At 44.4% G+C, this 144179-nt stretch overlaps 1 protein-coding gene across 1 annotated transcript; it reads right to left on the reverse strand.

Moving 5' to 3' along the window:
• Nucleotides 1-25675: 25675 nt before the first annotated feature.
• HECA (hdc homolog, cell cycle regulator) lies at nt 25676-109682 on the reverse strand. Its single transcript, XM_077289240.1, has 4 exons — nt 109126-109682; nt 49304-50341; nt 31113-31267; nt 25676-30110 (listed from the first exon to the last, which is right to left on the reverse strand). Exons 1-4 carry the CDS (start codon nt 109385-109387, stop codon nt 29946-29948), a joined length of 1620 nt encoding a protein of 539 aa, XP_077145355.1. The 5' UTR covers nt 109388-109682; the 3' UTR covers nt 25676-29945.
• Between the last annotated feature and the right edge of the window lie 34497 nt (nt 109683-144179).

The raw sequence follows: 144179 nt of genomic DNA on the forward strand, positions 1-144179 counted from the left end.
AAATTGTGCTGATGTAAAGTAGACATGTGAGAAATGTTATTTATTAACTATTTTTTGTGACATATCTCTCTGATTTAAGGGCATAAAAATACAAAGTTTGAAAATTGCAAAATTTTAAAAATTTTCGCCATATTTCCATTTTTTTCATAAATAATCGCAAGTAATATCGAAGAAATGTTACCACTAACTTGAAGTACAACATGTCACGAAAAAACAATCTCAGAATCAGCGGGATCCGATAAAGCGTTCCAGAGTTATAACCTCATAAAGTGACACTGGTCAGAATTGTAAAAATTGGCTCGGTCATTAAGTACCAAATTGGCTCTGTCACTAAGGGGTTAAGCAAAGCATAATAAATAAATAATAGACTATTTGCTATTTATCTAGAGATCCAGTGAATTTGAAACTTCTAAATGTTTTCAATATTTGAATAATAATAGTAATTGGGGGATTATTTTCACTGCCAATATGAACCCTCAATCTATCATGTGTTTTTTTTTTGTTTTTTTATCCCCTTCAAACCCAAGCCTGTTTTCACCTTCCTGACCAGGCCAAATTTTACAATTCTGACCAGTGTCACTTTATGTGGCAATAACTCTGGAACGCTTCAACATACTCCAGCGACTCTGTATTTTCGTGACACATAATGCTTCATGTTAATGGTAAATTTTGGTCAATATGGTTTGCTTTTATTTATGAAAATATCAAAAATTTGACCCCCAAGAATTTTAAAATTTGCATTTTTATGCTCACCGCACTCGGCCAAAAGTTTTCATTTTCATAACGGTAACAGGAGGAAATGGACCACATAGCGTGTTGTGCAATTTCTCCTGAGTACACCAATATCCCATTTTTGGTGGAAAACTACTGTTTGGGCACATGTCAACGCTCGGAAGGGAAGGAGCAACATTTGTATTTTGGAATGCAAAAATAGCTGAAATAGAAAGAGGATGCCATGTCACGTTTGCAGAGTCTCTGATGTGCCTGAACAGTGGAAACCCCGACAAGGGACTATACCACTCAAGGAACTTATCTAGAAGTGTGGTGAGCACCTTGAACCCACAGATCGTCACAGAATTTTATAACGTTGAGCCGTGAAAATGAAAAAATAAATTTTTCATACAAAAATGTTGTTTTAGCCTCAATTTTTTCATTTTCAAGGGGTAACAGAAGAAATTGTACAACAAATTGTATGGTTCATCTTCTCTTGAGTACACCGATACCCCACATGTGTTTGAAAACTACTGTTTGGGCACACAGTAAGTCTTGGAAGGGAAAGAGCGCCAATTAAATTCTGTAGTGTTATTTTGGCTAAAATAGATTGTGGATGCCATGTCACATTTGAAGAGTCTCGACATGCCAAAATAGCAGAAACCCTCACAAGTGATGCAATTTTGGAAGTTGGAAGCTACACCTCTCAGAGGAATTCATCTAGGGGTGTACTGGGCTATATTTACATCAAAATGTTGCTTTGGCTCTGGTTTTTAATTTTCAATTTGTATAATAGGAAAAAATAAATGGTGCAATGTGTTACACAATTTCTCCTGAGTACGCCAATCTGCCATATGTGGTCAAAAACTAATTTGATCCACCACCTTACAAAGCCACAGTCACATTGGCAGAACCCCTGTGGTATCAGAACACTGGAACCCCACCAAATTGCCCCCATTTTACAAACTAGACCTAATAGTGAATTAATCCAAGGGTGCAGTGATCATATTGACACCACGGGTGTGTCACAAAGTTTTACATCATTGGGCAGTGAACAAAAAATAATTAAATTTTATAAAAGTTTTCTTAGCCCCAGATTTTACATTTTCACAAGAGTAAATGGGTAATAATGACACCAAATTGGTTACACAATTTCTGATGATCGTGGCAATACCCCATATGTGCTTGTATAGTACTGCTTAGCCACACGGCGAGACTCGGTAGGGAAGGAGCTCTATTTGACTCTTATTGAACAAATTATAGTAGAAGCTTGTTAACTCCATATACAGAGCCCTTAAGTGCCATAAGAGAAGAATCCCCCTCAAGTGACCATATTTTGAATATTACAGCCCTCTGGGAATTTATCTACAGGCGTACTGATGATTTTGACTCCTCAGGTGTTTTCAAAAAACAAGCAGCATTGTATGTTGCTGATTGTAAATTGCAAGCTTGCAGTTGTAGTGCCCAGTACATTGTAGTGCACATACATTGTAATGCCCGTACAGCATGCCTAGCTCATAGTTCCGGTGACATGCACCGATAATCTAAACGGGCTATCATCACAACAGAAATGCCAAGCATGTGGACACTAAATATGGTTCAGGCACACTGGGGTTCAGAAGTGAGGTCGGCATTTTGATTTGGGAGGGCAAAATTTGCTGGATTTCTTTTGGGGATGAGGAGCCATTTTGCTTTCCCATAGCTTTTGTATAATCAGTAATGAGAATGCCCCCTATATTTCCATTGACAGATAATGGACCTGAGTGGGGACTTGCTTTTTTTCAGGATTGAAGGTTTTACTTGGATCATTTTACCTAACATTTTGGATCAGATTTATCCTTTGCTCTACACTGAGCACTTACGTCTGTGTTTTTACCTAAATCTCTGAATAAAGTGATTCAGATTAATCACCTTTTCTGCACACTTAAAAAGACAGACACTGCCAGCTTATAGGCTTGACAGCGTCCACTGTTTCTTCATCTGCCTTACTGTAGGGAATCTTCTGTTGGGGGTTCCGTGTGAACCATGTATTTCAAAGATTTAGACAGAAACCCTGATGCAAGCACTCAGTGTACAGCACATGGATAAATGTGAGAAGAACCTTACTGCGATTTTTGGGAGGCAGAATGAACAAATCCACAGCAGGTCGAAAATTGGTTTTTATTTTTACATTGTTCTTCATGCAAGAAAAGTGATTAGCTGACTTTATTCTTCAGGTCGGTGTAATTACAGTTTCTATGTTTGGCTACTATCACACACTAAAAAATGTTTTTTTTTAACAACAAAACGTTTTTGCATCACCAAATGATAGGGGGATAATGGGAGGAGCGCAGCTCTTTCTCCCATCAATGCGATCAGCTGTATCGCCTAAATGCCGGTACAGCTGATCTTCCGATGACGGTGGGGGGCCCACTACTGGCACCAGACCCCCAGCCTGCTCAGGGGCCCCATAGCTGCAGAGCAGGGAGATTGATTCTCCCTGCTCTGCCGCAGAAAGTAACTGTATCAGAGCGCGCAGCCGGGGGTGCCCGCACCCTCTTCCCCCCCCCCCCCCGGTAGCTGTGCTACTGTTCCAATTACCTCCCTGTTTAAGCTTATTAACTTTTGAAAAAAATGTATATTGAATATTTATTGGTACATAACACAGGTCTACAAAAAAATATTTTTTGTAATCATCGCAGGTGACTTTGTACTTTTCTGAATCATCTTTTTGTCCTGATTTCAAAAATGCATATAGTTTTTCTGTACCACATATAGTTTCCATAGAGCAGCATCACTGTTATAAGGTATAGGAAATATACTGGCGAAATTAAGAAAACCGAAATCTACATATTAGAAAAAAATGCTTCACCTTACAAAACAGTTTTTATTGAACCAAAATAATTTCACATGCAAAATAGAAACCAAAATATGAGCAGAAATTAAAAGTGCTTGACATTAGACTGTCGTTGATACGATTTTTCAGGGTTGTCCCTATATAACATCCAACAGTAATCTGCCATCATTGAGTCATTCTAAAAACCCTGGTAGCGGTGTTCCATTACTTTACTGTCTGGTGAAACCGCTCACATTGTTCATTGCTTACATCTCTAAGATTTTGAGGGAAGAAATCTAAATGTGATAGCAAAAAGTGCATTTTCAGAGACATGAGACATCCAAGACACTGGTATGCATTCAGCAGTTCCTCAACACCTTCAACATATTCTGGAGATTTTTTTTCCTAAGAAGTTTTCACAGATCCACTTGAAGTTTTTCCAAGATCTCAATTCCTTATCATTTAGAGTTCCATCAAACACATCATCTCTCATAAGATCTCTGATCTGAGGACCAAGAAATACCCCTTCCTTCAGTTTTGCTGGTGAAATGCTGGAGAATTTCTGTGGAGTGTACTGGAACCCTTGTGAATTTGTCTTTGCAATGGCTTTCACAAAGTGTTTAATCAATCCCAACAATATATTTAGTGGAGGAGAAAGATTTTTGTTGAAGCAACTAAAGGATTATGCTGAACATTGTCTAACAGGAGCATAGATGTTTCTCTGTCCCCAATCATGACATACATAATGCAACAATATTTTGTGAAATCTCCTTGCATTCCCATTAGCAGACCAATCACTTTCAAATCTCCACAGATATTCCATTGATGATGATTATATTGTATAGCACCTAAAACAACTGACATATTTTCATAACTTTCCTTTAGATGACATAAGTGAGCAATAGGGATTGATAGTTTCATATTTCCATTGTGAAGCAACACTGCTTTCAAACTTCTCTGGGATGAGTCAATAGCAATCGCCAATCTGCAACAAAATGCTCTTGATTCAGTTCTTCAAAGAGGCCATTCACATTGTTACAGTACACCATTGGTCCATCAACTGTGAAAAATTGTGTTAAAGTGTTACTTCTGTTTCAGTAATAACACACATTGAGGTCATCATGAAGATTCTTCTGTTTCAACCTAGATGCAAGAAGTTCAGCTTTATCTTTTGATAATGAAAGGTCTCTGATGAGATCATTTAATTCATGTTGAGTAAAGCGTTCTGGCTGCTCAGCTCCTTCATCAGGTACATACTCATCTTGACTTGAGGTCTCTATGTCTTCGTCAGTAGCTTCAGCTCCACAGTCTTAATATTCTACTTCATTTTCATCCAATTCAGACAATGGTAGTACAGGAATTGGCAAAGTATCATCATGTAGAACTGGCCTAATCATGTAGAACTGGGTAATTAATCTTATGTTTGTTCTTTGTAGAAAAGCCCTTCAGTTTGACAAAACAAAAGTAGCAGTCTTCACTGTGATTTTTGAGTTCTCTCCAAATCATGGGAACAGCAAATGGCATAGCCACTTTCCTCACATTCAACCAGTCACAAAGACCATTTGAACAACTTGAGCATATCACATGAGGGGCCCAGCTTTTGTCTTGATCACCAAGTAAACACTTAAAGTACATCTGGTGCATCTTTTTAATATCATGAGTGATTGAACGTACTTGGCCTTTTGGTGTAAAAGAACCACACACATAGCAGAATCTGTTTGGATGATTGATACATTGTCGATGCATTTTTCCCCTTTAAATCAGATCAAAGAGTAAAGTAAGTTCAGTTCAATAGTGGTGACAAACTCAAAAAAATTTGATGAGCCGACCGACTATATGTAGATGTTTCCCCAGAGATGACAGAGGCTGCACTCACAGTGGGCATTTTCACCTTTCAGCAATCTGGTAAGCTTGACAGCATTACTTTTCTATATACACTTGGCTCCTCTTATGGACTTTGTGTTTTCTCTATAAGAGCTAATTTTGTGAAGAAACAGCTGAAGGAACTTTTTTCTCTTTTCTTTTTGCCTACTTTTTCCTTTTTTATACCTTTTTTTACATTTTTTATTTTTTACCTCCATAAACCTATATGGTATATAGTAAATATTATTATGATCTGCAGTGACATTGTCCTCATTGCCTTGATATTAATTCTTTTGTTAAATAAATGTAAGCTTTCGTGATGGCTATTTCTGTTACAATGTACCTATGTATGTACCTGGAAATTTTTTAGCTTTTTCTCCTTTACATGCACCCGTATATGACCTTAATCTAATAAGTGATGCTACATTTCATGCAATATATTGTCATTTCATGGTACCAGTTTTTTGATATGTATTCTATATAACATCTAGGATTTTTTGCTGATGTATATACAGCCTCTTAAGGTGACGTTTTGTGAAAAACCAGTGCATTACGTTTTCGCCTAAATTTAAGGCATTTGTGTATTTACTGTTGAATTTGATTGTTTGTGTTAGGGCTAGCGGAACGCACCTAGTGACTATATAGATTTTATTATGACAGATGCGTTCGCAGCCCGGGGTCCACCGTGCCGGAGAACCTGCTGCTAGCAAATAGCGGAACTAAATGGCGGTGTTAGCTAACTCTTACTTCACAGAGCAGCCGTGAACTCAAAGCACTGCGCCCTGTTAGACTCCACAGAGGCACAGGCTAACTGCCTAAACAAGAGCAGTCAGTGGTCATGCATGCACACAAAACTCCTCGCCGGAGGTGCCAGCACCGTTACACTAAAAGACTTACCAACAATCATGACCAGCGATACGACCTGGCCGTGACCGTTGGTAAGTCGTTGTGTGGTCGCTGGGGAGCTGTCACACAGACAGCTCTCTCCAGTGACCAACGATCAGGGGAACGACTTCGGCATCGTTGAAACTGTCTTCAACGATGCCGAAGTCCCCCTGCAGCACCCGGGTAACCAGGGTAAACATTGGGTTACTAAGTGCAGGGCCGCACTTAGTAACCCGATATTTACCCTGGTTACCATTGTAAAAGTTAAAAAAAAAAAAAACACTACACACTCACCTTCTGATGTCTGTCACGTCCCCCGGCGTCCACAGGGTTACGCGCTGCTGCTCAGAGCTTCCTGCACTCACTGAATGTGTCAGCACGGCCGGAAAGCAGAGCACAGCGGTGACGTCACCGCTGTGCTCTGCTTTATGGCCGGCGCTGACACAGTCAGTGCAGGAAGTTCTCGGCAGCAGCGCGTAACCCTGTGGATGCCGGGGGACATGACAGACATCAGAAGGTGAGTATGTAGTGTTTTTTTTAAACTTTTACAATGGTAACCAGGGTAAATATCGGGTTACTAAGCGCGGCCCTGCGCTTAGTAACCCGATATTTACCCTGGTTACAAGTGAACACATCGCTGGATCGACGTCACACACGACGATCCAGCGATGACAGAGGGTGATCTGACGACGAAAGAAAGTTTCAAACGATCTGCTACGACGTACGATTCTCAACGGGGTCCCTGATCGCAGTAGCGTGTCAGACACAGCGAGATCGTAAGTATATCGCTGGAACATCACGGATCGTGCCGTCATAGCGACCAAAGTGCCACTGTGAGACGGTACCCTAAGGGCTTATTTCGGCCAGATCCCTGAATACCCAAGCACACAAACTCCTCGCCGGAGGTGCCAGCATTCTAGGGGCTTATTTCAGCCGGGTCCCTGAACACACTCATACAAGACCACACTGGCGCAAAGTACATAAATAAAGAGCAATACTAGCGCATGGCCGTGGGGCCATGAGAGCCTTAAATAGTTGCAGCACATACAGGACCTTCCTGGAAGGACCAATGAGAGGCTGCCACAGAGTGTGAGCACCTACAGGACCTTAGCTGCAGTGTCTGATCATGTGACCCTTGATCTCCACTGAGAGATCTTACTCTGGGCATGCTCAGAACGAGAAAAGCAGGACTTAGTCCCGGAAGTGTCTGCTCGCCACTGCCCAGCACTTCAATGGCAGAAGCAGGAAAAGCGGCAGCAACTCTCTGTACAGAGTCAGACTGAGCGAGACGCTGGGACCGAAGTCTCCGCTGAGCAGACTCCACTGTGGCAGGAGAATGGGAGACCGCAGCGGAGATGGCCAGAGATCCCCCCTGTGCAGAGATGGGAACTCGAACCCTAACAGTTTGTTTTGTTTTTCATTATGAATTTGGGATTGCATCTAAATAAATCCAAATTGTAGACATTTTGAGTGCTGGATTTTTTTGATTTGTGCATAATAAGGGAGTGATATCCCTCTCTGAGCACCCCCTTTTTTACAGAGTGACGTGTACCATATTCTTATATCCTTAATGCAGCAGCCAGGGTTGTCCATCTAGCTATTCGGTATTCAGACGCGTCCGCTCTTCGCCAGTCGTTACACTGGCTGCTCATTCATTATAGAATCCAATTCAAAGTATCTGTTCTCACTAACAAATCTCTCCACAGTGCAGCACCCCCATACATCTCCTCCCTCATTTCTGTCTATTGGCCTAACCGACCACTGCGCTCTGCAAATGACTTCCGACTAACCTCTGCACTAATCCGTACCTCCCACTCCCGACTCCAAGACTTCTCCCGTGCTGCTCCAATCCTCTGGAATGCTCTACCCCAAGATATTAGGACCAGCCACAATTTGCATAGTTTTAGGCGCTCCCTCAAAACACATTTGTTCAGAGCGGCCTATCATGTTCCCTAATCAAAGTCATGTGCGTGTGTAGCCCATTCACTACTTCCATCTATCCCCCACTCCCTCAAGATGGCTGGACCATCATTGTAAATACACACCTGTACCTTTTATCTCCACCACCTCATTGTAGATAGTAAGCGCTCACGAGCAGGGTCATCTTATTTGATTTAATTATTGTATTGTTAACATTGTTACTTATGACTGTTGTGTTTGAAACTGTTAAACTGTAAAGCACTGCGGAATATGTTGGCGCTATATAAATAAAGATTATTATTATTACGCAAGTACCATTTTTTGCGTATGTGAGAAACACAGAAGTCTGATTGTGGCCTTTTTAAAACTCTGCTATAATACCAGGCCCAGTCACCAAGATATATATTGAGCTGCATCTTGAAAACAATGAATATTCAATGAGCTGTTCAGCAGAGGTAGCAGGATTTGAACCAGCGATATAGAATCGGAATGTTAATGTTAATCTATAGGCTTGTACACCACTGATGTACATTTATATTTCAGTATTTTTGTACACCATCCTTTAAGAAAAAAATGGAGACCACAAAATGTAACTTGTGTGGGAGAGCAGTATTATTTTTGTTTTTATTCAAAGTGCAATGTACTGCTATATGCAAAATAACTCGTTTTTTCTGTAAGAAGAAAGCATAATACAAAGCAAAATAAACTCATGTGGAACCAACATGGCAAGCATTTTACACATCCATATAGAACCCTGTATTCAGAGATTTATCACTGTAAACAGAGACTGCTAAATTCAAACCCAATACATATATTATCCCATAAAACAGGAGATTTAACTATTACAGAAACATTCTGACACTGTCCTGTCTTGCAACTACTAAAACCTTTGAAAATCCAATTTCCATTTGAGATAAAGGGTGGCTGTCATTTTGCAAATCATTGTTTTTACTAGGTATAATATTTGTTATTATGCTCATGAATTCTCACAAACTGCCCAACTAGGGCTCAAATATTTCCCTGACTTTACAGCAGGAGGCAGTGAAGTCGGGGAGGTTGCATTAAAAAAAGCAGCCTCAAGGATGGTAGTGAATGTCCAAGGACCATTCGGCATGTGGCGTGGCTAAAAGTTAGCCAAGTTCTTTACAAAATGTTTTTTGCCATTTGGGAGGCCAGAGTATTTTCATTTATTAACACTGAAAGGCAATATGATTTGGGGAAAAAGTGCTCTACTGTGCTGGATGTTGTTAAATAGAAATCGTTCAAAAATTCTTGGGCTCAGTTCACGTTTGTGTGCCGTCTACATTTAGAAATTAGCATGTGCTGCTATTCTTCTTGCCAAAACAACAATGTATATTCTATTGCACGTCACTAGGGGTCCGTTGTATTAGTAGTGAAAACGTTTCAGCAAAATGTGGTGTAAACTATTACCCAAGTGTGAATGGAGCCTTAAGAAGAGTGCCCACGAGCCAGAACTAGCAGCGCTTTGGATGCAGCGCATGTTTGCTGCATCCAAAGCGCTGGCGTCTATTGAACGCATTTAAATCCACATGTGTTCACTGAACCGTGCGAATTCGCAGCTTTCAATACATTCTATTGGCAACATTTATCTTGCGGAGACTAGTGAGAAATTGACATGCTGCAGTCTGGAAAGACATGCCACATGTCCGTCTCCACGGGCGACTGTGGACGCATAGTGGGCATGGGATTTCTTGAAATTCCATCCACTATGCTGTAACAGATGGACGCTGTGGGTTTGACGCTGCATAAGTACACAGCGTCAAACTTGCAGCAACTCTGGATCGTGGGCACATACCCTTACAGTACTTTGTCTCACGGTCCTTCAGGTAATGACAGCATAGAATCATTGCCTTTTTACATCCCTCTAAAACAAGGACAGGCTGCTTTCCTCCTGATGAAAGCCTTGCTAAATTAAGGAAATTTACCATAATCAGTGCTTTCCCTTAAATATAGTGCTTGAGTGACCAGTTTCATATACTACTAATAATAAAGCATTACTAGATATTGCCAGGTTAAGACTGACACATTTTGTGCATGATATCAATGTTATCGCTGTTCATGCAGCCCATCGATATAGACAGACCCTTGTAGCAGTATGTATAGCAATCTAAGATAGCCCAAAACCTTTTAGACATGCAATAGGGGCAGGTCTATCATTAAATACAGTATAAACTGATGGACGATTTCCTAAAGTTTAATTTACAGCTCAGCCTCATGATAAGAATCACCGTAGAGTATGTAACGTTTAATGGCAAGAAATCAATTTAACTACATTTTTTTTTTATAGGCAGCTCTTGAAAGTTAATCACTTGCCATAAATGCAAGCATGTTACTTAGTAATTTAAATCCCTCACTTACAGAACAGAACAGAGTAAAGGCCCATATACAATAGGCCAAAATTATCTGAGCCTGCCAATATTGGAAAGAACATATATCTAATATGTACATTACTTTCCACCAACAGATGATAAAGGGGAAGAGACATATCCGGCCTCTTGAATTCTTTCGGACAATCTTTTTGTTCTACTTGGAGAAAAGCTTCAGCTAGAGGAGTTTGGCAGCAGCTCTCTCATAGACAACACGGGAGAGCTCAGCTGGCCTGTGCAATTTTGTGTATGGGGGATATTTGAAAGATGACGGTCGGCCAAGAGCTATTGTTTATGAAGGCCTTAAAGGGGATATCCGGGACTTAGTGCTTAGGCACACTTTTTGTTTTTCACTAACAGGCAGGTGGTTGCTACCTACCTGCGTGGTGTTCCCGGCGCAGTTCATTGCCGGCACAGGGCGGTAACAGACTGCTCCTGCTGGCAATTCAGCTGCCTCTGCTTACTTCAAGTCGACAGCGTGGCATCTTCTCCGCTCTGTTGATTTCTACGTCATTCTGATTGACAGCCTTATTCCCGCTGCCTAACTGTGGGAGCCAACTGTCAAGCAGAATGATGTCCAAGCCACACCCCATCAACAGAGAAAGGCGGAAAAGAAGTCGTCGCTCTGTGACGTCAGCTGAATCAAAGGCAGGAGCAGTCTGTGACCGCTTTGTGCAGGCGATGAACAGCACTGGGCACAACAGGCACGTAGGTAGCAACTACCTGCCAGTTAGTGTTAAGGTACATTTTTTGTTTTTCACAAAGTCCCAGATATCTCCTCTAAGGAAACCTGAGCTTGCCCAATTAGGGTGCCGGTATTATAAAACTTTTAGGACCTGTGGTAAATATTTGACACTCAAAAGTTCCACTCACTGCCTTATAAAGTGGCAGACAGCTCCCTTTGCATGCAGCTTTTAATTATGAGAACAAGCAAAAAACTAAAAACATTATATTGGAAGTGAATTTCTACTGTTAGCAAAGTCTAATTAGATGTCTGTTAGGGCCAAGTGCACAATGTTTTCACACCTACTGTCCAGCATATATGTCCATGAGGTATAGGTCTGACAGCGGTTACAGTCTTGCTAGATGCTCTGGAATCAGTCAATTGTAGGGCTCCATTGTAAAAAGAAACAGGCAAACAAGAAAAAACTTTTTGTGGTGACCCTCTGTATAGTAAACTACAATTTGCTGCACTTACCTATAAGTTGAATAAACAGTATGCAGACACATATCGGATAGACTTAGGCTAACATAACGCTTTCACCCGCTATCTGGTAAAAATGATAATGTGTAGACTGGGAACATTTACCTGATGTACATGTTGAAAATTGTGTACAAACACTATTGGGAGAAGTTAATAGGAGAGAACACTTTAAAAGTCTCTTCTCCTTGTGGCTGTGTTGTCTTTATTTGTGCCAAAATTATCATAGTGTTGCATGTTTGATAAATTTGGAGCATGTTAGAAGATTGGTCCAAACCACACCAAATTTGAATTCAACCTAAATATATATCTAATGCAATAATCTAATAAGTTCTCTAATGTACTTTAATTAAACATTCCCTCTGTTTTTTTTGTAACTTCTGTTCAGATGAATGATTAGTTTTAGAATCCCCAATGCATGCACGGCTACATAAAAGGGATGTCATCAGGGGCTGGGGTCCCCACAGTGAACAAAGATTCATCAGTGACATCCGTTTCAGTGGTTGGGTTAGTCCCTGTTCTGCTAAGCAGGTGTTGTTTGTCAATTCCAAAGCATGCTCAATATGATCACAGTGCTATATTTCCTTTGAATGTGCACTGACAGTGCTCTCCCTTGCCAGCTCTAATGAGAAGTGATGAGCAGGCAAGAGAGCGCACTGTCAGTGTACACTGAAAAGGAGATAACTCAACAAGCAGGGAGAGCAGAGACCACTCCCTAAAACAGACATCACCACAATATCATCAGTAACTGTTTCGGGGGTTGTCTTTGCTCTCCCTTCATGCTGCATTTTCTCATTCTTTAAATTTTAATGTGCATTCATAGTGCACTCCTGTCACTTCTCATTAGAGTCAATGAGGTAGCGCACTATCAATGTGCTCCCTTTGAGTTATTACACATCTACCTAAAAATGTAGTCTGCTTTTTAAGGCACCACTTTACTTGAGCAAGTTTCATTGAGTTTTTTTTTTTTTTTTTTTTTGCAACTTTTTAAAATAGTCACAATTTATTAATCTGATCTGGCTAAAATCTCATTTGCTTGGCTAACTATGTTCACTTTTGAAACGTGACAAAACTGGCATAAAACTGTAAAAATGTGAACTGTGTTCTGATACTGCACGTAGAGGCAGTATTGCTTCTGCAGCATTAAATGAGCGCATGGAAATTGAAGCTCGTCGGATCCACGAATTCAGCCAGCTTCAGAGCATCTCTTACAAGCTTTACAGCATGTAGCTTGGGAGCATACGTTCCTTGCCTAGGAGAATGGCCATAACTAATAGACTGAAGCGGTGGCTGGTAACTTAGACAACGAGTGGTAAACAAAATAAAAAATCCCTCCTTAAGAGTTGAGAGGTTCGTATTAATAAGATGTAAATTGTATAGTAGCTAGATTTTATAATCACTTTGTAATTTTTCACATTAAAGATTATGAGACAACTCCTTTAAAGACCATGAACAATCAGTATAGTCACTGACATCAAATGCTGGGCTATGTCCACGAAGGATGGACTCTTAGACCATTGAGTCATTTAGCCTCCTGAGTTCATGATCATGCAAATGCTTTCAGGAAAATAAGGCTGTATTTGAAGCAATGACAGAAAAATCCATATAGTAGTATTCTGATATTCATGAAATATACTGTGCATACGCCATAAAAAAGTTGAAAATAAGAAAACCACTACGGTGGGCTTGTAATCACGGAAACCTATGAGCGGATCACATTGGCTGACAAAGGGATTCTAGACAGCACACGTTCGCTCATCACCAATTTCTAGTTTTAGCTAAAAAATAAGATGTTCGGCCCTGAGAGAGTGGCATCAAGACAAGACTGAAACAAAGTGTGAACAGGGCGGTGTAAAGAAGCTGCTTGCAGGGGATGAGGTAGGAGGAGGCACTAACGACTGCTGAGGAGGCACTGCGCTCTACAGCATGTGCGCTAGCAGTACGCGGTGCATCACAAGAAAAATAGAATGGATGAAAGGATATCATTATTTTACATGGTTCACAGATGTACCAGTAATTTTCTTTCCGATTACGGTTTTGGAGCTTCCCTTTAATTTGGATTTTTATAATAGAGGACAGGTCATTTCTGAGAAAAACACAAGTGACAGGGGAATTATAATTTTTTTCCTTACACATGTCATTAGCAAATCAAATTATTTTTCTCAGCTATAGGGTTTATTCAGAAGAACAGATTTTATGGACATATGCTGTCCAAAGCTATTCTATAGGGCTGTTCAAATGACAATTTATTCTACAAAAAAATTGCAGCATGCACAATTCTCTTCCGTATTTTGGATGAGACTCGCCTATAAGTCTATGGATGCGCAAAAAAAAAATCCTGTACGGATCATAGATATTGTATCCAATATTTACAGATACAGTGACATTATTAACCTAGAAACTGTATTTGATCATGGACATTTTAAACTGTTAATGTACAAATACAGATGACGATATAAATCGGCTGAGCTTTCAGGATGAAAAATCGGACCCGGACTTAAAGAAGCATTTTTTATAAATGTGAATATAAGTGCACCTACTGCAGTAAGTGTAGTAATATACTCACCTACCGCTGCTCTCTCCGGGATCCAGCGCAATTGCGACTAGACGGCTCCCTCCATGCATGAGCCAGAAGACTCTTTAACAATGAATGCCTATGGAGCTTTGTTCTAAGCCTTCATAGAAAAGTTGTAAAAGCAGTGACATCACTCAGAAGAGAAGAACAGCACTGGACACGGCGGTAGGTGAGTATATTAATACTCACAATACATTACAAGTATATATACACACACTTCATTAAAAAAATACATGGGAGTGCTTCTTTAAGCAACATTCACACATCCATTTTTGCTTTCCTCCCATATATCATCTATTTTGCATCTGCTTTTTTTCTCATCCATTTTTTTTTTTTACTAAAGCAAGCTTTTTTTTTTTACTTTTTTCTCCATTCACTCTTAACAACGGCTCAGTTAAAAATGGATGGAACATTAAATTCTGTTTTCCGCTTTTTAAAAATTACAATGTATAAGTCTCATAGATTTGACACAGACTAGTTTTAGAAACGGATGTGTATATGGATAAGTGAAATCCTATGGTCCGTGTGCTGCATGTTTAAAAAAACGTATAGAATGAATGTGTGAATGTAGACGTGGGCTACATTCTCACATCAGTTTCCATCTTTACATCCATCAAAAACAGTAAATTTTTCTCTCCTGGGTCATCCATTTTGCTATGGTTTTAAATCTGTTTTTCTCATGAAAAATAGATAGAAAACTGATGTTTCCATCTTTTCATGGATTCCCACTTGAATAGGCAAGTTTGCTCACCAGAGAAGTGAAGAGTCTAAGGCCACGTTCACACGTTCAGTATTTTACATCAGTAGTTGTAAGCCAAAACTAGGAGCAAGTGAAATGTCAGTTTGTATATAGCACTGGGATGAGAAAAACAGATATGTGAATGCGTCTTATGGCGATGTAGACTTTATTTTCATTCTATTAGAGTAGAAAATTTGGTGAGATTCTGGAATAAATCAACTGGGGGGAACGGTGCTGATTCTATGCAAAATGTCAACGGATAATGGATCCAAGTACTCAGTTCTGCTAGGGAATCAGGATGAACAAATCAATCAACCTGTCTCGCTATTTTGTCAAATTGCGGTTTTACAGAATATAATTGGAGAATCAATTCACCTATTTTAGTCATATAACAAAAGCAAAACACAAATGTAAATTATTTCACCAATTTGCTTCAGATCAATTAGATTTTCATCACCTCCAACCTGCATATTAGTACTTATTAGCCATGTAATATGATGGCTGATAAGTCCTAGTATGTAATACGCAGACCTGCAAAAGAAGGACATAGCAACTTCTAAAGGGTTGATCTTCAAAAGGAGGACATAGCTGAATCTAAAGGGTTAATATACTAGTGGGAGGGGGACAGCTGCTTTAAAGGGTTGATCAGGGTCTCTCAATGGATACACAAAGATCCCACAACAGACACACTGGGGAGAAGATGTTATGGGTTTTACTTCCATTGCCATTTGTTTTAGTCTCCTACACATTCAGTTCCATCATACACAGGAGTCAATTTGACATTACTTCATATATCACTACTAGTGATGAGTGTTATCTGAGTATCTTGGGTGTGCTCGGATAACAAACAGGCAATCCCTGCATGTGTTGCAGCTGTCTACCGCCGCAAAACACGCAGCCGCAGGTACAGCCAAGATACTCGGGAAACACGTTGTCTGAGCACATTCGCTCATCACTAATCACAACATCCAGAATGACTAACAGAATAAATCTCCCAAGTGTACCTGTTGTATACAGTCTTCCCCCAGAGAGTGGTATCTCCCAGCTCAGAGGCAAGAAATCTCACACTTCGGTCAAGATAGTGAAAGTGGAGAGCCCCCCAACTCTCTTAAAGGGCCAGAGCTTTTATTATTAAATCAGTGAGACGTTTACTTAATTTTCCTAATTATATATATTTGGTCTCCTTGTACCGCAGGTGATAAGTCCTCTTTCAACTTAAAGCTACAGAAGATGTCAGAAATGTATCATTAACTACAGTAATTTGAGTGGTCATATCAATAAAACGTAATTAAATGGGATATAAAAAGTTAACAATTATCCTGCACACTGCTGCAGTTCCACATTTGCTAAAACGTGCTTGCCTATTCATTCTTGAAGTGTTAAACCTCACAAATCATTGTCACTTCAGACTCATATAATCATTGTTATTTCATAATTTCGCTTCAATGCAGAGATCCTGAGTCTCAACCAAGTAAGCACAATTATTTCAGCCGCGTTTTGTTCTTTTTTACAGTGCATATTATAACATGTTTTCCACAAAACTGAAGCCATCTACATAAGAAAAGAAATACATTTCTAAAAATAAAGAACAAAGTTACATTTGGACGGATATAAAATATTTTTTCCCCAAATTCATTTTTGCTGCATTTTGTAAGTATGCATGAAACCATTCTACGGTTTATATATGGATTATTCCTACACAGAAAAGTGAAAAAATATAAGAATGTTTAAATTACAAGTGTTCTTCCGATCCCAAGTCATAGCCAGCACTGCATTCACAATTCTGCAGGCTTCAGAGCTGAAATCTCAGCGTACAAAATGGCACATTTACTTACTACAGCGCTACTTAAAATGCACCAAATTTATCAATATGTACTACTATTAATACATTTGCTGCATCTTAGGTGGTTTGTACACCACAAATACAAATTGTAGCTGATGTAGAGTTCTTCAAAAAAATTATCCTAGTTTTAGCCAAAATTTTAGCCAATTTGTTGGCTTCTTTTTGGTCCCACCCTTCCAACTAAGCTTTCCTACTTTTAAGAAAAGCGGCAAAGGGGTGAGAAGCATGACAAAAAGTTACACAATAGTAAGTACATTTTTGACACCACAAATGTCCTCCAACGACAACACACAGCTTGATTTCTGTTCTTAGAACTGACCATTCCTACTAGATGCTATAGTGTAGGAAGAAGAAAAAAAAATCACTTTCCCACTACATTGTGAGGGCTACACTGTTGAGTCAAGAAGTCTGATTGTTAAGAAGAGAAGACTTGGCAAAGACAACCAAAAAAAATTATAAATGCAGATTCTAAAATAGGCTGTAACCCAGGATCAGGACAAGGGAACTAATGTAACCAAGGTGATGTTCATATTTTGTCTTATTTTAACTTTTACACTTCCTATGTGTATGGTAATGAAGGCTGTAACAGATGCCTAACAGACTATAATAGCAACCATTTAAAAGAGGGGAACCCGTCACTCGACTCATGCTGCCAAAATTACGGCCAGCATGAATCAGAGCCTGGGTGCACGATTGTAGCCAGATATAGCTTTATCCAAAATCCTTGGGAGTTTGAGAGAACATTTTGAAAAGTTGGCCGTGGACTATAGGGAGCGATCTGACAAGTCCAAAGCTGCCCCCAGCCGGCTTCTCCCATCTCCACTCCAGGTGATTGACCAGTCAATCAACTAGGGTGGTGCGGGGAGAAGTCTTCTTGGGGTGGCACTGGACTAGTCTCTTGGGGTGGCCGTGGACTATCGGGAGCGATCTGACAAGTGCAAAGCTGCTCCCAGCCAGCTTCTCCCATCTCCACTCCAGGTGATTGACCAGTCAATCAACTAGGGTGGTGCGGGGAGAAGTCTTCTTGGGGTGGCACTGGACTAGTCTCTTGGGGTGGCCGTGGACTATCGGGAGCAATCTGACAAGTGCAAAGCTGCTCCCAGCCAGATTCTCCCATCTCCGCTCCAGGTGATTGACCAGTCAATCAACTAGGGCGGTGGGGGGAGAAGTCTTCTTCGGGTTGCACTGGACTAGTCTCTTGAGGTGGCCGTGGACTATAGAGAGTGATCTGACAAGTTCAGAGCTGCTCCCAGCCAACTTCTCCCATCATCTGAAGTGGAGATTGACCAGTCAATCAACTAGGCGGTGCAGGGAGAAGTCTTCTTGGGGTGGCACTAGTCTCTCGCCACAGTCCCTGGCTGGAACATCAAACTATGTTTCCTCTGAAATACAAGATAATTTTAGAAAAATAAATATCTGGCTGCATTTGTGCAGAAAAAGCTCTGATTCATGCTGCCCGTGGTTTTGGCAGCATGAATCGAGTGACATGTTCCCTTTAAAAAAAAATACACGTCGTGAAAAGCTATTGAAAATGATCATGACATACTAGTTAAATGGACGCCTGTGATAAATGCCATGCAGGAACCTCCACTGTACAATTCACATACACAATTAGGATTTCATTCCGCAGGACATAATATGGTCTATAAATAATTGCTTGGCTATGTCTAATTTTGCTAATGGCTAACTATGCAGAAATTATGTATACATGATAACATCACAGTTTTCTACAAATGGTTACAGCATACATGTACAAGATTATCATACAGCTTTTATTGTATTGAGATTGTCATGGCTTCTTCTGTGCAATCTATTCAATCCACATTTTAATTACTATTTCTTTCAAACTCGAGAATTGTGTCGAAATACTGTTACATCAAACATTTTTTTAGATTTTTGTGGCACTAAACAAGCAGAGCACCTGATTGGAAAAAAACAGTGCTTTTCAGAATTAAAATAGAAAAGTCTGGTCAAAATCGTTTTTTTAATGAAGAAATGTTAAATATCCAAGTCTACCCACTGATAAGTCATTCCTCATGCGCTTGAAAATGCGGTGGGTTCTGAAGCATTTACATGGTGTAAAGAGGTGACGCGCACACTTTCTAAAGAAACTGTCACACCGTAGGACCGCTATTAGAAAGGAAAGGTGGGCTGCAATGCATCAGTGTAGCGCAGATTAACAGTGTATTAATGCTCTCCACTATGTGCGCCAGCTACTTCTCTGCTTTAAATGCATCTACAATTAAAAAAAAGTTTAAGGGTATGTGCACACGTTGCATTTTTTCCACATTTTTTGATGCAAAAAATACATTATTTTACTGTCTAGGAAAGTGAATGAGATTTTGGAAATGTCATGTACATGTTGCTTATTTTTTTCTTGCAGATTTAAAGCAGTTTCAAACTGCGGCATGTCAATTCTTTCAGCATTTTTGCATTTTTTTCCACCTATTCTAATTACTGGGAAAAGAATGGATGAAAAAAGCGTGTTTTTTTATGCAGCGCTTTTCCTGCCTAGAGACACCTTTATGATGCAGAAATGTCTGCAACAAATAATTAATGTGTGCACGTACCCTTAGGAAAATCCTATTGTGTTGCTCCTATGCATACCTATTTGTTCTGTCTCATTCACCTTCCTTTGGTTCTTCTCATAATGTCAGTATGTTAGAAAAAATAAAGGATCAGACGGAAGAGTAAAACATGACCTCAGAAATGGACCACAGAGAATTTGTCTGCAGTCTGTAACCATGAATACACATAGGATTGCATAGAAGCGGAATACACAAAACCATCGACCACGTTAAATAAAATCGATAAGCAAAATTGCTTTTTTTTAATTGTAGATTCATTAGGGCAAAAAAACAAAAAGGAGTTGTAAAATTGTAATTTTTAGAAGACTTTTGACATGTCATAGATTTGATTGGCGAGAGTTGAAGTGCTGAGACCCCATTGATTGCTTGGGGAAGAACTTTGCACTACTTCTGGGTTTTCAGCACCTACACTTCCACTATGCAACAGTACGAATATCTTTCTTTAAAAAGTTTAAAAAAAAATAAAAAGGCCATCAGTAGCGCTGCCGACTTAAGAAGAATAATAGTAATATCAGGTATATTCAGGACAGAAGAGATTTGATTGAGATCTCTATTTTGTTCATTCATTCTGCATATTGATAAAAATAAACTGATAACACTTCTATCAGTTGTGGAAAAAATGCTGCACAAGTAGGAATGCTTCCAAAAATGGAAGTGTTATCAGTTTATATTTCTTTAATTAAGAATGCTTTAAGAAAATGAAATTAACTATGAAAATTTCTAAAAATGTAAAATGAGTGAAGAAAAGAGAAATCTAAGGCTCCGAGCGTTGAGGCGACTGATGCCTGTGAATAGTGGTAACTTTACGGCTATTCACAGACGTCACAGCAAGATTTGAGGAACATGGACTACATCGGAGTGTCATGAGAACATTTTGGATAACTGAAGAACTTTCCACTGTTTATTTTTTTTGTCTTTTTATGTTTTTCAGGTATCCATTTCTGGACTACTTTGGAATCGCTGGATTTCTTCAAACCTGTATTCTTATCCTGGGAAGGGCCCAATATCCATGTACCTTCCCAGCCTGATAAGATATGCCCACAACTGTCCACTTTACCTTGACTGGTTATCAAAACTAGGGGGGGATCTCACAACATTTTTTTTTTCATTATGTTAATTCATGTACTGTAAGCTACACACACAAGGCACCAATTCTATATCTCACGGATATATTTGTATCTGCCCAATATCAATCTATCTGTCCCATAATTTGCACATCTACTCAATATACCAAAGAGACAAAAATGCATACAAAAACGCAAGTGAGCTGAGGTGCGGGAGTTAATGTGGAAATTCAGCTGACACTGATAGTGGGAACGTACCCTAAATCTCGTCAATAATTGTTGTTACCACCCTCTACCTTCAAAGGAGCATCAATTCCTCTAGGTACGCAAGCACATAGTTTCTGACAGAACTCAGAACGGAGCTTGTTTCAAACATCTTGTAGATCTTCCGTGGATGTAGGCTCGCACAAATCCTTCTCTATTTTCATGTAATACCACACAATGATGTTGAGATTAGTGCTCTGTGTGGGCCATATAATCATTTCCAGGACTCCTTGTTCTTCTTTAGGGCCCCTTTCCACTTGCGAGAAACACGTCCGTGTCTCGCATGTGGAAACCAAGCTGTGGCGCGCTGGCACTTTGGAGCGGAGCTGTGCAGCTCCATGTGTTCCTATGCGGCCGCATGCTCCGCTCTGGAGTGCCGGCGCCACAGCTTGGTTTCCACATGCGAGACACGGACGTGTTTCTCGCAAGTGGAAAGGGGCGCTTATACTGAACATAGTACTTTAATTATATTAATTTTATGTTTAGGGTTGTTGTCCAGATGCATTGAGGACATAGAGTCTTGACCGAAAGTGTTGGCACCCTTGAAATTGTTCCAGAAAATGAAGTATTTCTCCCAGAAAGTTATTGCAATTACACATGTTTTATTATACAAATTTTTATTTCTTTTTTTGTATATTGGAACAATGCAAAAACAGATCGAATATATTTACAAAAACTCCCATGGCCCTTCGAACTGTGTACGTATTCAGGAAAACTTATTCAAAACTATTACCAGATGGTATATCACGCCTAAACGGATTCACAGATGGCACCAAGCTACAGCCACTAACTGTTGGAGATGTGGAGCGAACGATGGTAGCTATATACACATCTGGTGGTCCTGTCCGATGCTTTGTCCTTTTTGGAATGAGGTGTCCTTAGTCATGCATAAGTTACTGGGCAAGTGTGTCACCTTGAAACCGGAAAATATCTTTCTAAACCTCCCAATTTGCCGAATTAATAGATGTGAATGATAGATATGCTACTAAACTAGCTCAATTCATTATGGCGGCTGGGAAAATCATTGATCCCGACAAATTGGAACTCAACTACCATACCCACCACACAACAACTTTACTCCAAAATTGAACAAATATACCATATAGAGGAGTTAGCAGCTAGAGTCAATGTACTCTGCAGTATTGCCATAATTATTTAATCATCCCAAGGTGCTACTACAACTCCCCCGTCTACCTCTTCCCTTCACCCCTTTCCCGTGCACTCTTTCCCCCTCCCAATCTTACTTCCATCCTTCTCAACCTCTCTCTATCTACTCTGATGTTTACTATATTTTTTCAACAAAATGTAAAGTTTCGGTAAATCCTTTGTTTACGGTAATTAAGTTTCTACATGCTAGGTATTGGCCTTTCATTTTACCTATAATGCAATTGAGTTTCTGCAGTCGATTACGGTTACTTTTTCTGAAGATGTTTGTTATACGTATTCTCTCAATAAAAAGAACATTGAAAGGAACAATACAAAAAAACTGAGGGAAAAAAAGGCAAATGGGACATAATTTCACACAAACCCCAAAAATGGGCCGGACAAATTGTTGGCACCCTCAACTTAATATTTGGTTGCACACGCTTTGGAATAAATAACTGCAATCAATCGCTTCCTATAACCATCAAAAGCTTCATACAACTCTCAACTAGAATTTTGGATCACTCTTCCTTTGCAAACTGCTCCAAGTCATATTTGAAGCGTGCCTTCTCCCAACAGCAATTTTAACATGTCTCCACAGGTGTTCAATGGGATTTAGATCCGGACCCATTACTGGCAACTTCAGAACTATCCAGCACTTTATTTCCATCCACTTCTGTGAGCTTTTTGAAGTATTTTTGGGGGTCATTGTCCTGCTGAAAGACCCATGACCTAGGGTGAAAACCCAGCTTTCTGACACTGGGCACTGCATTACGACCAAAAATCCTTTGATAATCTTCAGATTTCATCATGCCTTGCACATAGTCAAGGCACACAGTGCCCAATGCAGCGAAAAAAAAACCTAAACATCTTAGTATCGACAGTCAAATATGGTGGAAGTTCAGTGTTCTTTTCTCTGTAGGCCTCATTCCGTTTTCAGTAAACAGTAGAATGATTTCCTTTACCAAAAAGCTTTCTTAATCTTATCTGTCCATAAGACACTTTCCCAGAAGGATATTGGCTTAGGCTGGTTTCACATTTGCGTTTTTTGCCACTGCGTTTTAGCGCAAAAAAACGCATGCGTTTTTTTTCCTATATTTAACATTAAAAACGCATGCGTTTTTTTTGTATGCGTTTTGCCGCGTTTGACAACGCATGTGTCGTTTCTATGCTTGCGTTTGGTTGCAGAAATGCAACATGTAGTAATTTCTAGAGGCATTTTTTTGCCGCAAAAAAACGCATTCATTTTTTTGAGGCAAAAAAACGTATTGCTGTCTATGTAAACGCATGCGTTTTTAAGCACATGCGTTTGGTTGCGTTTTAAACGCATGCGTTTCAATAGAAAAAAAACAAGAATACACACTGATAAGCCACCCCCCACCATCAAGGTGATAAAGGGATCCAAACCCTAACCCTAACCCTACCCCTAACCCTAGGGATCCTAACCCTAACCCTAACCCTAGGGATCCTAACCCTAACCCTAACCCTAGGGATCCTAACTAGAGTTGAGCGACTTTCCCTTTTTTGAGGTCGAGTCGGGTTTCGCGAAACCCGACTTTCTCAAAAGTCGAGTCGAGTGAAATCGGCCGATCTTCTTGAAAAGTCGGGGTCGGGGGATTGGCCGAAACACGAAACCCAATGCAAGTCATTGGGAAATCTATATATTTTTATATTTACTTCAGCGCGATATAGCAGAAAAGCCGGTAATTCAATTGCCGGCTTTTCATTTCTCCTGCCTAAACCCGACATGATATGAGACATGGTTTACATACAGTAAACCATGTCATATCCCCCTTTTTCTTTGCATATTCCACACTACTAATGTTAGTAGTGTGTATGTGCAAAATTTCAGCGCTGTAGCTATTAAATTTAAGGGTTAAATCGCGGAAAAAATTGGCGTGGGCTCCCGCGCAATTTTCTCCGCCAGAGTGGTAAAGCCAGTGACTGAGGGCAGATATTAATAGCCTGGAGAGGGTCCACGGTTATTGCCCCCCCCCCCTGGCTAAAAACATCTGCCCCCAGCCACCCCAGAAAAGGCACATCTGGAAGATGCGCCTATTCTGGCACTTGGCCACTCTCTTCCCACTCCCGTGTAGCGGTGGGATATGGGGTAATGAAGGGTTAATGTCACCTTGCTATTGTAAGGTGACATTAAGCCAGATTAATAATGGAGAGGCGTCAATTATGACACCTATCCATTATTAATCCAATTGTATGAAATGGTTAAAAAAAACACACACACAATATTGCAAAGTATTTTAATGAAATAAACACACAGGTTGTTGTAATATTTTATTGCTCTCTCAATCCACCTGAAGACCCTCGTTCTGTAACAAATTAAAAATAATAAACCAACAATATACATACCTTCCGTAGATCTGTAACATCCCACGATGTAAATCCATCTGAAGGGGTTAAAATATTTTACAGGCAGGAGCTCTGCTATAATGCAGCTGTGCTCGTGCCTGTAAAACCCCGGGGAATGAAGGTAATGTAGGTCAATGACCTGTAGTTACCTTCATTCGCAGTGATGCGCCCTCTGCTGGATGTCCTCATGAACTGGAGCCTGGTAAAAGTTCCCAGGCTCGAGGTCATATGAGGACATCCAGCAGAGGGCGCATCACCGCGACTCAAGGTAACTACAGATCAAAACTGCTTTCCATTCAGTACCCGGGGTTTTACAGGCAGGAGCGAGTGCATTAGCACAGCTCCTGGCTGTAAAATGATTTAACCCCTTCAGATAGATTTACATCGTGGGACGTTACAGATCTACGGAAGGTATGTATATTGTTGGTTTATTATTTTTAATTTGTTACAGAACGAGGGTCTTCAGCTGGATTAAGAGAATAATAAAATATTACAACAACCTGTGTGTTTATTTCATTAAAATACTTTGCAATATTGTGTGTGTGTTTTTTTTAACCATTTCATACAATTGGATTAATAATGGATAGGTGTGATAATTGACGCCTCTCCATTATTAATCTGGCTTAATGTCACCTTACAATAGCAAGGTGACATTAACCCTTCATTACCCCATATCCCACCGCTACACGGGAGTGGGAAGAGAGTGGCCAAGTGCCAGAATAGGCGCATCTTCCAGATGTGCCTTTTCTGGGGTGGCTGGGGGCAGATGTTTTTAGCCAGGGGGGGGCCAATAACCGTGGACCCTCTCCAGGCTATTAATATCTGCCCTCAGTCACTGGCTTTACCACTCTGGAGGAGAAAATTGCGCGGGAGCCCACGCCAAATTTTTCCGCGATTTAACCCTTAAATTTAATAGCTACAGCGCCGAAATTTTGCACATACACACTACGAACATTAGTAGTGTGGCATATGCAAAGAAAAAGGGGGATATGACATGGTTTACTGTATGTAAACCATGTCTCATATCATGTCGGGTTTAGGCAGGAGAAATGAAAAGCCGGCAATTGAATTACCGGCTTTTCTGCTATATCGCGCTGAAGTAAATATAAATATATAAATATATATATATATATATGTGTGTCTCAATGAGATATATATATATATATATATATATATAAATAAAAAAAAATGAAACCCGACTTTGGAGCGAAGATCGCCGACCGCCGACCCGATCCGATCCCACAGTGAGATCGGGTCGGGTTTCACGAAACCCGACTTTGCCAAAAGTCGGCGACTTTTGAAATTGGCTGATCTGTTTCGCTCAACCCTAATCCTAACCCTAACCCTAACCCTAGGGATCCTAACCCTAACCCTACCCCTAACCCCAACCCTAGCTATTTCTATTTATAGTGGGTTTTCTAGATGATTTTGATGATTGGCAGCTGTCACACACTTCTCAGCATGCGTTTCAAAAACGCAAATGCAGGAAAAAATGCATGTAAACGCGTCAAAATGCCACGTTTTTTTACCGCATGAGAAAACGCATGCGTCTAAAAAATGCAGCGTTTGTACGCGTTTACATGCGGTTTTTTCACCACCTGCGTTTGCGTTTTAAACGCTGCGTTTTTAAATGCAAATGTGAAACTAGCCTAACTCATGCACATTTTGGCAAACTGCAGTTAAGCTTTTAATGTCTCTGTGTCAGCAATGGGGTCCTATTGGGTCTCCTGCCATTGCGTTCCAGTTGATTCACGTATCGGATAGTTTGCACTGACACTGATCCACCGTGAGCCTGCAGGACAGCTTACATTTTTGAGGAAATTCATTGAGGCTGCTTATCCACACTCAGGACTATACCGCATAGCAACCTTTCACCAATTTTTCTCTGCCATCCACGTCCAGGTAGATTAGCTCCAGTGCCATGGGTTGTAAGCTTATTGATTATGTTGCGCACCGTGTTTAAAGGAACATCAAGATCTCTGGAGATGGACTTGTAACCTTGAGATTGTTGATATTGTTCAATGTTTTTGGCTCTCAAGTTCTCAGACTATTCTCCTCTTTCTGTTCTCCATGCTTAGTGTGGCACAGAGACACAAAATGCAAAGATTGCATCAACTTCTCCCCTTTTTATCTGGTTTCAGGTGTGAGTTTCAAATTGCCCTCACCTGTTGCTTGCCAAAGGTGAGTATGAATAAGCATCACATGCTTGAAACAAAGTTGTTGAGCCACAATTTTGGAAAGGTGGCAAACATTTTGTCCAGACCATTTTTGAGGTTTTGTGTGAAATTATGTCCAATTTGCCTTTTTTTCCTCAGTTTTTTTGTGTTCTTCCGGTAAATAAAAAGGAAATTCAACATGTGTATAACAAAACGTATGTAATCGAAATAAGTTTCTGGGAGAAATACTTCATTTTCTGGGTGGCAACTCTTTTGGTCATGACTATTTAATCAAGACCAAATCTTCAACTCTATTTGCTGAAATGCAGCCCGTACCTGCAAAGAACCTCCATCATCTTTGCCTGTTGCCTACAGACACTAATTATATCACTCTCCAGCCCTTTGATAAACTTCGTTCTATTACACACAAATATTTAAACTTGTGACTCAATTGTTCGATGAAGACCACTTTTGGGCAGACTTCTCACAGTAGATAGGTGTAACTGGGTCCCACTGGTTGCTGCCAGTTCTGAAATTATGGCAATGTTCGACATCTTTTGTTTGGAAAGGAAACAAGCATGAGGTGTCTTGGAACTATTGCAGTATGTTTTCTTGTCCCACCTTTGCATCTACAGTCCTCCTCAATGATGTTCATTTTTTGGCATTTCTTCAAAAGAGATTGCACATCACATCTTCAAACCCCAGACTGCTTTGAAATCTTTGCCTGCAAGAAAACTTGCGGACACAGTATAAACTACCTTGTGTCTTGTTGCTGTGCTCAGTCTTTACATAGTGTACCACCTGTGATTTGGAACGGTCTTCCACAACCTCACCTTTGTAGCAGAGTTTAGCCGTTCGTCACCCAGTATAAACCTCCACTCTAATCCTCCTACATAACCATTTCTGTTTGAATGTGATTCAACCTACATGTGAAAATAATGATAATCATCACCTATTTGGTATAATTGGTAACTCCTACACCTGACTATAATTCTTCAGAATCCCTGACTTTTTGCAAGTGCACCTAGAAGAACGGTTAATATTTTGAAGGCAAAATAGGTGGTCACACCAAATATTGACTGGATATAACTTACTCTTTTGTGTGTTCACTTTGAATTTCGTTAACTGATAAAAAATAAACTAATAACACTTAACTCTGAAAGCATTAGTACTTTGCACCATTTTTCTCCACCTGCCTTAAACTTTTGCACAGTACAGTATATACACGTACACACACACGGACAACATAGACATACACGTGTACACATATATATGCATTTGTAGAGAAAATTACTTCAATAAATAGCCCTAAAAGGAATAAAGCAATCAAAGCAATCAATCTAAAAAAGCTGTTTCGAGAACTTTATTAAATCCATTCAGATACAAAGGTGAGAGTTTATAAATAATGCCTTACGCTGCTTGAGTTTTTAAAGGCTGTTTGGCGTCTCCACTAGAATTGGTTCTGTAGGATGGATCGTAATTCTGTTGACCTCTGATACATGTTCAAGGGTAAAATGTCTAGACATACTGTGCTGTAAAAACTCAATTTGCTCATCTTTTGTTGCATCTGTTGGATTGTGCGACTTTTACCACTACTACTACACCTGTAAGAACTTTTTAATGTAGGGAAGAGTTCAACAGACTTTTTTTTTCTTTCATCTCTTTCTTAGTCGACTGGGGACCAAAGAGTTTTTACAGCACTATGGTCCCGATTCAGCAAGACCAGCAATAATGAGGGGGATTGCTGGAGTTAGATGCTCCTAATTCATTAAAAGGCGCCTTGCCACTAATCTTACTCTAGTCAGGGACTGGAGGAAGATTTCTGGAGTAATGCATGCCACAACTCGGCCATTACTTAGACAAAGGGTCATGTCACGACCCAGCTCGGCCCATTTTGGAGGACCTAAGCCAAATGGACATGAAAATGACAAACGTTGTAACATTTTTGCCTCAGTGTCTCGCAAAAATGTTGAGACTTTTCAAAGCAATTTGGTGAGTTCCGGCATAAGTACTTTGGTGAATCGGGGTCAGTGCGTCTAGACCTTTTACTCTCAAACATGGATCAAATTCCACTGGAGGCGCAAAGCAGACTGCAAAAACTCAAGCAGCGTCAGGCGTTTTGGATTTATATCCAATGGACTCATTAAAGTTGTTGTTGAAACAGCTTTTTAGGGTATGGTTTTTACACAATTTTCTTTTTTTCTCACTAATATAGCATCATTAAAAAACAAACAAGCCCTCAAACTAATCATGATGAGGGAAAAATAAAACAAAATTATGACTCTTGGAAGAAGAGGAAGAAAAAACAAAAGTGCAAAAAATGGAAATCGCCCAGTTCCGGATGGAGTTAATTTTCTATGCTCGTATCCTGGATTAAAATTTTATAAATACTTATTTATTTTTCTTCCGTCACACCAGGACCTTTGACCCAACCAAGCCCATGATTTTATTTCCTTTACCTCTCTGATGTATATAAATCACTGCTGTTTGTTACTGTAATAGGGCCTGAGGAAGGCACTGGTCCAGTGGCGAAACGTACATGCTATTTTATCTTGGAAAAAAAAATGACATTAATGACATTACTATTCTATCTTCTAAGTTAGCAGCGTCATTGGTTATAATTTTTTTCTTTAACCATTCATTGTCCAACTGACAATATGACATACAGGGATTTGGGGTTGAAGTGCAGCGGATTTATCATACTTTGGTCTTTGTGCCTGACCCTAGCATATTCTCATAAGGTGAGCACACAACCTCATGTAATGGAAGCAAGGTAACATCTCTCTATGACATGTCAAACTTTTTCTAAAATTACAGGTACTCTTTAAGGTCAAGGGATAATGTAAAGCCTGCCGTACAGAAGGGATAATTAACATCATTTCTGACTTTGATTCCATCTGACCAAAGGGATTAATTCTAATACCTCGAGTTTTATGCATACCAGTTTAAAATATATTAAAAAAACAATTTCAAGAATTATACCATTTATCCAACTAGAAAAAATCCTCTACCAAAAAAAGCAAATGGCTTCAAATATCAAATTCATTTTAAAAAATAGCTAAATTTCCTTTGGTGGAAAGGGAGATTTTTTTTTTCACTTAAGTGCTAAATCAGTGGGGCGTAATTTAAATAGAAATTACAGTACTAACCCCAAATACTTAAACAAGACAGAAAAAAAAAATACACATTTGCTGGCGTAGACTTACATTCACCCGTCACATTTTCATGTTACTCATCCCACTTAAAAAAAGGGGAAATTGCAATTTCTATGTACAAGATTTAGTAACATAGTTCAAAGGAAAAATGCTGCAATAGTTTGAGAATTAGAAAACAAAAGTTATTTTCTTACACAATATTTCCTATAAAAGATATGTAACAAAGTAGTAATACCTAGAAAATGGCTATTACTAAAACAAAGCTTTCGTCAATAGGCCTCTAGTACTTTGAATGAGGAAAATGGCTTCACAAAGTGGTAGTCTAGATTCCCACAGTGAGGGCACTGTTGAACGTTGCTGTATTCGGAAAAATACTGCATTCCAATGCGTACATCGATGACTGGCTTCCCACAATGCTTGCAGTTCAGCCGGGCCTAAGATAACCAAGAGAAGACGATTAACTGGCAGACAAAGTCAGAACATATAGGGATCAGAGCAATTCAGCCTGTAATAACGGTGTCACCAATACTGTGGCTTCCATTCATAGCCGATGCCCAACGCTGCGCCAGATCCAAATGGTGCCCAATAGACCCCTAGTGCACATTTAGGATATACACCTGGAAAGGTCCTCAGCACGTACGCCAAATGTTCCATACATTTCTATAGACAAGGTGTACACCAAAATGTACCATAAAGTGCAATACACTTTTTTTTTTACTACTGAGATCAATGGCATTCAGTTGCGTATGTCCAGAATGAGCATTAGCCATATATTTTGGGACACTTGTGAAGAGGACATAAGACATATTTATAGGCACCACCTCCTCCTTCTTGACCCACAGGCTCTATGCTGGGAGATTTCAGTCAGTCAAACAGGAGGCGGTGGCTCTCGACAAGCAATAGAGCTGGAGTGACAGAGGCTTCAGATCTGCCACATCCATTTACATATCAATTTGAGCATGTTTCTCATCCTCAACATGTCATGGAGGGGTACACGGAGTTTTCTAAACTGATTTTAATCATAGATTTCCATAAGATAATGTTTTGTCAAAGCCAAATGCCAGTATTAAAAAGAAAGCACTTTATGGTAATAGGAATATTCATGGATGTCAAAGCATCATGTTCTGAATCCTCAAAACTAATCACCATGGATATTAAAAATGCTGAGCAATCAGAAACACATTAAAGCACGGCCATTCCCAGGTGGACAGGGTAACAAGTCAGAGCTTTTTTTAACATTTTATTTTTGCACACCTTTGTGTTAAAACCTAGCATTATCTCAATAGCAACTATTTGAGAATCTTGCATCCCATATATAGGGGCAAGTCTGCAGAGTATGGGTTCTACTGCTGTGTATACACTTATCTTTACATTTATTTTCACTTTACAAAGTGTATATATAAAAAAAAAAAGAATCAAATTAGTGTTTTACGAACCTGACAACATGGAGATGCAGCCAATATATCATAAGTATACATTGTTCCCAGCTGATGCCAGCTCCCATCCCATCGAGACTTGCATTTAATGCAGATGATTTTATGAACGCCTTCTAAGCAGTCCACACAGACAGCATACAAGTGCATAAGTCTTCCTGTGATGGAAAACACAGCAATGATCAGTACAAGAGACAGAACAAAATCACATCACATAATAAGGAAAAGAGTAAGGCGCGCGTTAAAAATAGGATGTATGGCTCCACCTTGTGGACACCCACCATATACACAGGTGTAAATTCTGACCACTTTGTAGCCTGTTTTTCATGTAAGTGTTATACCCCCTTTTTCTGTGGATAGAACACATACCCATTAAATTGCTATTCACATGTTCAGGTTTTTTTGCGGACCGTCGTAGCGGTCACTCGCGCATATGAGTCTTAAGATTCTTGTTGGCATTGAATATACATCATGTCATTGCTGCCATGTGTATTAAATTCTTTACAAAAAAATAACATATATATATATTTATATATACACTAGCTGTACTACCCGGCTTCGCCCGGATTAATAACTGCTGTTAGCAAAATAGAATGTGTTAACAAAAAGTTATTCTGCACACAAAAACCACAAAACAGATAGAAATGTAATTATTAAAAGGCAAAAACTAAGCTAATAGAAGCATTTCACAACATATATTAGCTTGGTTATACTGAGAATGTCTTTCTTGCCTATATTAACCAATCAGAGCTCAGATTAATTAACTGTAGCAAAATAGAAGCTGAGCTGTGATTGGTTGCTATTGGCAGCCTGATAAATCCCCAGCCAACAGGAAGCCCTCCCCCCTGGCAGTATATATTAGCTCACACATACACATAATAGACAGGTCATGTGACTGACAGCTGCCGTATTTCCTATATGGTACATTTGTTGCTCTTGTAGTTTGTCAGCTTATTAATCAGATTTTTATTTTTGAAGGATAATACCAGACTTGTGTGTGTTTTAGGGCGAGTTTCATGTGTCAAGTTGTGTGTGTTGAGTTGCGTGTAGCGACATGCATGTAGCGACTTTTGTGAGATGAGTTTTGTGTGGCGACATGCGTGTAGCAACTTTTTGTGTGTCGAGTTGCATGTGACAGGTTAGTGTAGCAAGTTGTGTGCAGCAAGTTTTGCGCATGGCGAGTTTTGCGCGTGGCGAGTTTTATGTGTGGTGCCTTTTGAGTATGTGCAAGTTTTGTGTGAGGCAACTTTTGCATGTGTTGCAACTTTTGTGCATGTGGCAATTTTTCCGCATGTGCAAGTTTTGCGTGTGGCGAGTTTTGCGCGTGTGTCGAGTTTTGGGTGTGCCTAGTTTTGGGTGTGCCTAGTTTTGCATGTGGCGAGTTTTGCGCGTGGCGAGATTTGAGTGGCGACTTTTGTGTTTCGACTTTTATGTGGCGAGGTTGGTGTATGTGTGGTGAAATGTGTGCTGAGGGTGGTATATGTGTTCAAGCACGTGGTAGTGTGTGGCGGATTTTGTGTGTGTGTTCATATCCCCGTGTGTGGTGAGTATCCCATGTCGGGGCCCCACCTTAGCAACTGTGTGGTATATACTCTTTGGCGCCATCGCTCTCATGGCCACACAAGGCCCATTCATACAATAAAAACACCTGAGACAATTAGTGGAAATAATGGCCGTGTCATTTATTTTGAGTTACCATGAAATTCATAAAACACATCTTCTCTTTCTTTTTTTTAAATTAACTCTTGAATAACCGGAATTTTAAAACCAAGCTAAAGACCAATCCACCCAAAGGGCGATTTTCCAACAGCCAGGGATCAGAGAGACCTGGCCCCCCCACAACAGAACAGCCATTTTTCCACCATTGTCTGCAAGTCCAAATTAAAAATATCTAAACCTATATCAGAAAGGTGAATTAAATCGTTCCTGTATAAGTCCTCATGTCTGAAAGAAAATCCATTAATCATCGGGAGAAATTTAAACATCCCTCTGTTGACCCTTTTCCGTATTTTCTCCAAAAAGGAAAATTCTGTCTTAGCCCAAAGTAGCCTAGGGATGATCTCCGAAAATACAAAACAAGTAAAAGGGGAAGATTGTCTAAAATAAACAAAATCCGATCTCAAAACGGATAGTAACTCTAAAGTTTTGGTTTTCCCGAGATCATTCCCACCCACGTGAACCACTACTAAATCTGGGGAGGGAAATTTAACAAAACATTTCTTAAGTTCAGAGGCTAAATTAAACCAAGACATGCCTCTGACGCTATGCCATAAGACTTGAACCGAATCGGGGCTGAAACAAAGATTTTCAGAATAACAACGTTGGTTGGCTCGCTTCTGAGCCCAAAAAACATATGAATGTCCCACGATCCATACAACTTTGGCACCTGAAATGAAATTAAAGTTAGTTATCATAAAGATCATGCCTAACGTATAGCTTGAATCTCCCCGATTCCCATCTGCCTAGTTGCATAATCTGAGAATCGTGTAGACCTGCTCTTGCTGCTTCCGTTGCCGCTCCTATACGAAATGAATGCGACGTAAATTTTAAATGATCTTTTTTCAAAAATCGTAAGCACTTTTTTAAAACTGAATTGAATTGAAAAATCGTCGCTGGACAGCCATCCGAATGAACAAATAAAGGACCAGGAATAGGCGGCCTAAAGTGAAGCCAATTTCTGGTATTGGCCACCGGGCAGAAGTTTGTATCATGCTTTGCCTCAATTTTTAATCTAACACCTCTGCCCAACTGATCAGTCTTAGATCTCCTGACAAATAAAATTAAATGAGATTCAAAAAGGGAAACATCTGAAAACATAATACCCGATGGAGTAGATTTCTTTCCAGAAACATTCTCCAACCCGTAAAGCCCAAAAAAACGCTAACGAAAAGGCTGAAGAGAACAAAGCGGACTCAAAAGAATTAGTACAAACTGAATAGAGGGATAAACAAAGATGATTCAAAAAGGAAAGGGAAATCGGGCGTCTGGAATCCAGTTTGAAACTGGTTCTTTTAAATCCTTTCAAAAATTGTTTGATGGGAAATGAACCTGTCAATGGAGTTTTGCCGAGTAACTTCAGAAAAAACGAAACCCCCGCCAGAGATTTGGCAACAGCAGAATAAGAAAGTCCTTTGCTACAAAGAAACTCTAAAAATCTCAAACCAGAAATAGGGCTAGAAATACTGAAATTAAAGTTATTTAAATTGCAGAAGTTAATCCATTGTTGCCATGCGGCCGAGTAATCGGCCAATGATCGAGCAGACAATGAGTTTTCTATAAAATGTGGAATCAAATCAGAATTGCTTCCCAAATCTCTTGAGGGCAAGTTGTTGGATCCAGGTCTGCAGAAGGAACCTGTTGGCAAAAAAATTGCCATTGTTCATCGCACAGGGAATCTGTGATTACAGCTAGGCTACTTGTTCCAGTTTTGGCCTTCAACCAAATATTCGACTTCAAACAGAGCAGAACTAATTGCCTTAAAATTTTTGCGGCCCACAAATTTTTGGAAGTCAATGTGTTAATACCAAGAATAACACCCTTATTGTTTGACAAAATTAAAATCCTATTGTCCCTCATAAGGTGTCCCCACAAAAAAATGCCAAGAAAAATAGAAAAAAGCTCCCAAACCATAGAATTATTCACTAACTTGTTCTGGAACCAAGAATCAGGCCATTTGTGAGAACCAATGAGGAGAAAATAGGATGCCACAACCCGAATTCGGATTGCAAGAAAAGGCAAAATTCAAAGTGTCAGCAAGAACAAAGGCCGATTGCCAACACGATTTACCATTGTAGCCTGATAAAAAAGCTCGCCATATCTTCGCATCTTCCTTCAGATCTGAAGACACTCTGATATGCGACTCAGGGGAAGAAACACCTATGGTAGAGTTATAAAGCCGTCTGGAAAAAATCCTACCCATAGGAATTACACGTAAGGCGAAGTTCAACGAGCCCAGTAGAGATTGCATTTCTTTTAATGTGACCTTTTTACTGGACAAGAGTTTGTCTAAAGCATTGGACAACTTAACAATTTTTTCTTCTGGAAGTCTGCATTCCATTTTAACCGAATCCAGGGTAATACCCAAAAATTCGATTACATTTGTAGGACGGCAGGTTTTGTCATGAGCCAACGGAACCCCGAATCGCTCACACATTGAAATGAAGCTGTTCAAAGTCACTAGGCAAGAGTTAGAAAAGGGAGGACCAACAAAGAGGAAGTCGTCCAGATAGTGTAGAAGTCCGGCGTCTTGAGAACTAGTCTCCAAAACCCAGTGCAAGAAACACGAAAAACTCTCAAAATAAAAACATGATAACGCAAAACCCATGGGCAAACATTTGTCAATAAAAAATTGATTTTCGAAATGAAAACCCAGAGAATTAAAGCCAGTTGGGTTAACGGGGAGCAGCCTAAAAGCAGACTTGATGTCAGATTTTGCCATTAGGCAAAACCTACCAAATTTTTTAAGCAAATCAATGGCAGAATCAAACGATGAATAAGACACAGAACATGCGGCTTTGTCCACTTCATCGTTTAGAGAGGAACCTAAAGAATAAGATAAATGGTGTATCATGCGAAAACTACCAACTTCTTTTTTGGGCACAATCCCGAGGGGGGAGACCCAAAAATTCGCAAAGGGGGGGCTAAAAAAGGGGCCCGTAACCCTGCCTAAACACAATTCCTCAAGTATCTTCTTCCTCGCCACCTCGTGATGATGATTGAGAGATGACAGGTTTTTAACTAACGTACACCCTGGGCCTGCAAATTGAGGGACATCAAAACCAAAACAAAAGCCCTTAAACAAGAGATTACTGATCTCCTGCTTTGGGTACTTGCTTAGCCACCAAAGCATTTCTAGTACTTTCACTGGTGTCTGGGCCCTTAAAAATGGGTCCTTTTGAGGATGGGTAAGCTGCTTGCTTGCGAAAGCACTTGAATAATGGGTGTGAATTACCGCAATAGGAGCACTCATGTCGAAACCTGCATGAGTTGCCCCATTTGCATGTGGATTCATTAAATGCGAAGCATAAACCCTGTTTCGAAAGCCCAGACATTGGTTGTTTATTAGTATAATGCCTTTGTGGAAGCATCAAATTAATCCACAAACCTACATCTTTGACACCCCATTTAACGTCCGGGTGGACTGCTAATTTCTGCCTAAAAGCCTCATCATAGTGGAGCCACGCTAACCCTCCAAAATTACGGTAGGCTTCCAAAATGATATCTATGTGTTGGAATAATTTCGCACATAGATTGGGGAATTTCTCCCCAAGGACCGCTGAATAAATACAAAAAGCCTGAACCCAATTGTTAAAGGTCTTCAATGAGCCACGTTTAGACCCATCATTCTCAGGCTTAAGGTCCTTATCTAATCTGTTTGAGTGGTCTTTACGAGGGAGTAAGGGTACTGTCACACAGTGCAAGTTTGATCGCTACGACGGCACGATCCGTGACGTCGCAGCATCGTATGATTATCGCTCCAGCGTCTTAGACTGCGGTCACACTGTGCAATCACGGCGCTGGAGCGATGCCGAAGTCCCCGGGTAACCAGGGTAAACATCGGGTTACTAAGCGCAGGGCCGCGCTTAGTAACCCGATGTTTACCCTGGTTACCAGCGTAAACGTAAAAAAAACAAACAGTACATACTTACATTCCGGTGTCTGTCCCCCGGCGTTCTGCTTCTCTCCACTGTGTAAGCGCCATAGCCGGAAAGCACAGCGGTGACGTCACCGCTGTGCTCGCTTTCCGGCTGGCAGGCGCTCACAGTGCAGAGAAGCTGAGACGCCGGAGGACAGACACCGGAATGTGAGTATGTACTGTTTTTTTTTTTTACGTTTACGCTGGTAACCAGGGTAAACATCGGGTTACTAAGCGCGGCCCTGCGCTTAGTTACCCGATGTTTACCCTGGTTACAAGCGAACACATCGCTGGATCGCTGTCACACACAACGATCCAGCGATGTCAGCGGGTGATCAAGCGACCAAAGAAAGTTCCATACGATCTGCTACGACGTACGATTCTCAGCAGGGTCCCTGATCGCTGCTGCGTGTCAGACACTGCGATATCGTATGGATATCGCTAGAACGTCACGAATCGTACCGTCGTAGCGATTAAAATGGCACTGTGTGACAGTACCCTAAGGAAAATAAATCAACATAGGACTTATTCCAGATGAGCTCTTTCACTGATGAGCTCAAATGAAAACCAAGAGGTGACAGATCACAAGTCAGTGCCTCTTTAAAAGTGTTTTGAGGTGTTAGGCTACACTCAGTAGTAGGGGATGTTAAAGAAATAACAGGCGTACTAATAACATCCCCTAAGGATTCTGCTAGAACACTCTTTATAATGTCCCTAAGCTGATTAGGATGGACAGACAGGGGTACATTAATTATCTCACCCCTTCTGGAAGTGCTGCCTCCGGGTACTTGTGCTGTAGGGCAGCCAGCGCTCAAGCCCTGCGAGGAAGGCGAGCACAGCTGGAGATGTCCTGGAGTTGAAGAATCTTGGTCGCTGTCTAAGTCCTCCGCTTGAATCCTGCTGGTCGACGCTGTGGGTTGCAGGCTGAGGTCCCGGGACGACACCGCTGGTTCAACCTGACCGACAGATGCCGCTGCAGCGCTTTTACGGCTGCGAGCGGAATTCAATATGGCGGTGACCTGTGATGACGTCGCCTGTGCCCCTTCATGCCTGGCCTGAGATTCTCGCGTTGGGCTGCGGGAGTTGCCGGAAGATGGACGGCGTCTCTTCTTACCCACATCCGGTGTTCGGCTGGTGGGACTTGGCAGTGGAAGTGACGGTGAGAACGACCTCCGGGGCGTCCTCTTCCTCGCACGGCTCGGAGTAAACGCCGCAGCAGCTACTTCTTCCTCCGGCGGCTGCATCTGAGGGCTCGGCTCCAAAGAAGAGGGAACGGCAATGGTAACTATAGGTAAAGATTCAGAAGCTAAACAGCTTCTAAGCCAGTTCTCCCCATCTTCTTTGCCGGCTCTTAACAAGAGCTGTTGAAGCAGGTTTTCCATCTCTGTATCTTCGGTTTCTTCAGACCAACCGTCGACTGAGGAGAAATTCAAACTGTGGGGCTTTTTATAACCCCATAAAAAGCCCGCCAAACTCTGCCATAACCAATGAAAAGCCGTTATTTCGGCCGCCAAAAAACTTGATAAAACCGGTTCAAACCTGCTCCTGGCCAAACGGCCAGAGCTTACCTCAGAAACTCAATTAACCATATAAATACCAATAAAATAAACATAGCTTTATTTTCAGGACCTGTGAGGCCATGAGACCCCCCCTATAATTTCAATATTATGGACGGGGGAGGGCTGACATTCTTTAAGTCCCCCTTGTTCACATCTGGCAGCTGTCAATTTGCCTCCAACACTTTTCCTTTCACTTTTTCCCCATTATGTAGATAGGGGCAAAATTGTTTGGTGAATTGGAACGTGCGGGGTTAAAATTTTGCCTCACAACATAGCCTATGACGCTCTCGGGGTCCAGGCGTGTGACTGTGCAAAATTTGTGGCTGTAGCTGCGACGGTGCAGATGCCAATCCCGGACATACACACACGCACACACATACACACACACATTCAGCCTTATATATTAGATTTATTTTATTTTTTTATTTATTTTTTACACACACACAAACACGCGTGCTTTTCACAAAATTAGAATATCATCAAAAAGTTACGTTGTCTGTGAATTATTCTAATTTACAGAGATAATGACTTTTGGATTTTCATTGGCTGTAAGCCATAAACATCAACATTAACAGAAATAAACACGTAAAATAGATCACTCTGTTTGTAATGACTCTATATAATATATCAGTTTCACTTTTTGTATTGAAGAACTGAAATAAAATTAGAATATCATCACAAAGTTAATTTATGAGATGCGTGTCCGTGCAGGGACCTGGAGGAAGACACATGTGGTGTCGAAACATGTCGTCCATAAGGGATAGAATGTATGCAATATTGTAACTGAAGAAATCTGGAACTTTTTAATGGATAAATAAAAGGTATATTTTACTCTAACATTGGACTGATCGCTGGAGAAACAAAAAGTTTTTTCTTTACATGTGTGGATTTGTCCTAATCCGTTTTCCATGCGAACTGTAACCACAGGTTGGATGTATACCCGTTTCTTCAAAGCGGTAATCTGGCTTTGCCAAAACCTCTTATATATATATATATATATATATATATATATATATATATATCAGCACACAGCCATTAATGTCTAAACCGCTGGCAACAAACGTGAGTACACACCTAAGTGAAAAGGGCCAAACTGTTAATATTTTGTGTGGCCACCATTATTCTCACGTACTGCCTTAACTCTCTTGAGCAGGGAGTTCACTAGAGCTTCACAAGTTGCCTCTGGAATCCTCCTCCATGACGACATCACGGAGCTGGTGGATGTTGGAGACCTTTTGCTCCTCCACCTTCCATTTGAGGATGAACCACAGATGCTCAATAGGATTAGGTGTGAAGACATTCTCGGCCAGTCCAGGACCTTTACCCTCAGTGTCTTTTGCAAGGCAGTGGTCATCTTGGAGGTGTGTTTGGGATCGTTAGGTTGGAATACTGCCCTGCAGCCCAGTTTCCTAAGGTAAGGGATCTTGCTCTGCTTCAGTATGTCACAGTACATGTTGGCATTTATCCCTTCCCTTAATGAACTGTAGCTCCTTACAGCCGGCAGCACTCATACAGTCCCAAACCATGACATTCCCACCAACATGCTTGACTGTAGGCAAGATACACTTGTCTTTGTAATCTTCACCTTGTTGCTGTCACACACACTTGACACCATCCGAACCAAATAAATTTTTCTTGGTCTCATCAGACCATAGGACATGGTTCCAGTAACCCATGTCCTTAGTCTGCCTGTCTTCAGCAAAGTATTTGCGTGCTTTCTTGTGCATCATCTTTAGAAGAGGCTTCCTTCTGGGATGACAGCCATGTAGATTAATTTGATGCAGTGAGCGGTGTATGGTCTGAGCATACACACGCTTACCCCCCACCATCTAACCTCTGCAGCAAAGCTGGCAGCACTCATGCATCTATTTTGAAAATACAACCTGTGGATATGATGCTGACCACGTGCACTCCACTTCTTTGGTCGACCATGACGAGGCTAGTTCTGTGTGGAACTTGTCTTGTTAAACTGCTGTATGGTGTTGCCTACGGTGCCACAGCTCAGTGTCAGCGTGCTGGCAATCTTCTTATAGCCTAGGCCATCTTTATGTAGAACAACAATTATTTTTTTCAGATTCTCAGAGAGTTCTTTGCCATGAGGTGCCATGCTGAACTTCCAGTGACCATTATTAAAGTGTGAGAGTGCTAACCCCAAATTTACACCCCTGCTCCCCATTCACACCTGAGACCTTGTAACACTAATGCTTCACATGACACAGTGGAGGAAAAATTGACAATTTGGCACAATTTGGCTATTTTCATCTAAAGGTGTACTCACTTTTGGTGCAAGCGGTTTAGATATTAATGGCTATTTATATGTTGGTTCTCTCTTTTTATGACATATTTTGTTTTTTATGTGACGATCAAGGTGTTATTGCACCTAGTTTTATTTTTATCCCCTTTCTGACCTCGGACGGGATAGTACGTCCGAGCTCAGAACCCCCGCTTTGATGCGGGCTCCGGCGGTGAGCCCGCATCAAAGCCGGGACATGTCAGCTGTTTTGAACAGCGATCGCCCGCTGTTCAAAACGCGATTCACCCGCCGCTATTAACTAGTTAAATGCCGCTGTCAAACGCAGACAGCGGCATTTAACCGGCGCTTCTGGCCGGGCGGCCGGAAATGAGCGCATCGCCGACCCCCGTCACATGATCGGGGGTCAGCGATGCTTCTGAATAGTAACCATAGAGGTCCTTGAGACCTCTATGGTTACTGATCGCCGGTAGCTGTGAGCGCCAACCTGTGGTCGGCACTCATAGCACACCTGCATTTCTGCTGCATAGCAGCGATCTTATGATCGCTGCTATGTAGCAGAGCCGATCACGTTGTGCCAGCTTCTAGCCTCCCATGGAGGCTATTGAAGCATGGCAAAAGTAAAAAAAAAAAAAAAAGTAAAAAAAAAATGTGAAAAAAATAAAAAAAAATATAAAAGTTTAAATCACCCCCCTTTCGCCCCAATCAAAATAAATCAATTAAAAAAGAATCAAACCTACAGATATTTGGTATCGCTGCATTCAGAATCGCCCGATCTATCAACTAAAAAAAAGCATTAACCTGATCGCTAAACGGTGTAGCGAGAAAAAAATTCGACATGCCAGAATTACGTTTTTTTTGGTCGCCGCGACATTGCATTAAAATGCAATAACGGGCGATCAAAAGAACGTATCTGCACCAATATGGTATAATTAAAAACGCTAGCTCGGCACGCAAAAAATAAGCCCTCAACCGACCCCAGATCATGAAAAATGGAGATGCTACGAGTATCGGAAAATGGTGCAATTTTTATTTTATTTTTTTTTATTTTTTTTTAGCAAAGTTTGTAATTTTTTTTCACCACTTAGATAAAAAAAAACCTAGTCATGTTAGGTGTCTATGAACTCGTAATAACCTAGAGAATCATAATGGCAGGTCAGTTCTAGCATTTAGTGAACCTAGCAAAAAAGCCAAACAAAAAACAAGTGTGGGACTGCACTTTTTTTTGCAATTTCACCGCACTTGGAATTTTTTTCCTGTTATCTAGTACATGACATGGTAAAACCAATGATGTCGTTCAAAAGTACAACTCGTCTCGCAAAAAATAAGCGCTCACATGGCCAAATTGATGGAAAAATAAAAAAAGTTATGGCTCTGGGAAGGAGGGGAGCGAAAAACGAACACGGAAAAATGGAAAATCCCAAGGTCATGAAGGGGTTAATCTATGGTGTTCATTATGGATGGTCAATGAAGTTGTTATACTTTTGTTTTTCAAGAAAAATTCACATGACCACTGTAGCCAACAAGTGACCTCAGAGGTGACACTAGCATTTACGACACTTGATCGATGAGGTCAGTGATTAGCTGCAGCGGTCATGTGGATGTACGACACATCACTGGTTTGGAAAACTAAACAAAGACCGGCAGGGGATACAGGAGCATCTGATCTAGAGCAGTGGCCAATGTTCATTCTTATGGCACTTATATTGTATTTTTTGTGTAAATTATTTGAATTTTATAGATCTTATTAAAAATTTGTTATTAATATTTTCAGCTGATTCGCACATTTTCAATCTCGCGTCGGTCTCTTTAACCATTCCATTTTCACCTGAGATTCTGTGGCTTAGTGATTTAGGTCTACAAAAGGCCTAAGAAGATTTAGGAGCTTTAGCCTGATTCACTTGCTCTGTAATCAGCCGTACAGTAATTTCATGGTTACTTACCACTGAAACTGGGTAACCGCTGCCCCTTACAAAAACCATTTGCTCTTTATGCAGCCATGTGACAGATACCATTAAACTATCTTACGTTTTGCTCAGAGATTAAATTGTCCAATCTACACCATGGCAAATCAACTTTGCAAACCATCCAGCCTAAAATCTTCACCTATAAATGTCTGAAGCCAGTAATAAGCATATGAAATATCCAGCATCATGGCTTCAAGAGTGGCATGTTAATCCCTTGTAATACGGAGCTAATCTGGAGGATCAAAATCAGTTTCTTGTTGTCCCTTCTCGCAATTTTTTTTTTCTAGGTCAAGTTAAATTGTTTTAGACATCATTATGGGGTATAATTACATTTAATTCACATGATACTTTATGTTTCTTAAATTCCATTAAGGTTGTTTTAATCACATGCATTTTAGTTTACTAGTTTGACCATAGTCAGTGTTAGGCCGGCGTCACACTCAGCGTATGTAAATACGGTCCGTTTTTTACGGCCGTAATACGCAGAAAAGTCCCCAAAATAGTGGTCCGTATGTCATCCGTAGGCAGGGTGTGTCAGCGTATTTTGCGCATGGCATCCTCCGTATGTAATCCGTATGGCATCCGTACTGCGATATTTTCTCGCAGGCTTGCAAAACCGACATCTAATGGATTTATGTGCTCAAATGTTCGTTAAAACATATATACAGTATATATATATATATATATATATATATATGTCATTGAGACACATATATACAGTGCCTACAAGTAGTATTCAACCCCCTGCAGATTTAGCAGGTTTACACATTTGGAATTAACTTGGCATTGTGACATTTGGACTGTAGATCAGCCTGGAAGTGTGAAATGCACTGCAGCAAAAAAGAATGTTATTTCTTTGTTTATTTTTTTTTTAAATTGTGAAAAGTCTTTTCAGAGGGTCATTTATTATTCAACCCCTCAACCCACCAGAATTCTGTTTGGTTCCCCTAAAGTATTAAGAAGTAGTTCAGGCACAAAGAACAATGAGCTTCACATGTTTGGATTAATTATCTCTTTTTCCAGCCTTTTCTGACTATTTAAGACCCTCCCCAAACTTGTGAACAGCACTCAAACATGGTCAACATGGGAAAGACAAAGGAGCATTCCAAGGCCATCAGAGACAAGATCGTGGAGGGTCACAAGGCTGGCAAGGGGTACAAAACCCTTTCCAAGGAGTTGGGCCTACCTGTCTCCACTGTTGGGAGCATCATCCGGAAGTGGAAGGCTTATGAAACTACTGTTAGCCTTCCACGGCCTGGACAGCCTTTGAAAGTTTCCTCCCGTGCCGAGGCCAGGCTTGTCCGAAGAGTCAAGGCTAACCCAAGGACAACAAGGAAGGAAATCCGGGAAGATCTCATGGCAGTGGGGACATTGGTTTCAGTCAATACCATAAGTAACGTACTCCACCGCAATGGTCTCCGTTCCAGATGAGCCCGTAAGGTACCTTTACTTTCAAAGCGTCATGTCAAGGCTCGTCTACAGTTTGCTCATGATCACTTGGAGGACTCTGAGACTGACTGTTTCAAGGTTCTCTGGTCTGATGAGACCAAGATCGAGATCTTTGGTGCCAACCACACACGTGACGTTTGGAGACTGGATGGCACTGCATACGACCCCAAGAATACCATCCCTACAGTCAAGCATGGTGGTGGCAGCATCATGCTGTGGGGCTGTTTCTCAGCCAAGGGGCCTGGCCATCTGGTCCGCATCCATGGGAAGATGGATAGCACGGCCTACCTGGAGATTTTGGCCAAGAACCTCCGCTCCTCCATCAAGGATCTTAAGATGGGTCGTCATTTCATCTTCCAACAAGACAATGACCCAAAGCACACAGCCAAGAAAACCAAGGCCTGGTTCAAGAGGCAAAAAATCAAGGTGTTGCAGTGGCCTAGTCAGTCTCCTGACCTTAACCCAATTGAAAACTTGTGGAAGGAGCTCAAGATTAAAGTCCACATGAGACACCCAAAGAACCTAGATAACTTGGAGAAGATCTGCATGGAGGAGTGGGCCAAGATAACTCCAGAGACCTGTGCCGGCCTGATCAGGTCTTATAAAAGATGATTATTAGCTGTAATTGCAAACAAAGGTTATTCCACAAAATATTAAACCTAGGGGTTGAATAATAATTGACCCACACTTTTATGTTTCAAATTTATAAAAATTTAACTGAGCAACAAAACTTTTTGGTTTGTAAGATTTATGCATCTGTTAATAAATCTTGCTCTTGTTTGAAGTTTGAAGGCTCTAACTTATTTGCATTTTATTAAACCTGCTAAATCTGCAGGGGGTTGAATACTACTTGTAGGCACTGTATATATATATATATATATATATATATATATATATATATATATATATATATATATATATATATATATATATTCTGTATTTATATTTAATTCAGCGCGATATATGTGAAAAGCCGGTAATTCAATTGCCGGCTTTTCATTTCTCCTTCCCAAACCCGACAGGATATGAGACATGGTTTACATACAGTAAACCATCTCATATCCCTTTTTTTTGGCTACAAACATCTGCCCCCAGCCACCCCAGAAAAGGCACATCTGGAAGATGCGCCTATTCTGGCACTTGGCCACTCTCTTCCCACTCCCGTGTAGCGGTGGGATATGGGATAATGAAGGGTTAATGTCACCTTGCTATTAAATCATTTTACAGCCAGGAGCTGTGCTAAAGCACTCGCTCCTGCCTGTAAAACCCCGGGTACTGAATGGAAAGCAGTTTGATCTGTAGTTACTTTGAGTCGCGGTGATGCGCCCTCTGCTGAATGTCCTCATATGAACTCGAGCGTGGGAACTTTTCCAAGGCTCCAGTTCATGAGGACATCCAGCAGAGGGCGCATCACCGCAACTCAAGGAAACTACAGATCACCCTGCTTTCCATTCAGTACCCGGGGTTTTACAGGCAGGAGCGAGTGCTTTAGCACAGCTCCTGGCTGTAAAGTGATTTAACCCCTTAAGATGGATTTACTTCGTGGGACTTGACTGATCATCGGAAGGTATGAGATATTGTTGATTTGTTATTTTTACTTTTTCACAGAACGAGGGTCTTCAGCTGGATTAAGAATAATAAAATATTACAACAACCTGTGTCTTTATTTCATTAAAGGACTTTGTAATAATGTGTGTGTGTTTTATTAACCATTTCGTACTATTGGATTAATAATGGATAGGTGTCATAATTGACGCCTCTCCATTATTAATCTGGCTTAATGTCACCTTCCAATAGCAAGGTGGCATTAACCCTTCATTACCCCATATCCCACCGCTACACGGGGGGTGGGAAGAGAGAGGCCAAGTGCCAGAATAGGCGCATCTTCCAGATGTGCCTTTTCTGGGGTGGCTGGGGGCAGATGTTTGTAGCCGGGTGGGCCAATAACCATGGACCCTATCTAGGCTATTAATATCTGCCCTCAGTCACTGGCTTTACCACTCTGGCGGAGAAAATTGCGCGGGAGCCCACGCCAATTTTTTCTGCAATTTAACCCTTTATTTTACATGCTACAGTGCCCAAATTTTGCACATACACACTACTAACGTTAGTAGTGTAGAATATGCAAAAAAAAAGGGATATGAGATGGTTTACTGTATGTAAACCATGTCTCATATCCTGTCGGGTTTGGGAAGGAGAAATGAAAAGCCGGCAATTGAATTACCGGCTTTTCTCTCTAACACCGGTGCGTATTTCTCGCAAGTCACACTGCTGGTCCGTGTGTAATCCGTATTTTTCTCGCCCCCATAGACTTTCATTGGCGATTTTTTTGCGCATTACGGTGACGAACGCAGCATGCTGTGATTTTGTACGGCCGTACAAGACCGTATAATACGGATCAGTAAAATACGGCTGATAGGAGCTGGGACATAGAGAATCATTGGGCCGTGTGTTATGCGTATTTTACGGGTGTATTTTCTGCGCTCATACGTCCGTAAAACTCGCCAGTGTGAGGCCGGCCTAAGGCTACGTTCACATATTCAGTATTTGGTCAGCTTTTTACCTCAGTATTTGTAAGCCAAAACCAGGAGTGGGTAATAAATACAGAAGTGGTGACGTGCTCCTGTTATACTTTTCCTCTGATTGTTCCACTCCTGGTTTTGGCTTACAAATACTGAGGCAAAAAACTGACCAAATACTGAAGTTTTTTAATGAGTTTTTGGACCGTTTTTGATACTGCGCATTTTTGCTGCATCAGGAACGCAGAGTCTTACAGTTCCAGCAAAGTGGATGGGATTTATAGAAATCTCCTGCCCAATGTGCTTCTTATTTACACCGCATAATCTGACCTGCGGTCCGAGTTACAAATCCGCAACATGTCAATTTCTCTTGTGGGTACACTGAGATTTATGTGCAGATTTTCCCCATAGACTTACATTAGAAGTGGGAAATCCACAGGAAAATAACGCACATGCATTTTCAGTCTGTTTCCACTGCTGAAACGCAACAAAAAGGCATGTAACCCACACATGACTATATCAATAAAGTTTTTTTTTTTTACAGCCAAATACCATGAAGTACAAAAAACAAAGCAGCTTTATTTAAAACACAACACACCAACAGGAGATAAAAACCGCAGCATCCAAAACGCGATAAAAAACACATGCAACTAATTAGCATAATAGATGCAGAATATCTTCAACATCAAAAACTCACCCGTGGGAACACGGCCTAAGGCTACATTCACACGATGAGCTCTTGATAAGTTTTGATGTTGCAGATTTTCAGCACCATTTCTGCACCTGTTAAACCAATTAGGCTATTTGCAGGGGGGGGGGTAGCATTTTTACCATTTGGGGTAGATATGGAGTTTTGATTGCTCGTTATTGTAATTTACTGCAATGTTGCGGTAGCCAAAAAAAGGTAACTGAAGTTTCACATTTTTTTCTAGTTACGTCACTTATTGATCAGATTAATTTACTTTCTGAACGCAGTGATACCAAATATGTGTTTTTATTTTTTTTTAATGGGGCAAAAGGGGGGTGATTTGAACTTTTGTGTTTTTGTTTTGTTTGTTTTTTTTGTTTTTACTTGCTTCAATAGTCTCCTTAGAAGACTTGAAGCTGTGATCATCCGATCACCTGTGCTACACATAGCAGGGCTTCAGCACGGGGGGACCCATTTCTGTCTTCTGTAGACCCCAAGCTGTCATGACAACCCATCGGCGGGACTTGTGACACGGTTCCGGCCTGCACGTGTTGAATGTTGCTGTCAAAGATTGATAGCAGCGTTTAACATTTGACAGTAACAGCCGCTGATGGATCACAGATCCATCCACGGCTGTTGGGGTAACATGACAGTTGATCAGATCATATGTCATGTGCAGGGAAAGATGTGAGCTCAGCGCCCAAGCCTGCATCAAAGGCAGGGACACAACTGATGTAGGGTTATTCTACAAGTATGATGGGCTGAGTTTCACTATGACCATGTGAACTTTCTGCAACAAAAATTTGGTTCTGGCTCCCCAGAGCAGCATGCACTCTTCAATGCACTCTTCAATGAGTTGATGAGTTGGATTGTCAAGTCATTAAAAACAGTAATGTGTAAATTTGGCAGTCACACTTTGGCTGCTGTCACACTAGCAGTATTTGGTCAGTATTTTACATCAGTATTTGGAAGCCAAAACCAGGAGTGGAACAATCAGAGGAAAAGTATAATAGAAACACGTCACCACTTCTGGATTTATCACCCACTCCTGGTTTTGGCTTACAAATACTGATGGAAAATACTGACCAAATACTGATAGTGTGACGGCAGCCTTTAACTGATGAGTGATATAAATTGAATAAACATCTTAGGGTATGTGCACACATTGCGGATTTGGCTGCGGATACGTAGCGGATTTGGCCCTGCGGATTTGTAAACCTATGGAAAACCAAATCTGCAGTGCACATGCTGTGCAAATTCCCGCGCGGAAACGCAACGGTTTATTTTCAGCAGAATGTCAATTCTTTGTGCAGATTCCGCAGCATTTTACACCTGTTCCATAATTGGAATCCGTTGGTGTAAAAAGCAGGCAAATCCACAGATAATCCGAGGTGAATCCGCTGGTAAAACGCCAGGGTGTTTTACCTGCGGATTCTGCAGAATCCGAGCGGAAAAATCCGCAATGGAATCCGCAACGTGTGCACATACCCTAAATGAGCGCAGTCCTGCTTGAACTTACATGTACTGTACATCATGCCGTTGAAAAGGGGTTAAGTACAAGTGCATATCATAGTACAGACATGGTGTAAAGCTTAAAAGACGTGTCATTTTTAAGTCAGAGAATTTCACACGGAAATCCACTCCTTTAGAACCTCTGCTAACAAGCGTGTAAAATCAACCCATCTTCAACCAGAAAACTCAGAAGATATTTTTTTTTATATAACTTCCATCCAATTTTCATCCATGCGCTATCTGTGTGTCCGTTTTCATACATTTATACTAAAAAATGTACATCAAATCCAGTTTCCCAGCCACTTAGATGTTCCGTGTGTGATCCCATTTTTTTATGCCCCTTGTAGCCTTGAGTGTGAAAATCGGGCAGAATGAAAAATCATTCATCTGCACAGCCCTATTGATCAACACGGGTGAGTGTGCTGACCGATTTCTACGATCGTCTGCATGAGCCCTAACATTTTAGGCAGAATTGTATAACTGGGCATGTGAGAACACAGTCACCTTTTACTATGATAGCACACTGTATGCTATAGCACATGTAAAGCATATGTCGCCTGCAATTATAAAATAGTCATTCGCTATAAAACATCTTAGAACATTGCATATTTTACCTTGAAGATGGCAAGGAACGTCGTAGTCAATCTCATCATGCCTTGAGGGGCTGAGAAATAATGTTCCATCCACCAATGGGAACTGCTCAAATACAGGGAGCACCCGATGGCATAATGCACAGTTGACTACGTTTCGGTGACTAGCACTGAGGGCTGATAGGATAAATTTCCGTAGATCCTCCCCCTGTCCAACCTGCGCGTCATCTTCCATACGTACATGAAACGTATTCAGTTTATGCCGTGGTATATGAGCTAATAATTCGGAAAGGTCAAGTCTCCGGAGGAATTGTACTGGTGCATCTAATCGCCCAGATCTGTGAGCCTGTAACCCAGAAATACTGTAATCAAAGTGAGTACTCCTGAGCATGCCACCGGTGGCCATATTTTTCTTGTGAGGCTCCAAATGAATAGCGTTCTTTAAAAATTCACCTAAGTATCTAGAACTGCGGGGGACGTTAAAGTGAGAAGGGGAAAGTATAGGATAGCCAGCAGGCGGAGACTGACCCGGAGAAATACATGGAGACCGTAACCCATGTGAACCGCCACTGCATTTTTCTTGGGAGTTCTGTCTGTCCACAGAATGTCTACGTGGAAGTTCAAAGTTCATGCCTTTTTGAGGTTTTGATGACCCCCGACATTTCTTTACATCATCGGAGGACTCAGACATAGATCTACCAGTGGTCTTTTCTGGGAGAGATTTCTTCTTTTTTTCATCATGCATTCGCTTTACTTGATACCAGTCCGTATCTTTCTTCAGGTGGCCCTGACCACAGCGACAAGAGCAGAACCGAAAAGCCAGATCATATCCCTTTTTTGTCCACATGTTCTGGCGACACTGTTTCTCATTCCAGCTTCGTGCTCTGCCAATGCAATTGAACTGGACAAGAATACTACTTTCCCATTCATAAAAGCACTGTAGATGCATCCACGTACTAAAAGGGCAGTGCTCATTATTACAAATGACTTTCTGGTAGTCGTCTTTTTCCAAGTCAACAGATCTACCTAGACTACAAATGAGTGGAGTGGCACAAACCGTTTCTGTTAAAAAAAGAAAACAAAAAAAAGATTAAAAACATCAAAAAGTTATCAAGAAAATGCATCATTATATTTTATGCTATTGGTCTATAGTATCTGTACAGAAAAAAAAAAGAACTATGATCTTTGCAGCTAAGTAATCGCCACCATATGATTTAGCAGAAATGGAATTTCCAAAAAGCAAGTTTCCTTTAACAAGACATTTTTGGTATTTTTTTAAATCATATTACAATTGTTCTGTTCTAGCAGTGAATTCAGCTATCCAGAGAGTTTAGTCACTTTGCATCTATCACTGCTATGACATTGTACTTTCTATATTTTAATCCTATTTCTTATTATTTGGTATTTTGGCGATTTAATGTACTCACTCTAGTGTCAGTTTGCTATGTATTACAGGAAAGGTCTTAGATCATTGTGATATAGCTCCTGTTGCATTCTGGCATTGTTCTTGTCACAATAAAGACAGTAGCCATCTTTTCCTCTTCACTCCCGATGGAGAAATCACCTTACCACTCGTTTTTCTACCCTGGTGCTCCTTGCAAACTGTCTGTTCCAAGCATAGTTGGTAAGCCACTATCTGTGTGTTACAATGATGTGTTTCATAAGTATGCTTGATTCATTAGATAATCGTCAACTTGCATTATTACCTCATGTTACACTGTGTATTGCAGTCAGACTATCTGTACAGTTATATATTCTGAAATACTCCTGTTTTTACATCTTATCATTTCACCTTTCTTCAATAAAAAGGTTACATCTTCATAACCTCTGTCTTAAAGGGAACCTGTCACCCCCAAAATCGATGGGGAGGTAAGCTCACCGTCATCAGGGGCTTATCTACAGCATTCTGGAATGCTGTAGATAAGCCCCGATGTTACCTGAAAGAGGAGAAAAAGACGTTAGATTATACTCACCCAGGAGCGGTCCCGCTGAGGTCCGGTCTGATGGGCGTCTCATGTCCGGTCCGAAGCCTCCCATCTTCATTCCATGACGTCCTCTTCTGGTCTTCACGCCGAAGCTGCGGCGCAGGCGTACTTTGTCTGCCCTGTTGAGGGTAAAGCAAAGTACTGCAGTGCGCAGGCGCCGGGCCTCTCTGACCTGTCCCGGCACCTGCGCACTGCAGTACTTTGCTCTGCCCTCAACAGGGCAAATCAGTACGCCTACGCCGCAGCATTGAGACCAGAAGAGGACGTCATGGAATGAAGATGGGAGGCTCCGGACCGGACCTGAGACGCCCATCGGACCCGGACCACAGCGGGACCGCCCCTGGGTGAGTATAATCTAACTTGTTTTTCCTCCTCTTTCAGGTAACATCGGGGGCTTATCTACAGCATTACAGAATGCTGTAGATAAGCCCCTGATGACGGTGAGCTTACCTCACCATCGATTTTGGGGGTGACTGGTTCCCTTTACGAAGACAGGGGTCTAGTTACATGTCTCACTACACACATTGCTAACCTGTATGAAGACAGTATAACAATCTTTATTAAAGAAAAAAAATTGTAATATTGCAATTTTCACACTGGGAATTATTATTTTTTTTTAGATTCATACTTCCTGCCCTTTCAAGAAAGGTTTACAACAAGCTTCATATTATTACAGGTACCATCACAATGACAGACATTTCTGGTAGTTTATGGGCATGAACCTGGGAGCATTGACTCCTCTGAAGTTAACTGGAGATTACCTGTACTACGTGTTGTCATACAGAATGACAGGGTGGACAGCAGTATGAGTAGTCTCTTAGCTCAACTATTCTGTTACCTCCAGTATTAGATCAGAATGACAGGGTGGACAGCAGTATGACTAGTCTGTTAGCTCAACCACCCTGGTACCTCCAGTATTAGATCAGAATGACAGGGTTGACAGCTGTGTGACTAGTCTGTTAGCTCAACTACCCTGGTACTTCCAATATTAGATCAGAATGACAGGGTGGACACCAGTATGACTAGTCTGTTAGCTCAACTACCCTGGTACTTCCAATATTAGATCAGAATGACAGGGTTGACAGCTGTGTGACTAGTCTGTTAGCTCAACTACCCTGGTACTTCCAATATTAGATCAGAATGACAGGGTGGACACCAGTATGACTAGTCTGTTAGCTCAACTACCCTGGTACTTCCAATATTAGATCAGAATGACAGGGTTGACAGCTGTGTGACTAGTCTGTTAGCTCAACTACCCTGGTACTTCCAATATTAGATCAGAATGACAGGGTGGACACCAGTATGACTAGTCTGTTAGCTCAACTACCCTGGTACCTCCAGTATTAGATCAGAATGACAGGGTTGACAGCTGTGTGACTAGTCTCTTAGCTCAACTACCCTGGTACTTCCAGTATTAGATCAGAATAAAAGGATGGACATTAGTATGACTAGCCTCTTAGCTCAACTACTCTGGTACCTCCACTATTAGATCAGAATGACAGGGTGGACAGCAGTATGACTAGCCTCTTAGCTCAACTACTCTGGTACCTCCAGTATTAGATCAGAAGGACAGGGTGGACAGCAGTATGACTAGCCTCTTAGCTCAACTACCCTGGTACCTCCAGTATTAGATCAGAATGACAGGGTGGACAGCAGTATGACTAGCCTCTTAGCTCAACTACCCTGGTACCTCCAGTATTAGATCAGAATGACAGGGTGGACATTAGTATGACTAGTCTCTTAGCTGAACTACCCTGGTACTTCCAGTATTAGATCAGAATGACAGGGTGGACAGCAGTATGACTAGCCTCTTAGCTCAATTACTCTGGTACCTCCAGTATTAGATCAGAATGACACGGTGGACATTAGTATGACTAGTCTCTTAGCTCAACTACTCTGGTACCTCCAGTATTAGATCAGAAAGACATTAGTGTGAGCAGCCTCTTTCCTCAGCATCCCTGGTGGGTCCAGTATTAGAACAGATAGACTTCTCCCCACCTGCTGACAGTGACTGGCAAGCTCTGTGTATATGCGCACATAGGCAGAGGCCGACGGGGACCCTCCTGTACAGCTAGTCAATAGTGGCTTGGTCCCTGGTGGCTATTAAAACAAAAACATATATGGCTGTGATCACAAAGCTAGAGGCTGATACATGCTGTCCATGGGATGGGCAGAATGTATCACTTGACAGGTTCCCTTAAATTTACTTTCTGTATTTTTATAAATACAGAGCATTTACTGAGAAAATACAGATAATAGAAAATCCATATTAGGTGTCCATATTTGTGTACACACTAACAATATTGAATACAATTCTGGAGGAGGCCTAACCTTCACAAAGGTAGTAGATTCATGGCTGCACGTAGCGGATCTGAAAAGCTTCAGTGTATTCTTATGCTCATTACGTACATTCTATTATTGGTTTTTCTATTAGACAAGTCTCAGTATATGCAACAAAACATACACTATATCCAATAAAAGCTGCGTTTACTGACAAAGCGCGGAGGAGAATGTGGCCCATATTCATCCTATCGTTTCCATGGTAATTAATCATCGAGGATACAGTCTCAAACAACAAAAAAATAGCCCCCCATCTTTTGTAACATGAGGTTGTTGAATATAGACTAGATGACAGATTTATTTGAGAAGTGTTGTGATTTCTATGCAGTAGTGGCTATAAACTGGTAGTTCTGCATGCGCTCACATAAAAAAAAAAAAAGATCATTACTTTATTTCTCCCAGCAGCATTAGTGCTAAAGTCAGGGAGACAGCACCGGCGTGAGTTCATTCACCACATTGAGTATAGAGTACGTCTGTAACCACCCCCCGGCCGTGTCAGACACTGGCTCTGCATTGAGGCCGGCTGTCAATCAGGGCCGGTGGAGCGGTTACAGCAGCCTCGCTCTACACTCAGAGCAGTGACTGAACCTGCACCGGCGCTGCCCCCATGACTGAAGTAAAAACACTGACAGGGGGAAAATAAAGTTCATTTTCTCCCCGCAGCATACGACTAACTGCGGGTGTAGGGCGGATTAGTAATGCTATTAACATGCAGATTAACCCCATATCTGCAGGTTAATACCATTTTTTCTGTCACGGGTTTCCTTTAAGTGCCTCTTTTACAGCAGTCCAGCAAGCTGTATATAAGTCCGACACATCCTCTGCATAGTCCCCAAAAATACCTTTTATTTTCCCCCATACAGTGCGGTCTGGTCCGGAGCCTCCTCTCGATTCACAATTGCCAGCCTCCCGCTTGCTTCATCTGGCTGACGCATCCTACACCATCCAGTGTCCTCCATCGTGCTCCTGTAAAGGCGTAATACGCTCTTCCCTGCTGAGGGAAGAGCAAAGTACTGTAATGCGCATGAGCCGGCGTTACTTCCGGGTCATCGGCGCTCTGAGGCCTCTCCTGGCGCATGCCCATTACAGTACTTTGATCTGCCCTCAGTGGTGCAGAGCGGCGTATGCCTACGGAGGAGCACAATTGGGGACACGATGTGGATGAAGTAGGACACCTCATCCACGTAAATCCAGCAGGAGGACAGCAATTGCGGAGAGAGAGGAGGCTCTGACTCAAGACCAGGAACGTTCATGGGACAGGACAGAGCCTTTACTGGGGATAATAAATGGTATTTTTTGCCTACGCTGTGGGGGTGTGGGAATTATATACTGCCTTCTAAACTGCTGTAAAAGAGGCATTAAGGGTGGTGGACATAGTTTATATTGGGAAAACCTGGTGACAGGTTCCCTTTAAATGGTGCAATGCTTGGGCTACAGTAGTCTGGCCCTCAGTGATCACACATGTATGACCTACCCTGTGGGTAGACATTGATGTGACATCCATTTAGTTGGACTCTTCAGATCAATTATCATTTTTATTATTCAAAGTATAGAAGTAAAAATCACAGCTTAAAAATGTATCATAAATGACAAGAAAATTATAGCAGTGGCTAACATATTTCACCAGACATAAGGCTTTATTATTTCATTGTAAGAATAATTGTTACAGGGTTTATATTAAAAAAAAACAAAAAAAAAAAAAAACAGCAACTTGAAATGCCGGCATATTGTGTACTTTTAACAATGCAGAAAGAGGTCAGCTTGGCACAACTGGTAATCCCAGCTAAGCCTCCTCAAACATTGTCGTCATGCAGGCAAAACCATAAATGCGATGCTCCCGTTTCCAATACTACATCACAGTGCACAGGGAAATGTGCAGATAGAAATAATACATATAAAGCAGCGCCCTAAAACACGCCTTTTATTACAAATGCTACATTCGGGAAGGCTAAAGTGATGATCAGGCTTGGGTAAGATTCTAGTTTCCGGGCCTTTATACTGCTACTTCATTGATGGCAGCCTATATTCTGCCATCAATGGGCATGGGCACGAGCCTTTGTGCCAACGATCTAGCAGGCGAATCTGCTGGGTATTGCTATTATATTTTGTAATAACCCGCTGCATTTTATAAAGGAAGGAATTCTAAACATGTTAGGGCATGTTAGGTTAGGCTATGGGTTGAACTAGATGGACTTAAAGTCTTCCTTCAACCTTAATAACTATATGTCAACTATATGTCAATATACACATATATACTGTATGTATATATATATATATATATATATATATATATGGGTGTAGAGTATAATATATGTTCCATTCTATAATATGAGATAAGAAATATTTTGTTCTGTTACAGCCTTGATGTTTCCTATTTTGACTTCATAAATATTCCATAAGTATGACAGCCGATGCTGTGCCAAATGGTTGAATGTCTTACTTTACAAATGTTCTTTAAGAAGCAGACTGGAGGACTGATCAGAGCAAACCAATTATGCTTAGCTGTGTGGGTCTTCTGGCTTGATGTTGGGATTTCTAAGACCACTGGCGGATCTAATTTGTATAAATTATATTGCAGCAACTAATAATGTCATTAATTGATATAGACTAGTAATGAGTAGAGATGGGCGGACCCCTGGATGTTCGGGCCCGGCCGAACAGTTAAAAAAGTTTGGGTTCGGGTACCAGAACAGTACCTGAACCCTGACCCCATTGACTTGACTGGGGGGCCCCAACATTCAGTGTTTGCCATGCTGTCATTTGCATGACAGTGTGGCAAACACTACCTCTGATTGGCAGTAAAATCATTACCGCCAGTCAGAGAGCCGCGGTTCCCACGCTGTCAAATGACAGCGTGAGCCCGTAGCTGTGATCGGAGATAAAGTTGCCTCCGGTCACTTGTGTTGGCTGCTGGCACTACTACTTCCATAAGCCTACTGCCGTTAATTACAGCGAAAGCAGGTGGAGGCTGATGGGAGCATTCATTGTCCGGCACACAAAATAAAGAATTTTAAAAAACTGTGTGGGTTCCCCTGTATTTTTAGTAACCAGTCAGTCAAAACTGACAGCTGCTGGCTGCAACCCTCAGCTGTCAGCATTAGCAAGGCTGGTTATCAAGAACAGAGGGGCCCCCTAACCGTTTTTTTAAATTATTTAAATATTAAAAAAAAAACGTTATGAGGGTCCCCCCCCATCTTTGAAAACCAGGCAAACTAAAGAACACAGCTGGGGGCTGGTGTTCTCAGGCTGGTAAGGGGCCATGGATATTGTCCCCCCCCCCCGGGCTGGGAATCGTAGTCCCATTATCCGACGCCAGTGACCGGAGGCAAACTTTATCTTCGGTCACAGCTGCGTGCTCACTCTGTCATTTGACAGCATGGAACTGCGGCTCACTGACCAGCGGTAACGTTTTTACCGCAGATCAGAGCCACCAGTGTTTCTGCATGACAGCACGAGAAACACAAGGTGTTCAGGGTGCCAAACACAAACAGTAAAACTGACTTCCTGGTGAGCAAGGGCTCCGTGTTTGAACAGTGTTCAGTACAGACCTCGACATTTGCTGTTCGGGTTCGCCCATTTCTAGTGATGAGCGAACGTGCTCAGATAACGTCTTATCCGAGCATGCTCGGGTGTTCTCCGAGTATCTTGGGCATGCTCGTATATTATGTTCGACTCCCAGCAGCTGCATGATTTGCGGCTCTTAGACAGCCTCAACATATGTGGGGATTGTTAATGAATCCCCACGTGTTGCAGGCGGCACAATGCTCACCACTCATCTCCAGACTTTCAGGTTTGCCAACATGCCAAATGTTAACTTGCTCTCATCTGTGAAGTGAATGAGGCACTAATGGGGAATTGCAAATTCTGGTGTTCTCTGGCAAATGCCAATCGAGCTGCATATTGCTGAGCTGTGAGAACAGGTCCCACTAGAGTTCTCATATCTCCCTCATGGAGTCTGTTTCTAATATTTTGGTCAGAACATTCATACCACTTGCCCACTGGAGGTTATTTTGATGGGCTCTGGCAGTGCTCCTACTCTTCATCCTCACAAATCGGAGAAAGAATAAACAGAGAAAAAAGCAAAAATATAGGTTTGTTGTAAATGGGCACACTCACACTGGCGTATAACATGGCCGAGTCTTACAGTGACTTGCAAAAATATTTCAGCAGTGCCAGGAACAAGGACCAAAAGAGCCACCTTGTCAGAATGCAGCATTAGTGCTGCACAAGATGGGTCTTTCAGTTACAAACGCCTGGAGGGGGGGGTGACAGGTTCCCTTTAAATCTTTTGTGATTGTATGTATTGTATGTATGTGAGTCCAGTGAGTGGTCTTACTCAGTGGTTGACAGCTATCTGCACACACAGAAGCAATTGTCCATCACTGAGTAGGACTGCCCACTGGACTCCTATGAATACAAACACCAGGGATTTCAATAAAAAAAATGCAAGATTTACTGAAATCTCACAGAGAAATATATTAATCTGATCAGCTCCTTCCGCTGTATAGCATCCTGCCTGCAGTTCAGATACTATTTTCAACATGACAGATTCCCTTTAACCCCTTCATGACCCAGCCTATTTTGGCCTTAATGACCTTGCCGTTTTTTGCAATTCTGACCAGTGTCCCTTTATGAGGTAATAACTCAGGAACGCTTCAACGGATCCTAGCGATTCTGAGATTGTTTTTTCGTGACATATTGGGCTTCATGTTAGTGGTAAATTTAGGTCGATAATTTCTGAGTTTATTTGTGAAAAAAACGGAAATTTGGCGAAAATTTTGAAAATTTCGCAATTTTCACATTTTGAATTTTTATTCTGTTAAACCAGAGAGTTATGTGACACAAAATAGTTAATAAATAACATTTCCCACATGTCTACTTTACATCAGCACAATTTTGGAAACAAATTTTTTTTTTGCTAGGAAGTTATAAGGGTTAAAATTTGACCAGTGATTTCTCATTTTTACAACAAAATTTACAAAACCATTTTTTTTAGGGACCACCTCACATTTGAAGTCAGTTTGAGGGTTCTATATGGCTGAAAATACCCAAAAGTGACACCATTCTAAAAACTGCACCCCTCAAGGTGCTCAAAACCACATTCAAGAAGTTTATTAACCCTTCAGGTGTTTCACAGCAGCAGAAGCAACATGGAAGTAAAAAATGAACATTTAACTTTTTAGTCACAAAAATGATCTTTTAGCAACAATTTTTTTATTTTCCCAAGGGTAAAAGGAGAAACTGGACCATGGACGTTGTTGTACAATTTGTCCTGAGTACGCTGATACCTCATATGTGGGGGTAAACCACTGTTTGGGCGCACGGCAGGGCTCGGAAGGGAAGGAGCGCCATTTGACTTTTTGAATGAAAAATTATCTCCATCGTTAGCGGACACCATGTCGCGTTTGGAAAGCCCCCGTGTGCCTAAACATTGGAGCTCCTCCACAAGTGACCCCATTTTGGAAACTAGACCCCCCAAGGAACTTATCTAGAGGCATAGTGAGCACTTTAAACCCCCAGGTACTTCACAAATTGATCCGCAAAAATGAAAAAGTACTTTTTTTTCACACAAAATTTCTTTTAGCCTCAATTCTTTCATTTTCACATGGGCAACAGGATAAAATGGATCCTAAAATTTGTTGGGCAATTTCTCCTGAGTACGCCGATACCTCATATGTGGGTGTAAACCACTGTTTGGGTGCACGGCGAGGCTCGGAAGGGGAGGCGTGCCATTTGACTTTTTGAATGGAAAATTAGCTCCAATCGTTAGCGGACACCATGTCGCGTTTGGAGAGCCCCTGTGTGCCTAAACATTGGAGCTCCCCTACAAGTGACCCAATTTTGGAAACTAGACCCCCCAAGGAACTTATCTAGATGCATAGTGAGCACTTATAACCCCCAGGTGCTTCACAGAAGTTTATAACGCAGAGCCGTGAAAATAAAAAATAATTTTTCTTTCCTCAAAAATGATTTTTAGCCCAGAATTTTTTATTTTCCCAAGGGTAATAGGAGAAATTGGACCCCAAATGTTGTTGTCCAGTTTGTCCTGAGTACGATGATACCCAATATGTGGGGGTAAACCACTGTTTGGGCGCACGGCAGGGCTCGGAAGGGAAGGCACGCCATTTGGCTTTTTGAATGGAAAATTAGCTCCAATCATTAGCGGACACCATGTCGCGTTTGGAGAGCCCCTGTGTGCCTAAACATTGGAGCTCCCGCACAAGTGACCCCATTTTGGAAACTAGACCTCCCAAGGAACTAATCTAGATGTGTGGTGAGCACTTTGAACCCCCAAGTGCTTCACAGAAGTTTATAACGCAGAGCCATGAAAATAAAAAATAATTTTTCTTTTCTCAAAAATGATTTTTTAGCCCACAATTTTTTATTTTCCCAAGGGTAACAGGAGAAATTGGACCCCAAAAGTTGTTGTCCAGTTTCTCCTGAGTATGCTGATACCCCATATGTGGGGGTAAACCACTGTTTTGGCACACGTCGGGGTTCGGAAGGGAAGTAGTGACGTTTTGAAATGCAGACTTTGATGGAATGCTCTGCAGGCGTCAGGTTGCGTTTGCAGAGCCCCTGATGTGCCTAAACAGTAGGAACTCCCCACAAGTGACTCCACTTTGGAAACTAGACCCCCAAGGGAACTTATCTAGATGTGTGGTGAGCACTTTGAACCCCCAAGTGCTTCACAGAAGTTTATAACGCAGAGCCGTGAAAATAATAAAATGTGTTTCCTTTCCTCAAAAATATTTTTTAGCCCAGAATTTTTTATTTTTGCAAGAGTAACAGGAGAAATTGGACCCCAAAAGTTGTTGTCCAGTTTCTCCTGAGTACGCTGATACCCCATATGTGGGGGTAAACCACTGTTTGGGCATATGCCGGGGCTCAGAATGGAAGTAGTGACGTTTTGGAATGCAGACTTTGATGGAATGGTCTGCGGGCATCATGTTACGTGTGCAGAGCCCCTGATATGCCTAAACAGTAGAAACCCCCCACAATTGACCCCATTTTGGAAACTAGACCCCCCAAGGAACTTATCTAGATGTGTGGTGAGCACGTTCAACCCCCAAGTGCTTCACAGAAGTTTACAACGCAGAGCCGTGAAAATAAAAAATCATTTTTCTTTCCTCAAAAAAGATGTTTTAGCAAGCAATTTTTTATTTTCACAAGGGTAACAGGAGAAATTGGACCCCAATATTTGTTGCCCAGTTTGTTGTGAGTACGCTGATACCCCATATGTGGGGGTAGACCACTGTTTGGGCATATGCCGGGGCTCGGAAGGGAAGTAGTGGCATTTGAAATGCAGACTTTGATGGAATGGTCTGCGGGCGTCACATTGCATTTGCAGAGCCCCTGATGTGCCTAAACAGTAGAAACACCCCACAAGTGACCCCATTTTGGAAACTAGACCCCCCAAGGAACTTATCTAGATGTGTGGTGAGCACGTTCAACCCCCAAGTGCTTCACAGAAGTTTACAACGCAGAGCCGTGAAAATAAAAAATCATTTTTCTTTCCTCAAAAATTGTTTTAGCAAGCAATTTTTTATTTTCACAAGGGTAACAGGAGAAATTGGACCCCAATATTTGTTGCCCAGTTTGTTGTGAGTACGCTGATACCCCATATGTGGGGGTAAACCACTGTTTGGGCGCACGTTGGGGCTTGGAAGGGAGGGAGCACCATTTGACTTTTTGAACGCAAGATTGGCTGGAATCAATGGTGGCGCCATGTTGCGTTTGGAGACCCCTGATGTGCCTAAACAGTGGAAACCCCTCAATTCTAACTTCAACACTAACCCCAACACACCCCTAATCCTAATCCCAACTGTAGCCATAACCCTAATCACAACCCTATCCCCAACACACCCCTAACCACAACCCTAACCGCAACACACCCGTAACCCTAATTCCAACCCTAACCCTAATCCCAACCCTAACCCTAATCCCAACCCTAACCACAACTATAACCCCAACACACCCCTAACCCTATCCGTAACCCTAACCACAAGCCTAATCTTAACCCTATTTCCAACCCTAGCCCTATTTCCAACCCTAACTCTAATTCCAACCCTAACCCTAAGGCTATGTGCCCACGTTGCGGATTCGTGTGAGATTTTTCCGCACGATTTTTGAAAAATCTGCAGGTAAAAGGCACTGCGTTTTACCTGCAGATTTACAGCAGATTTCCAGTGTGCGGATTTCACCTGCGGATTCCTATTGAGGAACAGGTGTAAAACGCTGCGGAATCCGCACAAAGAATTGACATGCTGCGGAAAATACAACGCAGCGTTTCTGCACGGAATTTTCCGCACCATGGGCACAGCGGATTTGGTTTTCCATAGGTGTACATGGTACTGTAAACCTGATGGAAAACTGCTACGAATTCGCAGCGGCCAATCCGCTGCGGATCCGCGGCCAATCCGCTGCGGATCCACGGCCAATCCGCTGCGGATCCGCGGCCAATCCGCTGCGGATTCGCAGCCAAATCCGCACTGTGTGCACATGCCATAACCCTAACCCTACCCCTAACCCTACCCGTAACCCTAACCCTACCCCTAACCCTAACCCTACCCCTAGTTCTAACCCTAACCCTAGTGGAAAACGAAAAAAAAAAAATAATAATTTTCTTTATTTTATTATTGTCCCTACCTATGGGGGTGATAAAGGGGGGGGTTTATTTATTATTTTTTTTATTTTGATCGCTGTGATAGAACCTACCACAGCGATCAAAATGTACTTGTAAGGAATCTGCCGGCTGGCAGATTCGGCGGGCGCACTGAGCATGCGCCCGCCATTTTGGAAGATGGCGGCGCCCAGCGAGGAGACGTACGGACACCGGGAGGATCGGTAAGTATGAAGGGGTAGTGGGGGGGTGGATCGGAGCACAGGGGGGGTAATCGGAGCACAGGGGGGGTGAATCCAAACAAGGAGGGAGCGAACAGGAGGACGGGGGAGCCGGCAGGCGGACGGAGGGGACCGGACCCCATAACGGAGGACTGGAGGGGCGATCGGTGGGTGTGGGGGGGGTCACTTCAGTATTTCCAGCCATGGACGATGATATTGCAGCATCGGCCATGGCTGGATTGTAATATTTCACCAGTTTTTTAGGTGAAATATTACAAATCGCTCTGATTGGCAGTTTCACTTTTAACAGCCAATCAGAGCGATCGTAGCCACGGGGGGGTGAAGCCACCCCCCCTGGGCTGAAGCACCACTCCCCCTGTCTCTGCAGATCGGGTGAGATTGGAGTTAACCCTTTCACCCGATCTGCAGGGACGCGATCATTCCATGACGCATACGCTGCATCATAGGTCGGATTGGCACAGACTTTCATGACGCAGCGTATGCGTCAAAGGTCGGGAAGGGGTTAAAAGTATGCCTCTTGAAAGCCTTTACATGTACTCAAATGTAACCCATGCCAAATGAATACTCGAAGTAGAGCAACAAATGAACGTGAACCCTGCCTGTATACAAAACTATCTAGCCTATAAAACTTCAAAACAGTCCTTTAAACTCTGCTTACAAGATCATCATTAAAGTAGAACCACTATGTAAGAGGCAGCAACAGTCTGGTGACTGAAAAGAGTAACACTATAAATAGAGGTCAACAGTAACAACCATTTACCACAAACGATCATCTTACTACAACTGTTGTTGCACTGCCATTAGGTACTGTACTTCTTTTGTTGGTATATTTTGAAGGAGAAAATAGAACACTTTATTTTTAAAGAAAAGGACATTTTGTGATGAGACATATGAACCATATTCCCCAGAATACTGAGTCGTGGAAGGTTTATTACCGTAAAAGTCATGGCCTTAGCCAATTCACTGATTATCTAAAAAGACGGCCATTGTAGGCTGAGGGAACTTTAGATATTAGAAAAAATAGACTTTTTTTTTGGAATTTCCATGTGAGGGTGCCATACACCCAAAACATTATCACCCATACACATGAATGCTGGGCTTGATCAGCCATTCATGTGTTCTTTATGAGGGGAGGAATAAGCCTCCAAGACCCCTCTGGCAATGCCTTACATACCCATATAAAAGAAAGATTGGGGCAATAAAAAAATCAATCATTGTCAGTCATCTATTGGAAAGAGGATCAGAAGTCGAACCCAATATATCAGACGGTCGGATGTTTTTGTGGTATTAAAAGTTATCCCAAAGTACAGAAGAGAAGAATAAGCGCATTCCTGTGTATGAGATAGCTGGGCAAGATGGCTGTCAGCAAAACGATTGGCCAAACCATAGTTTAGCCGCCAGCCATCTGAAGTGTATGGGGGTTAGGATCTACACCAGTGCTACTCGAGCTGTAAAAATAACGGATTTCGCCAAAGAATGGATTCCCGTTGTGTTTTTTATTAACATTATAAAGGATTTTGGGCAAGGTTTAAGATACGGTAAGGTTATTTTTAAACAATGTGTAATAATAGTATGAAAAAAGTGTACAGCATACGATGAGAAGGCTTAGAATCATTTATTCAAAACAGATTGGCGTTAGGAGACGGATTGGTGGGCTATGTCTGTTTCACGTATAGCTCACACTTCATCAAGACCAAAGGACGTATGTGAAAAGGCCTAGGCCTGTCACTGTCTATCCAGAGACTGACATGTTGCATAAAAGATTGTGAACATCACGGGCGAGTGCTGCACTTTTCTTCATACTATTATACATGGATGGACTGCGCAGTTACCAAATAGTGCTAATTATGCCAATTAAGGCTACTTTCACACTAGCGTTGTTGGCTGTACGTCGCAATGCGTCGTTTAGGAGAAAAAACGCATCCTGCAAAGTTGTCTCCAGGATGCGTTTTTTCCCCATAGACTAACATTAGCGACACATTGCAACGTATGGCCACACGTCGCAAACCGTCATGCAAAGGTTGCGTCGTGTTTTGGCGGACCGCCGGCACAAAAAAACGTTACATGTAACTTTTTTTGCGCGTCGTGTCTGCCATTTTCGACCGCGCATGCCCAGCCGAAACTCCGCCCCCTCCCCCCGGACCTTACAATGGGGCAGCGGAAGCATCGTAAGACTGCTTCCGCTGCCCACGTCGGGCATTATTTTCACAACACACGTCAGCACGTCGGGCCAACGCATAGTGACGGCCCCGTGCCGACGCTAGTGTGAAAGCAGCCTAAGTAACATTGTGACTAGTAGCAGTGCCAATTGTTTCTATGTGACTGAACTTTATGTATAGATTTATAGTTTCAGATTGCTTATTAAGCCATTAACTACTTGTCAGGAACATGAGGTATTCGACTGTCTATGATCGCGCACACTGAACTCTGCTACATCTGAGGTGCCCGTCAGGGCCGTGGGGTACTCGGTACAGGATCCGGTCACAATTAAAGGGGTGGTCACGGTGGCAGCGCCCAAGTAAAAGGGACGGTCTTTAAAGGGGTTGTGGAAATAAGGAAAGTTTGTGACGCCACCTGTGGTTCTCGGTCAGAGGTGACCGACGCTGCTTAAAGGGGTCCTCTGGGGGCGATGGTGCTGCAGCAAAGATGGTGTCGCTTCCCACAGGTGAAGCGGTGTCCCCAGGGCTCCCAGTGTATTTGGCAGGGATGGTGAATGCCGGCAAATAAATGGAGGAAACAGGGTTGCAGTCTTTACCTGGATTACTGGTGTTTAGTCGCCTCAGTCCAGGGTACCGGCAACAGGTAAAGATGGAGTCCAGGCAGTTTGGGAGCCTTCCACTATGTGCTCGTCTGTGTGATCCCTTGCTGCCTGTAGCTCTCTAACAAGGTCCTCTTTCTTCCCCTGTCCAGAGACAGTACCTGCACGGTAGGCAACTTGAGCCGTCTCTTTGGGGTCTCTGTCAACGTGGACTCGGAATCTGATTGCTGCTGTACCTCAGGTATTATGTGGGCAAGTCCCTTTTAGTTTCCTGCCCTCCGGATCTGCCGTGTGACCTATAGTTCTTCACGACCTCGGGCCTCCGGTGCCCGGTTTCTGCGCTCAGCTTAGAGAGGCCCAGTAGAGGCCATCCTCTAGCTTCTAAGTCCTTCTGTGCTCCTTCACTGCCTGCTACCAACTGTCTGCTTGTCTACCTAACAACTGCCTAACTGAGCCCCCCAGATAGAGCAGTTCCCCTGAAGTCGGGTGTAGAGCTCCCCCTTCTGGCCTGGAGTCAGAAAGTGTTGCATGTAAGATTACCTGCCAAAGGTATTCCTCCTGTCTCCAGGCACGGCATTACCTTCCCCGAGAGAAAGACAATACCACTGTGGTACCTGAACTCCTGGGGTGCCACACATCCAAGAGCAGAGATCAGACACGCTGTGGGCCATTCGACCCACCCTCTTCTCACTCTGCCTGCTGCCTATGTGTGTAACCCTCATTAGAATCCCTGAAGTTTTATGGCTTTACGCTGCAAATACCAGTTTCCCTACACTACCATTCCCCCCCCAACCAATACCAGCCAAAACTAGTATAGCCACTTCCAAACTGCATGCATCTTTCTTCTCTTAAAGGGATATATAGGGGCACCGATCCGGGCTGGGGATATAAGAATTATATATTCCGGATGCCCATCGATAGATCTACAGTGCCTTGCGAAAGTATTTGGGCCCCCTGGAACTTTTCAACCTTTTCCCACATATCATGCTTCAAACAAAAAGATCAACAACAAGTGGAACACAATTGTGAAGTTGAACGAAATTTATTGGTTACTTTAAATTTTTGTGAAAATTCAAAAACTGAAAAGTGGGGCGTACAATATTATTCGGCCCCTTTACTTTCAGTGCAGCAAACTCACTCCAGAAGTTCATTGTGGATCTCTGAATGATCCAATGTTGTCCTAAATGCCTAATGATGATAAATATAATCCACTTGTGTGTAATCAAGTCTCCGTATAAATGCACCTGCTCTGTGATAGTCTCAGGGTTCTGTTTGAAGCACAGAGAGCATCATGAAGACCAAGGAACACAACAGGCAGGTCCATGATACTGTTGTGGAGAAGTTTAAAGCCGGATTTGGATACAAAATGATTTCCAAAACTTTAAACATCCCAAGGAGCACTATGCAAGCAATCACATTGAAACGGAAGGAGTATCATACCACTGCAAAACTACCAAGACCCGGCCATCCCTCTAAACTTTCATCTCAAACAAGGAGAAGACTGATCAGAGATGCAGCCAAGAGGCCCATGATCACTCTGGATGAACTGCAGAGATTTACAGCCGAGGGGGGATAGTCTGTCCCTAGGACAACAATCAGTTGTACACTGCACAAATCTGGCCTTTATGGAAGAGTGGCAAGAAGAAAGCCATTTCTCAAAGATATCCATAAAAAGTGTCGTTTAAAGTTTGCAACAAGCCACCTTGGAGACACACCAAACATGTAGAAGAAGGTGCTCTGGTCAGATGAAACCAAAATCAAACTTTTTGGCAACAATGCCAAACGATATGTTTGGCGTAAAGGCAACACAGCTCATTACCCTGAACACACCATATTTATCATCATTAGGCATTTAGGACAACATTGGATCATTCAGAGATCCACAATGAACTTCTGGAGTGAGTTTGCTGCACTGAAAGTAAAGGGGCCGAATAATATTGTACGCCCCACTTTTCAGTTTTTGAATTTTCACAAAAATTTAAAGTAACCAATAAATTTCGTTCAACTTCACAATTGTGTTCCACTTGTTGTTGATCTTTTTGTTTGAAGCATGATATGTGGGAAAAGGTTGAAAAGTTCCAGGGGGCCCAAATACTTTCGCAAGGCACTGTAGATCTATCGATGGGCATCCGGAATATATAATTCTTATATCCCCAGCCCGGATCGGTGCCCCTATATATCCCTTTAAGAGAAGAAAGATGCATGCAGTTTGGAAGTGGCTATACTAGTTTTGGCTGGTATTGGTTGGGGGGAATGGTAGTGTAGGGAAACTGGTATTTGCAGCGTAAAGCCATAAAACTTCAGGGATTCTAATGAGGGTTACACACATAGGCAGCAGGCAGAGTGAGAAGAGGGTGGGTCGAATGGCCCACAGCGTGTCTGATCTCTGCTCTTGGATGTGTGGCACCCCAGGAGTTCAGGTACCACAGTGGGGGGATAGTCTGTCCCTAGGACAACAATCAGTTGTACACTGCACAAATCTGGCCTTTATGGAAGAGTGGCAAGAAGAAAGCCATTTCTCAAAGATATCCATAAAAAGTGTTGTTTAAAGTTTGCAACAAGCCACCTTGGAGACACACCAAACATGTAGAAGAAGGTGCTCTGGTCAGATGAAACCAAAATCAAACTTTTTGGCAACAATGCCAAACGATATGTTTGGCGTAAAGGCAACACAGCTCATTACCCTGAACACACCATCCCCACTGTCGAACATGGTGGTGTCAGCATCATGGTTTGGGCCTGCTTTAATTCAGCAGGGACAGGAAAGATGGTTAAAATTGATGGGAAGATGGATGGAGTCAAATACAGGACCATTCTTGAAGAAAACCTGTTGGAGTCTGCAAAAGACCTGAGACGGGGACGGAGATTTGTCTTCCAACAAGACAATGATCCCAAACATAAAGCAAAATCTACAATGGATTGGTTCCCAAATAAACATATCCAGGTGTTAGAATGGCCAAGTCAATGTCCAGACCTCAATCCAATCGAGAATCTATGGAAAGAGCTGAAAACTGCTGTTCACAAACGATCTCCATCAAAGCTCACTGAGCTCGAGCTGTTTGCCAAGGAAGAATGGGCAAGAATTTCAGTCTCTCGATGTACAGAACTGATAGAGACATACCCCAATAGCAGCAAAAGGTGACACAACAAAGTATTAAGTTAAAAGTGTCGAATAATATTGCACGCCCCACTTTTCAGTTTTTGAATTTCCACAAAAATTTTAAATAACTAATAAATTTCATTCAACTTCACAATTGTGTTCCACTTGTTGATTCCTTACCAAAAATTTACATTTGGCATCCTTATGTTTGAAGCATGATATGTGGGAAAAGGTTGAAAGTTCCAGGGGGCCGAATACTTTCTCAAGGCACTGTATCACCCCCTGAAGCCGCTAGCAGCTAAACTCAAAGAGTGGATTTCTTTGTAAGCGGATTATGTAATTACTCCGTGCTTACACTTAAAAGAATCACCCGACGTGGAGCACATTTTGATCATCACGTCTTTCGTATTCGAAACTCATACAGCAAGCTAGGCATAAAAATGGTTTTCATAATGCTAAGTAAAGGGGAGGTTTCAGCCTCTCAGTGAGGTCACCACAGTTGGAGGGCTTTGGTTTTAGGCTAGGAATAACTGTGTGAAGCAGTCTTCAGCGTCTTTTGTCCGGGGTCTAGCTGCTCTACAGATGTGACATGCATCTTGATGTGTCTCCTGAGCACATGGGCAACCAGGAGATAAAATGATCTGAATGCTATGTAAGTGTTTTTTCAACTTTAATCCCATTTTATTTTTAATTGTATTATACACATGATTTGTCTTCTTTATAATATCTTTTTATACCTTATAAACAATGCCTACCTTTTTTTTTAGTAAAATATACAATTTATTAGCTTGTCTCTCCTTGTTCTATTACAAACTGTTGCGTCCTCTGCAGTGAATCACGCTACTGATATGGGTTGGCTCCAGACTCGTTAATACTTGGAAAATGGGAGCTGGTGGCAGCGTACTTGGTGCTGTGCAATTAAGCGTCTTTGCAGCGACCGGCGGCGTTGATAATTATTGTTCCCACCTGTGTGGGAGTAGTTATATCGCCCTCGCTGCAGCGTGCCCAATAGCCAGCACATAGCAGCCTTTCTGGTGACTAGTTACCCTAGGTGCAGTACCCTGACTGACTTAAGGGCAAGGGGGGCGCCAGAGAGCTGCAAGTTCCAAACCGGAAGTGGGATATAGATAAATCCCCTTCAGAAGGAACCGGGGGCAACCAAACATCCCCGGTTTGTGACAAATTGGTGAGAGTGGTGGGGTTGATAAAGGTACCTTCCCCGTGAACCGTGACAGATTGGTGGGATCCCTGACACTAATTTAGGCATCAATGTACTCTGTGTTGGTGCAATCTCATAAAACTAGCTTAAAACAGGAAACCAGTCAATGTCGTTACCTATATAACTGTAATAATATCAATATATAGCTCTTAACCAATTTTTCCTCTTCTAAGTAGTTCAACTTTGCCATACTATTATACCATGTAAAGGCCCCCATACATATATTAGACTGATATTGGCCAAACCCACCAATATGAACAGGTTCAGGCAACAGTCTAATGCATGTGTGAGCTACAGAATTTATAAATTGGGGAAAATATCAACACTGCCTATCTGAAATCAGACCGCCGATTGTTTTGTCTCCCGGTGATAAGCAGCCAACAGAGATCTCTAGCAACAGCTCTTTCATAGAGAACACATGAGCATTTGGCCAAACGAGCGCTCCTGTGTTTGGGAGACTTGACAAAGATGGCGTTGGGCCTCACCGTTGCTTGGCTGACAGCCATATAATCTGTACAGCGGCCTTTAGAATGATTGGCATAGGGTTCTGTAGTGATGGAAGCCCTGTCTAGTAGAACCATGTGAGTTCTGGAAGTTCAAGACATTTAATGGCCTAAGCCAACCCTTGTTATTGGGCAATCAGCTGCTCAGACTTTGGGTTCTAGTCTTGCAGCACAATAAATCTGATACAAAGTCATTACATTACATTACAAAGAAATTTTCTTTCAGGATTTTGCTATATTTTGATACATGTATTTTTCTCACTTTTAGGCCAGAGTCACACTAGCGTATAATAAGGACGAGCGCTATGCGAGTAAACATTGTATAGCACTCTGACCAGTATTAATCTATGGGGCAGATCCCATCACAGTTTTTTTTCTTGGGCGTATTCTACGTGCAAGTGAAATCGCAGCTAATCTCACCAATGCAAGTCTACCATTAGTGTGACAAGAAATTCACACACATTTTCCTCATTTCAGCCCATTGAGTCATTAAATTCAATGAGGAAAAGCAGTGAGAAATGTAAAGCCATACGCATGTCATACGGATACTTAGATGTGAGGAAATCGCATTACAAACGGATTACATACGGAGAACATTGCTGCGATTCTCGGACGAGAGAATCGGACCGATTTTTCATACGTTGTGTCTGACTCCAGCTTTAGACTTTCTTTTGTTTGTGATTCTGGAGAGTCCCCAAAAATGACATGCCACCATGCCACGCGAAACTGAAACTGAGTTTGTAGCTAACCATACCACATTCTCACATTTTTTTTATATGTGGCTTTCACTTTACCACTCTAAGCTGCAAATGTTCATAGAACAAGTAAAGTAGTTGAACCAAGTTCTTTTTCTGTCATCTGAGGGTGCCTATTTATGATTTGGTTGGTTTAGGTGTTTGTATAACAATTATCATGAATGTAAATCACTTTGTAGAGCTTTGCTTTCACTTTGAAGATCAGTATAAAAAATGCCTAAGGATTTATTCTGCATTTTGCATCACTGTGTGTGAGCTACAACAAGGAGTAAAACCTACAAACGGGAAAAGCTGTATTTGTACAGACCACATGGCTGATCACAATGACCGCACAGTTTTGAAGATGAAGCAGCTGTTTTCCTACAAAATTAAGTGATTTGCTGCTCTTCTGCACAAACCATCCCAACCAAAGCATGGTCGCTACATATGAATGAAGTGCAAATAGAAGATTCTCTTCTGTTCTGTGTGTCATGCCCACTCCTAGATTTGGATTGCAAATACCAATGCAAAATACTGTCTAAAATTCTGCCATGTAAAAGTGACTTAATGCTGTGGTTGCACTGGCGTCATGGCTTTATTCAGTAGCAAAACCCAACAGCACCTTCAGATTATAAAGGACCTACAAGGTTTCCTTCAAGTTTCCATTATTACTGGTTAGTATACTATTCTGTGTATCAAAGAACAATGTAAACCTGTAAGAAAAAAAAGAATAATGCCAGGGTCATCCTCACCCCATTTCCTTGTATTTTTTAGACGAATGCTTCTGACAATGTGAGGCACCACTCATTTCTTCAAGCAGTAAGGCTTGATCAAGTTTCCTGGGTCCCATAAACTAAAGTGCAGGAAGCACCGTATATGCACATTATAGTGGCAAGTCTGGACAGGTGACTAAGCTACCGCAAATAAAAATAAAACATACCATATAGGGTTTTTTGTGGTGGCCCCATCTGTACAGTCAAATAAATGCTGTGCAGACGCATAGCCAGCCAGATTGAGGCCAAATCAACACACTTTTTGCCCTAGTCTAGCAAATGCCTGCCTATGGAACAAAAAAAACATAGCCCAGAAAAGGATCCCCACAAATACTTTCAATTATTTGCTCGAATGTTGAATGTACTTAGCCTAAACCAGCAATACACATTAGATAGCTATCAGCAGAACAATGCTTTGGCCAATAGTTCAGCACACAGCCGTCTCGTTCTCTATTAATAAGCCACCAATAGACATCTCTGCTGCGGCTCATCTACTGGAGATCAAAGCGATCAGCAGTCCGAAATTAGACATGTCCAATTGACATCTAACCTCAGCTGGCCAGCAGTCCTCGTCAGCGTGTTCGGCCAACATTAGTCTAATGTTAATGGTCGCCATAAGACTTTCTTATCATCCTTGCAGAAGAGATTCATTAATCACAGATGTCTTATTTCAGGAAAGCATCAGACATGAACAGGAGAAGTCATACTGTGGAGAAGGTAAGTGTGGTGACCGGAGGTCTGAGACTGGCATTGGCACTGCTGGCAATGGAAATATCCATCTTTTGACATGAAAGCAGGCATCACTATGGTGTAAATGATAAGGTTCCAGAAGCCACAATTTAGGCTGTGAAAAGCAATAATCAGAATGAGGGCTATTGCTTATTCAGTACGGTATGTGTTTTGCCAATATTGCCTTGGAAACCTCAATCCAACTTGCATCATCCCTCTTGACCATAGGGTCATTAGTTCATTTTTCCCCACTGCCTGATAGTATTTCTTTAGAATAAAATAGAACAATGTCTGCCCCTTGCAGATTGGCATTGCTGTATGTGTATACCTTGGTTCACTGTGACTAGCTCTAATACTGCAGCTAAGAAGGATCAGCAGTGACCAGCGCTTCTGTATTAAATCTCAAAGGAGAAACAGCAGTAACTACTACGTAAGAACCAGTGCACAACCACATGCTGGAGAATAGCAAAAACTACCCACAGGGATGACATGTATTATCTCAGTAAATTAGAATACTTTATAACACCAGCTTGAAAAAATTATTTTAACATCCGAAATGTTGGTCTACTGAAATATATGTTCAGTAATTGCACTCAATACTTGATCGGGGCTCCTTTTGCATCAATTACTGCATGAAGGCGATCAGCCTGTGGCACTGCTGAGGTGTTATGGAAGCCCAAGTTGCTTTGATAGAAGCCTTCAGCTCGTCTGCATTGTTGGGTCTGGAGTCTCATCTTCCTCTTGACAATAACCCATAGATTTTCTATGGGGTTAAGGTCAGAGGAGTTTGCTGGCCAATCAAGCACAGTGATACTGTTGTTTTTCAACCAGGTATTGGTACTTTTGGCAGTGTGGACAGGTGCCAAGTCCTGCTGGAGAATGACATTTCCATCTCTAAAAAGCTTGTTGGCAGAGAGAAGCATGAAGTGCTCTAAAAATTCCTGGTAGACGGCTGCGCTGACTTTGGTCTTGATAAAACACAGTGGAGCTACACCAGCAGATGACATGGCTCCCCAAACCATCACCGATTGTGGAAACTTCAAACTAGACCTCAAGCGAATTGGATTGTGTGCCTCTCCACTCTTCCTCCAGACACTGGGACCTTGATTTTCAAATGAAATGCAAAATTTAGTTTCATCTGAAAACAAGACCTTGGAGCACTGAGTCCAGTTCTTTTTCTCCTTGGCCCAGGTAAGACGCTTCTGGAGTTGTCTATTGGTCATGAGTAGCTTGACACAAGGAATGCGACACTTGTAGCCCATGTCCTGGATACGTCTGTGTGTGGTGGCTCTTGAAGCAATGACTCCAGCAGCAGTCCACTCCTTGGGAATCTCCCCCAAATATTTGAATGGCCTTTTCTTAACAATCCTTTCAAGGCTACGGTTATCCCGGTTGCTTGTGCACCTTTTTCTACCACACTTTTTTCTTCCACTCAACTTTCCATTAATATGCTTGGATACAGCATTCTGAACAGCCAGCTTCTGTCCTTTTGTGGCTTACCCTCCTTGTAGAGTGTGTCAATGACTGCCTTCTGGACATCTGTTAAGTCCGGTCTTCCCCACGATTGTGGAACCTACTGAAACAGACTAAGGTTTAATATTACAGTCATGAAGCACCAATATACTTTGTATAGATGAGTGGTAAATACCAACGCTCTCTAGGCACTCCTCAGGTGCCCTTCTGGGACTACTCCAAACCAATACATAGACAAAAACACGGAGAAAAAAAGTCCACTTCAACATATTTAGAAAACAATATACAAAAGGTTTATTAAGTAATCAATCATATACAAATACAAATATATAAAATACAAAATATGGATGTATTGTCAATACCGCCATATAGCAGAAGACACATATAGGAGGAAATGTGGCAATGACCAAGTCAGGGGGGGGAGTTCACATATTACACCTTTTGGGTGGCAGCATCAGCTCAAAAAGTAAAGAAAACGTACGACCAAATATAATCACTATGTCTAACTCACATGGCAAAATAGCCCACAGTATAGGATCATATCATCATAGGTACATATAGTTGCTGCTTACCCATTATGGATCAGGTGTGTTCTCCCCACCTCACTCGGTCCCCCCGGACGCGCGTTTCGCGTGGCTTTTTCAACAGGGTGTCATCATTCCAGTGACACCCTGTTGAAAAAGAAACGCGAATCGCGCGTCCGGGGGGACCGAGTGAGGTGGGGAGAACACACCTGATCCATAATGGGTAAGCAGCAACTATATGTACCTATGATGATATGATCCTATACTGTGGGCTATTTTGCCATGTGAGTTAGACATAGTGATTATATTTGGTCGTACGTTTTCTTTACTTTTTGAGCTGATGCTGCCACCCAAAAGGTGTAATATGTGAACTCCCCCCCTGACTTGGTCATTGCCACATTTCCTCCTATATGTGTCTTCTGCTATATGGCGGTATTGACAATACATCCATATTTTGTATTTTATATATTTGTATTTGTATATGATTGATTACTTAATAAACCTTTTGTATATTGTTTTCTAAATATGTTGAAGTGGACTTTTTTTCTCCGTGTTTTTGTCTATGAAACAGACTAAGGGACCGTTTTAAAAGTTTAAGAAGCCTTTGCAGGTGTTTTTTGTTAATTATTATTAATTTACTGAGATAATCATCAACATTAACTGAAAAACACTTGAAATAGATCACTCTGTTTGAAATGACTCTATATAATATATGATTTTCCCTTTCTGTATTGAAGAACGGAAATAAACTAACTTTTTGATGATATTCTAATTTAGTGAGAAGCACTTGTAGCTTTGCAAGAAAACATGCATTATAACCTGTGCATCATCATGTGAACCTCTGCTGTTTCTGGGATTTTCAGTCCTGTGGGTGGTCCTATTAGTGACTGACAGCCAATTCACTATGTACTCTTAGGCTTCTTTTACACTTATCGGGTGTTTTTGCAGCCCGTTATTGCGGGCCGTATCGCCGTAATTTTCACGGTCTGCTGCAATAATGGAACACAAAAATCTTGCAAATCGCCGTTTTTCGGGTTTCCAATACTATGGAAAAAGTATTGGGGAAAAAAAACGGAGTTCCGCAAAACCGGAAGTCACGGTGCACTGCAAAAACAAGCTTCCGTTGTTTTTGCGGCACCATTGATTTTCAATCGGGGCCGTGAGCGTAAGCCGTGAAAAGGCTCGATATTTTTTCACGGCCGTAAATACAGCCCTCACGGCCATAAGGCGCTCCGTGGAATTATTGCGGCCCGTTTTTACATCCCCATAGAGATCTATTGTGGCCGCAAAAACGGGATGCAAAAACCACGGTAAGTGTAAAAGAAGTTTTATAGGTAAAAAAAAAAAGAATCTGTCAGTCACTAATAGGACCGCCCACTGGATTGAAAATCCCAGAAAGAGTAGAAATTTTAAAGATTAAAACAGTTTCCGTTTAAAAATGGTGAACAATGTACATAAAAAGTTTGCACTGGATGAAAGAAAAAAAAGACGTGTCAGCAATTTTTGGAAGTATGCAACAAGTAGTTGTTTAAATAGGTTTTGCAGGAAATGTCAGTTCATTTGTAGTAAAGCAGGAAAACAAATGTAAAAAAATGCCAAATTTCAGGTATAAGAGGGAATATGTAATATATCCTGCAGATATAGAGTTAATCTGAGGGTAATAGCGTTCAAGGACATGACAGGCTCCCTCTAACAATATACTCTAACTAGCTATTGAACCCATTCTACGCCCGGGTGATGAGCATTTATATTGGTATATGGTCTCCATCCTGGTATGTGCCGCTTCCATCCTGTGCCCTAATCTTGTCATGTGCTGCTACCATCTTGCGCCCCCTTCCTGTCATGTGCAGCCCCCATACTGCGCCCTCATCCTGATTTGTGCACCTCCATCTTGTCATGTGCTACTCTCTTCCTGTACCCTCATTCTGTCATGTGCTCCCATCCTGCGCCCCAATTCTTGTATGTGCTGCCCCCATCCTGGTATGTGCTACTCCAATTGTGCGCCCCCATCCTGTCACATGGTGCTCTCATCCTGCGCCCCCATCCTGTCATGTGGTGCTCTCATCCTGCATCCCCATCCTGTCATGCTCCTCCCATCCTATTGCGCTGTGCACACCAATACAGTTACAGTAGCGTAGCTCCGGGTGGGCCCCCTCTACCCCCCCCCCCCCCCGGTAGCTATGCTACTGCCGGATGCGTCACTCTGTGGGGTCCAGACTGCACAGGCGCGTCCCGCTTGTGCAGTCTATAAAGGCTTCTGACAGAGTGACGCTCCCAGCGTTATATTATAGATGTCAAAAGTTTTTCATGGGGCAATGCAAAACAGAATATATTTGACGGGGTTATGTCAGGCTACCAATTTTTAGGACATCAACAATAAAGAAGAGAAACATAGTCTCTCTATGTAGAGTACAAGCCGGAACATGAGCCGATATGTGCTGACAGATTTGCAGGCAAATGGTGGAATTTTACACTTCCTGAAAACTCTGCTATTATCTGAAGGTTTACACGGCTAAAGTACGAGGAATCATAAAACATATCATTGACAGTACGGAGAAAAGCAATTCTCTTATTTTGAGATACACTAAACCTGAACCTGGCTCTTAAGCAGAAGATTTCTTTTATCTATTTTGTCTTGTAGGGTATACTCACACATGGTAGGTTTGTTGCAGAAAATTCTGTGACTGCTCCATAAATACAAATGGGGAGCACAGAGGTCCATGCACACGTTGTAGAAATAATCCTCGTCAGGCTAATGGAATAGATTTTTAGATTCTGAAATGTTCTGCAAATCTCCTTCACATATGAACTTACTGTTAGTGGAGGTGGCGACAGCCGTAGGTTCTCACATCCAAGAGATTTGGGCCAATTATGCAAATGACACTCGGATTGGGTAACTCTCATTCTCTTATTTTTTTTTTAAGTGGAGAAAAAAGAAAAATCAAGGTTTTGTTAGAGGAGCTTAATGTCTGATCAATGGAGGTAGACCACTTTGACCACTGTCAATCACCCTATCAAAGTGCCACGAAGGCTAGAAAAAGTCTCTCTCCAATAGCCACATGTATGATCTGCTACATTACGGCGTACGCTGCTGCGGCCTAAAAAAGTCCAAAGGAACCAACAGGTGGTACAAGTCTTGTCATGCAGGATAATAGACTAAGTGATCAGAGCGGCATCATTACATCTCACACGGAGCAATCTGCTCTAACTTATGGTGGGGTCGTACTCTTCAGTATAGCTGCCTGCTTATTATTGGTCATCATCATACAGAGAAAACAATCTGGTAACACCCAATTGGACTTAAAATAAAAAAAGCTAGGTCATTAGGTGCCACATCATTTGTCTGCGAATATCTACACAACAGAGAGCGTACATTTACAAAAATAAGCAGGTTTTATTCTGTTTGGCAGCCATTATTACTTGCTGTGTTCAACATGAAAAAAAATGGTGAGAATTCCTCTTTAAGTTAAAAAAAAAAAAAAAGAAAAATTCCAACAGGTGGACAAGCCCTTTAATTCATTCAGTTGTTTTGTATGTTACGTTATCTAATGGAAACGTCCTAGATGACAGATTTACTAACTTTGCATGCAGCAGTACAAGGGATGATTGCTGTAGGTCTTGACCTATTAACCATTCATGTGTCTAGGAAAGCAGTATGTCAATCCCTATGGAAGCTGCAATGGAAGTCATTTCCATTTTACCCAGCTTTCTGACAAACAGGAACTTAAAAAGGCATACATAACATTATATGTTAGTTCTTCATCATTAGCTGTCCTCTTGTAGACATTCTGAGGCTTCTGCATATCAGCAGGATGGATATAAAGCACTATCCTGAAATTGATACCGCCTGCTCAACAACCAGGGCACAGGAAGTGATGCCAATAAAAAGACATCTATGCTGGGGATGGTTATAATAAGCATTTACAATAAAGAAGTCATGTTCCAGGCAAGTGAGCTACTAGTATAGGTACTTTCCTGGCATCAAATAACCCATAATACAGTACAATATAGTAGATGGCACAGGGTCATCAGCTGTACAGAAACTCTCCTGGCAGCAGCTAGCCCAGAAGTGAGGAACATCCGGCGCATAAGTCGTGTGTATCATTTGGTGCAGCCCTCGGGCAGATTTCCGGTGGGTCTCAGTTCATGGTCCAACAGCCCCATCTTTTTTTATTGTAGAGCACTTGCACATGCTGGATTAAGTCTGACAATGGCTGGGCAGTTAGGATGTGCTGCACTCGTTTCATTCCTGCTTATGTGATGTACAGAGCAGAATCTCAAGGTGTCCTATGTGATGTACAGAGCAGAGTCTCAGTGTGTCCTACGTGATGTACACAGCAGAGTCTCAGTGTAAGAAGATGGCAGCAGATTCAGGTAATACGAATAGACTCAAATAACAGTTCAAGGGGTTCACAGCAGTCAATTAATTAAATGTCAGCAGATGTAGGTAAATAGAACAGCCTCTTGTAACAGTTTAAGAAGTGTACGGTGAGGAAATAGGTATGGCAGATGTAGGAAGACGGCAGAAGATTCAGGTAATGCAAACAGACTTAAATTGAAGGTTTTTGCAGCAGATCATGAAGACACGCTTGGCCATCTACAAATTCCAAAGTGGAGCACATCAAAAGGCAGAGGCAATAGGGCAAAAGGATGACGTATGGACCAGACAAGACATGGGTGTAACAGTATCCAGTCTCAGTGTATCCTATATAATGTGTACAGCAGTCTCAGTATACTGTATGTGATGTATATACAATGTAGCGCTGGCGTCCCTGCACGCTTCCCCTCTTCCCCGGCAGGGTTGCCAGCTCACTCTTGTCAGAGGCTGCCCTAGCACACTCAGACCCCTGGGCACTGTTCTAAGGGCCTGCGCTCCCTCACTTAGGGCAGACACACTGCCGTATTTCTCGTGCGATAATTGCATCACACTGCACGGACTAGCCAGCACCTCTCCTAACCTGAGCATGACAGCATGATGGATTACCATGCAGCTGTCAAGCTTGAGGTCAGGAGAGCAGACAGCCAGTACGAGTTTTACCATGCGATTCTCGCAGGAGAAATAAAACAGTGTGTCTCGGGCCTTAAAGGGTCCGCCGTCCTAAAGTATCCTTAACCAACAGCTGGGGGACACTTATTATTAAGGGAACCAGTAAGCCAGCGCTCATCTGTATACCAGCCTGCACCTGCCAGTGCCTATGTGTATACCCAGCGTCGGACTGGGGTGTCTGGGGCCCACCAGAGGAATGGACTCTAGGGTCCACCCTACAGCTATATGCAAATATCTGTCATTATAGTGGAGCATCGGCTGTAAAACACCGGCAGCTGCTGCACATCTACCATGTGCCCCAATAACTGGGATGTTTCATTACGGTAGTTTACATTAATGGGGTTCTTGGTTAAAACAAGTTATCACTGATCCATGGGCTCCACAGGATAGGTGATCGCTTAGATCCGACCATTAGAAACTGCACCGATTGGAAGAATGGGGAAGTTTTATCCCTGACAGGACACTTATCACTATTTTAAAATGCAGCGGCAGGTGGGATTTCTGACCGCAGCTCCATTCATTCTCTTTGGAGCTTCCAGAAAAAAACAAGTGCAGCCACTGAGGGAATGAATGGATCAGTGATCTAGTCGGACATGCCACTCCAGTCTAATGGGGATAAAAAGTTCCACATTTTGCTGAATGGGTCCAAGCAGTCAGACCCCCACCAATCAATACGTTATCACTTATCCTGTGGAGAGGTGATTACTTTTTTCCACAGGAAACCCCTGTAAGTGCATCTCCGCCGCTGTGTACAATGCATTAAAACTCTAATGGAAATAAAGAATCTTCTCCTAATTAATATCAGAGAACAAATGACCGCCATACACAACACAATCCACTATACCAAGACCAATAATACCACATACAGGAAGAAATACCACCACCCCATGACCAGACTACATAGTGACCGAATAATACTACATACAAGGGACAAATACCACCGCACCATGTCAAGACCACATATTACCACCACTTGGTGACCAAATAGCACATACAAGGGACAACTACCACAACACCATTTCCAGACCACATATTACCACCACATAGTGACTGAATACTACAATACTGATCAGAAATTAAAAAAAAAAAAAAACACAATACTATCACCATAAGGCTGCCGTCACTCTAGCAGTATTTGGTCAGTATTTTACATCAGTATTTGTAAGCCAAAACCAGGAGTGGAACAATTAGAGGAAAAGTATAACAGAAACATATGCACCACTTCTGTATTTATCACCCACTCCTGGTTTTGGCTTACATATACTGATGTAAAATACTGACCAAATACTGAATGTGTGACGGCAGCCTAAGTGACATTATACACAGGAGCTCTGTATATAATGTATAGGTAATACAGTGATCACTGGTGACATTATACACAGGACCTCTGTATATAGTATACAGTGTATAGTGTCAGTGTATAGGTAACACTGACTCACCAGTGACGTCTCTAGGTGAAGTCCTTCATCTTTCATCCAGCACAGACCGCCATCATTTCTTCCAGCCAAGACTCGTTTCTGCAGGAAATAACACAGTTATCTCGAGCTCCGCTTGCAGAACACATTACTTAATTTTTCACAACTTCTACATTACACCACATGAAGAAAAAGAGGCGATATAGTGTCACTCTGCACACTAACAGGACCGCCCCCCCATTTAAAACAGTGTCCTCAAAAAATAAAATAAATAAATCACTGCAGTAATAATATCCCTTAATTACCGTATTTTTCCGACTATAAGACGCACTTTTTTTCCTCCAAATTTGGGAGGAAAGTGTGGGTGCGTCTTATAGTACGGATATAGCATGTGGGGAGGGGGGCAGCAGCGAGTGGGATGCAATGATATCCCACTTCAGGATGTCCCCGCTGCCGGAATCAGCTGCTGGGGAAACCACATGGCCCCGCTGATTAAGTGCAGTGAACAGGGGCGTAACGACCGCGGTCGCAGCGGTCGCCATTGCGACCGGGCCCCGCAGGTCAGGGGCCCCGGGCCGGCAGGTCAGGGCAGGGCCGGGCTGGACATCGGGCACTTCTGGCAAATGCCAGAAGAGCCGATGCCAGTAGTGGGCCGCTGCACTGTTCCTCCCCCCCCCCGCCGCCGCCGCCGCCGCCGCCGCCGCCGCCGCCGCATTTAACTATACCGGCGTCTATGACACCGGTATAGTTCAATGCAATGATGGAGGAGAGCGTCACCTGACGCTCCCTCTCCCATCATTCCCCGCTCTGCCTCTGACAGTACACTGCGGGTGCGCGATGACGTCATATCATCGCGCACCTGCAGTGTCCTGGGCAGACTGCAGCCACCAGGAGCAGCGCGGGCAAAAGGAAAGGTGAGGAGAGTTTTTTTTTTTCTTTTTCACCGGACTGTGGGGCCATTATCGGGGGGGGGGAGATGAGATGCGGGCTGTGCTCTATATACCCCTGTGCTGGCTGTGCTCTATATACCCCTGTGCTGGCTGTGCTGCATATACCCCTGTGCGGGCTCTGCTGTATATATCCCTGTGCGGGCTGTGCTGTATATATCCCTGTGCGGGCTGTGCTGTATATATCCCTGTGCTGGCTGTGCTCTATATACCCCTGTGCTGGCTGTGCTCTATATACCCCTGTGCTGGCTGTGCTCTATATACCCCTGTGCTGGCTGTGCTCTATATACCCCTGTGCTGGCTGTGCTGCATATACCCCTGTGCGGGCTCTGCTGTATATACCCCTGTGTGGGCTCTGCTGTATATATCCCTGTGCGGGCTGTGCTCTATATACCCCTGTGCTGGCTGTGCTGTATATACCCCTGTGCGGGCTCTGCTGTATATACCCCTGTGCGGGCTGTGCTCTATATACCCCTGTGCGGGCTGTGCTCTATATACCCCTGTGCGGGCTCTGCTGTATATACCCCTGTGCGGGCTCTGCTGTATATACCCCTGTGCGGGCTGTGCTCTATATACCCCTGTGCGGGCTCTGCTGTATATACCCCTGTGCGGGCTCTGCTGTATATACCCCTGTGCGGGCTGTGCTGTATATACCCCTGTGCGGGCTGTGCTCTATATACCCCTGTGCGGGCTGTGCTCTATATACCCCTGTGCTGGCTGTGCTCTATATACCCCTGTGCCGGCTGTGCTGTATATACCCCTGTGCTGGCTGTGCTGTATATACCCCTGTGCGGGCTGTGCTGTATATACCCCTGTGCGGGCTGTGCTGGATATACCCCTGTGCGGGCTGTGCTGGATATACCCCTGTGCGGGCTGTGCTGTATATACCCCTGTGCGGGCTGTGCTGTATTTACCCCTGTGCGGGCTGTGCTGTATATACCCCTGTGCGGGCTGTGCTGGATATACCCCTGTGCGGGCTGTGCTGGATATACCCCTGTGCGGGCTGTGCTGTATATACCCCTGTGCGGGCTGTGCTGTATATACCCCTGTGCGGGCTGTGCTGTATATACCCCTGTGCGGGCTGTGCTGTATATACCCCTGTGCGGGCTGTGCTGTATATACCCCTGTGTGGGCTGTGCTGTATATACCCCTGTGCGGGCTGTGCTGTATTTACCCCTGTGCGGGCTGTGCTGTATATACCCCTGTGTGGGCTGTGCTGGATATACCACTGTGCGGGCTGTGCTGGATATACCCCTGTGCGGGCTGTGCTGGATATACCACTGTGCGGGCTGTGCTGGATATACCACTGTGCGGGCTGTGCTGGATATACCACTGTGCGGGCTGTGCTGGATATACCACTGTGCGGGCTGTGCTGGATATACCACTGTGCGGGCTGTGCTGGATATACCACTGTGCGGGCTGTGCTGGCACCCAACACCATGTTGCAGTGCAGGAGATTCCTGCAACAGTCCGAGGCGTATCTAGGGGAAGGGGGTGGGGGGGCGTCACGGAGGTAGGGGGGGGGGGGCCCCATTTGGAAGTTCGCACCGGGGCCCATAACTTTGTAGTTACGCCACTGGCAGTGAATATTCATTAGGGGCTCCCCGCCCACCGATCAGCTGAGCAGTGAGCAGCAAATGAATGCTGCACTTAAGCAGGGACACACAGTTTCCCCAGCACTGATTCTGGGGAGAATATGTGTGTCCAGGGGAGGAGGCAGCAGCAGCAGGGGCCAGGAGATCACTGCATACCTGCCTGTGCTGGACGCTGAGCTGTCTGTGGTGCACAAGGAGGACCTGTGTGATGTCAGAAGTGGGCGGGCTGGAGCATCACATGGCAGCTCAGAGCCCTCCCTCTTCTGACATCATCATAGGTCCTTCAGACTCCCACCTAGAATCTGCAGCTTCCTCTTATGTCCTGCGCTGTGGAAAGGCAACAAGAGAGAGGGCTCTGTGTGTGCAGCCATGGGATGCTCCAGCTTTTACCTCACCACAGGCTGGCTCCCACAATTAAGAGGTTAGTCTTTACAAAACACAATACAGCACTCTGCCACTCCTTTGGTGAACTATAACTCCCAGCATGTCATAGGATCTGCAGGACATGCTGGGAGTTATAGTTCTCCCATGGGATTTTAAAGCAGCACTCCAGTGTTATTTTGCAGTGCTGGAGTGGTGCTTTCACTATAAGCCCTGTGCCCCCATTCTTATACTCACCCTCCAGCATCTTCATATAGTACTTCACAGCCACCACACTGGTCCCGCAGCTTCCAACATAATAACGTACTATTATATATAATAACACCACATATAATAGTATGTTATTTATGTTATTAAATATTTTACCACATTTTTTTTGCTTCAAATATTTTTTTCCCTATTTTCCACCTCTAAAACCTGGGTGCGCCTTATAGTCCGGTGCGTCCTATAGTCCGAAAAATACGGTAGCCCTTATGGTAATAATATTTCCCATCCTGCCCCGTTTATCTCATTCCTGGCTCCAGCCATATGTTCTTGCATCCTGCCCTCATGAGTATCCATTCTACCCCATATGATCTCCCCATCCTGCCCCATTCTGTCTCCATCGTATCCATCCTGCCCCATGATCCAATCCTGCCCCACGTCTTTCATTCTGCCCCGTGTCTCCAATCATGCCCCGTATCTACATTCTGCCCATTGCTTCCAGTCCTGCCCCCAGTTTGTCCAGCAATCTGCCCCAGTGTGTCCAGCATATTACCTGTCATGATTCCCAATGGCAGGGACATGGGCAAAAACAGGACTAGCTCTAGGAAGATGGAATCTAAGCTGACCGCGATGCTGAACCTAACGCACAACTACCAGTGGCCGGGGAACGTACCTGCGTTTTATCCCTAGACGTCTCGCACCAGCCGGAGATCTAGCTACCCCTAATAGAGGAAACACAGACCTGGCTTGCCTCCAGAGAAAACCCCAAAGTAATAGTAGCCCCCAACATATAATGACGGTTAGTTAAGAAGAAAACACATACGCAGTATGAATACAGGTTCAGCAAAGAGAGGCCCACTAACTAGATAGCAGAAAATACAAAAGTGGACTTCGCGGTCAACTCAAAACCCTACAAAATACCATCCTGAAATGACTTTAAACTCCGGTATCAACTCATGACACCGGAGTGGTCATTTCAGTTCACTAGAGCTTCCAGCAGCAAGATTAATATAAATGCACGCTGGACTAAAGGTACAAATGATCAAACTTATCTGACTCAGCAGACTTGGAGCAGGTAGCAAGTAACAGAGGAGCTCTGGTAACATTGATAGCCGGCAAGTAAATGAGTGAGAAGCCAGACTATATAGGAAACTCCCATTTCCTGATGGGAACAGGTGCTCTGGAGATAGAAGACAGAAGTCAACCAGTACCACCAGTAGCCACCAGAGGGAGCCCACAAACAGAATTCACAACAGTACCCCCCCCTTGAGGAGGGGGCACCGAACCCTCATGAGAACCACCAGGGCGATCTGGACGAGCCCTATGAAAGGCGCGAACCAAATCAGAGGCATGAACATCAGAGGCAGTCACCCAAGAATTATCCTCCTGACCGTATCCCTTCCATTTAACCAAATATTGAAGTCTCCGTCTGGAAATGCGAGAGTCCAAAATCTTCTCCACAACATACTCCAATTCACCCTGCACCAACACAGGAGCAGGAGGCTCAACAGAAGGAACAACCGGCATCTCGTACCTCCGCAACAAAGACCGATGGAAGACATTATGAATAGTGAAAGATGCCGGTAGGTCCAAACGAAACGATACAGGATTAAGAATCTCCAAAATCTTATAAGGACCTATGAACCGAGGTTTAAACTTAGGAGAAGAGACCTTCATAGGGACAAAACGAGAAGATAACCACACCAAGTCCCCAACGCGAAGACGATTACCAGCACGACGATGACGATTAGCAAACTGCTGAGTCTTCTCCTGGGACAACTTCAAGTTGTCCACCACATGACTCCAAATCTGGTGCAATCTATCCACCATAGTGTCCACTCCAGGACAATCCGAAGATTCCACCTGACCAGATGAAAAACGAGAAACCCCGAATTGCAAAAAAAAGGAGAAACCAGAGTGGCAGAACTAGCCCGATTATTAAGGGCAAACTCCGCCAGCGGCAAAAAGGCGACCCAGTCATCCTGATCAGCAGACACAAAACACCTCAAACACCTCAAATAAGTCTCCAAGGTCTGATTAGTACGCTCTGTCTGGCCATTCGTCTGAGGATGGAAAGCAGACGAAAAAGACAAATCAATGCCCATCCTGGCACAGAACGCCCGCCAAAATCTAGACACAAATTGGGATCCCCTGTCAGAAACGATGTTTTCCGGAATACCATGTAGACGAACCACATTCTGAAAAAATAGAGGAACCAACTCCGATGAAGAAGGCAACTTGGGCAAGGGTACCAAATGAACCATTTTAGAAAAACGGTCACACACCACCCAGATGACGGTCATTTTCTGAGAAACCGGGAGATCCGAAATAAAGTCCATAGAGATGTGCGTCCAAGGCCTCTTCGGAATAGGCAAGGGCAACAACAATCCACTAGCCCGAGAACAACAAGGCTTGGCCCGAGCACAAACATCACAAGACTGCACAAAAGTATGCACATCCCGAGACAGGAAGGCCACCAGAAGGACCTGGCCACCAAATCTCTGGTACCAAAGATTCCAGGGTGGCCTGCCAACACAGAAGAATGAACTTCCAAGATGACTCTACTAGTCCACTCATCTGGAACAAACAGTCTCCCAGGCGGACAACGATCAGGCCTATCCACTTGAAACTCCTGCAAAGCACGTCGCAAGTCTGGAGAGACCGCAGACAATATCACCCCATCCTTAAGGATACCCGTAGGCTCAGAATCACCAGGGGAGTCAGGCTCAAAACTCCTAGAAAGGGCATCTGCCTTCACATTTTTTGAACCTGGTAGATATGAGACCACAAAATTAAACCGGGAGAAAAACAACGACCAGCGCGCCTGTCTAGGATTCAGACGCCTGGCTGACTCAAGGTAAATCAGATTCTTGTGATCAGTCAAGACCACCACCTGATGCCTAGCACCCTCAAGCCAATGACGCCACTCCTCAAAGGCCCACTTCATAGCCAAAAGTTCCCGATTACCAACATCATAATTTCGCTCGGCAGGCGAAAATTTTCGAGAAAAGAACGCACATGGTCTCATCACCGAGCAATCAGAACTTCTCTGCGACAAAACCGCCCCTGCTCCGATCTCTGAAGCATCAACTTCGACCTGAAAAGGAAGTGAAACATCAGGTTGGCGCAACACAGGAGCAGAAGAAAAGCGGTGCTTAAGCTCCCGAAAGGCCTCCACAGCCGCCGAGGACCAATTGGAAACATCAGCACCCTTCTTAGTCAAATCCGTTAGAGGCTTAACAACACTTGAAAAACCAGTTATAAATCGACGATAGAAATTAGCAAAGCCCAAGAATTTCTGAAGGCTCTTAAGGGAAGTTGGTTGCGTCCAATCACAAATAGCCCGAACCTTGACAGGATCCATCTCAATAGAAGAAGGGGAAAAAATATACCCCAAAAAAGAGATCTTCTGAACCCCAAAAATACACTTTGAACCCTTTACAAACAAAGAATTGGCCCGCAAAACCTGAAAAACCTTCCTGACCTGTTGAACATGCGACTCCCAGTCATCGGAAAAAATCAAAATATCATCCAGATACACAATCATAAATTTATCCAGATATTCACGGAAAATATTGTGCATAAAGGACTGAAAGACTGAAGGGGCATTAGAAAGACCAAAAGGCATTACCAGATACTCAAAATGGCCCTCGGGCGTATTAAATGCAGTTTTCCACTCATCTCCCTGCTTAATCCGCACCAAAATTATACGCACCCCGAAGGTCAATCTTAGAGAACCACCTTGCCCCCTTAATACGAGCAAACAAATCAGTCAACAGTGGCAAAGGATACTGATATTTGACTGTAATCTTATTCAACAGCCGATAATCAATACAAGGCCTCAGGGAACCATCTTTTTTACCCACGAAAAAAAAACCTGCTCCTAAAGGGGATGAGGATGGACGAATATGTCCCTTTTCCAAGGACTCCTTAATATACTCTCGCATAGCAGCATGCTCTGGCACAGACAGATTGAACAAACGACCTTTAGGAAATTTGCTGCCAGGAATCAAATCTATAGCACAATCGCAATCCCTGTGAGGAGGGAGCGAACTAAGTTTAGGCTCCTCAAAAACATCACAGTAGTCAGACAAAAATGCCGGAACCTCAGAGGGAGTAGATGAAGCAATGGAAACCAAAGGTACTCCCCCATGAACCCCCTGACATCCCCAGCTTAATACGGACATTGTTTTCCAGTCAAGAACTGGGTTGTGAGTTTGTAACCATGGCAATCCAAGCACTAAGACATCATGCAAATTATGCAACACAAGGAATCGAATCACCTCCTGATGGTCTGGAGTCATACACATAGTCACTTGTGTCCAGTATTGAGGTTTATTCCTAGCCAATGGTGTGGAGTCGATACCCTTCAAAGGAATAGGGACTTCCAGAGACTCTAGACTAAACCCACAGCGCCTGGCAAAGGACCAATCCATAAGACTCAAGGCGGCGCCAGAGTCCACATAGGCATTCACATTAATAGATGATAACGAACAAATCAAAGTTACAGACAAAAGAAACTTAGACTGCAAGTTGCTAACTGCAAAAGACTTATCAACCCTTTTAGTGCGTTTAGAGCATGCTGATATAACATGAGCAGAATCGCCACAATAGAAACACAACCCATTTTTACGCCTATAATTCTGCCGTTCACTTCTGGACAGAATTCTATCACATTGCATATTCTCCGGTGCCTGCTCAGAAGACACCGCCAAATGGTGCACAGGTTTGCGCTCCCGCAAACGCCGGTCAATCTGAATAGCCATTGTCATGGACTCATTCAGACCTGTGGGCGTAGGAAACCCCACCATGACATCTTTAACGGCGTCAGAGAGACCCTCTCTGAAATTCGCCGCCAGGGCGCACTCATTCCACTGAGTAAGCACAGACCATTTACGAAACTCTTGAGAATATATTTCAGCTTCATCATGCCCTTGAGAAAGGGCTATCAAGGCCTTTTCAGCTTGAATCTCCAAATTTGGTTCCTCATAGAGCAACCCCAGCGCCAGAAAAAACGCATCCACATTGAGCAGCGCAGGATCCCCTGGCGCCAATGCAAATGCCCAATTCTGGGGGTCACCCCGCAGCAAGGAAATAACAATCTTAACCTGCTGAGCAGGGTTTCCAGCGGAGTGAGGTCTCAGAGAAAGATACAATTTACAATTGTGCTTAAAATTCAAAAAACGAGATCTATCTCCAGAAAAAAACTCTAGTATAGGAATTTTAGGTTCAGACATAGGAGCATGTATGACGAAATCTTGTATATTTTGAACCTTAGAAGCAAGATTATTCAGATTTGAAGCTAAACTCTGGATATCCATTTCTCAGCAGCTGAGATCTAAGCCATTCAGGGATTAAGAGGAGGGGAAAGAAGCAGACTGCAATTATGGCTAAACAGACTTCAGAGTAAAAAAAAAAAAAAAAAAAAAAAAAAAAAAAAAAAGGTGTCAGAGACTTCTTTTCTCTCCTTCTTCAGCCAATACTTAACACATTTTGGGCCGGCTATACTGTCATGATTCCCAATGGCAGGGACATGGGCAAAAACAGGACTAGCTCTAGGAAGATGGAATCTAAGCTGACCGCGATGCTGAACCTAACGCACAACTACCAGTGGCCAGGGAACGTACCTGCGTTTTATCCCTAGACGTCTCGCACCAGCCGGAGATCTAGCTACCCCTAATAGAGGAAACACAGACCTGGCTTGCCTCCAGATAAAACCCCAAAGTAATAGTAGCCCCCAACATATAATGACGGTTAGTTAAGAAGAAAACACATACGCAGTATGAATACAGGTTCAGCAAAGAGAGGCCCACTAACTAGATAGCAGAAAATACAAAAGTGGACTTCGCGGTCAACTCAAAACCCTACAAAATACCATCCTGAAATGACTTTAAACTCCGGTATCAACTCATGACACCGGAGTGGTCATTTCAGTTCACTAGAGCTTCCAGCAGCAAGATTAATATAAATGCACGCTGGACTAAAGGTACAAATGATCAAACTTATCTGACTCAGCAGACTTGGAGCAGGTAGCAAGTAACAGAGGAGCTCTGGTAACATTGATAGCCGGCAAGTAAATGAGTGAGAAGCCAGACTATATAGGAAACTCCCATTTCCTGATGGGAACAGGTGCACTGGAGATAGAAGACAGAAGTCAACCAGTACCACCAGTAGCCACCAGAGGGAGCCCACAAACAGAATTCACAACAATTACCCCCAGTGTGTCCAGCAATCTGCCCCAGTATGTCCAGCATTGCCCCCAGACAGTGTGTCCAGCAATCTTCCCCAGTATGTCAAGCATATTACCCCCAGGTTGTCCAGCAATCTGCCCCAGTGTCCAGCACTGCCCCCAGTGTGTCCAGCAATCTGCCCCAGTGTCCAGCACTGCCCCCAGTGTGTCCAGCAATCTGCCCCAGTGTCCAGCACTGCCCCCAGTGTGTCCAGCAATCTGCCCCAGTGTGTCCAGCAATCTGCCCCAGTGTGTCCAGCACTGCCCCCAGTGTCCAGCATTGCCCCAGTATGTCCAGCACTGCCCCAATGTCCAGCATTGCCCCCAGTGTGTCCAGCAATCTGCCCGTGTCCAGCATTGCCCTAGTGTGTCCAGCAATCTGCCTCAGTATGTCCAGCAATCTGCCCCAGTATGTCCAGCAATCTGCCCCAGTATGTCCAGCAATCTGCCCCAGTGTGCCCAGCAATCTGCCCCAGTGTGCCCAGCAATCTGCCCCAGTATGTTCAGCACTGCCCCCAGTGTGTCCAGCAATCTGCCCCAGTATGTCCAGCAATCTGCCCCAGTGTGCCCAGCAATCTGCCCCAGTATGTCCAGCAACCTGCCCCAGTATGTCCAGCACTGCCCCCAGTGTGTCCAGCAATCTGCCCCAGTGTGTCCAGCAATCTGCCCCAGTGTCCAGCACTGCCCCCCAGTGTGTCCAGCACTGCCCCCAGTGTGTCCAGCACTGCCCCCAGTGTGTCCAGCACTGCCCCCAGTGTGTCCAGCAACCTGCCCCAGTATGTCCAGCACTGCCCCCAGTGTGTCCAGCAATCTGCCCCAGTGTCCAGCACTGCCCCCAGTGTGTCCCGCAATATGCCCCAGTGTCCAGCAGTGCCCCCAGTGTGTCCAGCACTGCCCCCAGTGTGTCCAGCACTGCCCCAGTGTGTCCAGCAATCTGCCCCAGTGTCCAGCACTGCCCCAGTGTGTCCAGCAATCTGCCCAGGTGTCCAGCACTGCCCCCAGTGTGTCCAGCACTGCCCCCAGTGTGTCCAGCAATCTGCCCCAGTGTCCAGCACTGCCCCCAGTGTGTCCAGCAATCTGCCCCAGTGTGTCCAGCAATCTGCCCCCAGTGTGTCCAGCACTGCCCCCAGTGTGTCCAGCAATCTGCCCCAGTGTCCAGCACTGCCCCCAGTGTGTCCAGCAATCTGCCCCAGTGTGTCCAGCAATCTGCCCCAGTGTCCAGCACTGCCCCCAGTGTGTCCAGCAATCTGCCCCAGTATGTCCAGCACTGCCCCCAGCAATCTGCCCCAGACTATTACCTCCCCCGTATGCATGGCTCATATCCCCCCCCGCACGCATGGCTTATCTCTCCACCCCCCCTCGCACCCATCTTGCACAGCGCACCGGCTTATGTCCTCCTTCATCCCCCAGTCCCTCATAGTCATACTCACCTGTCCCCCACACTGCACGGCCGTGCCGACATCCCTCGCGCTCTATCCCGACTCCCGGCGGCGGCGCAGCATCTTCTTCCTGCTTGTGCGGTCATGTGATACTGTCATTAAGGTCATGAATATGCGCATATTCATGACCTTAATGAGCGGTACCCAATGACCGCACAAGCAGGACGAGCTGCAGTGCAGACGCCGAGACCATCGCTGGAGCAGGGTGAGTATCGTCTTCAAGGGGGGCGGCCGGCCGGCGGGGGGCCCGAGAGCAGTGGGGCGGGCCCTGCCAGCAGGTGTCAGGGCCTGGGCCCACCGGAGGATCCTCCGGTTCTCCGGTGGGCCAGGCCGAGCCTGTGTATACCACCCGGACCAGCCTGCACCTGTCAGTGCCTATCTGGATACCACACTGACCTGTCTGTCTGTGATTCCTGTATTCCTGCAGCGCCTGCCTGCATCTACTGTCCTTTTCTTCCGGGTTATTCCAGCTACCAGTACCTTGGGGGGTCAGCTGCCATGAGTACGTGGTCTCAGTGTACACTATGTGATGTATATACAGCAATCTCAGTGTATCTATCCTATAGGATGAATCTACAGCAGTCTGTGTAGCCTATGTGATGTACACTGTGTTCCAAATTATTATGCAAATTGGATTTAAGTGTCATAATGATTCAATTGTTTTGTTTTTCAAATAAACTCATGGATGGTATTGTGTCTCAGGGCTCAAAGTATCAGTGAAATCAATCTTAAACACATGAGATAATTAGTTTTCCAGGTGATTCTAATTAAAGGAAAACTACTTAAAAATGATGTTCCACATTATTAAGCAGGCCACAGGTTTCAATCAATATGGGAAATAAAAAGGATCTCTCTGCTGCTGAAAAGCGTTAAATCGTGCAATGCCTTGAACAAGGTATGAAAACATTAGATATTTCATGAAAACTTAAGAGTGATCATTATACTGTGAAGAGATTTGTGACTGAAACAGAGCACAGACAGAGTTCATGCAGATAAAGGCATGAGGAAGGTTTCTGCCAGACAAATTCATTGGATTAAGAGAGCAGCTACCAAAATACCATTACAAAGCAGCAGTTATTTGAAGCTCCTGGTGTAGGATCCTTCAAGGGTTTGCTGTGGTGCATAAACCTACTATTCAGCCACACCTAAACAATGTTCACAAGCAGAAACGGTTGCAGTGGGCCCAGACATACAGTACAGACCAAAAGTTTGGACACACCTTCTCATTTAAAGATTTATCTGTATTTTCATGACTAAGAAAATAGTACATTCACACTGAAGGCATCAAAACTATGAATTAACACATGTGGAATTATATACTTAACAAAAAAGTGTGAAACAACTGAAAATATGTCATATATTCTAGGTTCTTCAAAGTAGCCACCTTTTGCTTTGATGACTGCTTTGCACACTCTTGGCATTCTCTTGATGAGCTTCAAGAGGCAGTCACCGGGAATGGTCTTCCAACAATCTTGAAGGAGTTCCCAGAGATGCTTAGCACTTGTTGGCCCTTTTGCCTTCACTCTGCGGTCCAGCTCACCCCAAACCATCTCGATTGGGATCAGGTCTGGTGACTGGAGGCCAGGTCATCTGGAGTAGCACCCCATCACTCTCCTTCTTGGTCAAATAGCCCTTACACAGCCTGGAGATGTGTTTGGGGTCATTGTCCTGTTGAAAAATAAATGATAGTCCAACTAAACGCAAACCGGATGGAATAGCATGCCGCTGCAAGATGCTGTGGTAGCCATGCTGGTTCAGTATGCCTTCAATTTTGAATAAATCCCCAACAGTGTCACCAGCAAAGCGCCCCCACACCATCATACCTCCTACTCCATGCTTCACAGTGGGAACCAGGCATGTAGAGTCCATCCGTTTGGAATAATTAGAGGGGATAACTCAGGAGATTTTTTGCGTGGAACAAGACAACTACAGGACACAGTTTTATAAGTGGTAAAGTCTATATTATCACGCGGTGATCCAAACAGGTGCAGAGAGAAACTCAAGTCCACAACACTTGGTGTTAATATTAAATGCAGCTTAGCAGTCTATAGGAAACTTCAGAGGAAAATGCAATCACGCAGAAAGTCTATGAAGCACAATTATTCTTGAGGATACTTGACATGAATAAGTCCTTGCTTAGTCCAAAACACAGATAGATATGCTTATAAGGCAGTTCAAATAATATCTTAGCTCAACCAGGGAGGCCTGTGTAATAGTCTCAGGTTATTGCAGAGCAGCAGCAGCTTACATGTCCAGCAAATGCAGATGGAAGTAAACACGAGCAGCAGATGAAGGATTACTGGAACTGGTGTATGCAGCAGGAACTCAGAGAAGAGCAGAGTAGCAGGATAACCCCACAGGTTCACAGGAGCAGGTATATAGCCAGGGAGTAACCAGAGGTCAGGAGCTGGATGCAAGGCAGAATACTCTAGCACAGACTGAAGGCTAGGGTGGAGTTTTATAGCAGGAAGACATAGTGAACATGAGACCAAAGACGCCATCTTGGAAAAGGGCAGTAATGCACAAAAGGTAATAAAAAATGTTCAGAGTCCTGACAGTACTCCCTCCTTAGAAGCGGCCTCAGGACGATCCTGGACCTGGTTTCTCAGGGAATCTCTGATGAAAACGAGAAATCTTCTGTTGGGCATTGATGTTTTCCACAGGTTCCCAAGAGTCTTCCTCAGGGGGATATCCCTGCCTTCTTATCAGATATTGGAGCCGATTAATGCGAATCCTGGAATCAACAATTTCCTCCACCACAAATTGTTCTTGCTCATCAATCACCACAGGCTGCGGAGGTGGCACAACACGTCCCTGGAAGGTATTAGGAGATACAGGCTTTAGTAAAGATACATGAAAAACTGGGTGTACCTTCATAGTCCTAGGCAACTTCAGCCGGCAGGCCACAAAGCTCACAATACCGTTGATCTTGAAAGGGCCGATGAATTTCTGTCCAAGTTTTTGTGAAGGAACGTTTAACTTCAGATTCTTAGTTGCTAACCACACGGAATCTCCTACCTTGAACATGGGTGCAGCTTTACGGAATCTATCAGCCGATCTCTTATAACGTTCTTGAGCTGTGGTCAGGGATTCCTTCAGGATCTTCAGATTTTGCCTCATCGCAGTCAGCCTTTCCTCCACTGCCGGAACCGGAGAATTAATTGGAGACCTACGTAAGATACACGGATGATAACCCAAATTGGCAAAGAAAGGTGTAAATTTAGTGGAGGCGCTCTGAGAATTGTTATATGAAAATTCGGCTAACGGCAGCAACTCCAACCAATCATCCTGGAGATGGCTGACATAGCATCTTAGATATTGTTCCAGCGTCTGGTTGGTACGCTCAGTCTGACCATTTGTCTGGGGATGGTAAGCAGAAGAGAGACAGACATTAATATTGAGTGCAGAGCAAAACCCCTTCCAGAATCTTGAAGTGAACTGCACTCCACGGTCAGAGATGATCTCATCCGGAACCCCATGCAACCGAAAGACATTCTGTATAACCAAGTTCACTGTATCTTTAGCTGAGGGGAGGCCGGTGCACGGAACAAAATGAGCAGCTTTAGTCAGGCGATCAACTACCACCATGATTCTATTCATGCCCCCCGATGTAGGCAGCTCCACAATAAAGTCCATTGATATAGACCCCCGAGGGCGGGACGGAACAGGTAATGGTTGTAGAAGACCCGTAGGTGCCACATGAGGAGCCTTGTAACAAGCACATACCTCGCAAGAGAGAACATAGTCCTTGGTATCCTTCAGGCAAGTTGGCCACCAGAAGAATTGGCTCAGGAACTCTTGTGTCTTCTGTACCCCCCTGTGACCAGCCAACTTGGAGTCATGTACCAACTTGAGGATCTGCAGATGGACGACCTCAGGGACGTAGATACGTCGATCGCTGAACCACATGCCACCCTTAAAGATAAGATTAATATCCACAGGTGGGTTGGCCAGAAATACATCACCGTCATAGGCCTCCCTACACTCCTTCCACAAGTCCTGATCGTGGATAACTCCGATGAAATTGGCATCAGATAGAATGGTCTTGGACGGGGATTCAGGTACAGAATCCGCAGCATGGATTCGGGATAAAGCATCAGCCTTCCCATTAGGAGAACCTGGACGGTACGAGATAACAAAGTTAAATTGATTTAAAAATAAGTTCCAACGAGCCTGACGAGGAGAAAGACATCTAGCAGATCGAAGGAACTCTAAATTGCGATGGTCAGTTAGCACTATGATCTGTTGTGCAGCTCCTTGCATCTGATGCCTCCATTCTTTGAAAGCCGCAATAATAGCCAGCAATTCCTTGTCTCCCACGTCGTAATTCTTCTCTGCTGCGGTTAGTCTATGGGAAAAGACAGCACAAGGATGTAGCAGACCCTTCTCTCCAGTTCTTTGGGAGAGAATAGCCCCTGTTGTGAATTCTGCTCTTGTGTTCCCTCCGGTGGTTGTTGGTAGTAATGCAGTTGTCCCTGGGTTGCAATCCTGGGCAGGTGTCCCTGCTGATTGCAGCTCTGACTGGGATATTTAGGTGTGCAGGATTCATTAGCCCTTGCCAGTTGTCCATTGTTCTTGGAGGTTTTGCATCTCTGTCTGGTTCCTCCTGCCCTGCTGCCAAATCAGCAAAGATAAGTGTCTGGTTTTGTTTCTACAGCACACATGCTGTGTGCTTTACAATTCAGTACTATTCAATGTTTTTTCTTGTCCAGCTTAGACTGTGTTTGGATATTTCAGTCAAGTTGGATTCTCAGGAGATGCAGATATACATTCCATGTCTTTAGTTAGATGGTTTTGTATTATCTGCTGTGGATATTTTTAGGGTTTTAATACTGACCGCTTAGTATTCTGTCCTATCCTTTCCTATTTAGCTAGCGTGGCCTCTTTTGCTAAATCCTGATTTCTGCCTGCGTGTGTCTTTCCTCTAATACTCACAGTCAATATTTGTGGGGGGCTGCCTATCCTTTGGGGTTCTGCTCTGAGGCAAGATAGAATTCCCATTTCCTTCCTATAGGGGTATTTAGTCCTCCGGCTGTGTCGAGGTGTCTAGGATGTGTTAGGTACACCCCACGGCTACTTCTAGTTGCGGTGACAGTTTAGGGTTTGCGGTCAGTACAGGTTCCACCTACTCCTGAGAAAGTCTCATGCGGCTCCAAGGTCACCGGATCATAACAAGCCCCCAAAGCATTATCAGAAGCGTCCACCTCCACAATGAAAGAAAGTGTTGGATCTGGGTGTATCAACAGCGGTGCTGATGTGAAACAGATCTTAAGCCGGTCAAAAGCTTCTTGAGCCTGTGATGACCACTTAAAGGGCTTTTCCTTCTTTGTCAAGGAAGTAATGGGACGGACAATATCAGAAAAATTTTGAATGAAGCGTCTGTAGAAATTTGCAAAACCAATAAAACGTTGGACCTCCTTAACGTTCTTGGGTACCGGCCAGTCAAGGATAGACTGAATCTTACCAGATTCCATGTTCAGCCCCTGGGGAGAGATGATATAACCTAAGAACTGTATCTCAGAACGATGGAACTCGCATTTCTCCAGCTTAACCCCTTACTGACATCGGACGGTATAGTATGTCCGATGTCAGCTCCCCTGCTTTGATGCAGGGCTCCGCGGTGAGCCTGCATCAAAGCCAGGACATGTCAGCTGTTTTGAACAGCTGACATGTGCCTGCAATAGCGGCGGGTGAAATCGCGATTCACCCGCCGCTATTAACTAGTTAAATGCCGCTGTCAAACGCAGACAGCGGCATTTAACTACCGCATCCGGCCGGGCGGCCGGAAATGACGGCATCGCCGACCCCCGTCACATGATCGGAGGTCGGCGATGCTTCTCCATTGTAACCATAGAGGTCCTTGAGACCTCTATGGTTACTGATCGCCGGTAGCTGTAAGCGCCACCCTGTGGTCGGCGCTCACAGCACACCTGCATTTCTGCTACATAGCAGCGAACAGCAGATCGCTGCTATGTAGCAGAGGCGATCGGGTTGTGCCTGCTTCTAGCCTCCCATGGAGGCTATTGAAGCATGGCAAAAGTTAAAAAAAAAAAGTTAAAAAAAATGTGAAAAAATAAAAAAAATATAAAAGTTTAAATCACCCCCCTTTCGCCCCAATCAAAATAAATCAATTAAAAAAAAAAATCAAATCTACACATATTTGGTATCGCCACGTTCAGAATCGCCCGATCTATCAATAAAAAATAAGCATTAACCTGATCGCTAAACGGCGTAACGAGAAAAAAAATCGAAACGCCAGAATTACGTTTTTTTTGGTCGCCGCGACATTGCATTAAAATGCAATAACGGGCGATCAAAAGAACGTATCTGCACCGAATTGGAATCATTAAAAATGCCAGCTCGGCACACAAATAATAAGCCCTCAACCGAACCCAGATCATGAAAAATTGGAGACGCTACGAGTATCGGAAAATGGCGCAATTTTTTTTTTTTTTTTAGCAAACTTTGGAATTTTTTTTCACCACTTAGGTAAAAAATAACCTAGTCATGTTAGGTGTCTGTGAACTCGTAGTGACCTGGAGAATCATAATGGCAGGTCAGTTTTAGCATTTAGTGAACCTAGCAAAAAAGCCAAGCAAAAAACAAGTGTGGGATTGCACTTTTTTTGCAATTTCACCGCACTTTTTTCCCGTTTTCTAGTACACGACATGGTAAAACCAATTATGTCGTTCAAAAGTACAACTCGTCCCGCAAAAAAAGAAGCCCTTACATGGCCAAATTGACAGAAAAATAAAAAAGTTATGGCTCTGGGAAGGAGGGGAGTGAAAAACGAACACGGAAAAACGAAAAATCCCACGGTCATGAAGGGGTTAATATACAGATGGTTCTCTTTCAGACGTCTTAAAACAGTTTTGACATGTTCTTCATGTTCCTGTAGAGAGTCAGAAAAGATTAGTATATCGTCCAAATAGATCACTACAAACTGGTCCAACAAATCTCTGAAAATGTCATTAGCAAGGTGTTGAAACGTTGCAGGGCCGTTACAAAGCCCGAAGGGCATCACAAGAGATTCAAAGTGTCCATACCGGCATCTGAATGCTGTCTTCCACTCATCCCCTGGAAGAATACGCACCAAATTATAAGCCCCACGAAGATCCAGTTTAGAGAACAACTTAGCATGGCGGACTCTTTCCAGTAATTCGGAAATCAGAGGCAAAGGGTAACGGTTTCGTACGGTTACCTTATTGAGTTCCCGATAGTCAACACAGGGTCTCAGGGTTCCATCCTTCTTCTTTACAAAAAAGATAGGTGCCCCTGCTGGTGAGGAAGAAGGACGTATGAAGCCTTTGGCCAGATTTTCATCAATATACTCCTTTAAGGCTTGAAGCTCAGGCGCCGCCAAAGGGTATACGTTACCAAAAGGAATAGCTGCTCCAGGAAGCAACTCAATGGGACAGTCATAATGCCTGTGTGGAGGAAGCTGATCTGCATTCTTCTTGTCACAGATGTCAGAGAACTCTTTATATGCTGGAGGTAAAAAAAAACACCTGTACATGTGGTTCCATAGCCGTGGACTCAGGGACAGCTTCTGTTAACGCTGAGTTGCTCCTTGTTGCAAAGATAATCTCCTTGGTCTCCCAGTTGATAATTGGGTTCTGAGAACGCAACCAAGGAATGCCTAAAATCACAGGAAAATGAGAAGAAATTAGCAAGAAAGAAAGTTGCTCCTGATGATTAGGCTCCAACAAAATTTTAAGGGGTACGGTCTCCTGATCCACAGGCCCAGAGATTAAAGGTGACCCATCCACTGTTCCCATGGTAATTGGAGAGGCTCTTTGCTGAATTTCAATACCATGTTCCTTGGCAAATGCGATATCCATGAAATTGCCACCTGCACCAGAGTCAATCATAGCTGCACTGGAAATCCACTGTCCTGAACACAGGATCTTAATAGGGAGAGAACAGTGAGAGTTCTTTTCCTTAAGCTCCTTGGGGGGTGAAGTCAGAGAAAGTGAATGGAATACAGCATTTAAAGGCAGGCTACATTCAGAGATGTCAGATTCATCATCACAGTGGTCATACTCCCCTACTGCTGCTAGCACCTTGTTAGGCTGTCTAGGACACTTAGGACAATTGATCAAGAAGTGGTCAGACTGGCCGCAGTAGAAACATAGACTTTCACGAAGCGATGCTCCCGGAGCTCATTGATCTCGCGCCTCTGAACGGAATCAATTTGCATGGGCACCTCCTCCACCTCCCGAAATGTTTTACCTGCAGGCTCTTTGGAAGGAAGGGAAAAGTTAGAAATACGGTTATATGCAGCAAACTTCTCCTGCCTACGCTCAGTAAGGCGAATGTCAATGCGCACACAATGCTGTATAAATGTCTCTAGCTCTTGTGGTGACTCAGAGCGAGCTAGTTCATCTTTTACAATACTAGACAGACCCCTTTAAAATAGGCAATTGTGCATAACTGTCCCAATTGGTATCTACCGCTAATCTCCTGAATTCAGTAGCATACTCAATAACAGAACGTTTTGCCTGGCGTAAAGACAAGAAAGCAGATTCAGCGGTTGCACGGCAATTAGAATCATCAAACATTAATGCCATAGTGGCCAAGAAATCATCCAAGTTATTTAACCGTGGGTCACGAGACTCAATCATCGGATTCGCCCAGGCGAGCGCTCGTGCGGTCAGCAGCATTATTACACACAATACTTTGGATCTATCATTAGGAAAACGGTCAGCATGCACATCAAAATATAGCATACATTGATTCACAAAGCCATGAAATTTGTCACGATCACCATTAAATCTGAACGGGGGCAACTTAGGTGGGCTAGCTGGTGGCGGTTGCCCAGAGGGAAAAGTCGCTTGTGCAGCTATTTTCGTGCTTATGTCCTGAAAAGCCCGTCCATACTGGGACTCTATGCCAGCAAGTTTGTTTTCCTGGGATGCCATGCGGGTGCTTAAGTCCTGCAAAGTCTGTCCAAACACTTGTTGATTGTGTTCAAAGCTTCCAAACTTCTTTTGCAGACCTTCCACATCTTTCTGCAGTGATCTAATTATGGAAAACACCTGCTCTAGTCTGCTTTCTGCAGTCATTGTTCCAGCAGTCTCCTTTTTTTTTAGGCTAGAGTATCCTGTTATAATTATAGGGGATAACTCAGGAGACTCTTTGCGTGGAACAAGACAACTACAGGACACAGTTTTATAAGTGGTAAAGTCTATATTATCACACGGTGATCCAAACAGGTGCAGAGAGAAACTCAAGTCCACAACACTTGGTGTAAATATTAAATGCAGCTTAGCAGTCTATAGGAAACTTCAGAGGAAAATGCAATCACGCAGAAAGTCTACGAAGCACAATTATTCTTGAGGATACTTGACACGAATAAGTCCTTGCTTAGTCCAAAACACAGATAGATATGCTTATAAGGCAGTTCAAATAATATCTTAGCTCAACCAGGGAGGCCTGGGTAATAGTCTCAGGTTATTGCAGAGCAGCAGCAGCTTACATGTCCAGCAAATGCAGATGGAAGTAAACACGAGCAGCAGATGAAGGAGGATTACTGGAACTGGTGTATGCAGCAGGAACTCAGAGCAGAGTAGCAGGATAACACCACAGGTTCACAGTAGCAGGTATATAGCCAGGGAGTAACCAGAGGTCAGGAGCTGGATGCAAGGCAGAATACTCTAGCACAGACTGAAGGCTGGGGTGGAGTTTTATAGCAGGAAGACACAGTGCACATGAGACCAAAGAAGCCATCTTGGAAAAGGGCAGTAATGCACAAAAGGTAATAAAAAATGTTCAGAGTCCTGACACCGTTCACCTTTTCTGTTGTCGCACAAAGACACGGTGGTTGGAAGCAAAGATCTCAAATTTGGACTCATCAGACCAAAGCACAGATTTCCACTGCTCTAATGTCCATTCCTTGTGTTCTTTAGCCCAAACAAGTCTCTTCTGCTTGTTGCCTGTCCTTAGCAGTGGTTTCCTAGCAGCTATTTTACCATGAAGGCCTGCTGCACAAAGTCTCCTCTTAACAGTTGTTGTAGAGATGTGTCTGCTGCTAGAACTTTGTGTGGCATTGACCTGGTCTCTAATCTGAGCTGCTGTTAACCTGCCATTTCTGAGGCTGGTGACTTGGATAAACTCATCCTCAGAAGCAGAAGTGACTCTTGGTCTTCCTTTCCTGGGGCGGTCCTCATGTGAGACAGTTTCTTTGTAGCGCTTGATGGTTTTTGCAACTGCACTTGGGGACACTTTCAAAGTTTTTCCAATTATTCGGACTGACTGACCTTCATTTCTTAAAGTAATGATGGCCACTTGTTTTTCTTTACTTAGCTACTTTTTTCTTGCCATAATAGAAATTCTAACAGTCTATTCAGTAGGACTATCAGCTGGGTATCCACCAGATTTTTGCACAACACAACTGATGGTCCTAACTCCATTTATAAGGCAAGAAATCCCACTTATTAAACCTGACAGGGCACACCTGTAAAGTGAAAACCATTCCCGGTGACTACCTCTTGAAGCTCATCAAGAGAATGCCAAGAGTGTGCAAAGAAGTCATCAAAGCAAAAGGTGGCTACTTTGAAGAACCTAGAATATAAGACATATTTTCAGTTGTTTCATACTTTTTTGTTAAGTACATAATTCCACATGTGTTAATTCATAGTTTTAATGCCTTGAGTGCGAATGTACAATTTTCATAGCCATGAAAATATAGAAAAATCTTTAAATGAGAAGGTGTGTCCAAACTTTTGGTCTGTACTGTACACGAAGACTAATTTCCAAACAGTCTTGTTTACTGATGAGTGTCGAGCAACCCTGGATGGTCCAGATGGATGGAGTAGTGGATGGTTGGTGGATGGCCACCATGTCCCAACAAGGCTGCGACATCAGCAAGGAGGTGGAGTCATGTTTTGGGCCGGAATCATGGGGAAACAGCTGGTAGGGCCCTTTAAGGTTCCTGAAGGTGTGAAAATGACCTCTGCAAAGTATATAGAGTTTCTGACTGACAACTTTCTTCCATGGTATAAAAAGCAGAAATGTGCCTTCAGGAGAAAAATCATCTTCATGCATGACAATGCACCTTCTCATGCTGCAAAGAATACCTGAGTCATTGCTGCTATGGGCATAAAAGGAAAGAAACTCATGGTGTGGCCACCATCTTCCCCTGACCTCAACCCTATAGAGAACCTTTGGAGTATCATCAAGCAAAAGATCTATGAGGGTGGGAGGCAGTTCATATCAAAACAGCAGCACTGGGAGGCTATTCTGACTTCATGCAAAGAAATACAAGCAGAAACTCTCCAAAAACTCACAAGTTCAATGGATGCAAGAATTGTGAGGGTGATATCAAAGAAGGGGTCCTATGTTAACATGTAACTTGGCCTGTTAGGATGTTTTTGTCATGATCCAGTCCCGAGTTTATTTTCAGCTACCTTGTCTCTGGACTGGTCATGCGGGAGTTAATCCCCTCTGCCTCGCTTTGAAGCTGGCTTGGCTATTTCAGTCCTCTGCAGCCTGTGGGCCAGTGTCAGCTATAGGTCATGCTCCCCTGACCTGTATAATTGCATTAGTGATCCTTGTGCCTCTGACTGCCTGTACCCGTGTTTTCAGTCTGATACCACGCTCCCCGACTGGCTTAGACTCTGGCTTGTACCCCGACTTCGTCTTACGTCTCACGTTTTGGTTACCACGTTCCCGGTAGGCTCTGATTTCTTGCTTGTCCCTGACTATTCTTCTGACTGCCCCTGTGTACTGCACTGACCTCTCTGGGTATGATCTTGGCTTGTCTGACTTCTCTTTCGTTACCTGTGGAGTGGCACCTGTGCTGCTGTTCAAGTGTTGCTACGCTGTGTGTACAACCTCTCTTCCCTCACCAGCACCCCCTGGTGGAGGTTGCACTATACTGCACTGCAGCAGCACATTACAGTTTTGGAGTAAAATAGCTTTATTGTTCAGTGAATGTGACCTCCTAATGCTGCAAATTCCACAAAACAGCATTTTCAGTTCTTTAAAACATATCAAATGTTTAGAAATTCTACTGTGCCTAATAATTTGGAACAGTGCATTTTGAGTTTGTATTCATTTTAAAGATTATACTGTTATCATTGGGAGGTTTCTTCAATAAAATGTGATGTATAATCTAACTGGTGATGGCTTTTATTAGACTGACTGTCATTTGCAACGACCATTTAGGAAAACCCAAGAAAAAAAAATATAATTTTTGCATAATAATTTGGAACATGGTGTATAGTCTGGATGTAACGGCCCTGGCTGTGGTGGGGAGGTGGGTAAGCGGCATCGTCAGAGCAGCGGGTCACAAGAGGCTGGAGCCAGCGGCTTCGGCTAACTCTTGTGCCGCTGCTAAAGAGAAATTAATATTCACAGCATTCCACGCCCATGGGCGTGGAGGGCAATGAATATTCATTTATCTTTAATAATAGTATCTTGGTATGATTGGCCCCATCACAAAACATTAAAGAAAAAAATAAAACATTACACTTACCTTCCCGGGGCTCCCTTGCAGCATCCTTCTCTGTTGCCAGCAGCTGCTTTATGCTTGTAAGCACAGCATGGCAGGGACGTCATGCGCTGCTCACAAGCAGAGCACAGCTGCCGGAATACTCACTGCTCTGCACACCTGGACTTGTGCACGCAGAGAGCAGCGTGTATTCATTGCTCTTCAGTAGCGCGCAAAGTGTTAGCCACCGGCTTTCTGCTACTACTGGCGGTCATGTGTGCCACTACTTAAAAGAAATGAATATTCACCTCTCTCCACACGTGACCACAGGAAGCCGACGGCTGACACTGCGCGCTTCTGAAGAGCAATGAATACTCACAGCTCTCTGCACGCACAGTCCCTGTGTGCAGAGCAGTGAGTATTCCGGCAGCTGTGCTCTGCTTGTGAGCAGCGCATAACATCCCTGCCATGTGCTGCTTACAAGTATAAAGCAGCTGCTGGCATCAACAAGATGCTGCGAGGAAGCGCTGGGAAGGTAAGTGTAATGTTTTGTTTAATGTTTTCTGATGGGACCCTGCATATCAGGATAGTGATGGGGGGTCATGCATACTAGGACTAGATGGGGGCCATGCACACCAGGATGAGGATGAGGGGGCACATGCACACCAGGAAAGGGATCCACACATACCAGGATAGGGATGAGGAGGCATGCATAACAGGATAGGGATGAGGGATCCACACATACCAGGATAGGGATGAGGGGGCCATGCACACCAGGATAGGGATGAGGGATCCACGCATACCAGGATAGGGATGAGGGGGCCATGCACACCAGGATAGGGATGAGGGATCCATGCATACCAGGATAGGGATGAGGTGGCCATGCACATCAGGATAGGGATGAGGGGGCCATGTATATAGGATGGGGATGAGGGAACCATATATACCAGGATAGGGATAAGGAGACCAAATATACCAGGATAGGGGGTATTAAGAACAGAATTTACCACATTGTTTACGTCAATTTTTTTTTCCTAATTTCCTCCTCTAAAACCTAGGTGCGTCTCATGGTTCGGTGCGCCTTATAGTCCGAAAAATACGGGTAATTGCATTTTATTGCATGAAATAAGTATCTGATCACCTATCAACCAACAAGAATTCTGGCTCTCACAGACCTGTTAGTTTTTCTTTAAGAAGCCCTCCTACTCTGCACCCCTTACCTGTATCCACTGCACCTGTTTGAACTTGTTATCTGTATAAAAGACATCTGTCCACACAATCACATTCCAACCTCTCCACCATGGCCAAGACCAAAGAGCTGTCTAAGGATACCAGGGACAAAATTGTAGACCTGCACAATGCTGAGATGGGCTACAGGACAATAACAAGCAGCTTGGTGAGAAGGCAACAACTGTTAGCGCAGTTATTTGAAAATGGAAGAAACACATGATGATTGTCAATATTCCTCGGTCTGGGGCTCTATGCAAGATGTTGCCTCGTGGGGAAAGGATAATTCTGAGAAAGATCAGTAAGCAGCCCAGAACTACAAGGGAGGATCTGGTCAATGACCACAAGAGGGCTGGGACCACAGTCTTAAACATTACCGATAATAATATGCTACGCTGTCATGGATTCAAATCCAGCAGGGCATGCAAGGTCCCCCATCTCATGCCAGCCCTTGTACAGGCCCGTTTGAAGTTTGCCATCAAGCGGATCCAGAGGAGGCATGATAGAAGGTCATGTGGTCAGATATTGAAATATATCGTGGCACAGCTGTGTTGGTGCACTAGATAGGTTCCCCAAACCAGTGAACATATAGTAAATAATTAGGCACTCAACTTATTCGTGGTTGTAGCTTTTAAAAAAGTTTTTTTATTGCAGTCCAAAATAAAACGTTTCGGTCAACACGAGACCTTCTTCAGTAAACCGACTGCTCAAGTGGTAAGTATCGCAGGTGTCCCTGTACATCAATTGGGTCCAAATATATGGGTTACAGCCCTAAGTGACCTAACGGGAGAGTAATCACCCAGCCATTGTTATGCGTCTAATGTGACGTGAAGGCCAAAAGCTCCAAATTTATATTGTGTCAATAACCATAAGTGTCTGTAGTGTTGCGCCTCTAACGCGGTGTCCGCCGCTGGTTAGATCTAGATTGTTTTCAAAGTTCCTCCTCTAAAACCTAGGTGCGTCTTATGGTCCGATGTGTCTTAATAGTCCGAAAAATACATAATGTAAAATTCATACAATCTGATTTTCTGGATTTGTTTTTTTAGATTCTGTCTCTCACAGTTGAGGAGTACCTACGATAAAAATTACAGACTTCTTCATTCTCTGCCGCATGGGAAAACTTGCAAAATCGGCAGTGTATCAAATACATATTTTCCTCACTGTATAGTAGATAGCATGGTGTCCTCGGTTGTACAGGTACTTTCCTGGCAGCAGCTGGTCTAACAATGCAATACAGGGAGCCAGATAATCAAATGTAAAATGTACTCTTCTGGTAAAAGAAAGAGCATAATACAGTATATTGCTTGGTGTTCACAGCAGTATAGCTACTTTCCTAGCAGCACATAACCCATAATATAGTAGATGGCACTGAGTTGTCAGCTGTGCAGGTACTTTCCTGGCAGCAAATGACATGTAAAACAGTAGATGGGACTGGTTCCTGAACTGTCAAAGTACTTTCCTGGCAGCAGCTACCCACAATACAGTAGATGTAGAGGTGGACATACCGCCAATGAAGCTGCACAGTGGCCTAGAGCTGGAGGGGAGGCCCACCAACACTAGCGCCCATTTCAACTGAATGGGAGTCTGACAGAGCACGATATTGTATTGCAGTGCAGAGACCCGCTGGCTCCCTGCACACCAATATACGCTGCCAGCCAATCAGAGGCTGGCAGCTGACATTGCAATGCATGTCACAGGTGGCGCATGGAAGTGGTGTCATGTGTCATGGCGGGCAAGTCGAAGTCAGCTGCCAGCTCCTGCACCGACTGTAGAAGAGGGACTCCTCGCATCATGGGAAAGGATGAAAGATTTTTATTTTTTTTTTTAAGTGTGCTGGATAAGAACAGGGAACATAATTACAGGAATGTGCCAAAGATGGAGTAAATGATACCAGGAAGGGGCTCAAGATGGGGATCATTATACCAGTAAAAAAAAGAAAGAAAAAGAAAATGGATGGGAGGACATTATTACTACTAGAGCATTGGGTCCACAATTCTACAGGTACTTTCCAAGAGGCAGCTAAAACATAATAGAGTGGATGGCACTGGGTCCTCAGTTTCAGGTACTTTACTGACAGCACCTAGCTCATAATACAGTAAATGACACTCTTTCCTCAGCTGTACAGGTACTTTCCTGGCGGTAGACAGTATCTATAACAAAGTAGATTACGCTGGACCCTCATCTATACAGGTACTTTCCTGTCAGCAGCTAGCTCATTATACAGTAGGTGGCACTTGCTCCTCAGCTGTACAGGTACTTTCCTGGCAGCAGCTAGCTCATTATACAGTAGGTGGCACTTGCTCCTCAGCTGTACAGGTACTTTCCTGGCAGCAGCTAGCTCATTATACAGTAGGTGGCACTTGCTCCTCAGCTGCACAGGTACTTTCCTGGCAGCAGCTAGCTCATTATACACTTGCTCCTCAGCTGTACAGGTACTTTCCTGGCAGCAGCTAGCTCATTATACAGTAGGTGGCACTTGCTCCTCAGCTGTACAGGTACTTTCCTGGCAGCAGCTAGCTCATTATACAGTAGGTGGCACTTGCTCCTCAGCTGTACATGTACTTTCCTGGCAGCAGCTAGCTCATTATACACTTGCTCCTCAGCTGTACAGGTACTTTCCTGGCAGCAGCTAGCTCATTATACAGTAGGTGACACTTGCTCCTCAGCTGTACAGGTACTTTCCTGGCAGCAGTTAGCTCAGCTTATTATACAGTAGATGGCACTTGCTCCTCAGCTGTACAGGTACTTTCCTGGCAGCACCTAGCTCATAATACAGCAATTGACACACTCTCCTCAGCTGTACAGGTACTTTCCTGGCAGCAGCTATCTCACACTTGCTCCTCAGCTGTACAGGTACTTTCCTGGCATCAGATAGTACACAGAATACAATAAATGGCACTGGCACTGGGTCCTCAGCTGTACAGGTAGCTAGAACCCAGAACATTCCTAGTAGTAGGTAGCACCCAGATCGCAATAGGTAGCACCCAGAACACAGCAGGTAGCACCCAGATCACAGCAGGTGGCACCCAGATCACAGCAGGTAGCACCCAGAACACAGCAGGTAGCACCCAGAACACAGCAGGTAGCACCCAGATCACAGCAGGTAGCACCCAGAACACAGCAGGTAGCACCCAGAACACAGCAGGTAGCACCCAGATCACAGCAGGTAGCACCCAGATCACAGCAGGTAGCACCCAGATCACAGCAGGTAGCACCCAGATCACAGCAGGTGGCACCCAGAACACAGCAGGTGGCACCCAGAACACAGCAGGTGGCACCCAGAACACAGCAGGTGGCACCCAGAACACAGCAGGTAGCACCCAGATCACAGCAGGTAGCACCCAGAACACAGCAGGTAGCACCCAGAACACAGCAGGTAGCACCCAGAACACAGCAGGTAGCACCCAGAACACAGCAGGTAGCACCCAGAACACGGTAGGAAGCACCCAGAACACGGTAGGTAGCACCCAGAACACAGTAGGTGACACCCAGAACACAGCAGGTAGCATCCAGATCACAGCAGGTAGCACCCAGAACACAGCAGGTAGCACCCAGAACACAGTAGGTGACACCCAGAACACAGCAGGTAGCATCCAGATCACAGCAGGTAGCACCCAGAACACAGTAGGTGACACCCAGAACACAGCAGGTAGCGCCCAGATCACAGCAGGTGGCACCCAGATCACAGCAGGTAGCACCCAGATCACAGCAGGTAGCACCCAGATCACAGCAGGTAGCACCCAGATCACAGCAGGTGGCACCCAGAACACAGCAGGTGGCACCCAGAACACAGTAGGTGACACTGGGTGCTCAGCTGTGTGGTGTGGCCTTTCATGGCCCAGGGGGCAGGGTTCTGCTATGGTGACCCTGTGAGCGGTGTCCCCGCCTGCAGTGACAGGTGAGCTGGGCACAGATAAGGCGCTTACCAGTCCTGCTGTCACTGGAAGGTGCGGCCGCTGCCAGTGGCGGAGCCGCCGATGCTGCAGAGAGCGCTGATGAAGATGCAGCTGCGGCTCCCGCTGTGGCTGCGGCCATGCCGCCTCCGCCTCCTCCTCCTCCTCCTGCCGCCGCTGCCGCCGCCACCACCGCTGCTGCTGCAGCCGCCGCCGTGGCTCCGTTATCCTGCTCATCCCCGCTGCTGTTCGCCCGCTTGTTCTTCTTGCCCTTGCTATTCTTCACGTTAGGCATTGCGGAGCCCGCAGTAGCTCAGTAGGCAGCGCTGCTCGCCCCGCCGGCCTTCATTACGGGAAACAAGCGCCGCAGCCTCCGGGGTTGCCCTTGCAGGCACCGAGCGTCACGGAGTGACATGCAGTGTGCCCGGAGCCCGGGGTGGCTGTGTGCAGCAGGGGCAGAAGGCGTGTCTCGTTGTTTTGATTCTGCTTTCCGTGCACTCTGTCCCTCCCCTCTGTCAATTTTTCCCTGTCTCTCATGACGTCACGGGCCTGCTGCCCATCCCTTTGTGACGTCACTGCCCTCTTCTCTCAGGGCCGCCCCCAACCCGTGCATGGCCGCACCCTCTGCTTCGCCCAATCCGGGGCGGGCGCGGTGCTGTGGGGCGGAGGCGGCGCTGTGGGGCGGGCGCGGCGCTGTGGGGCGGAGGCGGTGCTGTGGGGCGGGCGCGGCGCTGTGGGGCGGAGGCGGCGCTGTGGGGCGGAGGCGGCGCTGTGGGGCGGGCGCGGCGCTGTGGGGCGGAGGCGGTGCTGTGGGGCGGGCGCGGCGCTGTGGGGCGGAGGCGGTGCTGTGGGGCGGAGGCGGCGCTGTGGGGCGGAGGCGGTGCTGTGGGGCGGAGGCGGCGCTGTGGGGCGGAGGCGGTGCTGTGGGGCGGGCGCGGCGCTGTGGGGCGGAGGCGGCGCTGTGGGGCGGAGGCGGTGGTGTGTGGGGCGTGCGCGTGCGCGGTGCTGTGGCGGGCGGTGTTGTGTGGGGCGGGCGGTGTTGTGTGGGGCGGGGGCGCTGCAGCATTTCTAGCGTGACACAATGGAATGAGGAAAGTAGGCGCAGCCTGAGAGAGGACTGTGGCCACTACTATGGGGGTCCTGCCAGGGGGGCACCCGGACCAATGGCTCCCTACACTGCGCTCTCTGGAGGCTTCCACAGCTGCAGACTGCTGCTCAGGTTCTGCTGACGGTCCCTATTGAATTAAAGGGGGTTTCCATGACTTTACAAGTTGTATTTATTGTGTACATTTAGAAAGATTAAAGTATAATAGTAATGGCCCTTGGCTAGTGAACAAGTGACTGAGCACTGGGGGTCTGCTGGGACCCCCATCTGGAATGGAGCACAACTCCACACACTGGACCGTGGCTCCGTTCTTTGGCTATAAGACCACCGGAAATAGCCGAACTGTACTCCGCCTTCTCACATACAGAATGCATGGAGCGGGTGATGAGTTCCCACCGCTGAACAGGGGGAATCTCGAACCATCTCCTCTGCGGTCTCCCATTCTTCTCCAGCCCCGGTGGAGCCTGCTCAGCAGAGACATCGGTCCCAGCGTCTGGCTCAGGCTGATACTGTGCGCTTGGTTACTGCTGCCCCAGGCTCCACCATTGTGACCAGCAGTGATCACTGATCAGCGGAGAGCAAACACTCCTGGGACCAAATCCTGCTGTTCATCTACTGAGCATGCCCGTGGGACATCCTCTCATTGGAGGTCGGAGGTCACATGCTCAGGTCCTGTAGCAGCTCTGATTGGACCACTAGGAAGGTCCTGGAAGGCTGCGACTATAAAAGGTTTGCATGGCCGCTCGGCCATGTACTGGTATAAATCTGTAATCGTGTGTGTGTGCCTGAATCTGGTGAAAGCCCTGAATCATACCCCCTTCCTAGTGTTGTTGAATGTTCTTGAGTGATTGAGCTATCTAGCGCCAGACTGTGCTATCCAGCACCAGGCATGAGTTTACTGCATCAATTTGCATTTGCAGCTACCGCCAGTGCGGCGCTGAGCACAATCAGTGTGCTTTCCTAGCCCTAGTTAGGGTGGTTAGTGGCGTGCGCCAGTGCGGCGCTGTACGCACTCTGTGCGGTAATCTTTAATCAGTCCTGACAACCGGTCAGTGTAGGGTGGGAACTCCCACTTGATCTCCACATCTGACTCGGCGTCCACAGGCACGCGCTCAAAGCCACCGAGGGTGAGAGCGAGATCAATCAGCAGCATAGTGGGGGTAGTTTCAGGGATCCCACCAGCGTCCATCTGCTGCACCCTGTGACTGCTAACAGGGCACAGCGTTTCCTTTGTTTCCCTGCGACTCTGTGAAGCAACAGTTCGCATCAGTTCATACCGGGTGACGGAACCTGTTATGTTTGAACTGGTGGTTAGGAGCACTAGAAATGACCAGATGAGCAAACTAGTAATACAGGACGAGCTCTGGGAAGTGGGAGCTCTGCTGACCGCAACCCCTAATCCTATCACAACAACTAGAAATAGCCGTGGAGCGTTCCTGACTCTGCCTAGACACCTCTTCACAGCCTAAGAGCTAACTACCCCTAAAGATAGAAAATACAGCCTACCTTGCCTCAGAGAAATTCCCCAAAGAAATAGGCAGCCCCCACATATATTGACTGTGAGTTAAGATGGAAGTCACAAACACAGGAATGAAATAGGTTTCAGCAAACGAGGCCAGACTTAACTAAATAGACTGAGGATAGAAAAGGTATCTTTGCGGTCAGCATAAAAAACTAACAAAAAACCACGTAGAGTGTGCAAAAGAGAGCACCGCACCGACTCACGGCGCGGTGGTGCCACTCTGCATCCCAGAGCTTCCAGCTAACAAGACAAAATCATAATAGCAAGCTGGACAAAAACATAATGGTAACAAATAAGCTAGCAGGGACTTAGCTTTTGCTGAAGTAGGTCATCTGAAAGATCCAAGAAAACTGAACCAGTACTAGGACATTGACAGCTGGCATCAGGTAACGATCTGACTGGAGTTAAATAGAGCAGCCAGCCAAGGCCTAAACGAGATCAGCTGGAGAAGGAACCTCAGAACCAGCAGCTCCACTCACAGCCACCAGAGGGAGTCCATGAACAGAACTCGCCGAAGTACCATTCATAACCACAGGAGGGAGTCCGAGAACAGAATTCACAACAGGAACCCGTGTCTATTCTGGTGTAGTACCGCCATATAGTGCCACCATTACCTAGCAGCAGGTTCCATCTCTGCACCGTGGACCCCGGGCTGCGAACGCACCTTATTACTAACTTTACAGTATATTTATTCGGTGCGTTCCGCCAGCCTTAACAGCGGGGGTCAGGAATTTTGTTGGTAAAAACAAAATGAGCAAATACCCTTCAGTTAGTAAATAGTAATAATACACGTAAATAACACAGGGTACTTAGTTAATACTGGTTTGATAAAACATAAAAGCCATACCACCACGACAGGATGTACCGCAATCAGGACGATGACGGTCCCTGACTGAGGCCGGGATCACACACAGCGAGATACGGCCGAGTCTTGCAGGTTAAAACCAAGCTCTGGCACCGGCGGAGCGTGTGGCCTCATAGCAATACATAGAGCTGCACGCTCCGCTCCGGAGTGCCAGTGCCAGTGCCAGAGCTTGTTTTTAACCTGCGAGACTTGGCAGTATTTCGCTGTAGCATGACTCCGGCCTTATAGTTCAGCTCACGATGTGTCAGCAGATGTAACATACAAGTGCTTCTCACTAAATTAGAATATCATCAAAAAGTTTATTTCAGTTCTTCAATATAAAAAGTGAAACTCATATATTATATAGAGTCATCACAGAGTGATCTATTTCAGCTGTTTATTCCTGTTAGGCCAGTTTCACACGTCCTGATATTTTGTACCGGTAAAGACAGTACCGGAGATGTCCGTGTGATACATCTGTGTGGCAACCGTGTGCCACATCAGTACCACACGGACGGCCACCGGGAAGCAGCGCTACAGTAAGCGCTGTTACCCTGCTTGTGCTGAAGCAGACTGTCATCCGTTCTTCCCTGTTCTGCGGGCAGCAGCACGATCAAGGGAGAATGAATGAAAGAAAAAAATGACGTGGGTTTTGCCGGGTTGGTTGCAAAATATAGGGGGGCTATATTTTGCAACCAACCCGGGGGGTTCAAGAGAGGCCTGGATGTCTTCCTGGAGCAGAACAATATTGTATCATACAATTATTAGGTTCTGTAGAAGGACGTAGATCTGGGGATTTATTATGATGGAATATAGGCTGAACTGGATGGACAAATGTCTTTTTTCGGCCTTACTAACTATGTAACTATGTAACCCGGCAAAACTCACAGGTGCAGGCTGCTATTCTCAGGCTGGTAAGGGGCCATGGATATGGGCACCCCAGCCTAATAAAAGCAGCCCGCAGCTGCCCAGAAAAGGCGCATCTATTAGATGCGCCAATTCTGGAGCTTTGTCCGGTTCTTCCCACTTGCCCTGTAGTGGTAGCAAGTGGGGCAATGAGGGGTTAATGTCACCTTCCTATTGAAAGGTGACATTAAGCCGGCTTAGTAATGGAGAGGTGTCGATAAGACACCTGTCCATTACTAATCCTATAGTTGTTAAAGGGTTAATCAAACACACCACACAGAAAAAAGTCTTTTAATCAAATAAAACAATCAACACATTTTTTCCATCTTTATTACTCTGCCATTCCAAGGGAAGCCCTCGATCTCCTGGAAAAAATGTCAAAAAAATAAACCAACAATATACCATACCTGTCCAGCGTACAGTCAAGTCCCAGTCGTAATCCATATCTAGGGGAATTTACAGTTTACAACCAGGGAGCATGGCTAATGTGACCGCCCTGGCTGTAAACTACTGGGTAATGAATGAGACGCTGGGAGTGGAGCTTCAGTGACTAGCGGTGACGTCACCAAAGCTGCGCTTCTTCACAGCATGAACTGAAATTAACTCTTCAGCGTGGGAAAATGCCAGCTGATTTTCCCACGCTGAAGAGTTCATTTTCGTTCAGGGGTGTGTAGCCATCCCCAAACCAAACAAAGGCCATACAGAGTTAACAAGCCCAGGACAGGGAAGGAAATCCTGTCCTGAACCATGACACTCACCCTCCTTGTGGAGTGTGTCAGTGACTGCCTTCTGGACATCTGTCAAGTTAGCAGTCTTACCCATGATTGTGGAGCCTACTGAAACAGACTATGGGACCTTTTTAATCGCTTACATAGCCTTTGCAGGTATTTTTTGTTAATTATTCTAATTTACTGAGATAGTGACTTATGGGTTATCATTGCCTGTAAGCCATAATCATCAACATTAACAGAAATAAACGCGTGAAACAGATCGCTCTGTTTGTAATGACTCTATATAATATATGAGTTTCACATTTTGTATTGAAGAACTGAAATAGATGAACTTTTTGCTGATATTCTAATTTAGTGAGAAGTACCTGTAGATACCGGCAGAGCAGGACCAGGATCCACCTGTTTGGTTTAGTTTTATGTACAGAGGTATGCCCCCCCACCACCACCACCTATTTCAGCTGTTAATTTTGTTAATTTAGCTTTCCACAGACAGGTGTCTGAACAGTTGGACCCGGGTCCCTGTCGCGGTGGGATGTCTTTTACGTTTTTTCATCAAAACAATGTTAACTAAGCACCCTATTTTTTACATGTGCTATTACTATTTACTTACTGCAGGGTGTTTGCTCTTTTTTTATCTTCAGTTCTGCTTGTTAACCCCTTTACTCCCCAAGGTGGTTTGCACCTTCATGACCGGGCCAATTTTACAATTCTGACCACTGTCCTTTTATGAGGTTATAACTCTGGAACTCTTCAACGGATCCCGGTGATTCTGACACTGTTTTTGCTGGAATGGTTTGAGGGTGCCATGTCAATTGGCAAAGCCCCTAAGATGCCACAATAACAGAACCCCCCCCAATATGTGAACTCTTTTACTCATTTTACAAACTACACCCCCCAATGAATTCATCTAGGGGTGCAGTGATCATATTGACACCACATGTACCTCAAATAATTTTATACCATTGAGCGGCGAAGAAAGAATACATTACATTTTTACCACTAAAATATTGTTTTAGCCTCAAGTTTTTAATTTTTCTGAGGGCTAATAGGACATTTTTTACAACAAGCTGAGGTCCATTTTTTCCTGAGTGCACCAATACCCTATTTCTTCAGCCACAGTGCAAAGCTTAGAAGGCAGGGAAAGTCATACTATAGTGCATATTTTACTGTTATGGTTTGCAGGTGCCATGACCCCACTGGGAAAGCCCATGAGGTGCCAGAACCACAGACTGCCCCATAAGTGACCCCATTTTACAAACTACACCTGTCAGTGAATTCATTTAAGGGTGCAGTGATCATATTGACACCACGGGTATGTCACAGAATTTTAAACCATTGGGCAGTGAAGAAAAAATAACATTTTTACCACCCAAATTTAGTTTTAGCCCCAGATTTTAAATTTTCACAAAAGAAGTGGATAAAAATGGCATCATAACTTGTCCCCAGATTTCTACTGAATGTTACTATACCTCACATGTGGCTGTACAGTACTACTTAGCCATATGGTGAGACTCGGGAGGAACGGAGCACTATTTATCTCGTGGAGCGCAGATTTTCCTAGAAAAGTTTGCGAACTCCATATACGGAGTCCCTAATTGTTAGAACAGCAGTATCCCCTCTCAAGTGACCCCATTTTGGAAACTATACCCCTTGGGGAATTTATCTACAGGTATAGTGATGATTTTGACTCCATTGCTGTTTTCCAGGAACAAGCAGCAATGAATATTGGCAAGTGAAAATTGCAAACTGCTGTTGTAGTGACCAGTACATTGCAGTCATCAGTACGTTATGCCCAACCCGTGCTTCTGGAGACATTCACCCTTAAGTTAGGTGGGCTCTCATCACTTCAGAAATGCCAAACATGTGGACACTATATGTGGTTTAGGTACACTGTGGGGTTCACAAGGGAAGGGGGCATTTTGATTTGGAAGCCGAGAACTTGCTGAATTTCTATTGGCGGGTGAGGAGCCATTTCGCTTTTCCAGAGCCTTTGTACTACCAGTAACATGGAAGCCCCCTATATTTCCGTTAACAGATGACAGACCTGAGTGGGGACTTGCTTTTTTTGTGGATTGAGTTGAAGCTTTTGTTGGGAACATTTTACATAATATTTGGGATCACATTTATCCCGTGCTCTACGCTGAGCACTTACTTCAGGGTTTCCTGATTCAGATTGAAACCCCCGAGGGATCTATTCACTATAATGAGGCAGCAGAGTTACTCTGGACTCCGTCTGTCCTCTGTTCAGCGACGTCCTTCTTTTCAGAAGTGCACAAAACTGTGGCCGATGGCACTTTTATGCAATTCTAAAAAGACTTATACCAGCAGATCACAGGTCACAAGGCACCCACAGTGCCTCCATCTGCCTCATTATAGAGAATCTTACACCAGAGGTTCCATGTGAATGACGTATTTCAGAGATTTACATGTAAACCCCAGTGTAATCGCTCAGGGCAGAGCGCAGGATAAAGGTGTGCCGAGTTTTACTGCGATCTTGGGAGACAGAATGAAAATACCAACAGCAGATGAAGAATTGGTTTTATTTATTTTTAACGCCGTTCCTCATGCGGTATAAGTAATTAGGCGACTTTATTCTTCGGCTCGGTGCGAATACAGCGATACAAGATTATTATTATATATGTTTGCTGTCACACACTAAAAGACGCTTTTTATTGCAAAAAGTAGTTTTTGTATCACCATATTGAGAGCTATAATTTTTCTATAGTTTGGCCAACAGAGTCATGTTAGGGCATGTTTTTTGCGGTACTAGTTCATGTTTTTATTGGTACCATTTTCAGACACATAAAATTTTTGGATCACTTTTTATATTTAGATTTTTGGAAGGCAGAATGAACAAAAAACAGCAATTCAGGAATTTTTTTGGGGGGGAGGGGTTATGTCATTCCGCGCGTGGTAAAATTGATAAGGCAGTTTTATTCTTCGGTTCAGTACGATTACAGCGATACCTCATTTATTTTTTTTATGTTTGGGCACTTTTACACAGTAAAAACTATTTTATAGAGAAAATAATTATTTTTGCATCGCTCTATTCTGAGAGCTTTAACTTTTTTACTTCGCCGCTGATGGAGCTTTGTGAGGGCTTGTTTTTTTGCATGAGAAGATGACGTTTTCAGCAGTACCATGTTTATTTATATCCGTCTTTTTGATCACGTTTTATTCCACTTTTTGTTCAACAGTATGATGATATAGCATTGTTTTTTGCCTTGTTTTTTATTTAATTTTTTTATGGTATTCACTTAAGGGGTTAACTAGTGGGACAGTTTTATAGGTTGGGTTGTTCCGGACGGCGATACCAAATATGTTTACTTTTATTGTTTCCATATATTTTTTTTTATACAAATATTTATTTATGGGTACAATATCTTTTGATTGTTTATTATTATTTATATACTGTATATATACACTACCGTTCAAAAGTTTAGGGTCACTTAGAAATTTCCTTATTTTTGAAAGAAAAGCACAATTTTTTCCAATGAAGCTAACCTTAAATGATTCAGTAATACACATTATACATTGATAATGTGGTAAATGACTATTCTAGCTGCAAACGTCTGGTTTGTAATGCAATATCTTCATAGGTGTATAGAGGCCCATTTCCAACAACCATCACTCCAGTGTTCTTATGCTACTTTGGTGTTTGCTAACTATGTAAGGCCGGCGTCACACTGGCGAGTTTTACGGACGTATGAGCGCAGAAAACACACCCGTAAAATACGCATAACACACGGCCCAATGATTCTCTATGGCCCAGCTCCTATCAGCCATATTTTACGGATCCGTATTATACGGTCTGCTACGGCCGTACAAAATCGCAGCATGCTGCGTTTGTCACCGTATTGCGCAAAAAAAATCGCCAATCAAAGTCTATGGGGGCGAGAAAAATACGGATTACACACGGACCAGCAGTGTGACTTGCGAGAAATACGCAGCGGTGTTCTCTAGAAAAGCCGGTAATTTAATTGCCGGCTTTTCATTTCTCCTTCACAAACCCGACAGGATATGAGACATGATTTACATACAGTAAACCATCTCATATCCCTTTTTGTTTTTGCATATTCCACACTACTAATGTTAGTAGTGTGTATGTGCAAAATTTGGGCCCTGTAGCTTGTAAAATAAAGGGTTAAATCACGGAAAAAATTGGCTTGGGCTCCCGCGCAATTTTCTCCGCCAGCGTGGTAAAGCCAGTGACTGAGGGCAGATATTAATAGCCTAGAGAGGGTCCATGGTTATTGGCCCCCCCTGGCTACAAACATCTGCCCCCAGCCACCCCAGAAAAGGCACATCTGGAAGATGCGCCTATTCTGGCACTTGGCCTCTCTCTTACCATTACCGTGTAGCGGTGGGATATGGGGTAATGAAGGGTTAATGTCACCTTGCTATTGTAAGGTGACATTAAGCCAGATTAATAATGGAGAGGCGTCAATTATGACACCTATCCATTATTAATCCAATAGTACGAAATGGTTAATAAAACACACATTATTACAAAGTATTTTAATGAAATAAAGACACATGTTGTTGTAATATTTTATTAGACTCTTAATCCACCTGAAGACCATCGTCCTGAAACAAAGTTAAAAAAACAAACAACAATATTCCATACCTTCTTTTGTTATGTCCCACGATGTAAATCTATCTGAAGGGGTTCTATCTGAACTTTTCCCAGGCTCGAGTTCATATGAGGACATCCAGCAGAGTGCGCATCACCGCGACTCAAGGTAACTACAGATCACCCTGCTTTCCATTCAGTACACGGGGTTTACAGGCATGAGCGAGTGCATTAGCACAGCTCCTGGCTGTAAAATGATTTAACCCCTTCAGATGGATTTACATCGTGGGACATAACGACGGAAGGTATGGAATATTGTTGTTTGTTTTTTTAACTTTGTTTCAGGACGATGGTCTTCAGGTGGATTAAGAGTCTAATAAAATATTACAACAACATGTGTCTTTATTTCATTAAAATACTTTGTAATAATGTGTGTGTTTTATTAACCATTTCGTACTATTGGATTAATAATGGATAGGTGTTATAATTGACACCTCTCCATTATTAACCTGGCTTAATGTCACCTTACAATAGCAAGGTGACATTAACCCTTCATTACCCCATATCCCACCGCTACACGGGAGTGGGAAGAGAGTGGCCAAGAGCCAGAATAGGCGCATCTTCCAGATGTGCCTTTTCTGGGGTGGCTGGGGGCAGATGTTTGCAGCCAGGGGGGCCAATAACCATGGACCCTCTCTAGGCTATTAATATCTGCCCTCAGTCACTGGCTTTACCGCTCTGGTGGAGAAAATTGCGCAGGAGCCGACGCCAATTTTTTCCGCCATTTAACCCTTTATTTTACAAGCTAGAGTGCCCACATTTTGCACATACACACTACTAACATTAGTAGTGTGGAATATGCAAAAAAAAAAGGGATATGAGATGGTTTACTGTATGTAAACCATGTCTCATATCCTGTCGGGTTTGGGAAGGAGAAAGAAAAAGCCGGCAATTTAATTACCGGCTTTTCACATATCTCGCGCTGAATTAAATATAAATACAGAATATATATATATATATACACTCACTGGCCACTTTATTAGGTACACCTGTCCAACTTCTTGTTAACACTTAATTTCTAATCAGCCAATCACATGGCGGCAACTCAGTGCATTTAGGCATGTAGACATGGTCAAGACAATCTCCTGCAGTTCAAACCGAGCATCAGTATGGGGAAGAAAGGTGATTTGAGTGCCTTTGAACGTGGCATGGTTGTTGGTGCCAGAAGAGCTGGTCTGAGTATTTCAGAAACTGCTGATCTACTGGGATTTTCACGCACAACCATCTCTAGGGTTTACAGAGAATGGTCCGAAAAAGAAAAAAAATCCAGTGAGCGGCAGTTCTGTGGGCGGAAATGCCTTGTTGATGCCAGAGGTCAGAGGAGAATGGGCAGACTGGTTCGAGCTGATAGAAAGGCAACAGTGACTCAAATCGCCACCCGTTACAACCAAGGTTGGCCTAAGAGCATCTCTGAACGCACAGTGCGTCGAACTTTGAGGCAGATGGGCTACAGCAGCAGAAGACCACACCGGGTACCACTCCTTTCAGCTAAGAACAGGAAACTGAGGCTACAATTTGTACAAGCTCATCGAAATTGGACAGTAGAAGATTGGAAAAACGTTGCTTGGTCTGATGAGTCTCGATTTCTGCTGCGACATTCGGATGGTAGGGTCAGAATTTGGCGTAAACAACATGAAAGCATGGATCCATCCTGCCTTGTATGGAGCATCTTTGGGATGTGCAGCCGACAAATCTGCGGCAACTGTGTGATGCCATCATGTCAATATGGACCAAAATCTCTGAGGAATGCTTCCAGCACCTTGTTGAATCTATGCCACGAAGAATTGAGGCAGTTCTGAAGGCAAAAGGGGTCCAACCCGTTACTAGCATGGTGTACCTAATAAAGTGGTCGGTGAGTGTATATATATATATATATATATATATGTGTGTCTCAATAACATATATATATATATATATATATATATACATACTGTAGATATGTTTTAACGAGCACATAAATCCATTAGATGTCGGTTTTGCAAGCCTGCGAGAAAATATCACAGTACGGATGCCATACGGATTACATACGCAAAATATGCTGACACACCCTGCCTACGGATGACATACGGATCACTATTTTGGGAACATTTCTGCGTATTACGGCCGTAATAAACGGACCGTATTTACATACGCTGAGTGTGACGCCGGCCTATGAAGGCTAATGTATGGTTAGAATACCCTTGAAAACTCTTTTACAAGTATGTTAGCACAGCTGAAAACAGTTTGGCTGATTAGAGAACCTATAAAAACTGACCTTCCTTTGAGCTAGTTGAGAATCTGGAGCATTACATTTGTTGGTTCCATTAAACTCTCAAAATGGCCAGAAAATAAAGAACTTTCATGTGAAACTCGACAGTCTATTCTTGTTCTTAGAAAAGAAGGCTATTCCATGCGAGATATTGCCAAGAAACTGATGATTTCCTACAATGGTGTGTACTACTCCCTTCAGAGGAGAGCACAAAAAGTCTCTAACCAGAGTAGAAAGAGAAGTGGGAGGCCCCGCTGCACAACTGAGCAACAAGGCAAGTACATTAGAGTCTGTAATTTGAGAAATCGACGCCGCACAGGTCCTCAACTGGCTGCTTCATTAAATAGTACATGCAAAACGCCAGTGTCAATGTCTAAAGTGAAGAGGTGACTCCGGGATGCTGGCCTTCAGGGCACAGTGGCAAAGAAAGAACCATATCTGAGACTGGCTAATAAAAGGAAAAAATTAATATGGGCAAAAGAACACAGACATTGGACAGAGGAAGATTGGAAAATAGTGTTATGGACAGATGAATCTAAGTTTGAGGTGTTTGGATCACACAAAAGAACATTTGTGAGACGCAGAACAACTGAAAAGATGCTGGAATAGTGTTTGACGCCATTTGTCAAGCATGGTGGAGGTAATGTGATGGTCTGGGGTTGCTTTGGTGCTGGTAAAGTGGGAGATTTGTACAAGGTAAAAGGGATTTTGAATAAGGAAGGCTATCACTCCATTTTGCAACGCGATGCCATACCCTGTGGACAGCGCTTGATTGGAGCCAATTTCATCCTACAAAAGGACAATGACCCAAAGCACACCTCCACATTATGGAATTCTATCTGTAATAGAGTGGCCAGTGCAGTCACCAGATCTCAACCCCATTGAGCTGTTGTGGGAGCAGCTTGACCGTATGGTACGCAAAAAGTGCCCATCAAGCCAAACCAACTTGTTGGAGGGGCTTCTGGAAGCATGGGATGAAATTTCTCCAGATTACCTCAGCAAATTAACTGCTAGAATGCCAAAGGTCTGCAATGCTGTAATTGCTGCAAAGGGAGCATTCTTTGCCGAAAGCAAAGTTTGAAGGAGAAAATTATTATTAATAAAAATCTTCTTTTCGAACCTTGTCAATGTCTGGACTAGATTTTAAATTCATTTGGCAACTCATTTGATTAATACAAGTATGAGTTTTCATGGAAAAGTGGAAAAGACAAAACTGTCTGGGTGACCCAAAACTTTTGAATAGTAGTGTATATATATATATATATATATATATATATATATATACTGTATGTATGTGCTTGAGAAAGGCTCATTACGAGGCGAAACGTCGTATAGAGATGTGGGGCTGAAATAAACTTCACAAGTTTCCTTCACTTTTAAAATATTGGAGTGCTGCCTTCATTTTTTACCTGGCATATTATTTGGGTGGATGAGTGGACCGTCTTGCCCAGGAGGCCTGGCACCCATTGGTGAGCATTTGTGCTGTTTCCATTTTTTTGTCTATATATATATACTAGCTATTGAACCCGTTCTACGCCCGGGTGGCGAGCATTTATATTGGTATTTGGTCTCCATCCTGGTATGTGCTGCTCCCATCTTGCTCTCCCATCCTGTCATGTGCTGCTCCATCCTGCGCCCCCATCCTGTCATGTGCTGCTCCACCGTGTCATGTGCTGCTCCATCCTGCATCCCCATCCTGTCATGTGCTGCTCCACCGTGCCATGTGCTGCTCCATCCTGCGCCCCATCCTGTCATGTGCTGCTCCACCGTGTCATGTGCTGCTCCATCCTGCATCCCCATCCTGTCATGTGCTCCCATCCTGCGCCCCCATCCTATCACGTGCTGCTCCATCCTGCGCCCCCATCATTGCGGGCGGCTGTGCGGAGTGCGGGCGGCTGTGCGGAGTGCGGGCGGCTGTGCGGAGTGCGGGCGGCTGTGCTGAGTGCGGGCGGCTGTGCTGAGTGCGGGCGGCTGTGCTGAATGCGGGCGGCTGTGCTGAGTGTGGGTGGCTGTGCTGAGTGCGGGCGGCTGTGCTGAGTGCAGGCGGCTGTGCTGAGTGCGGGCGGTTGTGCTGAGTGCGGGCGGCTGTGCGTGGCGCTGCTGGGTGCGGGTGGCTGTGCTGGGTGCGGTGGCTGTGCTGGGTGCAGCGGCTGTGTGTGGCTGTGGGCGGCGGCTGTGCTGGGTGCGGCGGCTGTGCTGGGTGCGGCGGCTGTGCGTGGCTGTGCTGGGTGTGGCGGCTGTGCTGGGTGCAGTGGCTGTGCATGGCTCTAGGCAGCTGTGCGTGGCTGTGCTGGGTGCGGCGGCTGTGGACGGCTGTGCTGGGTGCGGTGGCTGTGCTGGGTGCGGCGGCTGTGCGTGGCTGTGCTGGGTGCAGCGGCTGTGCTGGGTGCGGCGGCTGTGCTGGGTGCGGCGGCTGTGCTGGGTGCGGCGGCTGTGCGTGGCTGTAGGCGGCTGTGCGTGGCTGTGGGCGGCTGTGCTGGGTGCGGTGGCTGTGCTGAGTGCGGCGGCTGTGCTGAGTGCGGGCGGCTGTATGTGGCGCGGCTGTGCGTGGCTGTGCTGGGTGCGGGCGGCTGTGGGTGGCTGTGCTGGGTGCGGCGGCTGTGGACGGCTGTGCTGGTGCGGTGGCTGTGCTAGGTGCAGCGGCTGTGCGTGGCTGTGGGTGGCTGTGCGTGGCTGTGGGCGGCTGTGCTGGGTGCGGCGGCTGTGCTGGGTGCGGCAGCTGTGCGTTGCTGTGCTGGGTGCGGTGGCTGTGGTTGGTGCGGCGGCTGTGCGTGGCTGTGCTGGGTGCGGCGGCTGTGGACGGCTGTGCTGGGTGCGGTGGCTGTGCTGGGTGCAGCGGCTGTGCGTGGCTGTAGGCGGCTGTGCGTGGCTGTGGGCGGCTGTGCGTGGCTGTGCTGGGTGTGGCGGCTGTGCTGGGTGCGGCGGCTGTGCGTGGCTGTAGGCGGCTGTGTGTGGCTGTAGGAGGCTGTGCGTGGCTGTGCTGGGTGCGGCGGCTGTGGATGGCTGTGCTGGGTGCGGTGGCTGTGCTGGGTGCGGCGGCTGTGCGTGGCTGTAGGCGGCTGTGTGTGGCTGTAGGAGGCTGTGCGTGGCTGTGCTGGGTGCGGCGGCTGTGGACGGCTGTGCTGGGTGCGGTGGCTGTGCTGGGTGCGGCGGCTGTGCGTGGCTGTGGGCGGCTGTGCGTGGCTGTGGGCGGCTGTGCGTGGCTGTGCTGGGTGCGGCGGCTGTGCTGGGTGCGGCGGCTGTGCTGGGTGCGGCGGCTGTGCGTGGCTCTAGGCGGCTGTGCGTGGCTGTGGGCGGCTGTGCTGGGTGCGGCGGCTGTGGACGGCTGTGCTGGGTGCGGCGGCTGTGCTGGGTGCGGCGGCTGTGCGTGGCTGTGGGCGGCTGTGCGTGGCTGTGCTGGGTGTGGCGGCTGTGCTGGGTGCGGCGGCTGTGCGTGGCTGTGCTGGGTGCGGCGGCTGTGCTGGGTGCGGTGGCTGTGCGTGGCTGTAGACGCCTGTGCGTGGCTGTGGGCGGCTGTGCGTGGCTGTGCTGGGTGCAGCGGCTATGCGTGGCTGTAGGCGGCTGTGCTGGGTGCGGCGGCTGTGCGTGGCTGTGCTGGGTGCGGTGGCTGTGGTGGGTGCGGCGGCTGTGGGTGGCTGTGCTGGGTGCGGCGGCTGTACTGGGTGCGGCGGCTGTGGGCGGCTGTGTGTGGCTGTGGGCGGCTGTGCGTGGCTGTGCTGGGTGCAGCGGCTATGCGTGGCTGTAGGCGGCTGTGCTGGGTGCGGCAGCTGTGCGTGGCTGTGCTGGGTGCGGCGGCTGTGCTGGGTGCGGCGGCTGTGCGTGGCTGTGCTGGGTGCGGTGGGTGCGGTGGCTGTGGACGTAAGTGGCGTAAGTAACAAATAGCTGTGGCATGAAGTGCCACAGCCTCATGGCACAGCAGTTTGTTACTTGCGGAGGGTGAGTATACTTACCTGTCCCGTTCCACCGACGCCATTCCGGGCCATGAATATCCCCCTGCTCCCGGAATCGGCGCCTGCGCAGTCCGCGCTTTCCGGCGCCATTTTCTTGAAGACACATTGCAGTGTGTCTTCAAGAAAATGGCGCCGGAAAGCGCGGACTGCGCAGGCCCCTTTTCCGGCACCAGGAGGACAGATTTTCTGTGTCCTCCTGGTGCCGGAAAAGGCGCCTGCGCAGTCTGCGCTTTCCGGCGCCATTTTCTTGAAGACACACTGCAATGTGTCTTCAAGAAAATGGCGCCGGAAAGCGCGGACTGCGCAGGCGCCGATTCCGGGAGCAGGGGGATATTCATGGCCCGGAATGGCGTCGGTGGAACGGGACAGGTAAGTATACTCACCCTCCGCCTCCTGGCTCGTCCCTGTTTCTCTGTTGGAGATCGCGGTGTGCGTTCAGCGCTTACGCATACCGCGATCTCCTGGGAGCGTCGCTCTGTGGGGTCCAGACTGCGCCGGCGCTTGCGCTTGCGCAGTCTATAAAGGCTTCGGACAGAGTGACGCTCCCAGCGTTATATTATAGATATATATATACTGTATGTATGTATATATATATATATATATACATATATATATACAGTATATATATATATATATATATATATATATATATATATACACATTGCGATGCAGTGACCCCTGTTACCACTAGGGGTGCTGTAGGTGCTCCTCGGGATGCGCATGGAGGTGTTTCTGTGATTATGATGGTTAAAAAGTGACCGGCAGGATTGTAAATGGCCGGTATGTGTCACAGACGGGGACTGCGCTGGAAGCCAGTAATGTTGTTGCTCTGGGACCTGTAGTCCCACAAGTATTTGTATAGTTTGTAAAGGGAGGCTTGCAGTTTTAGCTAGGGAGCTGGGTGGGTCTGGCTAACCACACACACCACCCATCTATGGGAGTGGTTACAACTACATAATATAACCAGGTGTGATGGTGTGATATGTTATGTGGGTATCATTTTTGTGTATATTTATATTTTATACTTATTTTCATGGGGTTCTCTTGTAGGATGAGTTGTTATTTGCCATCTGATATTCTCCCCACAGTTCTGTATTGTTATCTCTCCACAGGGTCAATGAATAATGTTGTTTGCTAATATGCTAATGACATGTTGACCTAGCTTGTTGAAACAATGAGCCCCTGCGCCCACCCCCCTAACCTGTGAATAAGGAGGGAGAGTGTTGTGAACTCCGTTTTCAGGCTCCCTCTTGTGGTCACAGATGGTATTGTGTGACTTTGGTTTTTTGGCTCCCCCTGGTGGTTTGGTTTATTATCCTGCGGGTCTGCTGGATCAGCTGCCTCGTTATTCACCAGGGAGGCTCCTATTTAGCTCTGCTTCACTTCCACTTGTTGCCGGCTGTCAATGTATTCAGTGTAATTCTGATTACTCCTGATTATCTCGTTTTCTGCCTCTTCAGGATAAGCTAAGTTCTGTTTGAATATTTTTTGCTCATCTGCCTGCAATATGATTTCTGTGTATGATGAGTCTAGTCCAGTGTCATGATCTCAATGGCAAGAGATCATAGCATCAGCATATATAGGAACTAGCTCTTGGAAGATGGAAACTGAGCTGACCATGAACTAAACCTAACGCACAACTAGCAGTGGCCGGGTAGCATGCCTACGTTGATTCTAGATGCCCAGCACCAGCCGGAGGACTAAATAAAGCTAGCAGAGGAAAATATTAGTCCTAGCTCACCTCTAGAGAAATACCCCGAAAGGAGACAGAGGCCCCCCACATGTATTGGCGGTGAATCAAGATGAAATAACAAACGTAGTATGAAAATAGGTTTAGCAAATTTGAGGTCCACTTACTACATAGCAGAAGACAGAAAGGACACTTTCATGGTCAGCTAAAAACCCTTTCAAAACACCATCCAGAAATTACTTTAAAACTCTGGCATTAACTCATAACACCAGAGTGGCAATTCCTGTTCACAAGAGCTTTCCAGACACAGTAACGAAACTACAGCTGTGAACTGGAACAAAAATGCAAAAACAAACATGGACAAGAGTCCAACTTATCTAGTAGTTGTCTAGGAGCAGGAACAAGCACAGAGAGGCTTCTGATAACATTGTTGACCGGCAAGCAACTAACAGAGCAGCAAGGCTATATAGCGACTCCCACATCTTGATGGGAACAGGTGAACAGAGAAGATGAAGACACCAGTTCAATTCCACCAGTAGCCACCGGGGGAGCCCAGAATCCAAATTCACAACAGTACCCCCCCCCTCAAGGAGGGGGCACCGAACCCTCACCAGAACCACCAGGGCGATCAGGATGGGCCCTATGAAAGGTACGAACCAGATCAGAGGCATGAACATCAGATGCATTCACCCAAGAATTATCCTCCTGGCCGTATCCCTTCCACTTGACCAGATACTGGAGTCTCCGTCTGGAAACACGAGAGTCTAAGATTTTCTCCACAACGTACTCCAACTCACCCTCAACCAACACCGGAGCAGGAGGCTCAACGGAAGGCACAACCGGTACCTCATACCTGCGCAATAATGACCGATGAAAAACGTTATGAATAGAAAAGGATGCAGGGAGGTCCAAACGGAAGGAAACAGGGTTAAGAATCTCCAATATCTTATATGGGCCGATGAACCGAGGCTTAAACTTAGGAGAAGAGACCCTCATAGGGACAAAACGAGAAGACAACCACACCAAATCCCCAACACAAAGCCGAGGACCAACACGACGGTGGCGGTTGGCAAAAAGCTGAGTCTTCTCCTGGGACAACCTCAAATTGTCCACCACCTGCCCCCAGATCTGATGCAATCTCTCCACCACAGCATCCACTCCAGGACAATCCGAAGATTCCACCTGACCAGAGGAAAATCGAGGATGAAACCCCGAATTACAGAAAAACGGGGACACCAAAGTGGCAGAGCTGGCCCGATTATTGAGAGCGAACTCCGCCAATGGCAAAAAAGCAACCCAATCATCCTGGTCAGCAGACACAAAACACCTCAGATATGTCTCCAGGGTCTGATTAATCCGCTCAGTCTGGCCATTCGTCTGAGGATGGAAAGCGGACGAAAAAGATAAATCTATGCCCATCCTAGCACAGAATGCCCGCCAAAATCTAGACACGAATTGGGTCCCTCTGTCAGAAACGATATTCTCAGGAATACCATGCAAACGAACAACATTTTGAAAAAACAGAGGAACCAACTCGGAAGAAGAAGGCAACTTGGGCAGAGGAACCAAATGGACCATCTTAGAGAAACGGTCACACACCACCCAGATGACAGACATCTTCTGAGAAACAGGCAGATCTGAAATAAAATCCATCGAGATGTGCGTCCAAGGCCTCTTAGGAATAGGCAAGGGCAACAACAATCCACTAGCCCGAGAACAACAAGGCTTGGCCCGAGCACAAACGTCACAAGACAGCACAAAGCCTCGCACATCTCGTGACAGGGAAGGCCACCAGAAGGACCTTGCCACCAAATCCCTGGTACCAAAAATGCCAGGATGACCTGCCAACGCAGAAGAATGAACCTCAGAGATGACTCTACTGGTCCAATCATCAGGAACAAACAGTTTATCAGGTGGGCAACGATCAGGTCTATCCGCCTGAAACTCCTGCAAGGCCCGCCGCAGGTCTGGAGAAACGGCTGACAATACCACTCCATCCTTAAGGATACCTGTGGGCTCAGAGTTACCAGGCGAGTCAGGCTCAAAACTCCTAGAAAGGGCATCCGCCTTAACATTCTTAGAACCCGGTAGGTATGACACCACAAAATTAAACCGAGAGAAAAATAATGACCAGCGCGCCTGTCTAGGATTCAGGCGCCTGGCGGTCTCAAGATAAATCAAATTTTTGTGGTCAGTCAATACCACCACCTGATGTCTGGCCCCCTCAAGCCAATGGCGCCACTCCTCAAAAGCCCACTTCATGGCCAAAAGCTCCCGATTCCCAACATCATAATTCCGCTCAGCGGGCGAAAATTTACGGGAAAAGAAGGCACAAGGCCTCATCACGGAGCAGTCAGAACTTTTCTGCGACAACACTGCCCCAGCTCCGATCTCAGAAGCGTCGACCTCAACCTGAAAAGGTAGAGCAACATCAGGCTGACGCAACACAGGGGCAGAGGAAAAACGGCGCTTAAGCTCCCGAAAGGCCTCCACAGCATCAGGGGACCAATCAGCAACATCAGCACCCTTCTTAGTCAAATCGGTCAATGGCTTAGCAATATCCGAAAAACCAGCAATAAATCGACGATAAAAGTTAGCAAAGCCCAAAAATTTCTGAAGACTCTTAAGAGAAGAGGGCTGCGTCCAATCACAAATAGCTTGAACCTTGACAGGATCCATTTCAATGGAAGAGGGGGAAAAAATATATCCCAAAAAGGAAATCCTCTGTACCCCAAAAACACACTTAGAACCCTTCACACACAAAGAATTAGACCGCAAAACCTGAAAAACCCTCCTGACTTGCTGGACATGAGAGTCCCAGTCATCCGAAAAAATCAGAATATCATCCAGATACACAATCATAAATTTATCCAAATAATCGCGAAAAATATCATGCATAAAGGACTGGAAAACTGACGGAGCATTTGAAAGACCAAAAGGCATCACTAAATACTCAAAGTGGCCCTCGGGCGTATTAAATGCGGTTTTCCACTCATCCCCCTGCCTGATTCGCACCAAATTATACGCCCCACGAAGGTCAATCTTAGAGAACCACTTGGCCCCCTTTATGCGAGCAAACAAATCAGTCAGCAACGGCAATGGGTATTGATATTTAACAGTGATTTTATTCAAAAGCCGATAATCAATACATGGTCTCAAAGAGCCGTCTTTTTTTGACACAAAGAAAAAACCGGCTCCTAAGGGAGATGACGATGGACGAATATGTCCCTTTTCCAAGGACTCCTTTATATATTCACGCATAGCAGCATGTTCAGGCACAGACAGATTAAATAAACGACCCTTTGGGTATTTACTACCCGGGATTAAATCTATGGCACAATCGCACTCTCGGTGCGGAGGTAACGAACCAAGCTTGGATTCTTCAAAGACGTCACGATAGTCAGACAGGAACTCAGGAATTTCAGAGGGAATAGATGATGAAATGGAAACCACAGGTACATCCCCATGAGCCCCCTTACATCCCCAGCTCAACACAGACATAGCTTTCCAGTCGAGGACTGGGTTGTGAGACTGCAGCCAAGGCAATCCTAGCACCAAATCATCATGTAGATTATACAGCACCAGAAAGCGAATAATCTCCTGGTGATCCGGATTAATACGCATAGTTACTTGTGTCCAGTATTGTGGTTTATTATTAGCCAATGGGGTGGAGTCAATCCCCTTCAGAGGAATAGGAGTCTCCAAAGGCTCTAAATCATACCCACAGCGTTTGGCAAAGGACCAATCCATAAGACTCAAAGCGGCGCCAGAGTCGACATAGGCGTCCGTGGTAATAGATGACAAAGAGCAAATCAGGGTCACAGATAGAATAAACTTAGACGGTAAGGTGCAAATGGAAACAGATTTACCAAGCTTTTTAGTGCGCTTAGAGCATGCTGATATAACATGAGTAGAATCACCACAATAGAAACACAACCCATTTTTCCGTCTAAAATTCTGCCGCTCGCTTCGGGACAGAATTCTATCACACTGCATACTCTCTGGCGATTTCTCAGTGGACACCGCCAGATGGTGCACTGGTTTGCGCTCCCGCAAACGCCTATCGATCTGAATAGCCATTGTCATGGACTCATTCAGACCCGCAGGCACAGGGAACCCCACCATAACATCCTTAATGGCATCAGAGAGACCCTCTCTGAAAGTCGCCGCCAGGGCGCACTCATTCCACTGAGTAAGCACAGACCATTTACGGAATCTTTGGCAGTAAATTTCCGCTTCATCTTGCCCCTGAGATAGGGACATCAAAGTTTTTTCTGCCTGAAGCTCCAAATGAGGTTCGTCATAAAGCAACCCCAAGGCCAGAAAAAACGCATCCACATTGAGCAACGCAGGATCCCCTGGTGTCAATGAAAAAGCCCAGTCTTGAGGGTCGCCCCGGAGCAAGGAAATCACAATCCTGACCTGCTGTGCAGGATCTCCGGCAGAGCGAGATTTCAGGGACAAAAATAATTTGCAATTATTTCGAAAATTCTGAAACCCAGATCTATTCCCCGAGAAAAATTCCGGCAAAGGAATTCTCGGCTCAGATACAGGTGCATGACAAACAAAATCTTGCAAATTTTGTACCTTCGTGGCGAGATTATTCAAACCTGCAGTTACACTCTGAAGATCCATTGCAAACAGGTGAACACAGAGCCATTCAAAGGAGAGAAAAAAAAAAAAAATTTCAGCAGACTACTTATTTCTCTCCTTTCTCAGCCAAGGATTTTAACCCTTTAGTGGGCCGGTCAAACTGTCATGATCTCAATGGCAAGAGATCATAGCATCAGCATATATAGGAACTAGCTCTTGGAAGATGGAAACTGAGCTGACCATGAACTAAACCTAACGCACAACTAGCAGTGGCCGGGTAGCATGCCTACGTTGATTCTAGATGCCCAGCACCAGCCGGAGGACTAAATAAAGCTAGCAGAGGAAAATATTAGTCCTAGCTCACCTCTAGAGAAATACCCCGAAAGGAGACAGAGGCCCCCCACATGTATTGGCGGTGAATCAAGATGAAATAACAAACGTAGTATGAAAATAGGTTTAGCAAATTTGAGGTCCACTTACTACATAGCAGAAGACAGAAAGGACACTTTCATGGTCAGCTAAAAACCCTTTCAAAACACCATCCAGAAATTACTTTAAAACTCTGGCATTAACTCATAACACCAGAGTGGCAATTCCTGTTCACAAGAGCTTTCCAGACACAGTAACGAAACTACAGCTGTGAACTGGAACAAAAATGCAAAAACAAACATGGACAAGAGTCCAACTTATCTAGTAGTTGTCTAGGAGCAGGAACAAGCACAGAGAGGCTTCTGATAACATTGTTGACCGGCAAGCAACTAACAGAGCAGCAAGGCTATATAGCGACTCCCACATCTTGATGGGAACAGGTGAACAGAGAAGATGAAGACACCAGTTCAATTCCACCAGTAGCCACCGGGGGAGCCCAGAATCCAAATTCACAACAGTCCAGCTTGCTAACATGTGATTTCTTTTTGCTGGTAAGCTCTGGGGTACGGAGTTGCTTCCCCCGCACCGTTAGTTGGTGCGGGGGCTCGAGCAATCTCTGCGTGGATATTTTGAATAGGGTTTTTTATTTTCCTTCCTATTTTCTGCTATCTAGTATTAGCGGGCCTCATTTGCTAAATCTGATTTCATCTCTGCGTTTGTGCTTTCCCCTTAACTCACCGTTAATATTTGTGGGGGGCTATTCTATATCTTTGGGGTCTTCCACTGAGGCAAGTGAGGACTTACTTTCCCTCCAGGAATAGTCAGTTTCTCAGGCCGTGACGAGACGTCTAGGATTTTTTAGGTAACGTTCCACGGCTGCCTATAGTTGTTTGCGGATAGGATCAGGTTGCGGTCAATCTAGTTACCACTTCCCCAGAGCTAGTAGTCTGTTCAGTTACTTAGCTAGTCCGACCTGCGATCCTTGCCACTAGGATCATAACAGAAGAGTTGTAAATACCAGGGAGGTGAGACAGAGATCAGATCCTGTGTGGAACCTTGATGTGAAGACAGCACATCAGAGAGAGAAAGAAGGGAATATGGACTGTTATCCTCTGTGCTGGATTGTTGGACTTTTATTCTGTAACTGAACTGCATTTGGGTTCTGGACTATTTTATTCTTTGTGTGGTGGATGATATATGGACCTTTCGTATTTTTGCCGAAATAAAGGTTCTTGGATCTTTTCACTCATCTGTCACTCTGTTGATTGTTTGATACCGGAGAAGGACTCCGTGACACCAGCGTTTGGTCACACGGTCTCTGTAATGGAGAGTGTGTAGATCCTGGACGGCTTGTGTGTTGGGAGGTCCTGTGTGTGGACCGGATGCCTGAATAGTGCACTGAGAGGCCTGTGTGTTGGACGGTCCCAAGTGGGGACGGACATCCTGAACAGCACACGCAGTGGCCTGTGTGTTGGACAGTCCCAGGTGGGGATGGATGTCCTGAAGAGCGCACGGAAAGGCCGAATGTATGCAGAGTCTGCAACGGCACTGCATTGGGGGAGCTACAGCCCGTCTGTGGATCTGGACTGTCAGGTGGCCTGGTGAGCAAGGCATTGTCCGGGACGGTGATCCCAGTTCGGCAGATTCCCTGGTGGAGAGAGGACTGACAGGAGGTCAGAGTGTGGAGCAGGAGCTCCAGAAAGGTAACACCCAGGAAGGGGGTTATCATAACAGCAGAGAAGTATCTGCCAGTGGAACATACTGTTGGTGCTTGTTGTGTTCCATGGACATTGATGAACTGTTCGGCGTACAGTCACCCATGCTAACTGGACGAAGTGAGAAGTTCGACATGTTTAGTGGCTGAGTTGAAGCCATATAAAATGTATATAATGAACTGTTCATGACCCGGTATATGCTGCATAGAATAAACCGGATAGACTGTTTAAGAGGAAACCGTGCCCATGTGCATTTATGCTGTTGCCAAGCGAGTATTCCCCAACCTGTTAGTGAGCGCTATCTCACATATGGTGGAGAATGTGGCAACGGTCTAGAAAGCACATGTGGAGGTGATTGCTGTAACTCAGTGGGGTTACGAAGTTTTGTTGTGGATCAGCGGGTCCATAAAGTCTGCGGTGCTGAGCTGTGCAGAGCCTTGTGGAGAGGAGCTGCAGTTGCAGCAAGAGGTTCTGCAGCAGCCGGAGCTGCAGTGGGCAGCAGCTTGTGATCGGCAGCCGGAGGTGCTGGCGGTTGGTAACTGCAGCAGGAGCTGTGGTAGCGCCAGCAGGAACTGGTGAGGTATCGTGAGGGGACATTGGTCCAGATCATGCAGACTCTTAAAGGGACAGTGCCGACCCAAAGAGAAGGGTTTTTTTGTGCCGTGCGAACTGGGGCCTGAGAGTACCGTGGATGAGTCAACAGGGTGTACCCCAGAAAAGGGGTGGTGTCCCTAAAAGGGGTGGTTCCCTAAATCCCTAAAAGTGGGCGGTAACCCGAACATAGTAACATAGTTATTAAGGTTGAAGGAAGACTTTAAGTCCATCTAGTTCAACCCATAGCCTAACCTAACATGCCCTAACATGTTGATCCAGAGGAAGGCAAAAAAAAAACCATGTGGCAAAGAGTAAGCTCCACATTGGGGAAAAAAATTCCTTCCCGACTCCACATACGGCAATCAGACTAGTTCCCTGGATCAACGCCCTATCAAGGAATCTAGTATATATAACCTTTAACATTATACTTTTCAAAAAAGGTATCCAGTCCCCTCTTAAATTTAAGTAATGAATCACTCATTACAACATCATACAGCAAAGAGTTACATAGTCTCACTGCTCTTACAGTAAAGAATCCACATCTGTTGTTATGCTTAAACCTTCTTTCCTCCAGACGTAGAGGATGCCCCCTTGTCCCTGTCTCAGGTCTATGATTAAAAAGATCATCAGAAAGGTCTTTGTACTGTCTCCTCATATATTTATACATTAAAATAAGATCACCCCTTAGCCTTCATTTTTCCAAACTAAATAGCCCCAAGTGTAATAACCTATCTTGGTATTGCAGACCCCCCGTCCTCTAATAACCTGGGTCGCTCTTCTCTGCACCCGCTCTAGTTCAGCTATGTCTTTCTTATACACCGGAGACCAGAACTGTGCACAGTATTCTAAGTGTGGTCGAACTAGTGACTTGTATAGAGGTAAAATGATGTTCTCCTCATGAGCATCTATGCCTCTTTTAATGCATCCCATTATTTTATTTGCCTTTGTAGCAGCTGCCTGACACTGGCCACTAAATGTGAGTTTGTCATCCAGCCATACACCCGGGTCTTATTCATTGACGGTTTTGCCCAGAGTTTTAGAATTAAGCACATAGTTATACATCATATTACTTCTACCCAAGAGCATGACTTTACATGTATCCCCATTAAAGTTCATTTGCCATTTGTCAGCCCAAGCTTCTAGTTTACATAAACCATCATATAATATAAAATTGTCCTCTGTATTGATTACCCTGCAGAGTTTAGTGTCATCTGCAAATATTGAAATTCTGCTTTGTATGCCCCCTACAAGGTCATTTTAAAATATGTTAAAAAGAAGAGGGCCCAATACTGACCCCTGTGGTACCCCACTGCTAACCGCGACCCAGTCCGAGTGTGCTCCATTAGTAACCACCCTTTGTTTCCTATCCCTAAGCCAGCTTTTAACTCACTTACACATATTTTCCCCTATCCCCATTATTCTCATTTTATGTATCAACCTTTTGTGTGGCACCGTATCAAAAGCTTTTGAAAAGTCCATATACAATACGTCCACTGGGTTCCCTTGGTCCAGTCCAGAACTAACCTCTTCATAGAAATTGATCAGATTAGTCTGACAGGAACGGTCCCTAGTAAACCCATGTTGGTATTGGGTCATGAGGTTATTCCTCTTCAGATACTCCAGTATAGCATCCCTTAGAATGCCCTCCAGGATTTTACCCACAGTAGAGGTTAAGCTTACTGGCCTATAATTTCCGAGTTCAGTTTTTGTCCCCTTTTTGAATATTGGCACCACATTTGCTATACGCCAGTCCTGTGGTACAGACCCTGTTATTATGGACTCTTTAAAGATTAAAAATAATGGTCCATCAATGACTGTACTTAATTCCTACAGTACTCGGGGGTGTATCTCATCCGGGTCCGGAGATTTGTCAATTTTAGTGATTTTTAGACGCCGCCGTACTTCCTGCTGGGTTAAGCAGGTGACATTTAATTGGGAATTTTTGTTATCGCTGATCATATTGTCTGCCATGGGATCTTCTTGTGTAAATACTTATGAAAAAAAGTCATTTAGCATATTGGCTTTTTCCTCATCCTCATCCACTATTTCACCCAGACTATTTTCAAGGCGGCCAACACTATCATTTTTTAGTTTCTTACTCTTTACGTAGTTAAAGAATATTTTGGGATTATTTTTACTCTCTCTGGCAATGAGTCTCTCTGACTCAAACTTCGCTACCTTGATTTGCTTTTTACAGAATTTATTTAATTTTCTATATTTATTTAATGCCTCATCACTACCTACTTCCTTTAATTCTCTAAATGCTTTCTTTTTGTCACTTACAGCAGAGGTGTCAAACTGCATTCCTCGAGGGCCGCAAACAGGTCATGTTTTCAGGATTTCCTTAGCATTTCACAAGGTGCTGGAATCATTCTGTGCAGGTGATTAAATTATCACCTGTGCAATACAAGGAAATCCTGAAAACATGACCTGTTTGCGGCCCTCGAGGAATGCAGTTTGACACCTCTGACTTACAGCGCCCCTTTACAGCTCTATTTAGCCATATTGGTTTCCTCCTATTTCTAGTATGTTTATTCCCATACGGTATATACTGTGCACAGGTCCTATTCAGAATGCTAATAAACATCTCCCATTTTCTTTGTGTATTTTTATCTCAGGATATCGTCCCAGTTAATTGCACCAAGATCATCTCTCATCCTTTGGAAATTTGCCCTCCTGAAGTTTAGTGTCCTTGTAACCCCTCTACTACACATCTTACTAAAGGATACATGAAAACTTATTATTTTGTGATCACTTTTACCCAAGTGACCCCCAACCCTAATATTTGATATGCGGTCTGGCATGTTTGTTAATATTAGGTCTAGCAGTGCCAGCCCCTTGTTGGGTCCTGAACCAGTTGTGAAAGGTAATTGTCTCTCATAGTTGTCAAAAACCGATTACCTTTGCTGGAACTGCAGTTTTCTGTTCCCCAATGTATTTCAGGGTAGTTGAAGTCACCCATAATATTGACTTCTCCTTGAGTCGCTGCTTCATCTATTTGCTTTACGAGGATATTCTCTGTTGCTTCCATTATTTTTGGAGACTTATAACAAACCCCTATCAGTAATTTATTATTTTTCCCCCTCCCCTTATCACCACCCACAGGGACTCTACATTTTCTTTAGATTCACCTATATTATCACGCCGGATGGGTTTTAAGGACGATTTTACATATAGACACACACCTCCCCCTCGCTTATCCGTTCGGTCATTTCTGAACAGACTATAACCCTGCAAGTTAACAGCCCCGTCATGGCTCTAATCCAGCCATGTCTCAGATATCCCCACCATGTCATAATTATGCTCCAACAACATTAATTCGAATTCATCCATTTTGTTGGCGAGGCTTCTGGCATTAGTATACATGCACTTGATGTTCCTCTCTGTACCTCTATTCTTTCTTAAATTATTAACTGTTCTAACCCGACCCCCCATGCCACCGCCACCCCAACTTCCTTATTTGTGCCCAGGTCTCTATCTGCACTATCTTCCCCTCCTAAAAAATGAATACCCTCCTCCCCAATCCCAAGTTTAAACACTCCTCCAACCTTCTAGCCATTTTCTCCCTAGCACAGCTGCACCTTCCCCATTGAGGTGCAGCCCATCCCTAGCGTAGAGCCTGTAGCTAACTGAGAAGTCGGCCCAGTTCTGCAGGAACCCAAACCCCTCCTTCCTACACCAATTCTTGAGCCACTTATTAACCTCCCTAATCTCCCATTGCCTCTCTGGCGTGGCATGTGGTACAGGCAGTATTTTGGAAAATACCACGTTGGAGGTCCTTGCTTTCAGGACTCCTTGCCGTGTCGGACTTGAGCGCCAGGTAGGCAGCACACCGTTCGACGATCCCTGTCTTTGAGACAGATTGCCCTATCTGTTCCCCTAATAATTGAGTCCCCCACTACCAGCACCTGTCTGGCCTGCCCTGCTCTTCTATTTCCCCCCTTACTGGAGCGGACACTCCTCCGGCATGCAGAGGACATGCCTGGCTGCAGCAGTGCTACCCCTGTACTGGCACCCCCCTCATCTGCCAACTTAGCAAACGTATTGGGGTGTGCCAGATCAGGATTAGCCTCCCTGACACTCTTCTGTTGTGAATTAGACTTTTTGGCTCCCTCTTGTGGTTACTAGTGATATGACTCTGGGATTTTCTTCCCTCAGTTTGCACCCAGCTGGGTCGTTAGTTCAGGGGTGTTGCTATATAAACCTCCTGGATCCTTAGTCCAGTGCCTGGCATCGTTGTAATCAGACACATTCTGTTTGCTGCTATCTGCTGGTCCTGGTTCGTGCAAAATTAAGCTAAGTCCTGCTTCTTTGTTTTTTGGGTTATTTGCTTGCTCTCATTTTTGTCCAGCTTGTACTAAATGTGATTCCTGACCTTGCTGGAAGCTCTAGGGGGCTGGTGTTCTCCCCCCGGGCCGTTAGACGGTTCGGGGGTTCTTGAATTTCCAGTGTGGATATTTTTGATAGGGTTTTTGCTGACCATATAAGTTATCTTTCTATATTCTGCTATTAGCTAGTGGGCCTCTCTTTGCTAAATACCTAGCTCATTCTTATGTTTGTCTTTTCCTCTTACCTCACCGTTATTATTTGTTGGGGGCTTGTATCCAACTTTTGGGGTCTATTCTCTGGAGGCAAGAAAGGTCTTTCTTTTTCCCTTCTAGGGTTAGTTAGTTCTCCAGCTGGCGCGAGACGTCTAGAATCAACGTAGGCACGTTCCCCGGCTGCTGGTATTTGTGGTGCTAGGATTAGATATATGGTCAGCCCAGTTACCACTGCCCTATGAGCTGGTTTTCTGTGTTTGCAGACTTAGCAATTATTCCTGAGACCATCTGCCATTGGGGTCATAACAGTCCTTCCTCTTCCCCTCTTGGTGCGGGATTGTTTTTTGTGGCCAAGAAGGACGGATCTTTGAGACCTTGTATTGACTATCGGCTTCTGAATAAAATCACTGTTAAATTTCAGTATCCTTTGCCTCTGTTGTCGGACTTGTTTGCCCGAATTAAAGGTGCCAATTGGTTCACCAAGATAGATCTTCGTGGTGCGTACAACCTTGTGCGCATTAAGCAAGGAGATGAATGGAAGACTGCATTTAATACGCCCAAAGGTCATTTTGAGTACTTGGTGATGCCTTTTGGGCTCTCTAATGCTCCCTCAGTGTTTCAGTCTTTTATCGCTAATTTTTCTAGCGTTGTTAAACCTTTGACGGATATGACCAAGAAAGGTTCTGATGTTGCTAACTGGGCTCCTGCAGCCGTGGAGGCGTTCCAAGAGTTGAAGCGCCGGTTTACTTCGGCGCCTGTTTTGTGCCAGCCTGATGTCCCACTTCCCTTTCAGGTCGAAGTGGATGCTTCTGAGATTGGGGCAGGGGCCGTTTTGTCACAGAGAGGCCCTGGTTGCTCGGTAATGAGACCATGTGCTTTCTTCTCTAGGAAGTTTTCGCCTGCTGAGCGGAATTATGATGTTGGCAATCGGGAGTTACTGGCCATGAAGTGGGCATTTGAGATGTGGCGTCATTGGCTCGAGGGTGTTAAGCATCGTGTGGTGGTCTTGACTGATCACAAAAATTTGATGTATCTCGAGTCTGCTAAACGCCTGAATCCTAGACAGGCCCGCTGGTCATTGTTTTTCTCCCGTTTTGACTTTGTGGTCTCGTATTTACCAGGTTCAAAGAATGTGAAGGCTGATGCTCTTTCAAGGAGCTTTGTGCCTGACTCTCCTGGAGTTGCAGAACCTGTTGGTATTCTTAAAGAGGGAGTTATTTTGTCAGCCATTTCTCCTGATTTGCGACGCGTGTTGCAGAGATTTCAGGCTGGTAGACCTGACTCTTGTCCACCTGACAGACTGTTTGTTCCTGATAAGTGGACCAGCAGAGTCATTTCCGAGGTTCATTCCTCGGTGTTGGCAGGTCATCCGGGAATTTTTGGCACCAGAGATCTGGTGGCTAGGTCCTTTTGGTGGCCTTCCTTGTCACGGGATGTGCGGTCATTTGTGCAGTCCTGTGGGACTTGTGCTCGAGCTAAGCCTTGCTGTTCTCGTGCCAGCGGGTTGCTCTTGCCCTTGCCTGTCCCGAAGAGGCCTTGGACACACATTTCCATGGATTTCATTTCTGATCTCCCGGTGTCTCAGGGTATGTCTGTCATCTGGGTGGTATGTGATCGCTTCTCGAAAATGGTCCATTTGGTGCCTTTGCCTAAGCTGCCTTCCTCTTCCGATCTGGTTCCTGTGTTCCTTCAGAATGTGGTTCGTTTACACGGCATTCCTGAGAATATTGTGTCTGACAGAGGATCCCAGTTTGTTTCCAGGTTCTGGCGATCCTTTTGTGCTAGGATGGGCATTGATTTGTCGTTCTCGTCTGCCTTTCATCCTCAGACTAATGGACAAACGGAGCGAACTAATCAGACTCTGGAGGCTTATTTGAGGTGTTTTGTTTCGGCAGATCAGGATGATTGGGTGACCTTCTTGCCGTTGGCTGAGTTTGCCCTTAATAATCGGGCTAGTTCCGCTACTTTGGTTTCGCCATTTTTCTGCAACTCTGGTTTCCATCCTCGTTTTTCCTCGGGACATGTGGAGCCTTCTGACTGTCCTGGGGTAGATTCTGTGGTGGATAGGTTGCAGCAGATCTGGAATCATGTGGTGGACAACTTAAAATTGTCACATGAGAAGGCTCAGCGTTTTGCCAACCGCCGCCGCGGTGTGGGTCCCCGACTTCGTGTTGGGGATTTGGTGTGGCTGTCTTCTCGATTTGTTCCTATGAAGGTCTCCTCTCCTAAATTTAAGCCTCGCTTCATCGGTCCTTACAAGATATTGGAAATCCTTAATCCAGTGTCCTTTCGCTTGGATCTTCCGGTTTCGTTTGCCATTCACAACGTGTTCCATAGGTCTTTATTGCGACGCTACATTGTGCCTGTGGTTCCTTCTGCTGAGCCTCCTGCTCCGGTGTTGGTTGAGGGCGAGTTGGAGTACGTGGTTGAGAAGATCTTGGATTCTCGTCTCTCCAGACGGAGGCTTCAGTATTTGGTCAAGTGGAAGGGCTATGGTCAGGAGGATAATTCCTGGGTGGTTGCCTCTGATGTGCATGCGGCCGATTTAGTTCGTGCCTTTCACGCTGCTCATCCTGATCGCCCTGGTGGTCTTGGTGAGGGTTCGGTGACCCCTCCTTAAGGGGGGGTACTGTTGTGAATTAGACTTTTTGGCTCCCTCTTGTGGTTACTAGTGATATGACTCTGGGATTTTCTTCCCTCAGTTTGCACCCAGCTGGGTCGTTAGTTCAGGGGTGTTGCTATATAAACCTCCTGGATCCTTAGTCCAGTGCCTGGCATCGTTGTAATCAGACACATTCTGTTTGCTCCTATCTGCTGGTCCTGGTTCGTGCAAAATTAAGCTAAGTCCTGCTTCTTTGTTTTTTGGGTTATTTGCTTGCTCTCATTTTTGTCCAGCTTGTACTAAATGTGATTCCTGACCTTGCTGGAAGCTCTAGGGGGCTGGTGTTCTCCCCCTGGGCCGTTAGACGGTTCGGGGGTTCTTGAATTTCCAGTGTGGATATTTTTGATAGGGTTTTTGCTGACCATATAAGTTATCTTTCTATATTCTGCTATTAGCTAGTGGGCCTCTCTTTGCTAAATACCTAGCTCATTCTTATGTTTGTCTTTTCCTCTTACCTCACCGTTATTATTTGTTGGGGGCTTGTATCCAACTTTTGGGGTCTATTCTCTGGAGGCAAGAAAGGTCTTTCTTTTTCCCTTCTAGGGTTAGTTAGTTCTCCAGCTGGCGCGAGACGTCTAGAATCAACGTAGGCACGTTCCCCGGCTGCTGGTATTTGTGGTGCTAGGATTAGATATATGGTCAGCCCAGTTACCACTGCCCTATGAGCTGGTTTTCTGTGTTTGCAGACTTAGCAATTATTCCTGAGACCCTCTGCCATTGGGGTCATAACACTCTTCCCTCTACCCTGCTTTCTAACTGTCACCCAGCTTGCTGCTCCACTGTCCTGCAGCTCCATCCTACCATCCCCCCCCTCATCTATCCCATTGAGCGTCTGCTCAGTGAGCAGAAGACTCCTTTCCATATTGTCAATGGATCTCAGTGTTGCCAGCTGCACATTTAGATCCAGAATCTGGGTTTCTGTTATGGTTCTGGTGGTAGGAACACATGAACTGACCTGATAGGTTAACCAAAAAATAGGACAAGCCCTGGGGATGTGGGAACTTTACTGACCGCAATCCTGATCCTATCAAAACACACTATAGGCAGCCGTGGAGCGTTCCTAACTCGGCCTAGACGCCTCTGCACAGCCTGAGAAACTAGCACCCCTAGAGAGAAACAAAGCCTCACTTGCCTCAGAGAAATTTTCCCCAAAGTGAGAGCAGCCCCCACAAATAATGACGGTGAGTTAAGAGGAAAACACAAACATAGAAATGAAAATAGGTTTTAGCAAATGAGGCCTGCTAATAACTAAATAGTCAGAGGATAGCAAGGAATCTGTGCGGTCAGTATAAAATACTACAAAAATTATCCACGCAGAGAATACAAAAAGACCCCCACACCGACTCACGATGTGAGGGGCGCAACTCCGCACCCCAGAGCTTCCAGCTAGCAATCAAATAGCATATAAGCAAGCTGGACTGAACTCATCATATACTGAGAAACATTTTCAAATAGCAATGAGCAAAAATAGACTAGCATAAACTTAGCTTCTCCACGAGGAGACAGGTCACAAGGGAAGTCCCAGAGAGATCTGAACCAGTACTGAATACAACGACAGCAGGCAACAAGTAAAGGTCCAGGTGGAGTTAAATAGGCAGCAAGCCTAGCAGGAAACGAGGCAGCTGGAGTCCAGCTACAGACCAGCCGTAACACTCAAAGCCACCAGAGGGAGCCCAAGAACAGAACTCACAAAGTACCACTCATGACCACAGGAGGGAGCCCGAGAACGGAATTCACAACAGGTTTCCAAATGCACAACGTGCTCGCATCTCGCACAGCAGTATGCTCCCTCGACCGGCTGCTCAAGGACTGCATACATGTGGCAAGATGTGCACTGGATGGCATTAACAATAGGGGAGCACATTTCCTAATGGGGACTGCACCCAGGGCCGGCTCCAGGTTTTCATGGGCCCTGGGCGAAAGAGTCCCGGTGGGCCCCTTTAACACATACCACAATTCATAGTGTACGGATACGGCAGTGAAATATATGTATAGTACAATGACAAAGATTTCACTTACTTCTTACATTACATGAGTGATATCTATTGTGCATTCTACATTAGCTCAGAAACCGGACAGTATAGTCCTCTATACAGAATAATGAGCCCCATATATTGCTCCAAACAGAATAATGAGCCCCATATATTGCCCCATACAGTATAATGGCCCCATATAGTGCTCCATACAGTTTAATTGGCACCACATAGTCCTCTATACAGAATAATGAGCCCCATATATTGCTCCAAACAGAATAATGAACCCAATATTATGCTCCATGCAGAATAATGAGCCTCATATAATGCTCCATACAGTATAATGGGCACCACAGAGTACTCCATACAGAATGAGCCGCATATATTGCTCCATACGGAATAGACCCCATATAATGCACCATACAGTATAGTGAGCCACATATAATTCTCCATACAGTATATGATGGGCCCCATCTATTGCTCCATATATAATGGGCCTCATATAATGCTCCATACAGTATATGATCGGCCCCATACAGTATACTGAGTCCCATATATTGCTCCATACAAAATGGGCCCCATATTATGCTCCACACAGAATGGGCCCCATATAATACTCCTTACAGAATGGGTCCCATATAATGCTTCAAAAATAATTGGCCCCATAAGATGCTCTATGTATAATGGGCCCCATATAATGCTCCATATATAATTGGCCATATAAAATGCTCCATATATAATTAGTCCCATAAGATGCTTCATATATTATTTGCCCCATATACTGCTCCATATGTAATTGGCCCCATATACTGCTCCATTTTGAATTGGCCACATAAGATGCTCCATATTAACCCCTTTCTGACCTCGGACGGGATAGTACGTCCGAGGTCAGAAGCCCCGCTTTGATGCGGGCTCCGGCGGTGAGCCCGCATCAAAGCCGGGACATGTCAGCTGTTTTGAACAGCAGACATGTGCCCGTAATAGTGGCGGGTGAAATCGCGATTCACCCAC

The sequence above is a fragment of the Ranitomeya variabilis genome, chromosome 2, assembly GCF_051348905.1.
Source record: "Ranitomeya variabilis isolate aRanVar5 chromosome 2, aRanVar5.hap1, whole genome shotgun sequence".
Lineage (NCBI taxonomy): Eukaryota > Metazoa > Chordata > Amphibia > Anura > Dendrobatidae > Ranitomeya > Ranitomeya variabilis.

Bases quoted from the DNA above. Each gene is read 5' to 3' on its own strand.
- HECA (XM_077289240.1), bottom strand. From the start codon at position 109,387: ATGCCTAACGTGAAGAATAGCAAGGGCAAGAAGAACAAGCGGGCGAAC. The intron at 50,342-109,125 runs GTAAGCGCCTTA...TTTTTTTAACAG, and splicing joins TTCCAGTGACAGCAGGACTG to AAACGGTTTGTGCCACTCCA. The intron at 31,268-49,303 runs GTAAAATATGCA...TTTCCATCACAG, and splicing joins CGTTCCTTGCCATCTTCAAG to GAAGACTTATGCACTTGTAT.